The following is a 144,179-nucleotide window of genomic DNA, read 5'->3' as shown; positions in this document are numbered from 1 at the left end:
ATGCCTAAGTGAAATGTCTGAATTTGTATTTTAATAAAGAAATGCAGTTTTATTATTTTCAAGAGCTTTGAGTAATGGGGTTAACAAGATGTTACCTAGGAGACATATTTATGGATTTATTCTTTAGGTAGAAAAGGCTCCAATTTAGAATGCAGCAATTGGAGGGCAACGTTGGCAAACTGAAGGTGTGTTCTGAGTGCAGGTGGGGATGTGTTGGAGGGTTTTGATGCGTAGAAAACATTAACTTGTTTTGTATTAATCATCCTGGACATCATGCTGCAGTTTCAGGCACCAGACATAGCCCTCCCTGTACCCCCCTTACACACACACACGCACACACACACATACACACAGGCACACACGCACTCCATAGCATACAATTCTGTACCAACCATGAAACATCAAAACAGAAAAAGACCTTTGCAGTCATCTGGTCAACCACTGAACCCATGAGGAGCTGGAGGGGCAGAGAGGGAGGTGACTTACCCGGCAGCAGCCCACTAGAGAGTGAAAGAACTAGAATTGGGATGCGCATTCCCACTCCCAGGTCAACTCTCTTTCCTCTTTTACTATTGCTTCTGAGGCATCCACAGCCACATTAGGAAAGGGAGGAAAGAAAGGGGGTGAGAGAAGAGAACGGAAGAGGCACAGATTTGGGGAAAGCAATGAATCATCTGACTACGACTTCTAATTGCATTTGGAGCGTTATTCCATTTGTGCCTGTGCTTCCCTGCTGGGAAGCCAGCCCTTGGTCTCTGGAGCCGATATAGCAGTAACAGCAGCAGTTAGCATTTACTCAGTGTTTGTTCTGTGCCAGACAGTCTTCTGAGCACTTGACATGGATTAACTCACTTAATCCTCAGAACAGGCCCTTGAAGTAGGTCCTGTTACTAAGCCCATTACATCTGGAAGAAACTGAGGCAAGGAGAGATTAAGGATCTCATTCAAGGTCATAAGTGACAGAGCCAGGACTCAAATCCAAGCCATCTATCTTCAGAGCCCTCTCCCACCTGGCACTACTTTGCCCTAACCATTTTGCTCTACACTAGACCTCCCAATAAATGGCACAAAATATTAGCCCTTCGGCCACTGGCTGTCCAGGCAAGGCCTGGAGTGGCTGGAGTCACTTGGTTAGTTGCAAACAACTTCATTTGTTTGTCCTGGGGTGTCTTATGTTGTATTATTATTTTCTCTGTGTGCCATGATGTGAGGAAAGTGCCGTCCTATTCTGTAACGTAGTCACGATGGATGATTCAGTTAGTTTCATGCTGTCTAGCTAGCTCAGAATAAATTAGCCACAGGTTTAGCCCTGCCGGCTGATGATTTAGCCTCCCAGACTCCGCTCAGTCCTCTGGGAGGCATTTCATAAACACAAGGGAGAGAGGGCAGGGGTGTGTCTGGATCTGCATCAACTGCTTACCTGCCAGAAAGGCTGTGGCGCATGTGCCCTCTGGGAACAAGTCGGCACCCTCATCTGCATCTATGGACAGGACTTTCCAATCCAAGGAGAAAGCATCAGGGACTGGAGTCGCACAGCAGTCTTGATTCCTCTATCCCTGGGTGGCAGTTCCTTTTCAAAACAATGTTGATTTCTCACCCTGACATACAGGGGCGCCTGCATTTTGTATTGGCATTGCAATGATGTGTTCTTTTGGAGAACTACCTGTTCTGGAGATGTCAGGGTTAGAGGAGTCAGCAATTATGAGCTTATGAGATAATGACACGTGTGTTTAGTGTGATGGCAAATTATACCATAGAAAAAAATTTTGAAGATTCAGAGTGAACTATTTTCCCATATAAACTTAGTGCCTCAGGAAAACTGCGGTTAAAATGATAAATTACCAGGAAACTTCAAGTTTCCCCTAGAGAGTCAAAATAAAAATACAAGAAGACGCATTGTTGAAATAATCCCAAATTAGAAACAGTGATTATTCAATTAAAAATAAGTGTAGTTACACCTTCTATTTATATGGTATCATCTGGCAGTTTTTAGCCTCAAGACTCAAAGAGAAATCTAGTAATCCTAGACTTGAATATCCTCTTCTCCATGATGAGTTTTGCTATCTTACTCAACAGCTAACCTTTTTCCTATAAATCTCCAAAGAAGTAGCTTCCTCTCCTCTCCTGTAAATCTACTTCAGCTTTTTGTGGGCTTTATGACCAGAAACCTCCTTCTAATGTCTATTCTGAATCTTGTTGCTATGATTTAAACCCATAATCTGTTGCCTTGTCCTAGGGAAAAATGGCAGCCACAGTTAATCCTTCACATTCTTAGAGAATATAAAAAGGTCAACCCCTGACCTCCTCTTCTCCCTACTTAGCTCCATTTTGGGAGAGGTTTGTCTCTGGGCCCTCTCCAAACCCACATCATAGTGGAGTTCCAGAGTCTGCAGCTAAATGCAATGTGGTGGTGAACAGGGTGGTCTCTGTGGGTTCTACCAGTCTCCCTGATTCACTGTTCCATCTGTAGAGACAAGGCTTGGCCAGCCTCCTGGGAGGATAAACTTGTGGTTTTCTCATTTACTACCCAGGAAGTGTGCAGGAAGGGGTAGAAGAGGCACCACTTGGAAAGGATGAGATTGGTCTGGACACCACTGCATGCTGGCCTGGGATCTTGGGCACCTCATTTAAGCCTTTGTAACCTCCTCCTTGATGTAAGGGAAAATTGTACCTACTGCACACAACCTCACAGGATGTTCTTAAGATCAAAGGAGATATGGATGTCATTGAAAAGCTCACTCTTCCCTCAGCTCAGCCCAGAAGGTTAAACTGGTTCCCCAGTTGGCCCAGAGTGCAGTGGCTGAGTCCAGCTGGGTGAGACAAGGGGGTTAAGTCTAGGAGGCAATAGTCCAGTGGCTGGGCTACACCTTACTGAGTTAAAGATTGCTGACTCCTTTACAATTTTGTGATGTGTCTCCTTTATTTCCTGTGGCCATAGCCTCAATGTGTGTGACAAATTTTATACATAGAAAGAAAAAGACAGTCACCCACTAGGTTAATGTAATTTCCTGCACAAGACTCGAAAATGCCCATTATAGTGAATCCTTTGGATCAAGGCCTAGCAAATAGAAGACGGCCATCAAAATACAAATACTTTACCTGCGATGGGTGAACCTCTGACAGCTGTCTCTACATTCTCACCAATAAGTAAGTTAATTCCCTAGCAAATAGGCCCTTGGGGGATGTTTTTGGGGAATGCTGGGCCAACAGGCAGTTTGGAGTGGAAAAAAGGTATCAAGTTTTGGCCCCAGATTTGCCATTTATGAATTATGTGACTCCAGACACCTTGCTTAACCTCTTAACTTTCTCTTCTGTAAAAAGGAATTTAAGGATGCACAATATACCCCTCAAGGTGGGTCTGTGTTAAATAGCAGAGTGTGGGTGTTGAATGTGCTTTATAAAACAGGAAGGGAAATGCACAGTGTTGGTCATTGTCATTGTTATGGGTTTCCTAGGACCCAGTGCCAGTGGAGAGAGGTGTAAATCATAAGCTAGTTATTTTGCTAAGGACATGGGTGTGTCTGTGTGTGGTGTGTGTGTGGAGTGGGGGAGTCTATGAAGGGTGTCAGACACCAAGATCAACAAAACCGTAATAACAGCTCGCATTCTGGAGCCCCTGCTGGGTGCCAGCACTGTGCTAACTGCCCGTCTCTGTTACCTTGAGCTCTCATGACAACCCCAATAGTATTAGTGATATTAGTAGTATATTCATTTCTTTGAAGAAAGGAGCTCAGAGAGGGCAAGTAATGGTCCGAGGACACATAGCTAGTGAGGGCTGAAACTAGGACTCAGGCTGGGTGACTCTAGGACTCCTTTGCATTCACTTCCCTATAGATCTCCTTCCAGGTTCGATACTCCAAAACCATCATCAGGGAAGCCCTGGTTTAAACAGGAGTCAAGTGGTTCCTGGCACTGCTCCAACTCACTCAACAGCAATCAAACTGGGGTTCCCTGGCTCTTCACTGGGAGGCTTGGGAGATCCCAAATGAGAAATGACCATCCTGTATTTGATGTTACCCCAAAGTGCCTGTTACTCATTTAAGGCATTAGTGGTTGTAACAGAAATAGTAATATTTCAACAACAGTGGTGATTAGTTACAGAAGGAGCCAAGTGGCACTCATCTCCATGTCAAAAGCCCTCCCTCCAGGCCCTTCCGGGCACCCTGGCCTGTGGTGCCATGTTAATTCAGACGAGATTGGGTGTGTTCAGGGTGGTATGGCTTTAGACAGTGCCATGTTAATTCCATGTATATTCTCTGCCTGGCACCAGCCGGCAAGACCAAGCTTGTGTGACACAAGCCCTTTGAAACTCAAAGAGCTTTTCATCAGCCTGCAAGAGAGAAGAAAGTAGAAGAAAATGTACAGGAACAAGAGCAGGTGGGGGTGGTAGAATTCACCCTTTCTGCACAAGGAGATGGTACTGGCCCCCTCCCTTCACTGGAGAAGGGGATGGGGCTGGAAGGAGATGAACAAGCATCCTGGAAGTCCACACGCATCTCTTTAAACTCTGGAGTCTCAGCCCTGCCTTGATTTGATGTCTCATGCTCATTTAAATCTCAGCCACTGGGCATGTGTGACTTGGGAAGAAGAATGAGGGGTGATTTGTTTCAATCACATAATCCTTCATCCACAGGAAATGGAGGGACCATTGGTTTCCTCTTGAGGCCTCCCAAACCAGAAGGCCAACTTTGTAGGTGTGCAGATTCACACCCCCGGCGTCTACCATACGGGGACCAACGGAGCAGACGGGAAGGAAAACATCCCAAGACCCAGCTGGGGTCACCTCCTGCTCTGTGGGAGGGGACCAGCCAGGGTGCAGGCTGGGCCAGGGGAGGGAGGGGTTTTCCGTGTGGCAGGAACTGAGAACAAATGTGGGTGAAGTGGATGAGGTTTAATTTAGCAAAGGTAATGTCATAATTGTCTCCTCAGCAACCACAAGGTACAAACCCTGGGAAGGAAGACTGTCTGCATGCCCATATTTAAAGATCCATGTATTAACAATGCAAAAAGCTCTCTCCTTTTTCTTTTCTTTTCTTTTCTTCTGTGCTAAGATTCTTGATCTACAAATCACTGTTCATGTTAAAAACTTTTCTGAAGCTACCCAGTTAAACACAAGATGAAAACAAAAACAGAAACAACCAGGCTGGGCATGGTGGCTCACACCTGTAATCTCAGCACTTTGGGGAGACGCAGGCAGACAGATCACTTGAGCCCAGGAGTTCGAGAGAAGCCTGGGCAACATAGTGAAACCCTGTCTTGGCAAAAATACAAAAAATTAGACGGGCATGGTGGTGCTCACCTGTAGTCCCAGCTACTTGGGAGGCTGAGGCTGGAGAAACACTTGAGCCCAAGAGGTGGAGGTTGCAGTGAGCCAAGATCATGTCACTGCACTCTAGTGTGGGTGACACGGTGAAACTCTGTCTCAAAAAAAAAAAAAAAAAAAAAGTAAAAGAAAACAATCAACCGTATTCTGCCTTTATTTTCCCAACTTCTAATCCCCTTTCTCTTCTCCTAAGTCTTGGAATCACGCCCATAACGTAGTTTCTGTACATTTGCCCCTGTGGAGAAAGATCTTAGTCAACCTACAGTCTTTATTGATCTACTAGACACTTCCATGTCTATTGCATGTCAAAGCAGAGGAGTGCCTGTGTTAAAACTAGGCAGTCCTTGTCCTCAAAGTGAAAAAATTACAAATGGTAAATGCTAAGTTGAGGAAGGCACCATTTTAACCAGAAGTCTGGGACTATCTGAACTTCCTTCCCTCACCCACGGTACTTTCTCTGTGCCATTCTTAGTGACTTCCCACATTTAACCTCATTTAATGTTCTTTAAAAAAAATGAAATGCTTCATGAATTTGCATGTCATCCTCACACAGGGGTCATGTGAATCTTCTCTGTACCATTCCAATTGTTTTTAGCATAAGTGCTGCTGAAGCAAGCACTCCTTATTCTTATATTTTATATCACTAATACTAATTCCTACAATTATTGGGTATTTACCATGTGCCAGGTACTATGCTAAGCTGATTACTTACATTTTCTCTCTACTTCTTCATGTAGGCTGGTATTCCTCTCTTGTTTTTCAGATGAGGAACAGAGGCTCAGAGGCATTGACTGACGGCTTGAAATCACAGGGTGATGGTTAGGTTCATGCTTAAGGCTCCATGGCACCTTGACTCCAAATCCTAGGCACTTTTTATTGCACAAATATGGCTCTGACAGGAAGCCTATGAAATAGGTATCATTCATCCTATAAGTCAATGGGGAAACACAGGATGAAAGTTCAAGGGATTGATTGCTCAGTTTCCTCATTAGGAAATGGCAAAGCCTACTGGAACTTGGGTCTTTTGACTACAAGTTCAGTGTTCTTCTTCCTGTGACCCACGCAGTGGTCCTCGTCAATAGAAAATCAGATCAGTTCAGCCTCATTGCCTTAGTCTGTCATTACCCAAGCTCTAAACTCAGGTGCTTGGACCTTCTTAGTCCTTGGGCTAAGGAAGCTAAGTCTCATGATCCTCCAAGGCAACTACCATCAAAAACACTTTCCAGTGCATTTCAAGCACAGTTGTCCTTACCTTGGTTTGACTGCATTATTGATTCCTCAGGCTCCCTTTTAGGTTCTTTTCCTTTGAAGTCCCACCTCTCTAGAGGTCTTTCTTATCTCTTTGGCTCATTACCCTTCTTGAAAACTTCAAGCTGACTTTCTCCCTTCAGTTCTGTGCCCTGGGTCACACATGAGAGTCCATGCTCCAGCCCAGTTGTGGTCTTCCTAGAATCTGAAAATTCCCAGCTGCCCCTTGAAGGACCCACACATCTCTGGTGGGTGGATAACCCAAGGGGCGCTCTCCTCTGCACATTCTCTGGGCCCATCCCCCCTCCTGTTGCTCCCATCTTGGGTTCCCCATCCTCCTGGAAAATGTTTGAGGCATGATAGAGTTAACACAATCCAACAGTTGCCTGTGAGGGAGAGCTTGGCACTACTTACAAACCTCCTCCTTGCCAGGGGGGCCCTGTTCTCCATCATCTTCTGCTCCCTCTCTCCAATAAAATGACCCATTTAAACCATATTTTTCTTATTAACAAGCTTCCTACTAAATGGCTTCAGCTGTGCTTGTTGATTTATAGGGCTTAGAAAGCACCACTGAGCCTTGGCCCTCCCTGTGGGTCCAAGGGCCTAAGTGAATCATGCTGCTCTGGTGACATTGTAAGAGGGCAGAAGCCACCCTCCAAGGGGCAGATCCAGAGGGGGCTTCTTTTTTTTTTTTCTTTTCAATATTTTAATTATGGAAATGGCCAAATACACAAAATTAGAGAAAACAATACAATGAAACCTCTTGAACCATCCCTTTGCCAATCTTGTGTTTCATCTGCTTCTCCCTGCTTCCAAACCACCCCCACTAGCTAGATTCTTTTAAATTAAACCCAAAATATTGTATTCTTTTATTCACGACTATTTCAGTATATTTTCTTTTCTTTTTTTCTTTTTTTGAGACGGAGTCTCGCTCACCACAACCTCCGCCTCGCGGCTTCACGCCATTCTCCTCAGCCTCCCGAGTAGCTGGGACTACAGGCGCCTGCCACCACGCCCAGCTAATTTTTTATATTTTTAGTAGAGACAAGGTTTCACTGTGTTAGCCAGGATGGTCTCGATCTCCTGACCTCGTGATCTGCCTGCCTCGGCCTCCCAAAGTGCTAGTATTACAGGCGTGAGCCTCCAAGCCCTGGAGCCACCAAGCCCGGCTATTTCAGTATATTTTCTAAGCGATAAAGACCATCTGGTCTTTTAACATAACCACAATACCACTGTCACATCTAAAAACATTAACAATAGTTCTTTCCTTTTAAATTTTTTACTTATTTTTTATTTATTTAAATTTTTTATAGAGATGGAGTTTCATCACGTTGGCCAGGCTGGTCTCAAACTCCTGACCTCAAGTGATCCACCCGCATTGGCCTCCCAAAGTGCTGGAATTACAGGCGTGAGCTATTATGCCTGGCCAGCAATAATTCTTTAACATGATATAATATCTACTCAATGTCCAGATTTTCTTGATTGTGCCACAAATATATTTTTATATTTTATTCATTTAAATCAAGATCCAATCAGTGTTCCCAATTGCATTTGACTAATATGACTCTTATGTGTCTTTTTGTTTTAATCCATAATAGTTTCCCCTTTCTCTCTTTTTCTTTCCCAGGGGCATCTTAATGTAGACAATTTCCTCAAACTTATGTATACTGTGCCATCACCGACAAAGAAATACTGAAAGCATCTTTATCAGCAGAGACCTTCCTTGTACCATGGATTCAATGATTCCCTTGGGGATGGCCCTAACCCACAGGCCTCCACCCACTGTCCCTCAGAAAGCCTTCAAAAGGCTAAATCATCTTACTCTAATGCCAGTTGCAATAATGGGATCCTAAAGTGTTGAGCAGTTACTAATCCACTCACTCCAAAAGTGACTCACATTTATTAATAAGTATTTACCACAACCCAATAGGATTTCTTTTTTACTATCCCCATTTTATAAATGAGGAAGTAGAAGGATAGAGGAACCCGTTTTACTTATCCCAACTGGTGGATCTGGGCTTTGAAATGGAATTGTCTGATGGACACCCCACTTGCTCAATCACTGAGAGACCCTGTCTCTGCATGCAAGATCTCATTTCACGCCAAGAGGTTTGCTGAGCTTCCAGGCCCCTTTCAAGCAGGACCAGCAGAGAAGGAGAAATCTTGATCAGTAGGATGTGTCTGTAGTTCTGAGGAAAGCTGAGAGCAACAGGGAGCTGAAGATCTCCTGCAAATTCCCTTTGTCCACACTGGGCTCGTGCCCATCTCTATGCATTGCCCAAGGAGGGCAGTGAACAGGCTTCCCACCCCCTCTTTCACAAGTCCCCATGAACCATTATTACCACATGCTCTCAAGTCCACATAAATATCACATGCACATACCCTCAGATCCATAGACGCACTCTACCCAGCCACTTGGCTGACAGGCCAGCCCCCATATGGCTCATTCCTACAAAGGCGTGCTTGCAACACGCACACCTTCCTGTACTGAGTAAACACAGACCTTGGAGGCCATGGGGGAGGACAGAGAAGCCGGTGTTTTGCCAGTGGCAGCCAGAAGGAAAGGTTACCTGACTTCAGATAGAAAGGTTGTCTGTCCGTCTGTCTGTCTGTCTGTCTCCATCCATCCATCCATCCATCCATCCATCCATCCATCCATCCATCCATCCATCTTTCATAGGCCTTCTTAAGTCCTGGAAAAGACAAAGGCTTTGATGCTCCTGGTAGACCCAGGGAGTCTGGATGGGGCTGGAGGACTTATGAGCCAGGATGGAGAGGATGGAGTGGGGTGAGGAACCCACTGGTTAAATAGGGCTAAATCTAATTCCCCCCATCTGAAGGAGGGGAGCTCTCATCTGTGGTTCTAAGTGATAGAAAAACCCCAACTGCTAGCAAGATAATCCAATTTCCTTTCTCCCTTGTGCTGAAGGGAACGGCCCTGGCCCTCCTGCTTCAACTTCATGCTGGGTCTCAGTCTGGCTAGAACTCTTTACGCCTACAGCAGAATTCATATCAAAGCCTTAGCCCCCCAGGGTTCATTAGGAGGCATTTATTTCTGCATATTCTTGGAGGGCAGGAGGGAGGATAACTTGATTCGCAATGCAAATTGCTTGGCTGTAATTTCAACTCTCCCTCCCTTCTCACAGGGAGATTTTGCTGGTTATTAAAAATATATGATTGCCTCTAAAATAGCAGTGACAGCCGCTCTGCTGGGCAGAGCCAGGTGCTGCTGTTTGAAGGCGACTGAATGATGTGGAATGGATGCCCGGGCAAAAGCAAATGGAGCCAGTCCCCTGCTCCTGTGCCAGTATCCAGGCTCCAGATCCTAGGGCTGCTGGCTGGGGTCTGAGGCTGACGGGGGGACTTGGCCTATGTGGTCTGCAGCTCAGGTTTACCTTCTGCTGCTGTGGGGCACTCAGCAAGGGTTTCTGAGCTCTTGGCTTCCTGCTCTGTAGAGGTGGGGGTAAATAAGGAGCTGGACACAGAGCAGCTGGTACACAGTAGGTGGGCAATTTGCTGGGCAGGCCAGGCTCTCCCCCTCCACACCCCTGCTGCCTGGCTCAAAGACACCCTTCCTCATCCCACTGCCTTCCCCAGTCTGGGCTACTGAGACCCGATCCGTCACGATAGTATTGCCTAGGTCTTCTGGTCATGATGAACGTCTCACTTGGTCTTTTCTTCTCTGTATTGCTGTGGGAACTCAGCACCCCTAGAACTATCCAGGCCTTTACCCTTCACGACCCTGTAGTCACTGGTCAATGCATAAGGGGAAGAGGGTGGGCAAGACCTACGGGATGTGAGCATTGAGCAAAGCCAAGATTTTAGGCCAGACAGGAAGGAAACTTCCTCCATGAATCTGAGATGCTAACCTGGGATTCTCCTGGGAGGCGGATGGCGGCCCCTGCAGGCTTAGGCCAGCCAGAGCCCAGGATGCTCCAGCCGCAAGCTGCAGGGATGAAACTATGATGCCCTCACCATATAATACACACATAATCACAGAGGAGCACAGACTGCTGTGTACAACTGTGTAAACAAAAAACGATCTGAGAGAGGTCTCAATCCATTTAGAAAATTTATTTTGCCAAGGTTAAGGACACACCATGACACAGACTCAGGAGGTCCTGACAACATGTGCCCAAGGTGGTCGGGGTACATCTTGCTTTGATATATTTTGGGAAGACATAATACATCAGTCAATACATGTAAGGTGGGGGTTTCCAGGTCGTAGTAGATTTAAACATATTCTGATTGGCAATTGGTTGAAAGAGTTATTATCAGTAGAAAGGAATGTCTGGGTTATGATAAGTGGTTATGGAGTCCTAGGTTTTATCATGCAGGCGAAGCCACCAAGTAGCAGGCTTCAGAGAGAAAAGTAAATGTTCTTATCAAATTTCAGGTCTCTGTTGACGTTCATGCTGAAGGGGTCTAATGAGGCATGTCCAATCCCCTCTTCTGGTCATGGCCTGAACCAGTCCTTCAGGTTAGATTTTAGAGTGCCCTAGCTGAGGAGGAACTTTATTCCAGTGGTTGTGGAGGGGAGCAGGGGCCTTCAAATTGTATTTTTGCTTTACAACTGTTAGAAGGAAGCCATATATTTTGAAGTTTTAAAATTACCTTTTAATTCAGATTTTTAAAGTATAAACAAAATGTTTGGCAGTTCTTCACAATGTCAAACGTAGAGTTACCATTCGAGCCAGCAATTGCACTTCTCCATCTGTAACCAAGATAAATGAAAACATAGGGTCCCAGAAAAACTCGTACACAAATGTTCATAGCAGCATTACTCATAATAGCCAGAAAGTGAACACAACACAAATATCCATCAAATGATAAACAGAAAAACAAAATGTAGTATAGCCACACAGTGGAATATTATTTAGCCATGAAAAGGAACAAAATACTGATCAATGCTGCAACATAGATGAATCTTGAAAATAATGTTAAGTGAAAGAAGCCAACCACAAAATCCTATATAATATAATCATATTATTTTATAACCACATTATATATCATATATGATATATACTATATGATATAGTGAAGATACATAAATATATATGATATATAACATATATCATATAATATAATCATATCATTCTATTTATAAGAAATGTCCACAACAGGCAAAACTATAGAGACAGAAAGTAGATTAGTGGCTGCCTAGGGTCAGGGGTCAGGGAGCTGGGGAGACTAAGGAGTTACTGCTAATGGATACGTGATTCTTTTTTGGGTGATGAAAACATTCTAAAATAGAATCAATTTAGAATATTTTCATCACCCCAAAAAGAAACCATGGTTGGTTTCAAGATGGTTGTACAACTCTGTGAACATACTGAAAACCATTAAATTATATACTCTTACATGGTCAATTTTATGGTACGTCAATTTGTATCTCAAAACAAAACACAAACACACACAGAAAGGAGAAAGATGGATAACATTAGAAACCCATGCTGAACACTCATAACATTCAGTGTCTCAAAAACATTTCCTTGCTCCAGCCTGCTCAGGCTCGGCACTTGTTTCATTGGTGGGTTCCCCAGTCCTGCTCACCAGAGCCAGGGGACACTCACTGAACTGAGAGGGAAGTGGGTTTAGGACAGGCAGAGGGGACAGTGATGGGGACACAGTTGAGGGAAAATTTATACATTCATTGTCATCCAAGAGATGGTGCAGTCTGAAAAATATAATGATGACATTCACAAAAGGTTTAAACAAATCTCTAGCTGACAGAGGCAGTCCTCACCTTTGAGGTTGATGTCATGAGCTTGTCAAATGAAATAAACGATATCTTATGCAACAGGAGATCTAAAGGAACAGTTAGACACGAATTCAAATTTTTAACAAATATATTCATCACTAAAGGCGCGCATGCATGCATGCATACACATGCACACGCATACCCTGGCCTGTATTCCTGGTTTAGTTTTGAAAAAACAGGAGCCTTCTTCACAGGAGGGGTCTGGTGCCAGGCTCCCTCCAGGAGTCTGGGAAGAGAGATCCCTACGCTTCTCCAATGTCCCTCCTCCACATCTACCTAATACTTTAGATCTTCAACTTTTTGCAGTTCTGGAACCTTCCATACCTCTGTGCATGCTGTCCCTGGAAAGCTTTTCTCCTAATTCTCTGCCCAGTAACTTGTCTTTATGGAGCCATCCCTGACCTTTCCTTTCCCCTTTGCTCTGGAGGCAGTTGGTTTCTGCCTCCTACTCCAGGCTGTGGTACAATTTGAGGCTGTCCCCTGGGTAAGGAATAGCACAGGCCCTACTGGATTGTGAGTCTTCAGGGGCAGGGACTGTGGCTTGCTCATGGGAACTGTAGTATAATGCGGGGAATATAGTAGGTGCTCAAGTGATCATGGGAAGGAAAAAACAAAAAGGAGATAGAGGGACAGAAGGAAAAGGGAGATCATTTGTAATTTTTATTTATTTATTTTTTTGAGACAGAGTTTTGATCTCTCTCCCAGGCTGCAGTTAAGTGGCACAATTTCAGCTCACTGCAACCTCCAACCCTGGGTTCAAGCGATTCTCCTGCCTCAGCCTCCCGAGTAGCTGGGATTATAGACAACTGCCACAATGCCCAGCTAATTTTTGTGTTTTTAGTAGAGATGAAGTTTCACCGTGTTGGCCAGGCTGGCTATAAACTCCTGAGCTCAGGTGATCCGCCCCCCTCAGCCTCCCAAAGTGCTGGGATTATAGGCGTAAGTCACCACACCTGGCTTCATTTTTTATATTTAAACAAAATTTTGGGCATGGTGGCTCATGCCTGTAATCCCAGCACTTTGGGAGGCTGAAGAAGGCAGATCACTTGGGGCCAACAGTTCGAGACCAGCCTGGTCAACATGGCAAAACCTCGTTTCTACTAAAAATGCAAAAATTAGCCAGGCGCAGGGGTGGGTGCCTGTAATCCCAGCTGCTGGGGGGGCTGAGGCAGGAGAATCGCTTGAGCCCAGAAGGCAGAGGTTGCAGTGAGCCAAGATTGCGTCACTGCATGCCAGCCTGGGCGACAGAGGGAGACTCTCTCAAAACATCAACAACAACATGATAATAATAATAATAAAATTTTTATACAATAGCATTAAAAAGAGAAAAGGAATTTGTTACAAGAGCTCTCTGAGTTTTATGTAAACTTTTTGATGGTATGTAGTTTCATTCACTAATAACGTGGAAAAGGAGAAACTCAGGCCATATTTTACATCTTAATGAAATGCAAATAGATTTAAGGATTTCAAAACTTGTTATTTTCTCTCAATTTCTTAATTGGGATAAAATGCACCTGACATAAAATTTACCATTTAAGCCACCTTTAAGTGTACCGTTCAGTGGTATTACATATATTCATAATGTGGGGCAACCATCAAAACATGGCTATCTTTCATAGTCAATATTCATTTCTCCCCTGCAGAAAGATCATTTCCCCTCCTCCAGAATGACGTTGGTCCTTTCTACTTTTGAAAAGATGGGGTTTGATTGATCTAAGGGCAGAATATATGGAACTCCTTTTCCCTTTGTTCAAGTGGAGAATTCACACGCTGGATCATTCCCTTTCAGATCAGAAGGGGCTTCACTTTTTTTCCTTGGTCCAAACCCATCCCCCTCACGCCTCCCTGTGTACAAATGCATCAGGTTTGTGGACTTCAAAGGGCATTCCACACGAATGCTGGAGGTATAGGGGTTCGGCAGGTGGGATCGGCCCCTCTTTATTAGTTAGCATTTACCAAGCTTTTATAATCATTAACTAGTTACCCTGATGGACTAAGTCCCATAGGCACCGATGAGAACAGTCTGAACACAGAAGGATAGAAATGGAACTTCTGACTGGGTTACCCTATTCCTGTCCCCAGTCAGCTCCCTTTAGGAAGCACTTTTCAGAGCCGAGGGTCGTATGGTGCAGAGGAAAAAACATTGTACTGATTCTTGTTCTAACTCTGTTATTAGCCAGCTGTGCAGCCGTGGATACTTCCTCACCTGTTTCCCAGGGAGTCCTACGGGTGGCCTCAATCAGAGACAGCAAATAGGTAGCATATGGGCTACCACTGATATCCTCCTGCCACCATGGTAGACACTGCTAACCAATCATTGTCCTTTTCCTGAGCCTGGATAGAGTTCCATACTCCCAAGCACCTACAACCCATCAGACGTCCTTGCAAGCTGCTGCTTATTTACCATGCCTGGACTAGACGGTCTCTTCATTATCACTTCCAGGGTTAACGTTCAACAATTTTAAGTATTACAGCTATTCATTTTGTTTTGGCAACCACCACCAAGACCTCATAAAATTGGGCTATTCTGTTTCAAGGATCTCAGAGTATTTCTCTCCTTAAAATACTTGTAAGAAACAGGAAAATAAGTCTTGCATTCCAATGTCCCAGATGTCGAGGCTGCCTGAAACAAAGGGGATGGCCTAGATATTCTGAAACAAGTTCCAAGCAAGGCTGAAAGCAAAAGCCAGCACTATGACCACGTCCCAGTTCTTCCCTCAGGAGTAAGGGGCAAGAGCCAGCCCGTCTATCCAAAGGGGAATTCCCCTAGGAATTAATGTGAATTTGACATTAAAATGAGGTTCTTCTCATACCCTGCAGGTGGGAATGTAAAATGGTGCACTGTTTTGGAAAACATCTGGCAGTTCCCTAAAATGTTAACCATGTGTAAACATATGATCCAGCAGTCCCACTTAGGTATATACCCAAGAGAAATAAATCATATATCCACACAAAAACTTGTACATGAATGTTCACAGCGGGCAAGAGTAGAACAACCCAAATGTCAACTGATGAATGGATAAATAAAAATGTTATATCCTACAATGGAATATTATTCAGCCATAAAAAGGAATGGAGTACTTACAGATAGGTGCTACAACATGGATGACCCTTGAAAACATTATGCTAAATGACAGAGGCCAGACACAAGTGACAACAAATTGTAGGATTTCATTTATATAAAATGTCCAGAATAGGCAAATCTATAAAGACAAAAAGTAGACTCATGGTGGCCTAGAAATGAATAGGATGGAGATTTGAGGGGTGATGGTTAAGGGCTATGATGTTTCCTTTTGGAATGATGACTATGTTCTAAGATTGGGTGTAATGGTGTGTGCCTGTAGTCCCAGTTACCCAGGAGGCTGAGGCAGGAAGATAGCTTGAGCCCAGGAGTTCGAGATCAGCTGGACAAGAAAGGGAGACCCTGAGGTCGGGTGTGGTGGCTCATGCCTGTAATCCTAGCACTCTGGCGGGTCGAGGCAGGTGGATCACCTGAGGTCAGGAGTTTGAGACCAGCCTGGCCAACATGGGGGACCCCATCTCTACTAAAAATACAAAAATTAGCTGGGCATGGTGACACAGGCCTTAATCCCAGCTACTTGGGAGACTGAGGCAGGAGAGTCGCTTGAACCCAGGAGGCGGAGGTTGCAGTGAGCCCAGATCGCGCCACTGCACTCCAGCCTGGACAACAAGAGTGAAACTCCGTCTCAAAAAAAAAAAAAAAAAAAAGGAGACCCTGTCTCTCAAAAAAACTGAAAGAAAATGTTCTAAAATGGATTGTGGTGCTGGTTGCACAACTCAACCTATATGCTAAAAGCCATTGAATTGCACACTTTAAATGAATGACTTGTGTGGTATGTGAATTATACCTTAAGGCTGTTTTTAAAAAGTTGTTATTTAAAAAAAAATTTTAAATAAAATGAATAGACTCCAGTTTTGGAGAAATCTCAATGTGGCAAGTTGAAGGTAGTTTTGTGTGTGTGTGTGTGTGTGTGTGCGTGCGCGCTCAGTAGTGATAATAGAATAACATCTCACAAAGTGTTCTATGACTTGGTAATTAACAGTACTAAACACTGATCTGATTGTTTGAGGTCTGAAAAATGTGACCCCCAATATCTTTACCTCTACAAATACCACGTCCTGTAGCCACTAATGTCTGCACTCTCCCTGTTAATATGTCTTGAGAAGTGGCTTGAAATAATCTTTTTTTTTTGAGATGAAGTCTCACTTTGTTGCTCACGCTGGAATGCGGTGACATGATCTCAGCTCACTGCAACCTCTGTCTCCTGGGTTGGAGCAATTCTCCTGCGTCAGCCTCCTGAGTAGCTGGGATTACAGGTATGCACCACCAAGCCCGGCTAATTTTTGTATTTTTAGTAGAGATGGGGTTTCGCCATGTTGGCCAGGCTGGTCTTGAGCTCCTGACCTCAGGTGATCCACCCACCTCAGCCTCCCAGAGTGCTGGGATTACAGGCGTGAGCCACCACACCCAGACGGCTTGCAATAATCTTAAAGGAGAAGCTCAGCCCAGGTCAATTCTGTTTCTTGGCCTTGATGATAAGAAGGAGTTCCTGAAACTGAGTAGCTGCTGGCCTTGAAAGCTCATCTGACAGTGTTTTCAGTTCTAGTGACTTCCACAGACACCTGAATGAGGCCTTTTGCAAGAATTCTTCTTTCACTTCTCACACACAGCCAATTCCTCCTTGCCTGTAGGTCTCCTAGATTTGTTCTTTCACTAGTCTCTGACCACTGAGGCCGATCCCTCTTCTCTTCTCCTTGGCAGCAGGGCTACCTTTCCAATACACAAAGGGTTTCCTCTGCCTCTGTGCACCCCTTTCCATAGGCCCCTTGCCCTCCTTCTAGCTGTTCAATGCAAGCTATCTTCAGTCGTTCCAGGGCATTCGGGCCTTTTCAAAGGGAGGCTTCTATGTTGCCTCTTATCCCTTGTTTCTTATGGAGGACACAATAACCCCTGGGTTACACACACAGGGAAACCACCTTCATAAATCCAATATGGTTTTTCTGACACCTTTGTTGCTGATGATAAAAGGGGAAAATATCTGTTTAATCCACAGTGGGGTAGCCTACCACATGGTCATGCCTATCTCCTCCTTATAAGCCTTCCATCCCTTTCCTTTGTGTATAGGATAAAGTCAGAACATATACGACTCTCAACAAGCTTCCCTACCTAACTTACTAGGTCACATCCTGACACTTCCCCTAACACCATGTATTCTCTTGCCCCGTGGAATCACGCATCCCTGCTGTCATCCTGTCTCTTCCATCCTCCAAACCTTCATAAAGGAGGATCCCCCTGTCTGCAATGCCCTGCTCCTGTCCACTCTGTGTTTCCTTACCTGGCAAATTCAACTCACTTTTTTGGAAGGGAGTGCCCCTCTGGGAAGCTTTGTCTGGTCTCACAGGCAGGCTACTTGTGCCCATAACTCTGTATGTAATTCACTGCTTGACATACACTTTGTGATTCTTTGTTGCTGTGGTTTGAATGTCCCCTCCAAAACTCATGTTGATACTTAATCCCCAGTGTAGCAGTACTGAGGGGTGGGGCCTTCAAGAAGTGATTGGATCATGAGAGCTTGGCCCCCATGAATGAGTTCATCCATTCATGGATTAATAGATTAATGGGTTATTATGAGAGGGAACTGGTGGCTTTATAAGAAGAGGAAGAGAGACCTGAGCTTGCACGCTCAGCCTCCCTTGCTGTGTAATACCCTGTACCATCTCTATGCTCTGCAGAGTCTTTACCAGCAAGAAGGTCCTCACCAGATGCAGCTGCTCAACCTTGGACTTCTCAGCCTCCGTAATGGTAAGAATAAATTCCTTATCTTTATAAATTACCCAGTTTCACGAATTCTGCTATAAGCAACAGAAAATGAACTAAGACATTTGTTGACTTGCCCATCTCCTTCACTCCATGCAAGTGCCTCAAGGGCAGAGGTGATGTCATGGAGATTTATGAATTCCCAGGGCCTAGCAACATGTCTGACACATAGTGGGCCCCTAAAACATAAGTCAAATACTTAGTGTCCCTGAATTTGTGACAGTAAAACATTTTAGTAAGATATACATACACACATATACACATATATATACACACACATATGTGTGTATATATATCTTATTAAAGAAAAAATGTATATTTTCTTTTGCAATGGAGGAGAGGCAACTAAGTTTGTGTATAAAGAGAACCTTCAAGAATTTGGTTTCATTCCAGTGATAGGTTTTTCTTCAAAAATCTAATCGTTGTGTGGATTACGGGTCCACCCACCTAATTAGGAGTCTCCTCCCTAATCGCTGAGGCAGAAATCCCTCCTCACCATCACTCTCTTCATTGTTGAGGAAGATTCTCAAGTATCTCAGTCTGTAGAAGGCAGAGAAAACAACGAAAGGAACAGTCTCTCTAGGTCTAATTCTGACCAATGAAGAGAAAGTGGTTGGAGAGGTGACGGAAATCTTGTGAGAAAACCACCATATGGCGTTCGTTCACCACTCCAAACTGCAGTGTTAGTTTGGGCTATGTTGTCCACTGGTCCTGGTGGCTCACCCCAATATATGTATAGTTTTTACTTACAAATTATGTGTATGCTGCTGCACCAATCGTATACAGTTAAAATAATGCAAGCCTTTTATATACATATACACACAAATCTACATGTGCATATACAGTCATCCCTTGGTATACGTGGGGACTGGTCCCAAGACCCCCACCCCGCCTCCCGTATATCCAAATCCATGCATACTCAAGCCCTCCAGTTGGTCCTGCACAACCGGTGCCTATGAATAGTTGCCCCTTGCTCTACAGATAGGTTTTGCAACCCGTGAATAATTTTCCATCTGTTTGGTTGAAAAAGAATCCACGTGTAAGTAGACCCTTCAAGTTCAAACCTGCTGTTCAAGGGTCAACTGTATAATATATAATCTGTGCATGATTTTACATGTCCACATTTAACAAAAATTGTATTAATATGTCTATATGTTACATAAACACAAAATGTATATATATTCTATTTTTTTTCCAGCAGCTTAAGGGATCTTACTCTGTACTACTGTGTCTGGAATTGGCGGGTTCTTGGTCTCACTGACTTCATGAATAAACCCACGGACGCTCACAGTGAGTGTTACAGTTCCTAAAGATGGTGTGTCCAGAGTTTATTCCTTCACAGGTGAAAGGTTGTCTGGAGCTATTTTTGGTAAGTTTATGATCTCGCTGTCAGGAGTGAAGCTATAGACCTTTGCGCAAATGTTACAGCTGGAAACACACGGACCCGAAAAGTAAACAGCAGAAAGATTTAATGCAAAGAGTGAAAGAACAAATCTCCCACAGCAAGAACGCCACGCCAACAGGTTGCCCTTGGCTACAGCGGCAGCCTGCTTTTATTCCCTTATCTGGCCCCACCCATATGCTGCTGATTGGTCCATTTTACAGAGAGCTGATTGGTCTATTTTACAGAGAGCTGATTGGTCCATTTTGACAGAGTGCTGATTGGTGTGTTTACAATCCTTAAGCTAGACACAGCCTCACAGAGTGCTAGTTAGCTACAGAATTAGCTAGATACAGAGTACCAATTGGTGTATTCACAAACCCTGAGCTAGACACAGAGTGCTGATTGGTGTATTTACAAACCCTGAGCTAGACACAGAGTACTGATTGGTGCACATACAATCCTCCTTCTAGGCAGAGTGCTAGATGGAAAAGTTTTCCAAATCCCCATTAGGTTAGCTAGATCCAGAGTGCTGATTGGTGCATTCACAAACCCTGAGCTAGACACCGAGTGCTGATTGGTGCACACACGATCCTCCGGCTAGATATAAAAGTTCTCCAAGTCGCCATCCAGTTCAGGAGCCCAGCTGGCTTCACTCAGTGGATTCTGCACTGGGGCTGCAGGCCGAGCTGCCCGCCAGTCCTGAGCCACGTGTGCACTCCTCAGTCCTTGGGCTGTCCACAGACTGGGAGCCAGGGAGCAGGGGGTGGGGCCCGTCGGGGAGGCTCAGGCCACGCAGGAGCCCACGGCAGGGGGAGGAACTCAGACATGGCGGGCTGCCAGTCTGGAGCCCTGCCTCGAGGGGAGGCAGCTAAAGCCGGGGGAGAATTTGAGTGCGGCACCAGCGGGCCAGCGGGCCAGCACTGCTGGGGGACGTGGCGCAACCTCCTCAGCTGATGGCCTGGGTGCTGAGCCCGTCACTGCCCTGGGCCGGTGGCGCCGGCTGGTCGCTCCAGGTGCGGGCCCACTGAGCCACGCCGGTGCCCGCTAGAACTCACACTGGCCTGCAAGCGCAGCCCCGGTTCCTGCCCACGCCTCTCCCTCCACACCTCCCCGCAAGCAGAGGGAGGCGGCTCCGGCCTCAGCCAGCCCAGAGAGGGGCTCCCACAGTGCCGTGGCGGGCTGAGGGACTCCTCAAGCGCTGCCAGAGTGGGCTCGGAGGCCGAGGAGGTGCTGAGAGTGAGTGGCTGGCTGTGGTGGCTGACACCTGTAATCCCAGTACTTTGGGAAGCCAAGGCAGGTGGATCACTTGAGGTCAGGAGTTCAAGACCAGCCTGGCCATCATGGCGGAACCCAGTCTCTACTAAAAATACAAAAATTAGCCTGGTGTAATGGTGCGTGCCTGTAATTCCAGCTACTTGAGAGGCTGAGGCAGGAGAATCGCTTAAACCTGGGAGGTGGAGGTTGCAGTGAGCTGAGATTGTGCCATCACACTCCAGCTTGGGTGATAGAGCGAGACTACGTCTCAAAAAAACAAAACAAAACAAAAAACAAAAAAAGAACGGAGAGAAAACTAAGACTCAAAGAGTTAAAGGAATAGCCCCAAGTCCCACAGCTAGTGGATGACAGTCATGCTCATTCCCCCAGCCTCAGCTTCAGGGGAGGGTGCTCAGAGAGCAGAGAGGAGACTGTAAGAAATCTGAAAGGCAGCCACAAGTTGTATAGAGCCCCAAATGTCGTGTAAATCATGTAGGAACAAATAGTAACCAACTCTCATCCCCTTTTGCAAATATTAGAACGTGCAAGAATAAGCATTTTAGTGAAGCATCTCAGCGTCATGCAATTCCTGGGCCTGAAACGTTGTACGCAGTGAGCTGCAGGTTGATAGAAAACCAGTCCTCTGTGTATACACAGAATAAGTGATGGCTCCATAAAACATGGATTTCTTTAATCTACTGAGGGAGCACCACTGACAAGACACCATGAGGGCACAGCTGTGTTTACTCCAGGGTCACCTAGCATTATTTATAATAAATGCTTTGTCTTTGCACTGTGAATATGAAGTATGTTACCACAGGACCAGACACTGTTAATGGGCTTACATGGCTATGAACACACCAGCCGGTCTGAGGTTTTATAGCATCCATCACAGGACACCAGGATCCTTATTAAAGAGGGAGCTTTTACAGTGTTTTCCAGAGCACCATATTGTCTGGACCCAACCCGCAGGGAGAGTAGCGCTTCAGTGAATGATATTGCTTTGTAGGCTTTTACACGGGGTCTGGGGCTATGAATGCGCAGGATGAAAATCATCAAATGGTATTTATGATGTGCTCTCCTGTGTTGATGTGGTGCTAGGGGCCATACAAGGAAACTTAGAACCTCTTGGCCCTTTTCCCCCAGGAGCTTCCACTCGGAAAGAGAACACCGAGGCACAAGTAAAAATTATGATAAAATTCACCATGTACAACGTGGAGTAAAAATGTAATTAACTTTGATTTATAGTGTGTAGTACAAACTTTGATCAACTCAACCCTTCTGGGCCACCAGAAGTTTTTTTTCATTTTCAGCCTTGTTTAATATCTTATCAGTCTTTCTCAGGCTCCTTTTCCTATTTAGGAATCAGAGTTTACCAAATACAATCTTATCTTTGAGGACCAAGAATTTTTGTGGTGTCAGGTTGATGTCTGTGAATGCTGACTCTCTTCCTAGGGGTGTGCTCCGTGTGCTCTGCGGAAGACTGGGGATGAATTGGGCTGGCTTTGATGTCAAAACCTGGCTGTGCCACTTCACTAGCTGGGTGGCCTGGGACAAAGCACTCTGTCAGTCTAAACTTCTGAGCCTTAGTGTCCTCATCTGTAGAGTGGAACTAATTATAGTTACTTTGCTAGGTTAGGAAGAGGCTAGGACTAGAGACGGTGAGTGTAAAATCCTTCAAATAGTATCTGTTATGTAGGAAGCACTAAATTAATAATAGCTCTTCTTGTGTCATAGCAAGACAAGATGGAATAGGTATTGATCTCAGGACATGCCCATAGAAATATAGATTGCTTGTAGGGAATATCCTAGTGCCTGCCCAGATCCTCTCCTCAGCGCCAACCCATCCATCCCCCAGCAGCAGTAGGTAGAAATATCAAAGGTGGGTGGCTCACAGTGTCTTATTGCCTGAGCATTGCTCTGAGCCACCAGGAACCGCCTCACCCAAGGCTATTCTCTCGCTCAAACCAGATGATGTGGATACAGAGCTTCAGCCCCTTTGCCTCAGTCTGGGGCTATTTTGAAGGGCCATCCCAGTTCCAGAGTTGCCTGTAGGATTGCCTAAGGCCTCAGATGCAGTTGCATTGCAGGCCAGTGTCTCAGCCAGATCCAGCTTTTTGCACCAAAGAGAGCTCCCCAATAAACCTGTGGCCCCCAATCCTGTCAGGGTCTATTTCAAGGGAATTCAATCTAGGGTCTTGCTTAAAAGTAAACTGTTGATTTAAGTTTCTCTTGAGATTTGAATATTTCTCTCAAAAGTGATATGCCAAAAATGTGAAGTGATTGTGTCTTCTGGTTATTTAGGCTTCAGCTGATTGAATTGGATTCCTATTGTTGCAGTAACATGTTATCATAAATTCAGTGGCTTAAAACAGCACAAATTTCTTATAATTCTCTAGTTCATAAATCTAAAATGGTACTCACTGGGCTAAAATCAAGATTTCGGCAGGGCTGTGCTCCATTTTGAAAGTTGTAGCAGGGAGGCTGTTTCCTGGCCCCTTCCCGCTTTTTGAGGCTGTCTGCATTCCTTGACTGATGGCCTTCTTCCATCTTCAAAGCCAGCAACAGCAGGACCAGTTCTCCATCACATCACTCCGACTTTCTCTTCCGCCTCCCTCTTACGCTTGTAAACCAAAAATAAAATTCAAAGGCCCTGCCCACAACCATGTGAATGGACCCCCTTCTCAGCCACGGTACCCTAAAAATCTAACCTGAAGGACTAGTTCAGGCCATGAAGGGACGTAGGAGTTGGACATGCCTCATTAGACCCCTCCAGCATTAACATCAACACAGACCTTAAGTCTGATAAGAAATTTACTTTTCTCTCTAAAGCCTACTACTTGGAGGCTTTATCTGCATGATAAAACCTAGGTCTCCGCAACCCCCATGGTAACTCAGACATTCTTTTCTACAGATAACAGCTCTTTCAACCAATTGCCAATCAGAATATGTTTAAATCTACCTGTGACCGGGAAGCCCTCCCCACCTTTGTATTGTCCCGCCCTTCCAGATGGAGCCCATATAGATCTCACATGTATTGATTGATGTATTATGTCTCCCTAAAACGTATAAAAGCAAGCTGTACTCCGACCACCTTGGGCACACGTCGTCAGGACCTCCTGAAGCTTTGTCACAGGTGCATCCTTAACCTTGGCAAAATAAACTTTCTTTTTTTTTTTTTTTTTTTTTGAGACGGAGCTTTGCTCTGTCACCAGGCTGGAGTGCAGTGGCACAGACTGGAGTGCAGTGGTAAAATCTTGGCTCATTGCAACCTCCACCTCCCAGGTTCAAGCCATTCTCCTGCCTCAGCCTCCCGAGTAGCTGGGACTACAGGCATGCGCCACCACGCCCAGCTAATTTTTGTATTTTTAGTAGAAATGGGGTTTCACCATGTTGGCCAAGATGGTCTTGATCTCTTGACCTTGTGATCCCCCTTCCTCAGCCTCCCAAACTGCTGGGATTACAGGAGTGAGCCAACGTGCCCGGCTGGCAAAATAAACTTTCTAAATTGATTGAGGCTTGTCTTAGATACTTTTTGGTTTATATACTTTCAGGACCCTGTGATAACATTGGGCCCACCTAGATAATCCAGGATATGTTTCCTATTCTCAGGTCAGCTAATTAGTTACCTAAATTCCATTTGCAACTTTAATTCCCCCTTGCCATGTAACATAGCATGGGTATAGGTTCCTGGGATTAAGGATGTGGGCATCTTTGGTTGGGGGGCAGTGTTCTGACTACCACACTAATCAAAGTTTTGCTATTTAACTGATAAGACAAATGGGAACCAGACCAAAGTAAGCAAAGATGGACTTACTTGGATAATTACAGCATGTATATATTTTGTCATGTGGGATATTTCAGGATTGTGAACATCTGGAGAGCACAGCATGATGGGGGTGGGGGGTGCTTTGGGAGGAAGTGGGAGGCAACCTAGGCAAAACTGAAAGTGACAGGAGCTTAAACCAAAGTCATGTTACTGCAAAAAGTAGAAGAGCTGTGCTGTAAGTAAATCAGCAAGAAGGGTTTTAAGTAGGGTCTACTGTAATGACGAAGCCCAGCTACAGTGTCTTTGGGCTGGGTTAGCCACCCCGACTTATCAAGTGTTGGGGACTGAAAAAGGTTATGGAAGGGTGATCTTGTGTGTATTGATTACCAAATGGCAGGTCACATAAAAATGGATGATTTTTGTTAAAAGACTGTCTGGGCTCAGATGCAGTTGCAGGTTTTTAGCAACTGGAAGGCATTTAAGTTAAGCTCAGGATAGCTGCAAGAATGGAAGTTGCTGACTTCCTATCAAAAAAGCTGCCTATTCTGATTTGTCTCTTCAGAGCCCAAGTGCTCTCTCTAGCCCTAAGCCAGCAATGGCTTAAGGCTTCACACTGCAGAATGGAGAGGTGGGTTGAGGTGCATGTGTGTGAGCGTCTCTGTTTAGGCAGGATCCTTTTCCGCAACAAAACCTTTTACTCATATTTACAATTCACTGAATAAAAGTTTAAAAGTCTAGGAACACACAATTCAAAAGGAATTGATGACTTCAACAATTTCTCCTGCCTTAGTAGAGCTGAGTGTCTGGGGCTTCCAGGCAAGTTACTTGTGAATATGTGTAAGGAAATTTAAGGTATGTTTTAAATAAACATACCAGAGCTTATGCATCCCACATGAGGCTCTCCTTCAAAGCAGTCTCCCTGGAAGATGAATTACTTATTCCAAAGATGCTGTTAAAAACACTCTGGATCATTTCTTTTTCGACACTGAAGTGAATAGAGTATCTTGATGAGGACAAATATTTATCCTTTAAAGGTGGATTTGATTTTTAACAGCTAAAATTCATTTAGATCAAAGTCTGGGGAATAAGGTGCATGATCAAGTTAAGTAATACCATTTTAGATTAAAAGATGAGGATGATAAAATTGAGACTCATTTTCTCATGAGGATTGTGTATGGTTCTGAAGGCCACAGAGTCTGAACAATGGCAGTATTGATGGGGTAAGCTGGCACTTTTCAAAGAGATTTCTTTAAAAGACAACACATTTGAAAGTAGCAATTTTTGGAATCTACTTTTTTAAGTCTATTGCCTCAGAGAGGCACTGTAGAATAGTAATTAGAAGCAGAGGCTCTCAAGGCAGTTCTGGAATCTAAGTTCAGCATCACCATATATAATATCAACTGTGTGACTCCAAGCAGGTCACTTAACTTGTGTAAGCTTCCTTTTCTTTTCTTTCTCTCTCTCTCTCTTTTTTTTTTTTTTTTTTTTTGAGATGGAATCTCACTCTGTCACCCAGGCTGGAGTGCAATGGCACTGTCACAGCTCACTGCAACCTCTACCTCCTGGGGTTCAAGCGATTCTTCTGCATCAGCCTCCTGAGTAGCTAGGACTACAAGTGCATGCCACCATGCCCAGCTAATTTTTGTATTTTTAGTAGAGATGGAGTTTCACCATGTTGGCCGGATGGTCTTGAACTCCTGACCTTAAGTGATCCTCCTGCCTCAGCCTCCCAAAGTGCTGGGATTACAGGCGTGAGCCACTGTGCCTGGCAAGCTTAATTTTCTTCATCTGAAAGGGAGGATTATAATATTGACTACTAGCTGGGCATGGTGGCTCACGCCTGTAATCCCAACACTTTGGGAGGCTGAGGTGGGCAGATCACCTGAGGTCAGGAGTTCAAGACCAGCCTGGCCAACATGGTGAAACCCTGTCTTTACTAAAAACTACCAAAAAATTAGCCGGGTGTGGTGGCGCACGCCTGTAGTCCCAGCTACTAGGGAGGCTGAGGCATGAGAATCACTTGAACCCAAGAGGCGGAGGTTGTTGTGTGCCAAGATTGTACCACTGCACTGCAGCCTGGGTGACAGAGCAAGACTCTATCTCAAAAATATATTATAATAATAATAATAACTACTTCACAGATGGCTGTGAGGAATAAATCAGGTCATATATATGAAAAGCATGAGGTTATATATGCAGAACCCCTATTTTACTACCTGACATGTACTAAGTGCCCGATAAATTTTGGCTATTGTGTTTCTTCATTGTCACATTGTGTACATACAAACACATGACTATTCATACCTAGATGGGAGTAAATCCATAATGTTGATTGTATTTGTGACGTGTATGACAATACTAGTAACTATCATTTATTATACAGTTGTCGTGAGTCAAACCCTTTCAAGCCTCATGATAGCCCCCTTACAGGCAGGTACTATTGCTGGACCAGTTCTTACAGATGAGGAAGCTGAGGCTTCATGAAGTTAAGTAACCTGCGCAAAGGCATTCAGCTACAAAGCTGTGGAGTCAGGATCTGAACCCAGGCACTCTGACACTTTTAACCCTCTCCCACACAGCAGCTTCTGAAGCCCTGTCAGTCCTCTTCACAGTGACATGAAGACATCATGAGTAGACGTTTCAAGTATGAAACCTCAGGGGTTGGATTTGAGTTTGAAGCCCAGCTTACTCACTCACCTGTCATGTGGCCCAGGGGACTAATGAAGACATGATTCCAGGATAGCATTTAGTACAGTCCAGTCCTCAGGAAACAGGGACTGAAATTCACATGCATGAAACCTCAATCAACTGAGCGTTCCATGCTCAGAATGGTTTTGGTCCCCTACCTCCTACCCTTGAGACACATAAGCTCCCCTGGGCAATAGTAGTACAAGTGTTCTGAAAGCCTTTGGTGATAGCCGAAGTATGAAAAAGCAGCCTTACTGATAGTGGAAAATTCTCCTGAAAGTGGGCAAAGTGTTTCCATCAGATTATGGCCAAATTCCAGCTGGGGTGGAGGAGGTGACAGACAAAACCACTTAGTGTTCCTACTCAGTCCACAAGCTGACACTCTGATCAAGCACTTTTCCTAGCACGTGTTCTTGGAGAGCAGCTTGTTATCTGGGGCTGGAAGCCGGGGCTGCCTGCCAATCCCCGGCCTGCAACAGTGCTTTCTCACAGAGTCACATCAAGTCTGAATGGTCACAGGGAACCTAACATTGCTTGCAGTTTAGTCTCTGGCTGGTCTGGATCATTCATTCATTCATTCCTCTTTCTTCTGCATCTAGGAGACTCCACACCATGTTCCCAGGAGTGATTCCAATCTTGGGGACATGTGGTGATTCATTTTTAAAAAGAGGCTTATTTACACGACTACATCTGCTAAACACATTTTTATCTGTTCTTTGTTGTTGCTTGGAATGACACCTGTCAAATGACCTAAATTGTGCCTTCTGCCTGCCCTTTAAAAGGATAGAACAACATAAATTTAATTGCATGTTGGGTAGAAGGTGCTTTATTTTCCACCAGAGAAACTATATAGTATGGAACTGACAGTAGTCAAAGGTGCCTCCAATTATTTTTGCTAAAATTCTTCTCAACTGCCCAGTTTCTAACCCCATGAAAAACCAAGCACTGTCCTAGTTAAGTATCACCCACCCAAGAACTTTTACAAATGTGAACTTGGTTTCCTACTTGGTCAGCATTCATTTGCACCCCAGAAATGTTATCCTTAATATTGAAATTAAAATGGATTTCCTGGTTAGTTATCTCCCTTTTCTCACCTGTAAATGAGAACCTTTAAAAATGATTTCTGAGACACCTTCCAGCGGCCAAGCTTGTGATTCTGTTTTGTGAGATAGACAAATGTGTGAGTCTCTCTGTGTCCCAAACAGCAAGCCATCATTCTAACCCAAATATTATTCATTTCATTCATTAGCTTAATAAATGCTTGGTGAATGAGTGACTGAATTAATTAACGAATGCCTACTGTGTTCCCCGCCCCAGGGAACACACGGATAAATAAGACAGTTTCTGCCTTTCAGCAGCTCAGACTGAAGAGAGAGACAGATGTATAAACAGAAGTGCTGCTCAGTTTAACTTTCTTTTCAGTGAGTTTTATTTACTTATTATTATAATAAATATTTTAATTTATTTAGTGCCTAATCTGTGTCAGGCATGCTGCTGGGTGTTATACAATGAATTTTCATACTCACTCTGCAAAATAGGCATTATTGACTTTATTTTAAAGATTAGAAATCCAAGGCCAGCAAGTGACAGACTTGATCTGGTTGGCTCCTAATCACATGTTTATGGTATGTGATTACTAAGTCATATGTGTATGATGTGAGATATATGATCTTTACCGATTCCGGAAAGAAAAGCAAAATGGCACCATGATTTGATTTCAATGGAAGGCAGGAAGTTTTGGTGTTTCCAGTTCATTCGCTTAACCAACATTGATTGAACATCTTCTCAATGTCCAACTTACAGTAGACATTGGGGATAAAATTTAAAAAGCTATGCATTCTTCTAATCTCCTAACGCTGTCAGTTTTTAAAAAGGATAAAGAAGGCCAGGCATGGTGGCTCATGCCTGTAATCCCAGCACTTTGGGAGGCTGAGGTGGGCGAATCACCTGAGGTGGGGAGTTTGAGACCAGCCTGACCAACATGGAGAAACCTGTCTCTATTAAAAATACAAAATTAGCCTGGCATGGTGGCAGGTGCCTGTAATCCCAGCTACTCGGGAGGCTGAGGCAGGAGAATCACTTGAACCTGGGAGGCGAAGGTTGCAGTGAGCTGAGATCACGCCATTGCACTCCAGCCTGGGCAACAAGAGTGAAATTCCATCTCAAAAAAACAAAACAAACAAACACAAATAAAATAAAATAAAGAAGAAGAAAGAAGTGTCAACTAGTAATTTCAATGAAATGAGAGCAATACTATCATGTACATAGCAACAGAGTGCTCTGGGATCCCAGAGAAGAGAGCAACTCACGCTGGGGCTGGAGGACCTTTCAGTTGAGCGTTGAAGGATAAGAATTCACCAGGCAGAGAGGATGGAGGAGGGCATTCTAAGCAGAGGGAACAGAAAGTGCAAAAGGCTAGGGATGTGAACAGAATACCGCATTCAGGGAATAATGAGAAATTCCATATGGGTGAGTGTAGAGGAAGCGAGTGAGCCTGGAGGCTGATGGAGCCACAGCCGGAGCACTCAGTTGGGGCCATGCTGAAGAGCTGGTGCAGAATTTATCCTATGACTGATAGAGATTTTTTTAGCGGGGATAGTGACATCATCTGATTTGTTTTTAACAAGAGAACCTTGGCTTCAGTGTGGAACAGTGATTATCAGCCCTGGCTACACATTAGAATAACATGGGGAGCTTAAAAAAGTCCTGTGCCTATGTTGCAGACCGGAGCAATGAAACAGGAATTCCCGGGAGTGGGACCCAGGCATCAGTATTTTCGAGATGATTCCAATGTGCAGCCAAGGTTGAGAACTACTGGTATGAGGAATACTCCAGGGAAAAAACTGGTGGCTGGAAGGCCAGTTAGCAGACTACAGGGCAGAATACAGCTAGGACAGTGTTCTCACTTTAGTGAATGCAGATTTACCAGGCTCCACCCCACCCAGTTCCTGATTCAGTAGGTCTGAGGTGAGCCCCAAGAATTTGCATTTCTAACCGTTTCCCAGGGGATGCTGATGTTGCTGGTACAGGGCCCTCACTTTGAGAACCACATAGCCTGGCACTGGCGAGAGAAGAAAATGGACTGAAAGGTATTTAGAAGGTAGGGAGAGGGGAATCAGGCAATTGGGAGGATGGTGATGCTATTAACCAAAACGAGAATGGAGAAGACCTTTTTTGCTTTGTTTTTGATGTAGGAAGAAGTTTGGACATGCAGAATTTGACATATTTGTTAGAAACATCTAGGTGAAAGCGCCTCATCAAGCAGCTGGAATTACTTTTCTAACTATTAGGAAAAAGTGAGGCGAATTCTGGGACAAATTAGGACCTTAAAGTTGCCCTAATTAAAGATAGATATGAACCTATATGTAGCTTGAGAATATATATGACTTATATTAGAAACCTTTGGCTGTGTGTGGTGGCTCACGTCTGTAATCCCACTACTTTGGGAGGCTGAGATAGCCAGATTGCTTGAGCCCAGGAGTTAGAGACCAGCCTGGGCAATATGGTGAAACCCATCTCTACTTAAAAAAAAATTAGCTGACTGTGGTGGCGTGAGCCTGTAGTCCCAGCTATTAGGGAGGTTGAGACTGCAGTAAGCCACTATCGTGCTTCTCCACTCCAGCCTGGGTGACAGAGGAGACCCTATCTCAAAAAAAAAAAAAAAAAAAAAAGAAAGAAAGAAAGAGAAAGAGAAACCCCCCCCCCTTTTTTTTCTTACGACATGTTTAATTAACAAAAGACTAATGGTGTTCTTTTAGCCACTGGGAAAGAAAAGATTGTATATAAGTGTACAGTTAACCCTTGAACAACATGGGTTTGAACTGCATAGGTCCACTTATAAAGTGGATTTTCTTCTGCCCCTTCCACCCTGAGACAGTAAGACCAACCCTTCCTCTTCCTTCTCAGCCCTTTCAACATGAAGACACAAAGTTGAAGACTTCATCATGATCCACTTCCATTTAATGAACAGCAAAACATTTTCTCTTCTTTGTGATTTTCTTAATAACATTTTCTTTTCTCTAGCTTACTTTATTGTAAGAATACAGTATAAAATACCTACATAAAATATGTGTTAATTGGTTGTTTATCTTATTGGTAAGGCTTCTGGTCAACAGTAGATGATTAGTAGGTAAGTTTTTTTGAAGAGTCAAATGTTATATATGGGCCAGGTATGGTGGCTGATGCCTGAAATCCCAGCACTTTGGGAGACCAAGGTGGGAGGCTCACTTGAGACCAGGCTCACTTCAAGACCAGACTGGACAACATAGCAAGATTCTGTCTCTTCAAAAAATTTAAAAAGTTGGCCGAGTGCAGTGGCTCACACCTGTAATCCCAACACTTTGGGAGGCCGAGGCGGGCAGATCACGAGGTCAGGAGATCGAGACCATCCTGGCTAACACGGTGAAACCCCATCTCTACTAAAAATACAAAAAAATTAGCCGGGCGTGGTGGTGGGCGCCTGTAGTCCCAGCTACTCGGGAGGCTGAGGCAGGAGAATGACATGAACCTGGGAAGTGGAGCTTGTAGTGAGCCAAGATCAGGCCACTGCACTCCAGCCTGGGCGACAGAGCGAGACTCCGTCTCAAAAAAAAAAAAAAAAAAAAACTAGCCAGGTGTAGTTGCAAGTGCCTGTAGTCCTAACTGTTTGGGAGGCTGAGGTGGGAGGATGGCTTAAGCCCAGGAGGTTAAGGCTACAATGAGCTGTGATTGTACCACTTCACTCCAGCCTGGGTGAGAGAGCTAGATCCTGCCTCAAAAATAAAATAAAATAAAAAGTTACATGTGGATTTTCTTCTGCACACAGGATGGGGAGCAGGGGTGGGGGTGGGGGGTTTGGCACCGCTAATCCCTGTGTTGTTCAAGGTCAACTGTATATATCTATATGTGCCATTAAACCTTGTTAAGTCTACTTAGGTCAAAATGTTTAAACTGCTTCCACCAGCTTTTTGCGTTCATCTTCATACATAAAAGAAAATAAAACTTTTGTTATATTGATAGTTGTTATGCTATCCTCTTTTTATTTTATTTTATTTTTATTTTTTATTTTATTTTATTTTATTTTTTTTAGACAGAGTCTCATTCTGTCACCCAGGCTGGAGGGCAGTGGCGCGATCTCCTCTCACTGCCAGCTCTGCCTCCCGGATTCACACCATTCTCCTGCCTCAGCCTCCTGAGTAGCTGGGACTACAGGCACCCGACACCACACCCGGCTAATTTTTTGTATTTTTAGTAGAGACGAGGTTTCACCGTGTTAGCCAGGATGGTCTCGATCTCCTGACCTCGTGATCTGCCCGCCTTGGCCTCCCAAAGTGCTGGGATTACAGGTGTGAGCCACTGTGCCAAGCAGCTTTCCTCTTATTTATGTGAAGAGTCCAAGGTTCCCCCAGTGGTAAAACACAGGGGTTGGGTTTTGTGCCTGCCGAGGACCCATCCACATCCAGCATTCCATGAGTTTGCCTTTGATTCTCTGTCAGTTTTGCTAGAAAGATCTCCGAGAGTCGGCAATACTGGAAAAGTTTTTTTGCCCATTTTAATTTAACTTTTTTAGAGTTCATTTCTATCAAAAACTCGTAAGGCCCTATTGTCAGAGCTATGTCTTAAAGGTATTTCCAAACTTGTTTCTTATTCTTCACTTGACAAGTGCTGTCACAGGGCTCCATCACTCCTAGAGTAACAGCTACCAATAAACAGAAAATTATTTCCAACCAGCTAACATGCTGTTTACTTTCCAGAAAAAATTGCACTTTCCAATCTGACAGTTGATCAAGGGGTATCCCGCTGCTGTCAGCAGGAAGAAATGTTTAAACACAGAGATGGGAGTTTAAACATTTTCTCATTATCACAGAATAAGGGGAAAAAACACAAATAAATAAATAAGTAAAAATGGCATCCAGACTCTCTCACCCCCTGCTGGGAGCGTAATGAAGCTGGGTCATGTGACCTGAAGGAGTGGGCTTTCATCTCTGGCCCCAGTATCGTTACTCAAGTGACACCTGTCACATGACCCAACTTCGGTCTTTTATCTGCCTTCCCCAGGCACTCTTTTGGGGAACTGTCTTTTCCAGAGATGCGTGGCCCATTGCAGTCATTGTAGTGGGCGCTGTCTGTGTGATTAGCCTGGCCTTTTGTGTTTCCTGCCTCAAATCCCCTAGATCTTTCTCTAAACATTGAAACATAAAAAATTACAAAATACCTACAAAACTAAAACAAAAACCAAAAAGGTCTCAAAGCGGAAAAAATCAGTTTCCATTATTTTATTCATACAAGTTTTCAGGAATTGGAATTTGTCTTAGAGAAAAATATCTGTATTTTAAAACTCTGATCTTCATTTTTTAATCTATTCTTCAGAGTAGGAGGTTAGTGAAACCCAGGGTTCCTGCAGCTCTAACTAGCCAGGCTCACCAAATGTAACCACAGTCACAAACAGAACCAGAATCAGGTGTTGTCGACTTTCCCTCCCAACTTCATCCCCAAACCCAAACTCAGTGTTAAATCTAAGTTGGTTCCATATTGTCCTCCCGCCTTCCCTTCCAGGTTAAGCTACATGGTTATTAGCATATTTAATTCCCCTGTTCCTTTTTTTTTTTACTTTGCTATCACCACCGCCACCTAATTTTTATAGTGCTTACTATGTGCCAGGCACTGTTTAAAATATTTTATTATTTATTATTATTGTTTTTGAGACGGAGTCTTGCTCTGTCACCCAGGCTGGAGTGCAATGGCGTGATCTTGGCTCACTACAACCTCCACTTCCTGGGTTCAAGCGATTTTCATGCCTCAGCCTCCGAGTAGCTGGGATTACAGGCATGCGCCACCACGCCTGGCTAATTTTTGTATTTTTAGTAGAGACCAGGTTTCACCATGTTGGCCAGGCTGGTCTTGAACTCCCGACCTCAGCTGATCCGCCCACCTCAACCTCCCAAAGTGCTGGCTTACAGGCATGAGCCACTGCGCCCAGCCCAATTTATTTATTAATTTTGAGACAGGGTCTTGCTCTATCACGTAGGCTAGAGTCCAGTGACACCATCACAGTTCACAGCAGCCTCTGAACTCCTGGGATCAAGTGACCCTCCCACCTCAGCCTGCCAAGCAGCTGGGATTACAGGCGTGTGCCACTATGCTCAGCTAATGTTTTCATTTCTTGTAGAGATGAGGTCTCACTATGTTGTTCAGGCTAGTCTCAAACTCCTAGTCTCAAGTGATCCTCCCACTTTGGCTTCCCAAAGTGCTGGGATTACAGGCATGAGCCACGGTGTCCAGCTTCTTTAAAATATTTTAAATGTATTAATTCTTTTAATCCTCACCACCAACTCTATGAGTCAGATACTATTATTCCTATCTTACAAAGGAAGAAGTGAAAGCAGAGAAGGGAGGTAACTTGCCCCCAAATCGCACAGCTAGTAAGTGGCAGAGACAGATTTGAACAAATGCCTGATTGTGTACCCCCTGGCTCCTGATTCTGTACGCCTGCTCAGTGGTTTGATGATATTTTATCTGTGTACTTTTCTTCTCCAGTCTCAGAGGACATGCATCTCTTACCCTCTCCCAGGCAAACATAGACTCTTAATCTCATTTCCTTCAATCTCTGAATCTTCACTGATTCATTTATTCCGCAAGTGTTTCCTAAGCACCGACTATGTGTCATGCACAATTCTAGGTGCTTGGGATATATCAGTAACAGAACATATCAAAATCATTGTTCCTGTGGGGCTTGATTGCTACTGTGGGAGATAGAAAACATAATAAATGTAATACATTGGTATGTCATATATGAAAAAAAGCCAAAACAGTACAGGGCAAGGGAGAAAAAGTGTGCCGGGTTGCAGGTGAAACATGGTAGAGTTCATTCATTCATTCATTCAAAAGACGTTTACTTAGACTCTGCTACGTGCAAGAGAGTGTTCAAGGTGCTTGAGATACACCAGTGAATAAAACACATTCCTAGGCCGGAGGTGGTGGCTCACCCGAAGGCAGGTGGATCACCTGAGGTCAGCAGTTTGAGACCAGCCTGGCCAACATGATAAAACCCCATCTCTACTAAAAATACAAAAATTAGCCGGACATGGTGGCACATGCCTGTAATCCCAGCTACTTGGGAGGCTGAGGCAGGAGAATTGCTTGAACCTGGAAGGCGGAGGTTGCAGTGAGCTGAGATCATGCCATTGCACTCCAGCCTGGGTGAGAAGAGCAAGACTACATCTCAAAAAAATGTACATAAAATAAAATAAAACAGATTCCTATCCTCATGGAGCTTACATTCCAGCTGGGGGGAGATAGAAACAATAAATATTATAAATTGGTAAATCTATTATGGGGCACGACAACAAGTGATAAGATGCTTTAGAAAAATCGGGCAGGTTAAGGGGGATTGGTGTGCAGGAGGCTTCCAAATTAGTGGCCCATTAAATAGGGTGGCCAGGGTAGGCTTCACCAACTGGGGACATTTAGACAAAGGTTTGAAGTAGGCAAGAGAGTTGGCTCTGTGGATATTTGGAAGAGGAATTCTAGGCAGCGGGACGAGCCAGGCAAGAACTCAAGAAGGGATCATGCCTGGTATTTTTGGATTATCCACTGATTCTTCAACTTCTTTCTTTTTTCTTCAGCTCATAAAAATGTATAATCTCTCCTATGCCAAACAAAACACAAAACCTATCAGTCCTTCCACGCTGTAGTGAGTCCTCCATCTTTCCTATCCTTTTATGCAAGAATTTCTGAAAGATATTCCCTGATCCTGCTTTCATACCTGTCAATGTCTCTTTAATCCATCATGCTTTTCTATGACCACCATGCCACAGAAGCTGCTCCCTTGTAGGCTACCAAGGACCGGTAGCCTCCCAAATCCACGGCCTTTCTTTGCACCTTCCTGACGGTTTTCTCTGCAGGCTACTCAATCTTGGAACGTTCTTGTTAACTTCTGTCACACAGAATGGTTCTAGTTCCTCCCCTCTCCTCGCAACACCTCCCCTTTCTACCAATTTCTAACCACTAATGCTTTGTCTCCTTTGTTGATTCTTCCATCTCCATGCTCTAAATACGAGCTTTCCCAAGGTACAATTCCCCTTGCTAGCATTTCAGAAGCAGGTATGTGACAGTCTGATCAGTAAGATATAAAGAGAATTGTACTTTCTTTTTGTTGTTGTTGTTGTTGTTGAGATAGTCTCACTCGCTGGAGTGCAGTGGCACAATCTCGGTTCACCGCAACCTCTGCCACCCAGGTTCAAGCGATTCTCCTGCCTCAGCCTCCTGAGTAGCTGGGATTACAGGCACCTGCCAACACAGCCAGCTAATTTTTGTAGTTTTAGTAGAGATGGGGTTTCACCATCTTGGCCAGGCTGGTCTTGAACTCCTGACCTCGTGATCCACCTGCCTCAGCATCCCAAAGTGCTGGGATTACAGGTGTGAACCACTGCTCTCGGCCTGTGCTTTCTTTTAAAATGAAGCATACAGGAAAAGATGGTCCCTTCTTCAACTGGATGTAGACATGTCTGCATGTGATGCTGGGAATTGTGGCAGGATCTTGTGACCACGATAGGAACCAGCCTGAGGACTAAGGCAATGAAGGACACTGAAGATGCACTGAAGAAAGATAGAAAGACCCTATGTCCCTGTGATGTCATCGACCCATTAAATGAATCAATCTTGGAACCACCTACTTCTAGGCTTCTTATGTAAAATAATACCCTTGTGGGTTAAGCCATTGAATTGGGGTTTTCAATTCCTTACAACCCAAAACAACCTGTTCTTTCTTTTTTATTAGTTTTATTATTATTTTTTTAGAGACAGAGTCTTGCTGTATTGCCCAGGCAGCCTCAAACTCCTAGGCTCAAGGGATCCTTCTACCTCAGTCTCCTGAGTAGCTGGAAATACAGGTTCATGTTACCTCTCCCAGCTCCTGTCCTTTCTATAACACCCTTACATTGGGGATCTTCTTATCCCTTCAATTGTCTGCCTGGCACACTCTCCCTTCAAGACAAAGCCTACATCATCTCCTCTGTGACAGGGTAGATTGATATGTTGTCATTGGATCTTATATTTATTTAAAGCTAATTCTCCATTAGACTATATGATCCTTAGGGAAACTGTTAATCTTTGTATTTCTATTGCCTGGATGTTTGTTGAATAATTAATGAGAAGGATTATTTTATATCTTAGTTCCATTTTGGTCTACTTACAAGATTTTCTTGTAATATCCAATGATATTAATAGTTCTTACAATAGAAACAATTGTGTACAAGGATGATAATAAACTTGGATGATTTCATTACTGAGCACATGAGATCTTATATCAGGTGCACATCAACCCACTTAGGGATAGAGAAGAGTTAGAAGTAGAAAACGTGCAGAAAATCAGGGAGGATGGACTAAAATAAAACTGCCCTCAGAATTTATTAATGAAAAGTGTCAAAACTAAACAAAAGGTGTTCATCTTCTCTGTCAATGTAACCTTCAGGAAAAGACCTTCTGAGTTGTTTGGTTCAAGAAGTGTAACTTTTCAGAGTGATTTATTTTCTTCCAGGATCCACTGGAGGCTCTCAGAGATTTTATTTTTAAAAGGCAAAACCTTTCGAGACTAACTTCAAGGTGTTATTAAATGCACACTTAAAATATCAAGAAATGGTAGAAGACATCACTATCAACTTTCACATAAATCCTGACACTCTATGTCAGCACCGTTCAATAGAACTTTCTGCAATAATAGAAATGTTCTGTAGCTGCATCATGCAATATGGCAGCCACCAGCCTCTGAGCTATTGAACATTGACTGAGAAACTGATTTTTAAATTTAATTTAATAATTAATTCAAATGTAAATATAAATAGTCACATGTTCCTAGTAGCTACCACGTTGGATAGTGCAGGTGTGTGTTTTATGTGTCCTGGTAGCAGTCAGGATAGACTAGGTTATACTATAGTAACAAATAACCTCAAAATATTAGTGGCTTAAAACAAGAAAGTTTTACTTCTCTCTTTCACTACACCTTCATCATATGTCATCCAGGAACTCTGTTCTACATCTCCTCATTCTGGGTTCATCTTAAACTTTAGTGGCTTAAAACAATAAAGTTTGACTTCTCTCTTCCACCACACCTTCATCATATGTCATCCGGGAACTCTATTCTACATCTCCTCATTCTGGGATCATCTTAAACACTCCTGGTCACTGGAACCGAGGGAAAAATAAAAAGAAATTTGAGTCAGATGTGGTGGTGCACACCTGTAGTCCTGGCTACTTGGGAGGCTGAGGTAGGAGGATTGCTTGAGCCCAGGAGTTTGAGGCTGCAGTGTGTCATGATCATAACCTGTGAATAGTCGCTGCACACCAGCCTAGGCCACATGGTGAGACCCCATCTCAAAAAACAAAACAAAAAAAAAAAAAAGAAAAGAAATTTGGAGGGTCTTATGCTGACAATCAAATGAATGCTTGGCTCAGAAGTGACACAGATCACTTCCCCTCACAATTCATTGGCTAGAACTAACCACATGGCCGTATCCACCCATCCGAGAGCCAAGAAGTGCCACCGCATTATGGATGCCTAGAAGACAGAAATATTAGGTGAATAGCACTAGTGTCTAAGTAAGCATCACTAAAATAACTAGTGCCTCAAACTGAACAAAAATAAATTATGTTTTTAAAAGTCTGATGTTTGTCTATACAGAAGAAACAACAAAAACTTGGGATGAAAAAATATGCACAAATTCCAGGAATGTTTATTTGATAAAACTGAGAAATGAAAGATTTAAATGTTTTAGAGTCTTATACTTTTTATTAAGCTTTTGAATAGGTAAATCCATTAAAGAAGGAAGCACAAGCATAATCATATGCATAATGTATATGCATATGCATAAGCATAATGTATCTTCCATTATAAAGAGGATAATTCTGTCAACTTCCACGTAATAATATCAATTTTTAAAAAACCTAATTTGTCTATCCATTCCTGCAGCAATAGTATCTAACCATAATTCCAAGTATAGTCTGTCCACAGCTGTTCCAAACTCATTATTGGAGAATCTTGGAATTAGATGGGACACTGGAGGTCAGCTGTTCTAACCTCCAACATGGGAATCCCTCCTACAGCTCTCATATCTTCAGGGAGGCAGAGGAATCCCACTCCTGTTGTGGGAACTCAGTGTACTGATGGACAGGTGAAGCTGCTCAAGAACTCTTGCTGATGCGTCAACGGTAGCATCCCTGAGCTTTCAATTGGTACTAGCATTATCTTTGGGGGACAGCAAAATTATACTATTAATTCATATTGTACTTAAAAGTGTCAATTTCCACTAAGTCACAGCCTTTTTAAAGTTGTAGCCCAAAGTGTAAGAATTTAAGTCAGATGAAATTTGATGGAAATAAGTGTTGCTTTGGCCTGCCGTTCATTGGCTTCTAGCAAGGTGTCTTTTGAATCATGATCCAATACTAAATAGCAGCTGCCTCTGCAAGAGTTATATATTCTCCAAATTTGATAGGTATCAGGAACGTTGGAGAGCCAGGTCTGAGGTTTGCATCTTAAGTCTGGCATGCTACTATGAAGGAGTTATTTAACTTCACTGAGCCTCAGTCTCGCCTTTTGTGAAATGGAAGTCATAAATCAATAATAATAGTACTTACTCTAAGCAGTTGTATGAATAAATTGTCCAAGTACTCTGATTTATTCAACTAATTAATAAAAATATTTGACCAGAATAGGACTCAAGACTGAACGTTGTAGCACACCATGGCTGGCCTTTCTCTGGGTTAAATAACTACCATGATTTGGGTACATATATCTGCTCCATCACCCAACCCACACTGTTTCATCTTTCCGGTATAGTTGGACAGGCTTTGTCAAATGCCTTACTAAAATCAAATACTTACTCAGGCAGGTTGATTTGGGCTACCCATGTGTCTTTTTCCTTTTCCCATCTCAGACATTGGGGGATAGTTACTATTTTTTAATTCTCTCTTAATTAGTTCATCTTCGTTCTTCCAAAGAATATACAGAGGTCTCTGGTTTCTAGGCTACTACATTTCCTGAGATGATCCATAGACAGAAGTGATTTGAGTTTCCCTGGCTTCTTTTAGAAGGAGTCATTGTATAAAATGGCACACATGTTAGCTAAGACAGATCTCTCATTTTACTTGAGGGGTGTGTGTGTGTGTGTGTGTGTGTGTGTGTGTGGTGGTGGTGGTGGTGGTGGTGCAACAGGGCTTACATTATATCTTTGGAACTCTGCTCCCATCTATTTATTCAATATCTCCACCATCAAACCAGTGCTTAGATTCCCCATCACTGTTGCCATCATCACAGACAATTAAGATTCAGTAGGAGGAGATAGCCTGAAATTCAATTCTAATCAGCAGCCAAATCCAAACTCCTAAAATATGGGTTGGGTGGTAGTATGTTCTGATAATCCACTTTAGCGAGTGAGGAAGTGCCCCCTATGAAATAATAATAAATAGTCCTCAGGAAGTCCTGTTGTTGACAATGTTTTCCAAGAAACCGTCTTCCCTGGAGACTTTTCTAAACTTTAGACTAGTTTTCTCTTTGCCACAGAAATCCTTTTGTTGGGAGACACTGTAAGCGAACACAGGAGTGGCAGGTCTCTGTAAGCACCAGCTCTGTCTCCAGATTCTTGTCATATTATCAGTCTCTTATCTGTCTTTTTGGGAAATCAACCTTCTAGCCCAGGAATCTCTTATCAAATGGCAAAATGAATGAAATTATTCAGAAGTCCTCTTCTCAGACTATCTTAGTTTATGTCTAATTTTTAAAAATCAATCACTTAAATTCTAGGCAAATGACAATAGCAATAACCTTCCATTGCGTTTTCTTCCAGTATTATGTAGTGTTGCCTCGAACATCATATTTAAACTATTCCAGGTCATAGGCGAGGGCATAAAACCCCTTGTTCAGTGTAGAGTTATATTTGAAACTTCTTAGTAGGCTGAAGCAAATGAAAATCAAAACTGCAGAAATACAGCCCTGGAAGTGAATGAAAAATAAACACAATCAAAATAATGAACAACAGAGTATTGATGAAGGAAAATAGTTAAACATTGCAAAGTTATTGATGGCATTATATATCTTAATAGAAAACGTAATGATAAAGCATAAGGGAGGCAGCATCTTAACCCTGGTTATAAGAACTGAGAAAGCTTTACAAATAATCAAAATCTATCTCCAGATAGATTCTATAAACTATCATTGTAACTCACCACCGACTGCTCAAAGCATGCTGAGCTTTGAAAGAGTAGGTGTAAAGCCCTTACTGTATTGCCTGGTGTGTAGTATCTATCCAGTAAATTTTAGTTCCCCTCTATTTCTCTGTTGTAGACATTAGTATACATTTTTTCCCTGCCTGAAACCAACATTTTGAAGCTCTTTCAAGAATCTTAATTTTGAGGCATTGCTGCCAGTTACGAAGTCCTAATACCCCAATTTACATTTTGACTCTCCTGAAAAGTGAATATTTTAACATAAATTCAATTCACTGGAAAAGATTTACAGGCCCCAAGTGTCCATGTGATTACTGCTTTTAGTCTCTTTAACTCTAGCACTCTAGATTTTGCTGATCCCAAGCCATTTATTAAACAGTTTAATTGCTCTAGCTTTTCCCTCTTGTGGCTCATCTCGGTTTTATCTCCTTATATTCGTACCAAGGCCTAGGGACATCGTGAGATTACTCCAGCAGAGGCGAAATCTGCCTTCTCCCTTCTTCAATTGCTGGTGCAGCCCACAAGCTTGACACGCTGCATTTAATTGATTTTCTATTGTGACCAATTTATGTCTACAGGTAACAATTCTTTGTGGAAGGTCACTGTAGATCAGAAAGGTAAGGTTATCTCCCTACCTTCCAGTTGCTTAAGAAAATAAAATAACAACAATAGAAATAATAATAATGTTAATGGAGCACCACCATCTGAGTCCATTTCCATTAGTGTCTTTGATAATTTTATGAAGGGTAAGCCCTCCACTTCACAGAATGCGGCTAAAGTTCATTCTGTCCTTGTAACTAGCGGGTTTAAAATAATTATACAGTGAAAGCTCTGCTCTAGAGAATATTTTGCTTGGGAAATACCATATTATATTACCAATTGTAATTCTAAATGTGTGCTGTCAAAATACAAACTTAGGTATTTCATAAAATGCTCTGAGGATCAGCTATAATTTTAAAACTTCCCTGCTCTTTGAAGACAAGACAATGATCTTGGAAGAGCCAGGAAGCAGATATCTTTAATGTGTATATGCCTTTAAATTGTGACAGCCAAAGATAGAGATCAAAAGAAAGAATGAAGAGTGAATCCAGCCATGTGAGTGATAGTGTTCGGGGGTGTGTAGGGAGATGCCAGTGGTTACCATCTAGGCCCCTGGGAAGCATGGCCAAGCTGTGGTTGTCAAATGGGTGGCCAAATCATAGGATAATGCTTGTGGTTTGGGATATAGCCAGGGTCACCTAACGGGCGGGCAGGCTGGCTGGCAGGCTCTGCATGTGGGCTCTACCTTGATTCCTCTATCTTGATTCCATCTACCATCATGGAAGCCCCAGGATGGGAAGTGCTCTTGAGACATCTGCAGGGTTGTCTATACTACGGTGACTTTTGGAGTTGTCCCATCTGGCTTCCTGGGCCTGCTAGCAGTACTCATTTAAGGGGTATAGCGGCTTTAGGAAAATCATTCACAGCACCACTTCCTACTCAAGATTACCCTGGAAGGTAATTTGTGCCACAGAAGTGACCAACTATCCTGGTTTACCCAGGACTGTGCCAATTCTAGTACTGAGCATCCTACAGCCAGGAAACCCTTTGGTCTTGGGGAAAACTTGGACAGTTGGTTACCCTTATCAGGACAAATTTTGCCCTGTCAGTTGACAGTGAGAACTCCCTAGTTAAGGGAAAACAGTTCTAATCCTTCATCCCACCTGTGTCAGCTGAAGATTTCACACTGATGAGGAAGCTTGGAAGTTCTGTCTTAGGAACTTTATCCCTGCTCCAGGAGTGGGAGAGACAGGCAATGCATGTAATTATTCTCTTTGCCCAGCCCAGGCAGTGGAGGCCTGAAGAGGCAAGGCCACCTGTCCTAGAGTTGGCGAGGAAGAACTAGAAACAGCACAGAGGTGCTCTGAATCCCTGAGCAATGTCCTCTCCACTTGGCACCAATTGCGCTTCAATTTTGTCCATAAGGAACCTCGCTGTTGCAACCACTTACCTGGAAGAACCTTGGTGATCTCGCCCTTTCTTTTCATCAGCGTTTGCTAAACTGGGCTGGGTGGTGACCTTTCTGGTAGGAGGCCAAAAGGTCACACATTTCTGGCTTGAGCCTCACTCCTGAAACTGTAAACAAAGACTCCTCTGTAGGAATGAAAAGAGAGAAGCACCAATATGTTATTTCCTGGGATCTTTTGTGGTATATTTTTGTCTGTTGTAATATTTGTCACCTGAAGAAATGTCAAAGCATGAGCCAGACTTATTTACTAATAATTCATACTGACTCACAGATGACTCACTTTACTGAACCCAATAGTTGGCAAGTGCCTTCTATTTAATTCAATTTAATGCATATTTACCAAGTGAACACTTGTGCAAGGCAATATGCTATGTGTTGAAGATGATAAAAATAGGAATAAAACTGGGAGGAACACACACATACACATACAAACAAGGACCAAAAGTGAGGCACAAACAAAGGCTTATGATAACCCCTCCCTCCAAGTATATGGACAAGGAGAGCATAGACAAGGTGCCCTTTGAGACCTGAAGGATGACTATGCCCTCTATAGTAAAGGACTGCCAAGGAGGATATTCCCAGTTGAGGGATCAGCATGAGAAAGGACATGAAGGAAGAAAAGTGTTTGAGGGAACTGCAAGTCATCTTTCATGGTTAGAACAAGACAGACTGGGAGATAAAGTTGGAAAAATGGTCGGAACCAGATGGTGAAGGGAGCTAATGTCATGTCAAGGAGTCCGGACGTTGGAGGGTGATGTTAGTTAGAGAGTGATAGACAATGAGCATCACACTGAGCTAGATACGTTTTAGAAAGTTTCCAATCTTATTAGATACATTAGGCAATTTTTTTTTTTTTTTTTTTTTTGAGACAGAGTCTCACTCTGTTGCCCAGGCTGGAGTGCAATGGTGCAATCTTGGCTCACTGCAACCTCCGCCTCACAGGTTCAAGTGATTCTCTTGCCTCAGTCTTGCAGTAGCTGGGATTACAGGCAAGCACCACCACATCCGGCTAATTTTTGTATTTTTAATAGAGACAGGGTTTCACCACGTTGGCCAGGCTGGTCTTGAACTCCTGACCTCAGGTGATCCACCTGCCTCAGCCTCCCAAAGTGCTGGGATTATAGGCGTGAGCCACGGTGCCCAGCTGGAAATCTATTTATATAGACTCTAAGGTGCAACTTCCAAATTGAAAACAAAAACAAAAACAAAAAAACAAACAAAAAAACCCAACCATTTGAAAATATATATACTACCTTTGACGTCCAAATCAGGTATTTGGTTAGCTCAGAATACTGGCAGTTCACATTTTCCCAAGTGCCTGTGTTTGTTGAGTGCTTGCTACTCCTGAATGCTCACTACACTAAAGCTATGGGCCAACTCCTCCAAAAGCTGACATTGCAAGGGGCTTATCTGAAAAGTGGGGAAAATAAAACTTCCTGGCAGATTGCTGTAAGTTTAAATAAGACAATATATGCAAAACACCTTGTGTTAGTTTCTGATACACAATATGTTTTTAATAAATGGTAGCCATTGTTACAAGTATTAGCGCAGATATCTGAGAAAAATAGCAAGAGGCAGCAGCCACATTGTCGTCAAAGCACATCCACAAAATTTGCTCAGGGCCCCCTTCCACTTGGGCATTGCTTTTCCCAGGTTCACAATTTGCATAAACCTGGGTTGCTCAAAATATCTCACAATTTAACAAAAAGAGAGGCTTCTGTCCTTAGTGCACCAAAAGCATAAAATGCCTTAATAATACTGTTTGCTGGAAATTGCTCACACCCAAAGGGAAGAAATAAACTTGCTAGGCCGGGCGCGGTGGCTCAATTCTGTAATCCCGGCACTTTGGGAGGCCGAGACGGGCGGATCACGAGGTCAGGAGACCGAGACCATCCTGGCTAACACGGTGAAACCCCGTCTCTACTAAAAAAAATACAAAACACTAGCCGGGCGAGGTGGCGGGCGCCTGTAGTCCCAGCTACTCGGGAGGCTGAGGCAGGAGAATGGCGTAAACCCGGGAGGCAGAGCTTGCAGTGAGCTGAGATCCGGCCACTGCACTCCAGCCTGGGCGACAGAGCGAGACTCCGTCTCAAAAAAAAAAAAAGAAATAAACTTGCCAGCTCTGCCTCGCCTGGCCTAAACTCGTGCCCTTAAATGCTGTGGGTAATCTGGGGTCTGTCTGGTCTTCTTGTATTTGGAATTGCATATTGGCTAGGCTGGAAAGGGGAGCTATCATACCATTTGTTGATATGTATAAGACTCTTTCACAAGGACATTATAATATGCAATTTTGTATTCTACTTTTAGATCTTGTCATAGAATAGACAGTTAAACGGCTAAAATAAACAGTGCGTATACTTTACCAATTATTCCCAAATCAACTCAAATCCAAACCATTTGGGGAACTTCTCTCGGGGAGAAGTATCCTCTTGCCTTGGGGACAGCGGCATGAAAAGCTGGGATTTCCCTTCGGCTTCCTTGCCCCTTAAAAGCAGCAGCTCCTCAAAAGCAGGGGGAGAGAGAGAGAGAGACAGACATTATCTGGCAGAACATGCTGGGAAGGCAACCGGTTAATCAAAAGGATTCCAATTTGGCTGTGGACTGCCAGACTCTCCTTCCCAACTCATAGAAAAAGAAAAAGGAGGAAGAAAGAAAGAAAGAAAGAAAGAAAAAGAAAAAACGAAAAAAGCTGTACACGGCTCTCCTTCAGCAATCTCATAAATGCAAAACCTTCCACTCTGGTGGCTCCTCATTAGCTTCCCAAGGCTGACAGCATAATTATCACAGCTGCTTCACGCTTAGAATAAATAAATATGAAAGCGGGTGTTTAAAAATTTTTTGAGAAGGGGAATTCAGTCATCTAGACAGTCGGCAGGACAAGTTTATTTAAAACTTTTAGATTCTTATGTATTTAGATCATTTCGGAACGAGATAATGAGATAGTTGTCTTTTTAGTCTAATTGAGTTCCTAAGCTCATGGCTGTTGGCTGTCACCCCTTTCAAACTTTGCTTTAACTCTCCTTCCTTTAGAAATCCGATCCTGGTGTCTCCATTTACTCTTCCTGGGCTGATAACCCGACCAAGGCTCAGTGCACTGGAGTGCAGAAAGTGACTTAATGGGATTGAGGGGCTAAATAACCTTTCACAGGAAACAAGATAATCAGATCTCTTTTACTTGACCATAATGGCTAAAAGAGAAAGCACAAGCAAACACACAAAAAAAAAGGTTGAAAATTCAGCTATCATTTCAAAATGTCTTGTAATCTTCCGTGTCATGTGGTTTTTGCACTACTCTCCCACATCATCAATCCATCAGCTGGAGATGCTTAGTGCATTTAATTATTCAAAGTGCACACATCCTCGTGATTATGCGGTAATTTTAGCTCATGTGTATGTATAGAGGCTTCATATCTTCAAAGCCCAGAGGATCACACAGCACTTTAAATTGAAGTTGCTAACTAACACGAAGTGCACTTAAAACTCTGACTAGGGGCACAGTACACATACATTTCCGATTAAAGCAGATGATCTTTCCTTTTAAAATTAATTATGCCTATTTATTTTTTCCTTTCCCTCCTGCCCTTCATTCTCCCAGGACCAAATTTATATGAATCCTTGCATTCAATGAGTTAAAAGTATTATAAAAATAAATATTCTGTCAATTTGGGGTAAAGAAAACTAGTGTTAACCCATCGTGCAGATGGAGAAACTGAGGTTTATGACAGCCAAAACACATTATGTTGGGAAACAAAAAAGAAGAAAACTCAGGTCCTTTAACTCTCAATCCCCAGCTCAGACTGCCTGTGCTGTTTTGTTTTAACCTATTCTTTTAAACAACTAAGACAATATAACACCAGTTTAAAGAAAGCTCTGAGAAAGGAAAAGAAATGACCTACAACCCCACTAAACTAGAAGAGCATTTTTATTTTGTACACTACCTTTCGGTTTTGTTCATGTGCATATTAATTTTCACAGGTCAATTGTAATATGCAATTTTGTATTCTAGTTTCTTATAGCTCATGTTATAGCATAAGAACTTTTATAATATCACACACTTCTATTAATGATCATTTAAAATGGCTACATAGTACTGTATGTTGAGTCAATACACCAACATTTGTCCAATTGGTTCTCTGGTGTTTAACAGTTACATTGCTTCTTTTTATTCAAAAAATTGTAAAACATTATAGACAACACTGCAATGAACATTTTCATTAATCTAGGTCTTAGGGTTTTTCCCCCTATTCAATTATTTCTTTGGATAATTTCCAGGAACAAAGGCATAGGGTGTAAGGGTATGATCATTTTTATGGCTCCTGATATGCATGCTATAATACTTTGCAAAAGTTTCACTACCATCAGCAGAGAATCATTTTACCGTAATCTCACAAACACTGGGAGCTATTAGATTACAGGAAAAAATAACTAATTTAACGGTTATTTGTACTTTTTATCCCTAGTAAAGCAGTCAATTTATTCCATGTGTTGCTGTGCTCTTTTTGTTTCCTCTTGTATAAATTGCTATTTTATGCCTTCACCTCATTTTCCATTGGATTCCTTGATGTTGTCTTATAAAACTGAATGAGTTTCACCTGAATGAGTTACCGGTGAAACAAAAACAATTATCACCACTGATTAAGAAATCTTGGCCGGACCAGGTGACTGATACCTGTAATCCCAGCACTTTGGGAGGCCGAGGCAGACGGATCACCTGAGGTCAGGAGTTTGAGACTAGCCTGACCAACATGGTGAAACCCTGTCTCTACTAAAAATACAAAAGTTAGCTGGGCAAGGTGGCACAGGCAGGTAATCCCAGCTACTTGGGAGGCTGAGGCAGGAGAATCGCTTGAACCTGGGACATGGAGGTTGCAGTGAGCCAAGATCATGCCATTGCACTCCAGCCTGGGCAACAAGAGCAAAACTCCATCTCAAAAAAAAAAAAAAAAAAAAAAAAATCTTAAAACTCAAGGCTGATTGCATATATTATTACAAGAAAAGAAAAGAAACTAAGGTAAGATGGCATTGAAGAAGAAGTTGGTTTTGGGGCGTAAATCTCTATTCAACATAAATTGAGCCCTCTTAATTGTGAGATATTAAATACGCTACCTGGGGATGTGTGGAATCTTTCCCAGAAAAGCTTTAAAATAAACACAGTACATGAGAGAGTGGGAGGAGCACAGAACTGGACATCAAGATCTTGGTTCTAATCTTGGTTTTGCAGCTAAGTTCCTATGGGATCTTCAGCAAGAACAATGAATGGTAAGAAAGGAGTAGCTTTTAGGAGTTGGATTTGAAGTAAAATCTTGGCTTTACAACTTTCTGTGTGACTTCAAGCAATTACCCTACCTCACTTCCAGCTGTCTAATCTGTAATATGAGGATAACAATTCCAGCCTCACCAATTAGTACACAGATTGATAATTTATATAAACCATATAGATGTCCAATAAAAGGCAGGTACGATTATTCTTCCCTGGGCATCAGTGATTCATCTATATAATGAAGGTATGGAATAAGTAGTCTTTATATATAACTCTTTTCTGAATTATTTATCTTTACTTGGAGACTCAGCCATGAACGTAACAAATTTAACCAGCTTAAGGGCTTGGTAGGGCTGAGGGAGTCGGTTTTCCCAGACTTCTCCGAGCAACACAATGCTATGCAACCCCATAAACCATGTCTCAACCCAGTATCTCCTTTAATGTATTGAAATGGATTGAGAACAACTTTGTGCATAGAAGGTGAGGAAGTGTGTTATGGAGGACATCTCCAAATTTGCTTCTTAAGGGCTGATTGATGGAGGATTCAAAAGGTGGACAGATGGGTCTGAGTTATGTTACAAACTCCTAGAAGTAGCATAGAGTCAAGAGAATGACTGAGACTCTTCCTTCCCTCTTTTCCAAAATCCCCAGTCCCTGAAACCTGGCCTCATAGAATGACAAAATATTCTGGTTCAACTTTGAATAGAATAGACAATAAAACCAATAAACAGAATAGGTCTGAAATTATGTGGAAGCATTTAGAGTGAAACTAAGCTTGATTAGTACATGTTAAAGAATGTTTAAATTGTTGCAAAAAGGCATATGATGGTAAGAAAAACTACAATGGCATATGAGTTAAGACTGAGCCACTATTATTAAAAATAAGACAACTTCGGAATGATCTTAGATGGTATTGAGAGGAACATGACATTCCTTTCCCCGTATGCCCTTCCTCCCCAATCATCCAGACCCATCATCTTTCAAGGCCCACTCATAAAATCATCCTGGATCCCCACAGCTGGAGTTAATCTCACCTCCTTCGAACACTTAGAGCACTTTATTTGTTTACTTGATCTGCAGCTGTTTATATACTTGTCTTATTTCCTAAAGGACTGTAAGCTCTTTGAGGACAGGGTCCATGACGAATTCATTTTTGTATCCTTTAATATCGCACCTCATAGACACTCAGTAAACCTCCAATGAATGAATGGAACATGATTCTCCCACCATGCAAGAAATTTGAGTCTAAGCTGCCTCCATATTCTCAGACATAAGCAAAAGAATTGGAACAGATTCAGAAGAGAACAATAAAACAAAATGACTAAAAAGTGGGAGAAACAGAATTTGCATTCAGAAACAAAAGTTCAAGGAATTCAGCCTAAAGTGGCCTTTGGGAAGTGATATCATAGGGACCTTCGAATATATTAAGGAGACAACACTCAAAGAAGAGGCCTGAAGTTCTTTCATTGAACCAAAACAAAATACAACTCAGATTTTAACAGGGCAATGGGGCACGCTGAAGAACTATAGATATCGGGGTGGTGTGATCAAAGGTAGAGGTAGATGCCATGCTTTCTTCCATCCCTATGTGTACATAAGTATACGCTAACAATGGGGCCTGTGGTACAGCATTTTTGCAAAATTACTTGTGAAACAATTGCAAGCTTTTAAGATTTTTTCCCCCTAAGATGCTAAAACCCGTTTTAAAGGAGAAAGGGATTTAGTTCAGGAAGGAATGGGAGACTCAAGTATGAGACTTGGCTAACAAGCAAAATGGGACCAACCCAGAGAGAGAGAGAGAGAGAGAAAGAGAGACAGCCTTTGATGTCCTGACGATCAAGGACCATGGCTTAAGGACCAGACTCTTAAATCACGTGTCATTTACTGCCTCAGATAAAAAATACTTTTCTGGATCAGTGTCTGTAGTTCAAAATGGCTAGGTTCCAAAATCAGTCTTAACTTTCCAAGGGTAACTTTTGGAAGGTTTCCTGCAAGAACAGAGCGGAGCCAGTTCTGAGAAGGGGCAGCTTAATGATTTTCTACTACCCCCACCCCCAAATCATTAAACAGTGTTCCTTTCCCAGAGCCCAAGTTCATGCTGAGGGCAAAGGGAATTAAATGAAGAAGCTGAACCTGCAGCTAAGATTAGAGAGTTGCCAAGGGCCTAATTTTAGGTCCTAGCTGCTCCAGCTGACGTCCTGCCCTGCTGGCTCAGCCACGAGGACCACAAGTGTGGCCATAAGCCGATGTCTGAGTGGGAAGAGAGACTCCTTGGCCATCTGCAAAAGCAATTAGCTTGCCGTTGGCTGTGTTTTGAGAGGGACTACCAATAATTTCTCCTTCAACAAGTGTTTCTTCAGGTGTTCACGAGTCAATGAGGGAAAATGTCAGAACTTGGCAGAAGTTCCCACACGCTTGCCATTCTAATATTCACACTTTTCCACTTCAGGTGCTGTCCAAAAGGAAACTAATCCTGGAATTCCTGGTTTTCATGGCAAATAACCCCCTGATAAATGCCCTTTGACTCTAAGCATACTGCCCCAACCTAGGGAAAGTGTTGTTCGGGACTTCTCAGCGTCATGAAAATAGAGATGGACTGGAACAATTCTTTCATTTTGTGTGGAATTTCTATGCCGCTCCTGCACTGGGATTTAGGCTGTCCTTCCACTCTCCACGTATTTACCAGTCCCAGGCTTTATGCTTTAATTATCTTCTTTAGAGGGCAGACAATAAGAGCTGGCATCTTCCAGATCAAAGGGGAAACAGAATGTATCTTAAAGTGACAACTCTGTTATCCTGCAACCAGAAGAAAACCAGAATAAAATAATGATATAAATATAAGCCCTTAAATAATTGTATACTAAAATGCCACCAGAGAGCAAAATTTCTTGCATAATTATGGCAGAGAAACTCTCCTTACAAATCACTCACAAGAGCATGCCGATTTTTGCACAATTCTCATGCCTGGGGCAGCCCTCCTCAGAGATGGAGTTTCTATGTCCCTGCAGGTTGGGAACTGTGATTACCCACTGGTACACTCTGTCTGCAAAGGAGGCTGTTAATAAAGGCTCATTGCCAGGGGCAATGAAAAAGCAGGCTGGCACTGCCAGGCCAAGGACCGCATCTCTTAGTAGATTATGTGCTGGTGGTGAGGGCCACTGTCACGAAGGTGCACAAACCAGCCCTGGCTGCTTCTGTGTCTTCCTCTATTTTTCTTTCCTGGTAGCTTTGCTTTTTCTATCTACTTGTCCATCTGTCTCTATACATATTTCTACATGCCCACCACCCTGCCACACACATACACAAGCACACACATATGCTCGTACACATGAGTGCACGAGCACACACACAGAGGCACACACACCCAATCTTGCCCCCGCCTTTCCCTGTCTCTTGGCACCGGCCCTTTCATCTTCTCCCTCGGGGATTCGAGATGTCGCTGCAGGAAATGCTTGTCCGCCGAGGCAGCAGCAGCAGAGCCCTGTGGCTTTGACAAACCTCATTTAATTGGGAGGAAGCCAGGAGAATTTGAAAGAACTGAAACATCCACGAAACTCCTTTTATCAGGCATAATTTAAACTCTGCATGGAAAAACCCCTATATGTATAAAGAAAAGTCAACTTCCCTCCTGCTGTGAGCACTCCTGGTCTCCCCCACTAGTGCAGGCAGCCTCCTGCAAGATTCCATCTTTTCATTTTTCTAAAAGTGTCAAAGTAGATTTGGGCTCTGTGACTGGGTGAACAGGGAAGGAATACAGATTGTTCTCTCTCTCTGTCTCTCATACATACACACACACCCGCACGCACACACATATACACACATACACACACAACCCTAGACATCCATGCACCAGGGCCCCTCTGTTGGTGGCTTTGCTTTTGGATCAGCCAGGAAAAATCAAAACCCACGTTTCTAACAACACATCAGTTTGGACAGTGAGTGTTTCTTCCTAATCAACCTGCGTCAGGCAAAAGTTGGAGCCTAGAAATCTTTGAAGATCCCCAGCAATTCTCAGCATGTGGAATAACAGATCCTAAAGGAGGGCCAATGGGGCAAGTTTCTTTAAGTGGAGAGAAGGGAGAGTGTGTGTGTGTGTACATCCAAGCGTGTACACTTGCATGAAGTAGTAGAGTTATAAGTCCCAAGCCTGAGAGGAGAAAGCTGAAAAGGAACAATCTAGAAGCTTGGACTGGGAAGAGGGGATTGGGATGGGAGTGGCCGGGGAGGAATGGGGCTGAAGTGGGGGCAGAGGTACCAGGAAGGGAGTGAGAATTGTGGATCTGCCTGCAATGTCTTTTGTTCCACCCATATGCTAACCCCTGCCTCTCTCCTCCTTCCAAATTCCACTTCAGATTCACCTCCAGTCTAATCCATCTCATTTGAATTATTCTTGTTCCTCCAAAGAATTGCCTTCAACACACACATAGTCTCTGCACATCTGCAGTTGATTATGCACAGATTTTTAGCTGTTTAGATATGATTTGTGCTGATATGTGTGCGAGGGTGCCCCGTTTCCTCTTCCTCGCCCTCTTTTCCTCCCACTTCGTAAGATCCTGGAGGCCAAGGACAAGTCTCTTGTTTTCCTCCACTTTTTATAGCACTTAATATGTTCTTGACACTTAATGGCAATTTAATAAATACTAATGACTGACTCTTTCTTCAGGGTTAAGTAAGACATTAACCTCAGTTGTATGATTATGGTTATTTTTGGAGATCCTAAATGACTCACTTTAGTCATAAAATAGAATGCCTCAACAAGTCCCAAACTAAGCGCTTTGGACTGCTGCAGGATGATGTCCTAGACACAGGGGAGCTGCGTCTGCAAACTCTGGCAAGGCGGACCAGGCTGTTTCCACACCTCTTGGGCAGTAGCTCCTCACCCTGTCCCCATCCTTATCTCACGGCACCCCATCACCACTTCCCCACATCCCTTCCAGTGTCCTCATCCCAGTCCCAGCCCTTAGGCCCTCCCTCCTAAGCTTTCTTTTCTCTGGCTTAGGACTTCTAAAACCAACCCTTGCTGCTTCTCTCTCTTCTTCTGTTTTACTTTCCTAGTAGCTTTGCTTTTCCTGTCTACTTGTCCCTTGTTCCTAAAACTATTTTTAGCTGAATGGTGGATTTTTTCAAATAAACCTCACCTAAGGATAGTCCCCCATGACCACTGCCCACATCCTCCTGTAACCCTTCCTGGCCACAGTCCGAGAAACATGACGGCAGTTCCAACCACATGATCCCTCAGCAGATTTCAGATTTGGAAGATGACTTCAGGCCCAGGCAGCAAAGGCTGATTCCAGGGTAACTTGTGTTTACAGGAGGTGGGTAGCCTGGGAGGAGGCCTCCCTTCCCCCAGCACCCCACCCCGGCACTGCCTTCTGCAGCTTGCTGTTACCAATCAAGAAAGGCCCAGCTCCCTCTCAGGACATATCCGCTTCACCTATCATCTTACTCTCTGCAGAAAGGGAGAAGAGTCTTGTTAGAAACACTGGTGTGGCTTCCTGGCAGATGGTAGCTAAGGCAAACAACTCAGAGACAACGTCCATCTCATCCAATTTCTGAGTGTAAATGTGTACCTGTGAAATGTCTGGACCATTACAAAGAGGTCCTTGTAACCTCTCCCCACCAGTGCTTCAGAGTTTGAGAGAAGCTCATGCAAAACTCAGACAAGATTGGGTCGTATCTTGCTTCTCCCAGGCAAATGGATCTTTAACTTCACTCCTGGGGGTAAATGCTATGATTCTCCAGTGCTGAGGCAAACTACTTAAGACACCAAGACTTACACACACACAGTCACGCACATGCACTCACGCACGCACACAGGCACACACTTCCTCGCTCACCATCGGGAAGCTGGTACAGCTGAGATGGCAGGGCACTGAAATAATCGTGAACGAGTGCTTCCTGGGCGGAGACGCGGTCTCTGGGAAAGCCTTTCAGCATCTGGGAGGCCAGGTCTTCAGCTTCAGGAACCCTGCCCAGCCTGGAAAAGTGGGGGAGAAAAATAGAGTTTCTCCAGCAGCCTCCCTTCTGGAAAACAAAGGGAGAAAAACAAAAAGTAAAGAAAAGGAGATGGCTAGACTTAGATTTTAAGTAGAATTTTCCTGGAATTGCTAAAATTGATGGCAAGTGGAAAAGTAACCCCCATACTAAACTCTGACTGACTGTCCTGTTACTAAGTTGAAGGAGAAAAATCTTCTCATTCTATCACTCAGCTCCCCTGCCCTCCACCGTGTGTCTGGGCACCATGGACACATAAAAGACACAGAAATATATTATAAACAGAAATATGTAGTAATATATATTATTATAAACAGAAATATAGAATCAAGGATTCTTTTTGGAGGAACACTGCAGCCCAACCAAGTAGAAAGGCTTGATTCAAAATATGATCGAACTCTGAGAGGCTGAGGCAGGCAGATCACTTGAGGCCAGCAGTTCGAGACCAGACTGGCCAACATGGTGAAACCCTGTCTCTGTTGAAAACATAAAAATTAGCTGGGTGTGGTGGCGTGCACCTGTAATCCCAGCTACTCAGGAGGCTGAGGCATGAGAATTGCTTGAGCCTGGGAGATAGAGGCTGCAGAGAGCTAATATTGCACCACAGCACTCCAGCCTGGGTGACAGAACAAGACTCTGTCTCAAACAAACAAACAAACAAAAAAACATGTTTGAGGCTCTGGACTCCAAGGGTGGCAAGCACAGAAATCTGGAGGGGAAAAGCACAGAATTCTAAAGAGGTGATTCTGGAGGGTGAAGTTTGGGTAGAAAATACACTTGTTTGCAGTATTTCTGAAGCTCAGCCAGGCTTATTAGCTAGAAAACTCTCTTGGTTCCCCTGAGATGGAGCAGAGGAAGAGAAATAATTAAGTACTTAAATCACAGTAAGGATAAATCCTCAAGTTGACCTTATGTTGAAATATATATCTGGAGATGAGCAAATTCATTTATTGAGCAACTACTCTGTGCTAGTAAGTGGTTGGCTTTGGGAGACACAGGACAAGACTGTCTTCTGGCAGCTCAGATAGAGGAGTCAGATGTTCATCAAATTATCACACAGATGTCTAAGTACAACTGTGAAGAAAAGAATCCTATGGTCTGACTGTTTGTATCTCTCCAAAATTCAAATTTATGTTGAAACCTGATTACCAAAGTGATAGTATTAGAAAGTGGGAACGTTGGGAGGTAATTGGGTTATAAAGGAGGTTTGAGAGAGCCCTTTTGCCCTTTCTGCCCTGTGTAGACACAGTGAGAAGGTGCCATCTGTGAAGCAGAGAGCTCTTGCCCAACACCTAAGCTGCTGGCACCTTGGTCTTGGTTTTCCCAGGCTTCAGAGCTGTGAGAAATACATTTCTATTAATTGGCAATTACCCAGTTAAGGTTAGTTATAGCAGCCCAGGTATAACATTTTGGTTCTCCTGAGATGGAGCAGAGGCAGAGAGATAATTAAGTACCTGAATCACAGTAAGGACAAATCCTCAAGTTGATCTTTTTTTAAGGGTTAAGATAGCCTCAATACCTGACCTAGAATGGGAAGAGGTGGTCAGGAAAGGATTTCTTGAGGAAGTGGCATTTGAGCTGAGAGTTGAAGAAAGGAGGGCAGGCAAGAGGCAGGCCTTGCTGACAGGGATCTGTGGTACCCATACAGACCCTAGAGTGGGAGGGAGAAGCCAGAGTTTAAAGAAGGGAATCAGGCCACTTGGCTGGCCCAGGACAAAAATGGGGAGAGAGGCCTGACATGAAGCTGGGGAGAGTGGCTTGTGGGTCTTCATGTTTCCTATTTACTTACAATGCTTGAAAGTCTTTGCTAATCTAATGCCAATCATTTACGTACACCCAACTCCACAACACACACAGAGGTTTATAACTGGAAAGGCACAAGAGGGAAAACTGCACATCCCAGAGGACAGCTGCTCATGGGACTGATGTCTGACATTCAGAATTAAGTTGTGTGGCCCCGAAACACCACAGCAAATCCCCAGTTAAGCAGATATAGATGGGCTTGCTTAATTTCAAATACACCTACCGACTTAAAGCAAGAAAGATCAGATATTCTTTCCCTTCCAGGTGCTACAATGCAGAGATGCTGGAAGTCCTGGCCCAGAATTGTAATTTACCTAATTTTTGCATAAGATTTGCATAACAAATTTGGGCTATTTGATTCCCAAGACACGAAACTGTTTCTGCAAACAGATAACCACCTTCAAACTCAGGAGTAATTACTTCATAGACAAGATAGAGAAGAAATTTGCAAATTTCCAAATCCTTGCAAATTTCCAGGCCAGTTAGGAGAAAAAGGAATCGGGTAGAAGTCTACTCATTTGCTGTGGCTTGAAGAAGGTCTGGCAGATATATTCCTCATCCAGTCATCCAGGGCATCCTGTCCAGCAGAGGTTTTGTTTTTTTTTCCTTTTGAACATAAACTCAAGATTTTATTGTCTTCACAATAAAAGGTGACACTTAGAACTGGATCACTTGGCCCTCTCTCTTCTTAACCCCGCCCAGTTCAAAATGCTTGCATCTTTTAATAGCCAGCATTCTCTTAGATCTGCAGTTGGGTTCAACACACTCAAGCCTTAGCACAATCTTCTTTGTAGTTTTAGCCTTTTTCCGGAAAATCGGCTTACTTTGCCCACCATAGCCACTCTGCTTCCTGTCATACCGCCACTTTCCCTGGGCATACAGAGAATCCTTGCCCTTCTTGTACTGTGTCACTTTGTGCTTGCCACACTTCTTACAGAAAGGATTGGTGCTTGCCACACTTCTTACAGAAAGTCCAGCGGGTTTTAGGGACATTAACCATGCTTGCGTGAGCGCTATCGGCACAGAAAGCAGGCAGAGCTTTTTTAGGGCCCATGAAATGGAGGTTTGGAAGAAGAATGTTAGTACAAATCACTAGAGCCTAGGATTCAGCTGGAAGGAGACTCGGGTAATCTCATGAACAAATTTTAGCTGGTCCACCCACACTATTGGGTGGTATGGTGAAGTTTGTGCCAAAATTGGGCCCTGAATCCAGTTTCTGCAGGCTTCACGCTTTCTGGTTAAATACTAACTTCTGGACATGGGGAGAGCAGGTAGGTGGTGAGAAGCAATGCATCTATTAGCTTCCACCTCCACAGTCCCACCCCAATCAGCGATTTGTTCTCTCGCATACTCCCCCAACATTAACCCATAACAGGTGGCTCCTGAACTGCCCTGTAGTGGGGGCTGAGGGGCTACAGTCTGATTGGACAGGGAAGGCTGGGAGACCGGTTTTAAACTTGTGTTAGCATGGCAGATATATTGTTTTTACTTAGACTGTGTTTATGTAGTGTCTGGGGAATCCAAGAAAGGCTAATGGAGCTTACAGGGGTATTAGGGGCACCCTTTTTCTTATAAGAACAGGTTATTTGGCCAAGTGCTGTGCCTCATGTCTGTTATCCCAACACTTTGGGAGGCTGAGGTGGGAGGATCGCTTGAGCCCAGGAATTTGAGACCAGCCTGGGCAACATGGTGAAAACCCATCTCTACCAAAAAGTACAAAAATTAGCCAGGTGCGGTAGCATGCACCTGTAGTCCCAGCTACTCCGGGGGCTGAGGCGGGAGAATCACCTGAGCCCAGGAGGTCGAGGCTGCAGTGAGCCATGATTGTGCCTCTGCACTCTAGCCTGGGTGACAGAACTAGACACTGCCTCAAAAAAACAAAATAAGAACAGGTTTTTGTTTTTGTTTTTTTAAAACCAGGTGAATGAATAAAAGAAGAGTAGGTACTAATCAGTGACACAAGGACCTCTTTTTTAGGATTTTCCATTTCAACCAAGAGAACCTACCCTCACCCTCCCCACAGGGTTGTTTCAGGGCTTCTGGTAGTTTCTGGACTTGTTCTAGTCTCACAGCCTCTGAACTATGACTGCTGCACATTGCTTCTTCTTCTCCTTCGCCGGCAGAGGTGGTCACCAGGGCAAAGTGGGCAGGTGAAGGCTCTTCCTCCTAGGAGCCAAGTGTGTGTCGGTCCCCCCTGTACAAGCCAACTCCACCCCACATGAACACAAACCTTCACTGGCAGCACTAGTAGCAGGACCATTGGCAAGCGCCTCAGTGATTGCCGCCTTGCTATGGCACATTGAGCTCTTTTTGCAAGGCTGAGAAAAGAGTCCTGGGGGAACAAATGTTGCTTTTTGGGCGCAAATGATTTACTGACATCTTCCGTGTTTGTATCATCATGCTTTTTCCTGTCACCTATGGCCTTGCTTGCTACCAATTGCCATTACTCTCATAGTTGTACACATGGCTACCACCTCTAACTTCCACTGGAACAATTATCCACTGGTTACAAGCCCTACTTTAAAAATAAACATTGGCATATAAAAAATGAACATCACAAATGTTAATTTGCCTACCAGCACCTTTCCGTATAAGCTAAATGTGAATTCCTACTCTTAGGTTTGTGATGTTAACTACCAAACATGCCAGGAGTATCTTGCAGAAGTAGGAAAACCCACCCATCTAATTAATGAGAATCTGCTATTAAAGATAAAGAATCCTATGATAAATCACTCCTTCTAGTAACATTTCAAGAGGTGAGAATGTTCCAATGCCAAAATAATTCATACTTATTGCAGAGTACTTATTGAGAAGGAAAATTATGACTAGCCCTTCACTCTGAGATAATCCTCTTTACTCAAAGATAATCACCATTGCTTGAGGTCTTTGTTTTCTTCAGTCCTTTGCTTTTAGACAGGTATAGTTTTTGTTTCACAAAAATGGGTTCATACTATACATGCTCTTATAACCTACTTTTTCCATTTAACTACCTTGATCATCTTGCCATAACTTTGAATCACTTTCTAGGACATAATTTTACTGGCTGTTATCATTCGATTATGTAGGCATACCATAATTTACAGAGCTAGATTCCTATCTGAGTTGTTTCCTCTATTGTTGGGATGGAGGTAGTACTATTAAAATCATGCTGTAACAAATATTCTCAAAGAGAAATCTTTGTGGGTTTGTGTAATATTTCCTTAGGATAAATTCTTAGAATTGATGTTCCTTGGTTGAAGGATATATACAACACGTTAAAGTATTTGATTCATACTATCAGCTAGAAGAGCTGTAGATTCATACTATCAGCTAGAAGAGCTGTACCAATTTCCATTTCTGCCAGCAGCCTAAGAGAGTGCTCATCCCTGTGGGCAAGGATAATAAATTCATTCCAACCCACCTGAATTGCCACAGGCCCCATTGCTTATAAAAGTCATAAAAATAATTAAAATTGTATATCAATCCTAAAAGATGTGCTGGGGGCCAGGACGGCTACATGTAATCTTACAAGTCCAGAATAGAAACACAAACAATAAGAAAAAATGAAAATTGAGTTTTGTGACTGTGTAAAACACCATCTACTAACCATCTACTAACCATCTACTAACTCCATAATTCTAAAATCTGGTTGTTCTCAGGGGTCTGGGACAGCAGTTTTGATTTCCTAGCACAGCCTGGCTCTGAGTATAAAAGTCTCCCACTCACAGCACTGCCACTGACCTCCGAGGTACAGGACAGGCTGGTCAGTATGAGCTCAAGTGGGTTCTTTGGTTTTCCCCCTAGACCTACAGGAAGAGGAACAGGGCAGGGAGAGAGTAGGCACTTTTTAAATGTTCTCAGTTTGGGATGTAGTAGATGCCCACAGTAAGAAATATATCCAATACTAGGAAGAAACATTGCAGAAGCTGTCCTACAATTTACCAATCAATCTAAAGAGTGAGTGCGCGGTGGCTCAAGCCTGTAATCCCAGCACTTTGGGAGGCTGAGACGGGCGGATCACGAGGTCAGGAGATCGAGTTCATCCTGGCTAACACGGTGAAACCCCGTCTCTACTACAAAATACAAAAAAATAGCCGGGCGAGGAGGTGGGCGCCTGTAGTCCCAGCTACTCGGGAGGCTGAGGCAGGAGAATGGCGTGAACCTGGGAGGCGGAGCTTGCAGTGAGCTGAGATCCGGCCACTGCACTCCAGCCCCGGCGACAGAGCGAGACTCCGTTTCAAAAAAAAAAAAAAAAAAAAGAGTGAGTGCGTACCTACTAGGCCCACATTAATTAGATCACCATCAAACCTCAAGCAAGCCCTGGGGATTCATCTGCAGGCCTGTGAATGGTTCCACCACACCTCTGTAGGGATTGTGTAGAAAAGCCAGTGGCACTTTGGCTGCTTGTTACTCGCCACATCTGCAACCTGATTCAACAGCCAAATCCACAGAGACCCGGGTACCAGATGAACCCTGGCTCTACCACTTACTTAGTTGGACTAACTTGGCCAAGTTACTTAACTTCTCTCAGCCTCAGTTTCCTCCTCTTTGACCTGGGAACGACATCCGTAAGGATTAAATGTAATAATATATGTAGCACCCTGCTAGGTACATAGTATATATCCCATCTAATATTAACCCTTTCACAGAGCCCTTCCCAGAGCCAAGAATTTTCCCATGTGATAATCTAGGCTAATGCTGCCAATGGAATTTTCCATGATGATGCAGATATTCTATTTTTGCTCTGTCCAATATCATAGTCACTACTCCAATGTGGCTACTGAGTCCTTGGAATGCAGCTAGTGCAACATAACTGAATTTTATTTTTTTATTTTTTTATTTTTTTATTTTTTATTTTTTTGAGACGGAGTCTCGCTCTGCCACCCAGGCTGGTGTACAGTGGCCGGATCTCAGCTCACTGCAAGCTCCGCCTCCCAGGTTTATGCCATTCTCCTGCCTCAGCCTCCCGAGTAGCTGGGACTACAGGCGCGGGCCACCTCGCCCGGCTAGTTTTTTGTATTTTTTAGTAGAGACGGAGTTTCACCGGGTTAGCCAAGATGGTCTCGATCTCCTGACCTCTTGATCCGCCCGTCTCGGCCTCCCAAAGTGCTGGGATTACAGGCTTGAGCCACCGTGCCCGGCCTCATAACTGAATTTTAAATGTAAGTAAATTAAAAGTTAAACAGTCATATGTGGCTAGTGGCTACTGTATTAGACAACATACCTCTAAACACCTCTAAACATTACTTCCCTTTTTTTTTTTTTTTTTTTTTTTTGTGACGGAGTCTCACTCGGTCTCCCAGACTAGAGTGCAGTGGCACGATCTCAGCTCACTGCAACCTCTGCCTCCCGGGTTCAAGCGATTCTCATGCCTCAACCTCCTGAGTAGCTGGGACTATAGGCACATGCCACCATGCTCGGCTAATTTTTTGTATTTTTAGTAGAGATGGGGTTTCACCATGTTGGCTAGGCTGGTCTTGAACTCCTGACCTCAGGTGATCTGCCCACCTTGTCCTTCCAAAATGCTAGGATTAACAGGTGTGAGCCACCAGGTCCAGCCTGGACATTACTTCCTGCATTAAAGATCTGAGCAGAGAAGCCAGAAGTCTGAGAAAAGGTGAATACATATTGCCAGGGGACAAGGGAAGGGGCAGAGGCCATGGGTGCTATAGCGTCAGAAAAGCCAGAGAGGTATTCAGAGAATTCAAGCCTTGCTCAGCCCTGGAAAGAAAGGCTGGTGGGGTGATAGCAGGAGGCTGGTGAACTATCTTCTGCCACGGGACAGGGGCAGCTGCAGCAGCAGCATGGAGTAGTAAGATGGTTCTCAGGTTGAGAGTTGCCATTTACTTTGGAAGCTGATAGTGACATGAAAGAAAGCCACAGGGCAGTACTGAAATCCACATATCTCTAGATAGAGAGGAGGGAGCCTGACTATACTGTTCAAAAGAACATTTGCACGTCGTGAATGAAGTGATAAACAGCAGTTCCCTAGTACCTGTCTCCAAAATAAAGGGGAGTTTCAGGTTATACAGCATTTTTGAAAATAAGAGTGGAGGGTGCAGATGTCCTGGAGAGACCTGTCCCTCCCAGTGAAAGATCCTCTGGTAGTCCACAGTTCTATGTTCCCTACCTATTTTACTCTTCGTACCCTGAAATTTACTCGACGTGGAGGCTTTTTAAAGGAGATGAACAGTAAGAATGAAGAATTCAAACAACTTTTGGTTAAGTTAAATTCTACCATATTTTCAGGGAAAAACAATGTTCAAGTGTTCAGTCAGGATCTTGGCCAGTGAAACTCTTCCACTTCTCCCCACCTGCAAGAGTGTGTTTTTCTTTGACATTTGAGCTCGTCTCCCCTGTCTCTGATGTTTTCCTCACTGCCCTTTTTGCCTCCTCACTGAAGCAAAAAGAACAGAGCCTCGGCTAATTACTCTCAGATCAAATAATACTGGTTATTGTAATTGGTCATTGTCCGAAAACACTGAGTTCTTCTTAGCCCGGAGGTTGCCTGGCACAGCTTAGTTAGCTAACTATTCCCGGAATGTCTCTATTATCTGTTTTACTTTGCAAAAGAAACTAGGGATTTGTTGAAAGCTGGTAATAAAAGTCTGCCCTGGTCTGAGCCGAGACTGCGTAGAGAGGGCCTGGGAAAGCATGACCCCCATGAATCAAGTTGCCCCCCCCTCCAATAGCCACTCAATGATGTTATTTGGTTTCTCTGTGTCAGAGAATAATAAACCCACTAGGTTTTCTTGCAGACCAACACTCCCTGTTCTCAGGGCCTGGGGCATGGCTGAGGGACACAAAACAATTTTAATGACCAAACTCACTGAAAGTAAAATGGTTCATAGAGAAAAACTAACAGACTGGCAGGGGTCTGGGGCTCCCAGAGGCATCTTCCTACAGCTTAGAGCCCCCACATGGAAGTGCTCAGGGGCTGCTGTTCAGTGGACTGAGATCCAGGGAAATGCCTCTCCAATCCTGCTTAACGATCTCTTCCTGAGGTAGTACTCACCTGTTCCAGACAACGTGAAGGCTTCGAGGCGTAGGCAGCGGGAACCATTCTGGGAAGCATACAGACGGCGTTAAAAAATAAAATCAACCCGAAAACCCTGTTGCCAAATATACTGTTAAAATTCTAAATGCTCTTCTTGGCTTGGTGTAAAAAAAGGATTCAAGCATCAGGTAGGCTACCGTGATTTTTAAAGCCTCATCTCCTGCTGAATTTTTATGATTTGGTGAAAGGTCACTATTATGGGTAGAATTATGTGCTCTCAAAATTCACATGTTGAAGTCCTAACCCCAACTACTTTAGAATATGATCTTATATGGAAATAGGATCGTTGCATATGTTATTAGTTAAGATGAAAGCACTAGGGTGGGCCCTAATGCAATTTGACTCGTATCCTCCTAAAAAGGCAAAATGTGGACCGAGAAATAGACGTGCATCAGAGAAGGTGAAGTGAAGAGACTCAAGGAGAAGATGACCATCAGCAAGCCAAGGAGAAAGACCTGGATCAAACTCTCCCTCACACCCCTCCCAAGGAGCCAACCCTGCCAACACCTCAGTTTCAGACTTCCCAGTCTCCAGAACTGTAAGATGATACATTTCTGTTGCTTAAACCACCCAGTCTGAGACTTTGTTACAGCAACTCTAGCAAACTAATACAGTCAACATATTCAGTAAAGTCAGCAAACATTTGTTTAACATATACTGTGTGCAGAGCATGTACCAAGTGCTGGGTACAAAACACATCGAAAGAAACCCCACTACTTCTGCAGAGCTTACAATTCATTTGGGAGAACAAGTATATGTGCGTGAAATGTGATGAATAATGAGGCAGTCTTAAAGACTCAAAAGTGGTTTAAAAAAAAAAAAAAAAAAAAGTCAGGGGAGCCAGGCACGGTGGCTCTTGCCTGTAATCCCAGCACTTTGGGAGGCCCAGGCTGGAGGATTAGTTGAGACCAGGAGTTCAAGACCAACCTGGACAACATAGTGAGACCTGTATCTACAACAACAACCGAGCCTGGTGGCATGCGCTTTTAGTCCCAGCTACTTGAGAGGGTGAGGTGGGAGGATCACTAACCTGGGAGGTTGAGGCTACAGTGAGCTGTGATTATGACACTCACTCCAGCCTGGGAGACAGAGCAAGACCCTGTCTCAAAAAAAATAATAATAATAAAAATAAAAAATAAAAAAGTAAGGGGAACTAATTTTGTATGTCACTTGTGGAAAAAATGGAAGTGAATCCTGGCTTGAATATTCCAAAATAGGTGATAATAAAAATTGGAGCACTCTATAACAGTTATATTTGGGTGTATGTGTTTCTATGATTCTTAGTATTGATACCATTTAACCCAAACAAAAACCATCCTAAAAGGGAATGATTTCTCATTCACTCAAGAAATACTAACTGAATTCTTCTTCCATGTAAGGACTGTAAGAGGAGCTGCAGGGGAGGCAAGCTGATGGATGCTCTTCATCAAATTTCCTCCATTGTCCACTCCAAATTGAAAAAGAATATTTTAACTCTCATTCAAAATGGTATTTCTGCCTTATATTTTTCTTGGGCCTGAAATGTAATTATTTTGTTTATTAGTTTGTTTAGAGACAGGATCTTGCCCAGGCTGGTGAGTACACTAGCATGATTATGGCTCATTGCAGCCTGGAACTCCTGGCCTCAAGTGATTCTCCCATCTCAGCTTCTGGAGTAAAAAAAAAAAAATTATTTAGAGATGGGAGTCTCACTTTTCTTTTTGTCCAGGCTGGTCTTGAACTCCTGGCCTCAAGTGTTCCTCCCATCTTAGCCTCCCAAAGTGCTCAGATTACAGGCATGAGCCAACGTTCCCAGCCATTATTTTGGTTTTAAAAATCTCTTCCTCCAGTTCCTATATAAATGGAATAAACCAAGATTGTTTATCACAACAAAGAATTTAATTATGGTTGGCCAAAAATTAATTTGATAATACTCATGTGTTCATGTTGGCATGCATATAGATCTGGAAGGCTACTCACTAGATAGTGGTGGTGGTTACGGGGCTTACCCTTTTTCCTTCGTTGCCCATTTTCTCAAACATTTTTGAAATAAAGCATATACAATATTATTTTGCAATTTCAAAAGGAACTTCAATGAAAATTTGAATTTATAGTGCTAAGAGTTGTAGAGTGAAAGGAGTGATCAAAGTGACTTCAACTGAGTTTTCAAGGGCAGGTGCAATCAAATGTGAACCTCTCTGCTGGCATTTTATAGTGCCAGGTGGGCACTAAGGGAAGTACTTGTCTAGGTTATTTACTCTCTGTTCAGTATTATTTTGCCTAAGTTCAAAATAACCAGTAAAGATAAGAATATCTGGCATTTGTTTAGTATGTTTCTCTTCAAACCACTTTCTGCTGCCTATTTACAGCTCTTCCCTGGCCAAACAAAATCAAAATATTTCCTCATTCAGTCATCTCCCAGTTTCAATCAACAAAATGAAATCCATTTCCATCCTTTCCCATTTTCCATTTTTCCCTTCTGAGAGGTCTATGTGTTGTGTTTTTGGCCTTCAATATTTTAATACTCTTTCTAACTTGAGTGGTGTTCTGTGGCATGGGGGTTGGAGGTTAGCTGACTTAGGGTTTGAATATGGACTCTGCTGCTTCAGTTTTGCTGAGACCTCATTTAAGATACTTTGACCATCCACGGCAACCTTCAGTTTTCTTTCTTTTTTTTTCTGATTTTTTTAAATTTTTTTTTTTTTTTGTACTCTAAGTTCTAGGGTGCATGTGCACAACATGCAGGTTTGTTACATATGTATACATGTGTCATGTTGGTTTGCTGCACCCATTAACTCATCATTTACATTAGGTATTTATCCTAATGCTATCCCTCCCCTTGCCCCCTACCCCACAATAGGCCCCAGGGTGTGATGTTCCCCGCCCTGTGTCCAAGTGTTCTCATTGTTCAATTCCCACCTATGAGTGAGAACATGCGGTGTTTGGTTTTCTGTCCTTGCGATAGTTTGCTCAGAATGATGGTTTCCAGCTGCATCCATGTCCCTTGCAAAGGACATGAACTCATCCTTTTTTATGGCTGCATAGTATTCCATGGTGTATATGTGCCACATTTTCTTAATCCAGTCTATCATTGATGGACATTTGGGTTGGTTCCAAGTCTTTGCTATTGTGAATAGTATCACAATAAACAATACGTGTGCATGTGTCTTTACAGTAGCATGATTTACAGTCCTTTGGGTACAGACCCAGTAATGGGATGGCTGGGTCAAATGGCATTTCTAGTTCTAGATCCTTGAGGAATCCCCACACTGTCTTCCACAATGGTTGAACTAGTTACAGTCCCACCAACAGTGTAAAAGTGTTCCTATTTCTCCACATCCTCTCCAGCATTTGTTGTTTCCTGACTTTTTAATGATCGCCATTCTAACTGGTGTGAGATGGTATCTGTGGTTTTGATTTGCATTTCTCTGATGGCCAGTGATGACGAACATTTTTTCATGTGTCTGTTGGCTGCATAAATGTCTTCTTTTGAGAAGTGTCTGTTCATATCCTTTGCCCACTTTTTGATGGGGTTGTTTGATTTTTTCTTGTATATTTGTTTAAGTTCTTTGTAGATTCTGGATATTAGCCCTTTGTCAGATGGGTAGATTGCAAAAATTTTCTCCCATTCTGTAGGGGCAACCCTCCATTTTCTCAATGCAAATTGAAGGTGGTATTCACCTCGCAAGGATCCTGAAGCAAACCAGTGACATAATGAGTGCAAAATGCCTGCTCTGGACCATTAAACAAAATAAATCCTATTTGCTTTTCCTTCCTCTTTCCCTTTCTTTGAAAAGTTATGGGCAGTATAAACAATGCGTGGCCAGGCACTTGGATCCAGGACCCGGGTAAACCCACACAATGCCTCTGACCAGCTGTGTGACCTGAAGATATTCCTTAACCTCACTGGGCCTCAGTTTTCTCACCTGCAGAAGGGGGATAGTAATAGTTCCTACTGCATAGGGTTGTGAAACTAGGATGGTAAATGTAATATAAATATTTCTTCACTCTTTGTCTTTTCTTTTCCTGCTTCTCTCCCTTTCTGATATAACATCCCCCTCTCTCCCACTCAGGTGTTTCTGCCTTATTGTTAGTTCTCCTTGGAAACCTTCTCTAAATGTCTTCTACTAAAATTCTAACTTGCTCCAAGCCCCAGTTCCTCTAAGTCTGACTTGATTTCTTCTGAGTCCTCAATGTGGGTCAGTGGCGTGTTTCTTAGCTTGGTAGTATGGTAACATGAACACAAGCCCAAGCTCAAGTCTCCTTTTTGCCACTTACAAGCTTTGAGACTTTAGGGAAATTGCTTAGCCTCTCTGGTTAAATAATTGAGAAGTTTCCAAATCTGTAAAATGGGAATCATTTTCCAGTTGCTGGGAAAATTACAAAAGATTAAGCACATGGCCTGTAGCAGGGCCTCAGTAAGTGTTAATCTCATTCCTTTTCTTCTTTTGGTTTTGACCTCTCATTTTGGAGAGGTAGGTTCTCAAGGGGAGCTGCATACTGGCATTGCCTGGAAACTTTTACGAGAAAGGAAGCCCTGAGGTTTGATTCAACTAGCCTGGGAAGGGTCCAGACATTGGTTACTTATTGTACTGTTATTACGAGTTTCTTCTGGTTTTTGAAAGACGTTCTCATTCTGTTGCCCAGGCTAGAGTGCAATGGCATGAGCATGATCATGGCTCACTGCAACCTTGACCTCCCGTTCTCAAGCCATTCTCCTGCCTTGGCCTTCTGAGTAGTTGGGACCATAAATGCACACCACCACTTCCGGCTAATTTTTAAAAATGTTTGTAGAGATGGGGTCTCCCTATGTTGCCCAGGATGGTCTCATACTCGGGTATCCAGCAGTCCTCCAGCCCCAGCCTCCCGAAGTGTTAGGATTACAGGCATGAGCCACTATGCCTGGCCTGTTATTATGTCTTCAATGGTTCAATGGTCTCCAGAATTTTCCAGTGAGGAGCTAAAACAGAGGATCTTTGGTCTAGCAAAGAGGGCAGGGTCTATCACTCACCAGCAACTCAACACACACTTCTCTGAGGCTCATTTCCCCATCCGTAACAACTCAAATGAGGTTGTTGTAAGAATTTAATTAATCAATGTATATAAACGTTGCAGAACATAGTGTCTGACACATACTTAATATGTTTGTTCAGGGATGTGAGAGAGGAAGCACTACAAGGGAAAATTCAGTTCTCATAAATTCTGCCAGAAAAGGATGACCTGTAATAGTTGCCCCAGGACCCCAGGAGTAACAACATTTTGTACTTGAGTCCATGCATGGGATAGACGGATTGTACTGACGCCCCCCCACCTCTATTTTGTAGCTACATTAGCTGAGACAGGAATGGATATGTCCGGGGTCAGTCAGGGAGCTGCTATTAAGCAGAAGCAAAGCGCGACGCCTATTTGTGGCCTGCCCTCCCACTCAGGCAGATAACCTGAGGCTGAATGACCTTGCCTCTCTCCCATTGATTTTTCCCAGTAGGTATGCTGCGAGCGATCAGCGAGAGAATGATCCACAAACAGATAGGTATTTCATACAGCACCATTTCAAGAGGAGTCTGGTTTCTCTGGCTTCAATAGCCTCTAAAAATAATAGGTCTGGAGGTAGCTTGTTTCCCTTCTCCTTCCAAAGACGAGAGTAAATCATTAGACCCGATTTTTCTCCTCATCCCTCTGCAGTTCTCTCTAAAAAGAGTTCTCATTTGAGTTCAATTGGAATTCGAGGCAGGAAAAGCAAAGTTGCAAAAGGAAAGTAATAAAGCAGAACATTCACATTTCCAAACTAAGTGGAATGAAATTAAAATGAGGGCAGAACTTTTGCTATCATAGTAAAAATAGTCCATTTTTCACAAATATTTAATAAAGCTCATTTCACAACGGAATTCAAGTCTGGTAACCTCAGTCAACGGAGATTTGTTGATTGATTGGTAAAACATCACTGCACCATTTTGAGTCTTAGCTCAAGGTAAAACATTTTCTAGTTACTATAGTCTTGCCACAATCACCCTAAGGTTATCTTATAGTGCTGTCTACTGAACTACACCTCTGGAATTTCCTGAATACAATGCATTCTTGAGATACCGTATATTTAAATAGTTGATAATGTTGTTAGCCTTATTTCACTATCTTAAGCAGTAACTTGAAAACTGCACTGCCAAAATCTGTAACTCTTTTTCTCCTACCTGCCCTTCACCCTCACCCCAAACACACACACACACACACACACACACACACACACTCATTCATGGCCTCACAACTGTTTGCTTCACTCTTTCTTAGGTAACTGGCTTGGAAGTTTCCCTAGTCTTTGGCTCGAGGCTTCCCAAGCTTTTTCTTTCTTTCTTTCTTTCTTTCTTTTTTTTTTTTTTTTTTTTGAGACGGAATATTGCTCTGTCTCCCAGGCTGGAGTACAGTGGCACAATCTTGGCTCACTGCAACCTCTGCCTCCCGGGTTCAAGAGATTCTCCTGCCTCAGTCCCAGTCAGTAGCTGGGACTATAGGCACACTCCACCATGCCTGGCTAATTTTTGTATTTTTACTAGAGATGGGGTTTCATCATGTTGGCCAGGCTGGTCTTGAACTCCTGACCTACAGTGATCTACCTGCCTCAGCCTCCCAAAATTCTGGGATTACAGGTGTGAGCCACTGCACCTGTTCCTTCCCAAGCTTTAGAGTCCCCTTTGAGCATCATCAGGATGCTCTAAAAGCTGGTGTCCTCATTGAGGGTACTCCTTGGCATTATTCAACCTTGGCCCTCCAACTCATATTTGTAGTGTATTACTTTTCTAATTGTGAATCAAAACTTTCTGTGGATTCTGAGAAAATATCCCTCTGCCAAAGCCTGTGCCTGAGGTCTCTGTAAAGGAAGGAGAGACAAGGCCTTGCTCCTGGTGGATGGAGAAGGTGGAGGGAATGGGCATAGTCAGGACTCTCCCCTCTCTCAGAGGCAGGACTGTGATTGAACTCTGTCTACCACAACAAATGATTTTTGACCTATGGCTTGATCATGCTTTTCAGTGAGTGTTGTATTTAATGATGCATCATTTGACACTGACCACTCCCTGTAGTCCCTACACATATTAAAGGGCCACCACATGCAGTCATTGAGCTCAGCATTGAGAATACACAGGCATGGAACCCAGCCCTCCTCCAGTGAGTGCTGGCCATATGATTTCCACGGTATTGCTAGGATTACCTACTGGTCTCCTTTAGCTCCTCTGGCTGTTCCTTCTCAGCTTCTAAAGACTCCCTTCCCTCTACCTAGTCCTATAGTACTGGCCCCACAGGGTTCCCTCCTCCTTTCTTTTTTCTCTACACACTTTCCTTTGGGCAACTGAATTCACACCTGAGGCTTTAAATACCGATTTAAGTACATGACTTCTCCTGTATTTCTAGGCTGGACTTCTGTACTCACAGTTTATATTTCTACTTGCTTTTTAGATATCTCCATTTTGTGGTTCCACAGATATCTTAATCTCAAAAGGTTAAAACCTTATACTTATTACTCTCTCTATAAATCTCTTCCTTCCCCCTTTTGTTTCCTTTGAATAAAATAGCAGGGGTGGCCGGGTGCAGTGGCTGATGCCTGTAATCCTGGCACTTTTGAAGGCCAAGCCCACGTCTCTTTCTTTAAAAGTCATCCCTAGGGCAGGCACGGTGGCTCATGCCTGTAATCCCAGCACTTTGGAAGACCAAGGTGGGTGGATCACTTGAGGTCAGGAGTTCGAGACCAGCCTGACCAACATGGTGAAACCCCTGTCACAACTAAAAATACAAAAATTAGCTGGGCATGGGGCCGCACGCCTGTTATCCCAGCTACTTGGGAGGCTGAGGCATGAGAATCGCTTGAACCCTGGAAGTGGAGGTTGCAGTGAGCCAAGATCACGCCACTGTACTCCAGCCTGGGTGACAGAGTGAGACTTCATCTCAAAATAAATAAATAAATAAAACCATCCCTAAATTCCCCAAATTAAGAGGGCCGTTTCCCTAGTTCTTTCTTTTATTTTCCTATTCTTTCTTGTCATGTCACAGCCAAGTCCAAGAATTCCCTAGTTTCTTAAAGATACCCAGGCAATGCTGCTGTAGTATACTTCCCACATTGTATTATTTATTTATTTCTCCCTCTAGACTATATTCCTTGAAGGCAGGTGCCAGTGTCATATTTATTTTTTACTCTCTCAGTCCCTAGTACCTAGCATTCAACACATATTTGCTGAATAAATAAGAAGTAGATGGTTGGATGAAAAATAAAAATGAAATAAATATATTAAAACTTATTTTTAAAACGTTAAAGTAACTCAAGTGAGCCCACTTGTGTACCTGGCTCTGTATGTGTGTATATTTTTTTGTTTGTTTTTTTTTTTCTGAGATGGAGTCTCACTCTGTTGCCCAGGCTGGAGTGCAGTGGCATGATCTCAGCTCACTGTAACCTCTGCCTCCTGGGTTCAAGTGATTCTCCTGCCTCAACCTCCCGAGTAGCTGGGATTATAGGCGCCCACCACCACACCTGGCTAATTTTTGTATTTTTAGTAGAGATGAGGTTTCACCATGTTGGCCAGGCTGATCTCAAACTCCTGACCTCAAGTGATCCTGCCTCGGCCTCCCAAAGTGCTGGGATTACAGGACTGAGCCACCATGCCCGGCCCCAGCTCTGTGTTTTACAGAGCTTGACGGTGCAAGGCACTGGCCATAAACATGGAGAAGGAGGCTCTGGTTTGAGCCATTTACATGGTATTTGGCACCTTGAGGCCTCTTTTATTCTTCAACTTGGAAGGAACATGGCAGAGTTTTACTTTACTTTTATTTCTTTTTAGCATTAAAATTTATTTTTTTAATAAATTAAAATTGTATATATTCTTGGGGTTTTACTTTAGAAAAAATACTTTTTACCCGCTTTTACTCACTTGCAATTTTTCCTAACCTTAATTACTTTAAGATAGATAATCTACTCCCCCCAATAAAAACTAATAATTGACATCAAATAAATTAAAGATGAGAAAACTAAAAATAAATGTAGAAACTAGAAGCAACCATTAATGAAGATCAAAGTGGCTGTGTATCTAAATTAATTTCACTGACTGATTTGGGGGACGGGTTAATAAAGATGTTAATAGTAACTCCCCAGGAGCTTTCGGCAGCGCTCCAGAAGTGAGACAGTAATGAGCCCAATCGAGGTTCATAGATTCAGTGAATGCCAGTGGCTTCATTAGCTATAGAGAGGGAGGCTGCCGGAGTCCCAGGGTAGGAACTCCATTCAGATTACACTCCTGAAATATGTCGCCAGGCTCACAGATTCTAAAATCAAGTCTGGGTGGAAAGACATAATCATTTGGAAATGAACCTGCAAAAGTTTATGGCCAGTCCCCAGTCTAGGGCACTGTTTTAATTACCAAATCATTATATCTGCCCTTTGATAGTTAAGGTAAAGTGGAATACTGCTATGACCCCCTTGGAGTCCAACAGGTGTGGATATTCTGGGTCAGCCCCTTCCTGGTTAGGTGACCCTGGGCAAGTCACATACCTCTCTCAAAACCTCAGCTCTCTCATCAATAAAGTAGGGATTACAACATTGTCTCTATCTGATAGGGCTGTTGTGAATCAAAGTAAAATAAAATATGTAAAGTGTCTAGCTCATAGTTAGTCCTCAATAAATCATAATTATTATTACCATTAATAAGGTGAATAATAACTTATATGTTCTTCTTTGCAAAGCAGACAATGAGAATTATTTAGAGTCCAAGAGGGTGCAACTGGAACTAGAACTCAGGTTTTCTAACTCTTAGTCATTGATTTCATTTCACAAATATCTACTGACTACTTATTATGTGCCAGGTAGGGGGCTTGTGTAGAATACTAGAAGCACTAGAAGTGGGCAGGTGTGCTCTGTAGAAAACTTCAGCACTCTTTCCACTAGAGCATGTTTGGTGAAATTAACAATGGTAACACTAATGTCTGTGATTTAGTAGCCCTTACTGGATACCCATTATGTAGCATGTAGATGACAAGGATTCTCCCAGGGAAAGGCACTGTGGGCATAGAGTGGGCAGACATATCACTGCAGTCCAGGTGCGGGGAGCAGAATGGACCCATCACCAAATAAGAACAGCCTTAACAGGTGCACAACTGACTTAGGTAGGCGTTTGAAAACTGAGAGTTAGCTCTTAGGATGTGCGGATTCAGGCAAGGTTTAGGCCATGCAAGTAAAAGCAAAAGTCAGTTCTGGTGCCTGGAGGTATGTCTGACCTCTAGAAGGAAGCCAAGATTTCTAAGGGAGCAGAGATAGCATCTGTTCTCACACACCTGTCACTGGGTCTGAACCACTAGCAAGTCACTGAGCAGCTGAACTTCCAGACTGTGTACAAAACTGAATGGGGGCGGTGGCTCACACCTGTAATCCCAGCACTTTGGGAGACTGAGGCAGGCAGATCACTTGAGGTTAGGAGTTTGAGACCAGTCTGGCCAACATGGTGAAACCCTGTCTCTACTAAAAATACAAAAATTAGCTGGGTTTGGTGGTGTGCGCCTGTATTCCCACCTACTCGGGAGGCTGAAGCAGGAGAACTGCTTGAACCTGGGAGGCAGAGGTTACAGTGAGCTGAGATCATGCCACTGCATTCCAGCCTGGGTGACAAGCGAGACTTCATCTCAAAAAACAAAAAACAAACAAACAGAAAAACCAAAACCCAAAACCGAATGGGAACTAACTTTCATTGAGCACCTACTAAAAGTTAGGCACTATAGCAGATGCAATTCAATATCATTTATTTTTCAGACTCATCCTGCAAAATGAGACAGAGGGATACAACACGATTAATGAAAGGAGAACAAGGTTTGGATGCAGATTTCACCCATTTTCAATAAGTAAACGCCTCTGTGTGAGCCTAGGAGAAAGCTTCTGTTTGCTCATCTGTAGAATTGGGCTACTCCATCCAGCATTGATCTTGGCAGGCAGTAATAGGGATTAGCAATTGTGTACGTTCTGTGTCTGGCACACAGGAAACACTTTTACAATGATAGGATTTCTCCCATTTTGCAGATTAGGGAACTAGGAAATAAGTAACTTCGTCAAGTTACCCCAGATAGTAAAAGGGGGAGCTTGGACCTACAGTTCCATATGAATTGATGCCCACAGTTAAAGCCTCTCTTATCAATATCTTTCCCCTCAGTTCAACCCACTGAATAACTCCCTTGGCTAACAGTTCATGCAACCAAGCTGATGCCGACCCAGATGCAGACCTTAGCTTGTGTTCACAGCAAATACAGAGACTTGCTTAGAACCCTTTGAGCCCAAAGCAGAATAGCTCTTTATCATCCCAGTGGGGACAAGGATCATTTTAATCATCGTCTGTCCCATCGTGGTTTCAGATGCAGTGAAGCTCTCACACTGGATTTAAGGTCAAAATAAGACATTCCGAGAACAAGGCTGCATTGCTGCAGTACAATGCTGTCGGGTGTCAGTATGCCATCCATGCTGTTTCTTGCTTCCACCTGGTGGTCAGAAGTTGATAAAGCAAGCGTACTGAAAAACAACTGGGCGTCCCTTGGCCTGTCGCTTATGGTACATCTGATTCTGGTCCCTGCAGGGCTTTTAGTACCGCTTTCCTGCCTTTTGATTTTCATTACGTTCCTCTAGTGGAAAAACTTCCCACGTGCAGTGTTCTTTCCTGGGACTAAAAGAACCAGGATAATCCCGGATGCTTCCCTGCGGCTGAGCTCATGTCACAAATCAGGCATGATTTTCAGCAGATATTTCTTTAAAAGTTTGAAGGCCTCTGTGGACTCTATTCCCTTCTCTATGGGAACAAGCATCAAAGAGACAGGAATAAAATGCTTTGCACGCACATCAGGAACTAATTGCCAATTTGGCAAATGCATTGACTAATGTCATGCACTGTTATTTCTAAATCCTCTCCTGTCCTTGACCCCCAGTATCTAGATGTAAACTTGGAACCATTAGTGGAGAAGGATAAAGTCTTCTGGTGCCTCAAATGGAATTGAGAGGGATTTAAACTCAGCGCTTTTGAGTGTGGTGAAATGAACCCAGCAGTACATTAATGCTAGGATTTGAGCTCACACAGCGTGAGCGCTTTCAAAAACCGTGTTTAAGGAAGCAAACAGAGCTATGACAGACCCTTTCAGTGGAGCAAAAGGAGTTGGATGAAACAATCAATGACACATTAAAAACCACAACTGGGCTGCAATCATGTAGGCAGGAAAAAAAGTTTCTCTTTATCGCAGGATCTTTGCATCTAATGAGATGGTGACTGGACAACCTCCAGAGGAGTAAGGCCTCCGTTTACTTTAGTTGAGAAATGTCTAAATATTTAGTTGATTCTCTTAAAAGCCCTACACGATTCTGTAGCAAACTGGTCTCTAAGGTATGATCTTATCAGCTCTGCATTGCCATTGGAACATCTATTTAAAGGGAATTTGAAAAAGAAAAATCAGAAAATATTATTAAAAATACAAATGCTAACTTTTTCTCTCTCAAAATTAACTATTTTTAATACCCTTCAGATACTTAGTTTAGGACCAATACCTTTCCAGTTACTACTTTCTCTTAATTGGTTCTAAATTGAGAGAACCCTCAACTGGGCTCCCAGCTGGGCTCCCTCAAATTGTACTGGTTGAATTGAAAGTTTAGGGGTGCTTATGACTACTTTGAATGAACTGGAAAGGCATGGAAATCTCACTCAGAATGCTTCTTGTATATTCTTCATTTCTATTGGTTCTCATAGTGAAATCTACATTGTATGGTTTGGCATAGCCACTGCTCAGTGCTTGTGTCTCCATAGGGAAGTGGCTCCTGAGTGCATTTTCGTGGGAGTGGTAGGGAGAGCTAAGAAGGCTAAAGGAACTTTGTAAAAATGTCTCTAGGGGGTCGCCATTTGAATGCACAGTACTGTCTTCTACTAGCAGATTTTAGCTAAGACCAGCATTCAATTTGCTCTAAGTTTCTGGGATCTTCAGCGCCACAACTCCTGTCCATTCTAGCTACGGCATCCATTGGGCTTTAAACTCTTCCGACTTTCTGAGAGCAGAATCTCCTCCAGCTTGCGGTTCTTTACTATTGCTTCCTGTGGAGTATTATTAAGGCTCACCAAACTCTCCCCTCCCCCACTGCAGGAGGCCCGCGCAGCCCCGTCCAGCCAGCTTGATTAATGTGTCTTGGTTAATTGTGTGAAAGACGGCAGCCCTTTAGCAAGTGTGACCAGTTTATTGTTCAGCCAATCACGGGCGCCTCAGTTAGCATGTGAAAAGGGGGTGTACTGCCAGAGGAGGGTGAGTGTTCTGGCGGCTGAGTCAAAGGAGGAGCGTTTTGGGGGGTCACAGAGCAACACCCACTTCTTTGAGGGGATGTTACTATGCTCTACTAAACCTGTAAACCTCTAACTCAAAACACTTTTTTTCTCCTCCCTCTTTTTTCAAGATTTTTTTTTTCCCATGGTGCAAGCAGGCAAGATACTGGGTACTCTGCAGATGGAGTTCACGTTCCAGGGTTTTTAATATTTCACTTTTATATTTCTGTTAGAGAATGATCCTGCTGAGAGTCTGGGAATCCGTGCTTGTCAGAACCCCCTCACTGACACTTGGATATATTGCTCTGAAAGCTATCCCAGGAGAAAAGATTAAACAAAAAAAGCGCCTACTTTTCAAAGCCTACTTTTCAATCTGCCCACATCAAAATAAGACAACTGGCCCTTTGAAGTGGAGGACACAGAGTTCTCAGCCAGCTTGCTTAAAACGGGGAGTGGGGGAGACAGAAAGAAAGGAAGGAAGGAAGGGAGGGAGGGAGTGAAAGAGAGAGAAGGAAGGAAAGGAGGGAGGAAAGAGAGAGAGAGAAGGAATGGAGGGAGGAAGGGAGGGAGGAAGGGAAGGGAAGGGATGGAAGGAAGGAAGGAAGGAAGGAAGGAAGGAAGGAAGGAAGGAAGGAAGGAAGGAAGGAAGTGAGTGAGTGAAAGAGAGAGAAGGAAGGAATGGAGGGAGGAAGGGAGGGAGGAAGGGAAGGGAAGGGAAGGGAGGAAGGAAGGAAGGAAGGAAGGAAGGAAGGAAGGAAGGAAGGAAGGAAGGAAGGAAGGAAGGAAGGAAGGAAGGAAGGGGGGAAGGAAAGGAAAAGTAAGTTTCCAAAATCACACAACCCTCTTACCTTGCCCAGGTTTAATCAGGCTCTAGAATCTGAATTGATGGCTAGAAAACTTACAACCCTGCTCATCAAAGCTCCAAGAAAACAGTTAACTGTCAGAGAAATCTGTCCGGCTGGGTCAGCATCAGGTGACTTTTTAAAAGCTGTACAAATGGAAACTTTGCTGTCCTCCTAGAGGTGTCCAGATAAGGCCTAGAAATGGTGGCATGGGTGTAGATGGACACTGGATGGTTCTCCCAAGTTTCGGACCATTGGACTCCCTCAAAATTGTACTGGCTGATTCAAAGTTTGGGGGCTCCTAGGACTACTTAGAATGAAAAGGAGAGGAATGGGAAGCTCATCCAGAATGCTGCTGACACAGTGCTCATCTGTGACACTTTCCTGGCTCCCAGCTTGTCTTCTGTTGCCCTTAATCATTGACATTCAAGTGTGTAGAAGCCACAGCAGCTCAGGGATGGGGACAGGTAGGGGGTGGCTCAAAAGGAACTTACTGACTCATGTGAGGGGATGTTCCTGAAATGCAGATGTTGAAGACCCTTTTAAAACACAGTCCTTGGGATTGAGTTATCGATAGTACTGACCCCATGGCCCAAGATAGGCTGGACTTCTAAGATTTCCAAATCCAGGTTTAGACATCTTGGCTATGGCTAAGGTTCCAATTCCCTTTGCTCCATAAGCTCAGCCTGGCCCACAGCCACAAACTCCCCAAGCTATGGAAGCAGGGCTCACAAATGAGCACCCCAGTAACAAAGAGAACTGGTGAAAGAGTGTGGATGAATGAATCCAAACTCAAACACTAGAGATTCAAGAACGGACCCTCTCCATCTATGTAGCCCCAGCACATGGCACAGCAACTGACAGATAGTAGCTGCCTGAACAGTTTTGACCTATTTGAATTAAATTGAAAACTTAAAAGAAAAACAATGGATGATGCGCCCTATGGATGTTGGGCCTGGAGACTTTTCTTCTTATATAGAAAAACTGCACATTGTTTTGAAACAACAGGAAATTTTAAAAAATACAACATATTTTCTCTGTTTTATTGGAACCCAGTTATCTTATTAAGCACACAATCTGGCAGGGAAGCACTTTGGCCAAGTTTCTATGATTATTGCTCTCACCAAGATATTTTGTATTAAGGATCACTGTTGATTGCCTGAACCAACCTGAAACCCAAATGTCTGAAGTTTGGGGGAGCAGCATATGCCCACCACAGTAGCTTTGTGTTGGCATCATCCAAATTGTTTCCTACAATCCATCTGCGACTCTGAACTTCTGTTGGCATCCTCAGTTAGGAAGCTGAGGGAAAATAGAGAACAGAGTGGACAGGGAGAAGTACAGGCAGGGCAGGAAAAGATGAGAGCCAAGTTCTCCTGGAAACCATGGTAACTGGAGATAGGAGCAATTTGCAGACTGGACCATGGCTCCACAAGAAACTTGTTTTTTTTCCTCTATCTCAGACCAATGGAAATAGGCACTATTCCAAGCCCTGTGACCAGAGAATGGCATTTTTCTCAGGTGTTAAACTCTAGAAAAATAGTTAGAAATCATAAACCATTTGCAAATGATTTTAAGGCTTTTAGTAATGGATATAACCATTCACACAGCAGCAGAAAGGACTTTACAGTTAGTCTTTAGCTTGCTGTATAGCTTCCATAATCCTGGTGGTTCAAGATGCCTGATCCCTATGGATAGCTGTAAGCAAAAGTATTGGATGCTGAAGAAAAGAAGAAAAAAAAAAGTCCCCAGCTCCCTATGTCTTTTATTTTCCTCTTTAATCACATTTTAACTCTACCTAAAATTTCTTGCTCTTATGAAACCCTTCCAGGATAATCTCATACCAAAGTTAGTAAGGACAGCAGGCCAGGTGCAGTGGCTCATGCCTGTAATCCCAGCACTTTGGGAGGCTGAAGCAAGTGGATCACCTGAGGTCAGGAGTTCGAGACCAGCATGGCCAATATGGTGAAACCTCATCTCTACTAAAAATACAAAAAATTAGCTGGGCATGGTGGCGGGTGCCTGTAGTCCCAGCTACTCGGGGAGGCTGAGGCAGGAGAATCGCTTGAACCCAGGAGGCAGAGGTTGCAGTGAGCTGAGATCGTGCCACTGCACTCCAGCCTGGGCGATAAGAGCAAAACTCCATCTCAAAAAAAAAAAAAAAAAAAAAAAAAAAAAAAAAAAAAAAAAAAAAAAGGTTTGTAAGGACAACAATTTGGGAAGATTTCGTTTTTAGTAATGGAACAATTATAGACTAGAAAATCTGCCTTGGAGCATATCCACCCTAACCTTGTCCTTATCTGTACCTTTCTACCTCCCCTTTAACCCTGCCAGTGAGAGCTCAGCTGTAGCATGGTCTTTATTTGCTTCTTCAGCTTCTAATATGATCCTTCATCCTGTAGTTCAGTGCCTGTCTCCTCCCTTCTGTCTCAACATCCTTGAAGTGACTACTGCTTAATCTGATCCCTCCGATGTGGCCTTGCAACAACTTCTCAAAGAATTTCCCCATGGATAACACTTCTAGCACTTCTAAATCCATCCCAGAAGCCAGTCTTGAAAGACCAAATGTGAGAGAAAATGACCAAGTGTCAGGTTTACAGGCAATGAATGAACTCTTAGTAAGTATAACCTAGAGACAGCTTACTTGGCATGTCCTAGGCCTAGCGAGCCTCTACCTCTGTTCTGTTGCATTAGCTTTCTTTTTGTACTTATGAAATTTAACAATCTAATCCATAAACTTATGACAGTCAGGGGGCCCAAAAGTGAGCCCATCTTTTGAGTTGTTCTTTTGAGCCATTGGGTATTGACAATGGATGTGGAATCCACAGTAATAGTCATTTCAAATTATATTCAGCTTGCTACTTGTTTTACAGAGCTGGGGAACTGGTCTAACCTCAATTACTATTTCAGTGTCTTCCTCATACAAAGATTAGTCAGGGAATATATGAATGTAGAAATTCCTCTACACCCATCTTTGCTGCTGAGTTCACAATACAAGAAGAACGCCCTGTTAGTGTGGCCAGTGCTCTCCTTACATTACTAATTCTCAGAGTATTCGGAAGCTCAGATCAATGTTACCTGGATTGTAGTTAGGTAGCTTGGAGACTCCCGGCCAAGTATCCTCTGTAGGAACTCCCAGCACCTATATAAAGCCAAACAAAGAAAAAGACAGGTGAGGTGGGGAGAAGAGGTGGATGCAAGAGGTAGGGAGACATGCAGGACAGATAAGTAAGAACAGGGAAGAGTCAGATATATGTCCCATTGCATGACACTAGCTGATGTATACAAGAAAGAACTCTGAGTGTTTCCAACGTTTGTGGTTTCTTGGGCAAAACTGTAATACATTCCTATGGTCCTGGGCCTGCATTCTTACTGACTCACTTGTTCTGAGGCAGATCATACAGCCTTGCTTAAAGTCATGTTCTCATCACTAAAGATTTACTGCATGATCATCATGCATTAAGACACCATGTTGGGAGCTAGGGATATAAAGAAGCAGGAGTGACTGTCTCTTTGCCTTACATCAGATGACAATATGTATATTGACAGGAGACACTTGACAGCCTAAATTATGCCTCGGTATGGGTATTCAGCTGTTCCCCAATGTGCTCAAATTAAAAAGGATTCAGATTACTGACCTTCACACAATGGAATGTTGGCTACAGATGACCCCAAAACTAACTCTAGTCCTTTCTATCGCATTCATCTCATCTGCTTATTTTCTCTGTGACTAGCAGCTTGGAATATGGTATTTGGTTTTTCACTAATGGATTGTCATGGGAACAACATCACTTGAAAAAGAGCTGGCCTATGCTTTGAATTACCGATTTTGTCTTTGTTTTGAGACGGAGTCTTGCTCTGTCGCCTAGGCTGGAGTGCAGTGGAGCGATCTCGGCTCACTGCAAGCTCCGCCTCCCAAGTTCACGCCATTCTGCTGCCTCAACCTCCGGAGCAGCTGGGACTACAGGTGCCCGCCACCACACCCGGCTAATTTTTTTGTAGTTTTAGTAGAGATGGGGTTTCACCATGTTAGCCAGGATGGTCTTGATCTCCTGACCTCGTGATCCGCCCGCTTCGGCCTCCCAAAGTGCTGGGATTACAGGCTTGAGCCACCGTGCCCGGCCTTTTTTTTTTTTTTGTATTTTTAGTAGAGATGGAATTTCACTGTGTTAGCCAGGATGGTCTCGATCTCTTGATCTTGTGATTCACCCGCCTCGGCCTCCTGAAGTGCTGGGATTTGAGGTGTGAGCCACCGTGCCCAGCCTTGAATTACCAATTTAAAGTCTTAGTTTTTAGTTAAGATGTATGAAAATAAAGTCTTTTGGAGTACAAAGCCAAAACAACTCAGACTTTGGATGGAGCTATCACCATGAGTTCCCCAGTAGGCAATACCTTAGTATTTTTTTAGAATAATCATAAAAGCCCATAGGCAGTCATATATGGTAGCTAGAGTAACATTGTTTTTGTGAAATACTAATAAAACACTAGTAGCTTTCATTATACTACTATAGTATAACTTTTCTTAGAAGCATATCTCACTATAACTCTTTTTAGAAACATCTCTTACAGAAAGAGTCTAGTGAATCCTTCTGTAAAATGCTGGTTATAGATACTGGCCCAATTATTATGGCAGGGAGTCAGTTGCCCAACAATGACTGAATATAATCAATGAAGAATCCAGAATCTTAATATCTATCAGCTTGTTGACTAGGACTCTGGCTGAGAGGTGTACTTTTTGGCATCTGTTAAGCTTGTCTTTAAACAAAAGACACTGAAGTGCTATTTTCCCTCATATAATAAAAAAATCATGCCACCCAGTAAAATCTTCCTTCTTTGATCCATTCCCTAAACAAACTAAAAAGCAACTGAGAGGATTACAGGCTTTTCCTATCAACCACCCTGAGCCCGAGGGAACACTAAGAATCCTGGAATCCATTTTGAAAAACCAACTGGACTAATTCTTCTTTTGTGGGAGAGGGCCGGGGACAGGAAGCTAATTCTTCTTTTTGAACCTACCACCTTATGTATTTGCACAGATGCATGTGTAAACAAGGGGGTGTGAATCACATGTACCCATACATCCTCTGTTGGCTGGCAAAGTGCAATGAAAAGAAAGCAAATATAATGAAGAGAAAACAATAGAAGAAATACATAACAACCACTATCATGTTTTCTCTAAGGTGACAGTTACCAGATGGTTCGTTACTTTGTATGATATTTAACTAAAGCCAACAAAATGGATACCAAAAAATTTTTTTTTTAATCTTACGTTCAAAGCTTTAAGCTTGAGATTTTAAAAGTTTAAACAAAAATTCAATATACTTTATTTGGAAATTTGACCTCAGTTTCTATTTGAAAGTTATTGAATTCTTTTTCACTTGAGAAAATTACTAAATCTCTCCTTCACTGTCTGGGAAACTGAAAACCAAAAATTGTTGTTTTACTCCCTCCCTGAAGGCCCTTAAAAGGCAGCCAGTGAGTGCTATGTTTCAAACCACAGTGGTCTGAAGGGGCTGTTTATCTGCCTTTGTTGGAAAGGAAACTAAAAGCATTTTGATTGATGGATTTAAAGTTTGCATAGTTTATTCTGATTTTAGAACTAAATCCAGGATTATTTATAAAAAACACTTATTTAAAATCAGTTTTTAAAATTGATCAGAAAGTGGTGACAGCTATTATTTAGATGTAAACACATACACTACAGGCATTTCAGAAAAATAGCAAAACAAAGATTGAGGACTTCTCAATGTGTTTTTATTCCTAAGAATGAGATCTCAGGATAAATGGAGAACAAATTGTGGTTAGAGGTTAAGAGATTTAGAATGGACCCATTGCTTTCAGAGATGCACTTCTGACATCAAATATCACAGATTCTGAAGTAGCTTTCCTATTTTCATCTGTGTAGGCCATGTTTAGTAAAACACAAATTCAGGAACTATTTATAATCTGTATAATTTTCTAACCTGCTTATAGGCAACAAATGTGAAAATAGACAAATGGGAATAAATAAAACTAAAAAGTGTCTTCACAGCAAAGGAAACAATCAATAAAGTGAAGAGATAACCTATGACGGGAGAAAATATTTGCAAGCCATACATTTGATAAGGGGTTAATATCAAAAAAATACACGGAACTCAGTAGCAAGAAGACAATCCCATTAAAAAGTGGGCAAAGGGCTGGGTGCAGTGGCTCACGCCTGCAATCCCAGCACTTTGAGAGGCTGAGGCAGGCGGATCACCAGAAGTTGAGGGTTCGAGATCAGCCTGAACATAGTGAAACCCCGTCTCTACTAAATATACAAAATTAGCCAGGTGTGGTGGTGCACACCTGTAATCCCAGCTACTCGGGAAGCTGAGGCAGGAGAATTGCTTGAACCCGGGAGGCGGAGGTTGCAGTGAGCTGGGATCAAGCCACTGCATTCTAGCCTGGGCAACAGAGTGAGACTTGATCTCCAAAAAAAAAAAAAAAAAAAGTGGGCAAAGCACTTGTTTGTTATGGTTTAAATGTTTGTGTTCTCTTCATAATTCATGTTGAAACTTTATCCTCAATGCAACAGTATTAAGAGGTGGGGCCTTCAGGGGATGATTAGGACACATGGACGGAGATGAATGCCCTTATAAAGGAGCTAGAGAGAATTAGCCAGGCCCGTTTGCTCTTCTGCCTTTCCACCACGTAAGGACACAGCATTTGTCCTCTCTGGAGGATGCAGCCACAAGGCACTAACATGGAAGCCAAATCTCTCACTGGACAAGAGCATATAGTGCCTTGATCTTGGACTTTCCAACCTCTAGAACAGTAAGAAATAAATTTCTGTTCCTTTTTTTTTCTTTTTGAGACGAAGTCTCACTCTGTTGCCCAGGCTGGAGGGTAGTGGCATGATTTTGGCTCACTGCAACCTCCACCTCCTGGGTTCAAGCAATTCTCCTGTCTCAGCCTCCCAAGTAGCTGGGACTACAGGCGCCCACCACTACACTCGGCTAGTTTTTGTACTTTTAGTAGAGATGGGGTTTCACCACATTGGCCAGGCTGGTTTTGAACTCCTGACCTCAGGTGATCCACCCACCTTGGCCTCCCAAAGTGCTGGGATTACAGGCATGAGCCACCACACCCGGTCAATTTCTGTTCTTTATAAAATGGCCAGTCTAAGGGATTTTGTTATGGTAGCAGGAATGGACTAAAAACCTCAATACATATTTCTCAGAAGAAGACCTACAAATGGTCAAGAGGTATATGAAAAAATGCTCAATATCATTAGTCATTACACAAATGAAGACTAGGACCATGGTGAGATATTGCCTCACAACTATTATCAAAAAGATGAAAGAGGTGTTGGCAAGAATGCGGAGGAAAGGGAACATTTGCACACTGGTGGTGGGCATGTAAATAGCACAGCCATTATGGAAGATGGTATGGAGGTTCCTCAAAATATTAAAAATGGAACTACCATATGATCCAGCAATCCCAATACAGGGCATATATACAAAGAAATGAAGTTAGTTTGTTATCTACAGTCCCATGTTCATTGAATGCAATTTTTTTATTGCATCTGTAGTTTCTTGCTCTGCGGACAAAGTGAGAAAGTCATCATGTTTAGCAGCTGCGTTACCATTTATACCACTATGTCTCAAGCAGGTTAGAAAATTATTATTTTTTCTCTTTCCAGCATAGTACCTAGCCCATTGTGAGTCCTAAAGAGTGATCAGGCCTTGAGAAGCATCTTGCTCACTTTATTCTGTGATTTTTCTAAGTGCTGTGCTAACTATACACTAAAGAATCATAAAATGATTGCTTTTTAAATTGTATCATCATTCAAAGATAGTATGTCATATTTTAAAGGGTTATTTTAAATTTATATTTATTAGTATTAGAGATGGGGGTCTCACTACGTTGCCCACACTCCTGGGATCAAACGATCCTCCTGCCAGCCTCCCAAGCAGTAGAGACTACAGGCACACATGACTATGCCTAACTGTATATTGTATTTTAAAAATCAGTTTACAAGACCAGGCATGGTGGCTCACGCCTATAATCCCAGCACTTTGGGAGGCCAAGGCAGGCGGATCATGAGGTCAGGAGTTTGAGACCAGCCTGACCAACATGGTGAAATCCTGTCTCTACTAAAAATACAAAAATTAGCCTGGCGTGGTGGCATGTGCCTGTAACCCCAGCTACTCAGGAGGCTGAGGCAGGAGAATCGCTTGAACTTGGGAAGTGGAGCTTGCAGTGAGCGGAGATCACACCACTGCATTCCAGCCTGGGCGACAGAGCGAGACTCTGTCTCAAAAAAACAAAAAGAAAAGAGAAAAAAAAATCAGTTTATATACAACTCTTCAAATACTAATAGCACATAAGGATATACTTACATTTTTTTCAAATAAACTACTCTTCAAATATCCTAATAGTACATCTTATTTCAGTATTACAATTTATATTAACTATCTTTAGATACATCCTTTTACATATATACATAGCTTACGTTTGTTTCACATATATTTACTTATACTTCACCATTGCTCTACCTAGACTGAACAACACTTGAAAATACAGATCATGTGTTTTTCTTATTCTGTTTTTCCCCCCCTTGGCTTACAGCTTCTTACAAGACCTTGTAGAGTCTTGTAGAGTTACTCACCTTATATATGGTGAATAACCACTAATTGTTGTTTCCTGATTAAATGACCAGGAAAAACTCTGCAAATGTATAAAAGGTCATTGCAGTATCAGAACTGCAATTGTGCTTCCTCTATTGTGGACAAGAAGTAATACTGCTAAGTGAAAGAAGAGGACAATCGGGTTAAATTTCAGGTAATACTTGCTAGCAGTTAGGTTACTGAAACATCGTACAACAATTTGTATGAGACAGGAAGAAAGCAAACATCTATTGAGCATTTATGGTGCATGGAGCTTGTTATGCATTTGTTCTCATGGAATTCTCAAAGCAAGAATTAGAAAGTCCTTATCACTGTTCCCATTTTACAGACAAGGAAATGAAAGTTCAGAGGGACTACATAACTTGCCTTTGTTCATTTAGCTAGAAAATGGCTAGAATTCAAACCCAGGTCTTCTGACTTCAGAGCTATTACAGTAGTCTGTCTCCAGCTTAGATGATGTTATAGCACCCAATAACACAATGTGAAGAAAGGATTTCTCTGCCTTGCAAGGACGTTTTTAGAAAAAGTCTTTTGGCTTGGATTTTTTTTTTTTTTTAAGTTGTGAATGCTTCCCAGTTTTTCCCATGTTCGTTCATAATAGCCCCCATGTTTCTAGAAGAAAATTTAATGTCAGTAATTAATCTCTATAAAATGTCTTAATTTCACAAAGTACATTTTATTTTAGCCAGAAGACAAAGAGCAGGATCCAGGATAGCAAGTAAAGAAAGTAACCCCCTGCACCCTGCCGATTTAAAGCACCTTGACACTTTCTACAACGTGGATGAACCTTAAAAATATGCTAAGTGACATAAGTCAGATACAAAAAGACAAATTTGTATGATTCCACTTACATGAGGTACCTAGAAGAGGCAAATTCAGGGAGACAGAAAGTAGATTAAAGGTTACTAGGAGCTAGGGGATGGAAGATGGGCAGTTATTGTTCAGTGGGTCCAGAGCTTCCGTTAGGGATGATAGAGAAGTGCTGGAAATGGATGGTGGTGATGATGGCGCAACTATACGAATGTACTTAATGCCGATAAGCTGTACACTTCAGGAGGGTCAAGATGGTAAATTTCATGTTTTATATATTTTACCGCAATAAAAATATGACCAAAAAAGGAAATATACAGATGACTATAGTATGACTGTAGTACTATATAAGGGCCATAAAAACAAAGCATATCGTAGGCAAATGAGGTAGGGATAAATAATGAATGAAGAAATGGAGCCACATACACACACAAAGGCACCTTGACACTTTAGGAACTTGGTTGTGGATAAGCATGATAAATGGTACACTTCTCTCACACTAAGACGGAAAGCCTCTGTTCTATCAGGGTTCTATGAAAATTCTGTGTCTTTTTTTTGGTTGCCCAGCCTGGAGTGCAGTGGCATCGTCATAGCTAACAGCAGCCTCGACCTCCCTGGGCTCAAGCAATCCTCCCATCTCAGCCTCCTGAGTAACTGGGACTATGGTGTGCGCCACACAGCCCACTCATTTCTGTATGTTTTTGTAGAGACGGGGTTTTGCCATGTTGCCCAGGCTGGTCTTGAACTCCTGGGCTCACAGCAATCCCAAAGTGCTGGGATTACAGGCATGAGTCACTGTACCCAGTTGAAAATTCTCTGTCTTATTTTCAGTTGACAAAGATCCAGGGCCAAATATATGGTAGCATTAGAACTGGAGGTAGCAAAGTAGGGGCGTGTCTGAGTAGTAATGGCAGAAATTGCCCTGGGGAGGTTAAGACAATAATAATGATGGGTAGCAGGAGACCTGAATGTCATTCAGTGAGCTGGATTCATGGGCTGCTATGGGGCAACAGGGAGTTTCCTGACCACACATTCCCAGAGTGCTTATAGCTGTGGCAAATGCTACAGTTTCTACAATCTTAATATATGGCTTAATATCTCAAAACAGATGGACTGCTTCATTTGTCTGTAAGGCAAATTTGGTTCAAAACTTAAAATGCAGATATTTCATTTTCTTTACAAGAATTCTTCTCTTACCTCCCAGATTTTCTCCAGCTGTTCAAGGATGTTGGAAACCCCAGGAAACAAAGGTTGACCCTGGAACATTTCAATAAAGATGCAGCCTGCACCCCTAGCAAAGGAAACAAGAGTAAATTGACACTTTGAAAGAAATCATACAAGCGAAACTGAACTACTAGAATTTCTCCTCCCAAGAAATATTTTAGGGAGAGTTAAATAGGGACCACATGATATTAAAAGTCTTGGGCCAAAAAAAAGTCCCCATGTGAAACAAAATAAGAACAGCCCACAGCTTTTTATTAAAATGGAACACCACGAGAAGCAGTTAGGAAAGCAGTGGAGTTAGCAAACATTGTAGATCATTCAAGCTCATTATCCATTTTAGGAGAAGAGGGGAAAGTACTGCACCCCCAAATTTCATTTCATCCCCACTTTTCATGGAGTCTAAGATGCTATCATTGTAAGAAGCATCATTGGATTTTTGCCATTGAGAAAAAAAAATGCAAGTTAAACTATGATGTGATCAGAATGTTCATTTTATACTTATTGTAAGGGCTGTTATAAATTTAATTAAATGTAGATTATTTTCTCATATTGCATACTTGTACATGCAAAAGAGAAACATTAAGCAAAATAAATTGGTTTAGGTATTCCTAAAACTTTTCCACATTCAGCATTTGACTCAGACTCTTTGATGTCTACACTTATCTATGTATCATCCTCTATATTAAGAATTTGATGATGCAGCATTTCTTAAAATAATCCATAAAACAACTGAGAGTCATCGGTCCTGGGCTCCTAAGCTGGCCTAGCAGTTATGTAGTGTTAGCTTACTTCTGACTACTGCTTAAAGAATGTTGCTAAACATGTCTGATTTGCTCCTTTTCCACAACAATTTGGTTCCTAGGAGTTTTAAAAAAAAAGAGGACTTTTGTTTGCAGAGTTTTCTTCCAAGTTGCTGACACTGATTCTGCAATTTTTTTTTTTTTTTTTTTTTTTTTTTTTTTTGGTGGAATCTTGCTCTGTCGCCCAAGCTGGAGTGCAGTGATGCGATCTCAGCTCATTTTAACCTCTGCCTACCAGGTTCAAGCGATTCTCCTGCCTTAGCCTACCAAGTAGCTGGGACTACAGGCACCTGCCACCATGCCTGGCTAATTTTTATATTTTCAGTAGAAACGGGATTTCACCATCTTGGCCAGGCTGGTCTTGAATTCCTGACCTCAAGTGGTCCACCCACTTCAGCTTCCCAAAGTGCTGGGATCACAGGTGTGAATCACTGCGCCCAGCCATTCTGCAAGTTTTGATGCTGGCTCATTTGATGTTCACACATGTGCAATTCTAACTATAGTCACAGCTGCAACCTGGCTGACTTATATTGTTAGATGCTACTGATTATAAGGTGCATCCTGATTTAGTGGGAAATGTTCATCTTTAAATACATTGAACAGTGAAATGTAAATTTTCTTTCATGGTCAAGCTGAAGGATAATTACAGAGGGACAGGAAGGAGTAAGATTTATTTTGCTAATAATACATATTTTTATTCTCATAAGTCTTTTGAGTGTTAGACGTGGTTCAGGTGACTGATTACAGAGACTATCCACATGGTCCCATACTTCTCTCTTTTCTTTTTCTTTTTTTTTTTTTTTTTACTGCAAACCTCTTTCACTATACCACATAATTTTGCAAACTCTGTTAATCATTTTGCCATTTCTGTGTGGCATGATAAAGAAGGAAATTTAAGTAAAACATTTTATCCTAGATAATATTATTAAAAATTTATTATCAAGTTTATTTTAAAATATGGTCCTTAATATTATTCATATATGTTTATTACATATATGTGTTTATTGCATAGTTTTACTTTTTCCATCTGACTACAGACATACGGTCTTTTTTTTTTTTTTTTAATACAGATTGTGTTTCGCCATGTTGTCCAGGCTGGTCTTGAAATTCTGGGCTCAAGCAATCTACCTGCCTAGGCCTCCCATAAAGCTAGGATTATAAATATGAGCCACTGCACACGGCCTGACATACACTGTTTAGATTACTTTTCATTGATTGTGTAGGAGAAAGCAGATTTATTGGCAATCAAGTTTAAAAACTGTTTTGTTTCTGGTTTGGGAACAGAGTACATATTAAAAGAAAGAGTGAAATTTATTTGTATCTTATCCTGTAAAAATAGACAAAAACTCTTTTCATAATCTAATATTTGGTTTTAACTTAACTGACTGGCTTGTTCTTAGAGTTTTGCTTAAAAAATGATATCAGAGTGAGCTTTGCAAGCAGGTTTGTCCTCCATGAAGCAACAGGTCGTTTTTATTGCCAATTTTTTTTTTTTTTTTTGAGACAGGTTCACTCAGGCTGGAGTGCAGTGGTGCAATTTCAGCTCACTGCAACCTCCACCTCCCAGGTTCAAGCAATTCTCCTGCCTCAGCCTCCCGAGTAACTGGGATTACAGGCATGCACCACCATGCCTGGCTAATTTTTGTATTTTTAGTAGAGACAGGGTTTCACCATGTTGGCCAGGCTGGTCTCAAACTCTTGGCCTCAATTGATCCACCTGCCTCAGCCTTCCAAAGTGCTAGGATTACAGGCATGAGCCACCATACCCAGCCTTATTGCCAATTTTAAAAAAGCCCCATTTTATTCTTTTTCTTTTTTATTTTCTAATATTTTTTATAGAGACGGGATCTCACTATGTTGCCCAGGCTGGTCTTGAACTCCAAGCCTCAAGCAATCCTCCTGCCTTGGCTTCCCAAAGTACTGGGATTACAGGTGTGAACCACCACGCGCCTGGCCTTTTTTTTCTTTTCTACTGATTTTTGCTGTATAAGAAACATCTTGACATGTGATACAAGAATTTTGATCAGATAAATTTAACTTATGAATCTAGTAGAGTATCTTGAGGTAAATTTGTAGAATTATTGTTATTTTAAAGTTCCTCATTAACTTGCATTTAAATATCCATGTTCTTTTTGTCTCCTGTCTTTAAAACAAGAGATATTAAGGGTATAAATGAAACAATATATGAAGGCGAATAAAAGTGATGGAAAACTGTCAAATGCTTAAAAACACCCTGGTTGCTAGCAATGATCCACTAAGAGATAAGCCAACGGAGAAACCTAGTTCGTGGGCGCCACCAAATGGTCTCCACCCTGCCCCCCGTGACTTCTCCACTTGCGCTTTCTTGAAAGGCCTCACACCATTTTGTTTCGAAGTAAAAATAAATACGTGTCTGTGTATATAAAATACATACATAATTGGCTTATTACTTGGTTATAAAATAGGAATGGAAAGGCATGAACTAACCCTCTATCCAGTTCCCAAACACCTTCCAGAAACCCCAGGAGCTCACAAACCACTAGAAGGATTGAAAACATTTTAAACAAGGTTCAAAAAATGACATTCCTAGGTTTAAAACTGTAATTCACTTTCTTTTCTCCCCCAAAAAGCCTTCCATTGCCTGGAAGAAGCTTGTTGCCTTTTCATGGTGTTTTTTTTTTTTTTTTTTTTTTTTTTTTTTTTTTTTTTTTTGAGATGAAGTCTCGCTCTGTTGCCCAGGCTGGAGTGCAGTGGAGCGATCTGTGCTCACTGAAAGCTCTGCCTCCCGGGTTCATGCCATTCTCCTGCCTCAGCCTCCCGAGTAGCTGGGACTACAGGCGCCCACCACCATGCCTGGCTAATTTTTTTGTATTTTTAGTAGAGACAGGGTTTCACCATGTAGCCAGGATGGTCTCGATCTCCTGACCTTGTGATCCACCCGCCTCAGCCTCCCAAAGGGCTGAGATTACAGGCATGAGCCACGGTGCCCGGCCGATGTGTTTTCATACTTACAGCTGTAGGGAACCAAGAAGTCATTTTGTTACACAATTCCTTAGTATCGTGTCATTTACCTTCTGTACCACTAAAATTGTATACAAAATTATGTAAAATATATTGGCAAAAACTACAGCACTCAGGCCATTATGTAAGTACCATAAAGTAACATAAGATGTTTGTGTTCCAGAGATATAATGCCAATATTTGGTTTATATGCTTGAAATTCTCCATTTGCATTTTGGGGAAGGTTGAAACCTTCCTTAGCTAACAAATCTAAGTCTAAGGTTACTCATTTATACACATACACATGCACACACACTATATATATAGTGTGTGTGTATGTATGCACTTGTGCATGCCTTTAGAACACTTACAAAATTCCTAAATCAATTTTATTTCAGTACATGGACTATCCATAAGTACCATAAATATCAATGCATTGAAAACAAAGTAAGTCCACACTGTAAGTTTGAAAGGTGACAGATCTGTTCTAGGTGTAAGCATTGTAATCCCAGCACTTTGGGAGGCCAAGGCGGGCGGATCATGAGGTCAGGAGTTCAAGACCAGCCTGGCCAACATGGCGAAACCCCGTCTCTACTAAAAATACAAAAATTAGCCTCGCATGGTGGTGTGTCCCTGTAATCCCAGCTACTCAAGAGGCTGAGGCAGGAGAATTGCTTGAACTGGGGAGCCAGAGGTTGCAGTGAGCCTAGATCGCATCACTGCACTCCAGCCTGGGTGACAGAGCCAGACTCCATCTCAAACAAACAAACAAATGTACATACAAACAAAACTATGCAATTTATCTTATTTTTTTCATTTCTGTTCAGAACTTTTTTTTTTTTTTTTTTTCAATTTGCTTCTTGGCCCTTAAGAATACAAGTCATGTGGCTATCATCTATTTTGCCCACCACAGACTATTGTTAAAGCAAACATTTTAAATATTCTGAACATTCAAGTCCAGATAGGGAACTAGCTTCCACTTCCTTTTATTTTTCTATTTTGTTCTTAAATCTTCATTCCTGGGGCTCCTCTTACCCTACATATCTTTAAGCTTCTCTGAGGATTTCTGCTCTGTAGAGATACTCCTGGGGCAACCCGTGTAGATGAAGGGGAAATGCATATGCAAGGGAGAAAAGACCTGGTGACATCAAACATTAAACCCTTCCAGAAGGGAGAGAAGCGCTGGATCATTTTATGGTTCCAACTGTGGTTCTTCAGTCAAGTTAGAGGAAACTGCTTACATGTTTTCTCCTCTTTCTGGTTCTCCTACTTTTTCTCTATTCTGAGCATGAACAAATTCTTCCATAAGAGGGGGAAAGATTCCTCAGATTCCTTAGGCAATCCCTGGAGGAAAAAACCATCTCAGGAGTTTTAGGCTTTTTGGAGGTGCAAGGAGCATATCAAAATGTTGTCGGGAGAAATGAATCAGTATTTCATTTTTTACTGTTGAAGTTAATTCAGAATAACGTAATATATGGCAGTGACATGACATTCTCACTTGCTTTTCTCTAGACCACTCTTTTTATATTTGGAAGTTTGCAGCAAGAAATTTGACAGTAAAGAATCTGTTAGGCGGAGACAACTTTCTCTAGTCCTAAAACCAGCAGCTGCCTGAAACTGATACTGAATAGACGACCTTGTGTACTGAAATAAATGCTTCTTGAAAACTCAGTGTACTATGGCATGGATGAACCTTGAAAACGTTATGCTAAGCAAAACAAGCTGGACACAGAAGAAGTATTGTACGATTCCACTTATATGAGGTACGAAGAATAGTCAAATTCGTAAAGATAAAAAGTAGAATAATGGTTACCAGGGGCTGAGGAGAGGCGGTAATGGGAAATTATCGTTTAATACGTGCAGCGTTTGAGTTTGGGATGATGAAAAGTTCTGGAGACGGACAGTGGTGATGGTTACAACAACAATGTGAATGTACTGAATGCCACTGAATTGTACACTTGAAAATGGTGATGAATGGAAAATTTTATGTATATTTTAACACAATACAAAAAAAACTAAAAACCACACCATTTAATAATCCTAAAATATTGCGTTTTTCTCACTAAAGTCCCTAATGGAATCTTTTAAGGTCTGAAAAGGTAGCAGAAAGAGAGAGAAGAAAAGATGGCGGAAGATGAGAGGATGTTGGTTGGGAGCATTGGGAATAACCAATATGTCCTAGTTGCAAGTTTTCCATAATTAACTAGAGCCCCTGTTTATTTGCTCTGGCCCCCTACTGACACTGCTGCCACCAGGCCTCATTGTGAAGGAGAGGCTCTGCACTACGGGTTATAATTGGTTTCTTTAAGACAAAGGTACTAATGCTCACCAAGTATCATCTACCTCCTACAAAGGCATTCACTTTGGACCCTATGGGGTTGCACGGCCTAGCAGAATAGGATTATTTTTCTTTCTTTTTCATTCTTTACCAACTGGAAATCTTCTCCCTTCTCACTTCCCCTCTTATCACTCTGAAAAGAAAGAGAAAAAAAATGGGAGGAGAGGGATCTCAGTGTAAACACCCAAGGTCTAGCAATTACTTTGAGGGTAAACAAATATAGTGAGCTCAATGGAAGATGCATATTGTTCTATTTCTACATTACATTTTTAGTTTTACTAGGCAAACAACAATCAAATGAAATCAATAAGAGTAATAATAATTTTAACTTATAATTGCATTTTTATATTCTAAGTGTCATTGTTGCTCATGGTTAAACTCATGAAACACTTATCCATGGAATAACATATATTTTTGTATATGCGGTAAAAAGGTAAGAGATATAGGTTGGTGTAAAAGTAATTATGGTTTTGCCATTACTTTCAATGGCAAAAACCACAATTACTTTTGCACCAACATAATACACGGTTTAAGAGAGACTTAAATAACTGGTAGATGAGTTGAAGAAATTACCCAGAATGCATCACAGAAAGTTAAGGAAATGGAAAATATGAAGGAAAGAAGAGAAATGGATAACAGAAGAATATGATCTAATAGTCTTTCATTGGAGCTCTACAGACAGAGAATAGAATAGAGTCAATATTCAAAAAGAAAATGGCTGATGAAAGACATGAATTCATAAATGGAAGAAGCACAAGATATACCAAGCAGGGTAAGTAAAAAGAAATCCACACTAGACACCTCCTAGAGAAAACTGCCTAATTACAAAGGCAAAGAAAAAAGTCTTTAAAACATCCAGAGAAAATGAGATCACTTGCAAAAGGAAGGTAATAAGGCTAAAAGCAAACTCCTCGACAGCAACAAAGGAAGACAAAGAGGAATGACATCTTCAAAGTTCTGAGAGAAACAACTGTCAATCTAGAATCACATCCCCAACAAAACTACCTTTCGATAATTAGGGCTTATCTTCTGAAAACAAAAACAGAGAATTTGCCACCAGCAGCCCTACATACACACACAAAAAAACTCTAAAAGATGTATTTCAGGAGAAAGGAAAATTATTCTGAAAGTGGTAACTAAAGTGCACAAAGGAATAATGAGCAGTCTTAAATTTACTCGTACTTAATGAAAATAGCTTCAAAGCATATAAAGCAAAAGTGGATAGAATTCTGACAAATCAATAATATAGTGAATGATTTCAACACACCTTTCATTGGTAGGTTAAAAAGATGAAAATAATATAAAGAAGATTTGGATAACACAAACAGCAATCTTAAATTTTTGAACATATGTAAAAACGGTGGCTCACGCCTGTAATCCCAGCACTTTGGGAGGCCAATGCAGGTGGATCACCTGACGTCTAACGTTCGAGACCAGCCTGGCCAACATGGCAAAACCCCATCTCTACTAAAAATACAAAATTAGCTGGGCGTGATGGTGTGCACCTGTAATCTCAGCTACTCGGGAGGTTAAGGCAAGAGAATCGCTTGAACCCAGGAGGTGGAGGTTGCAGTGAGCCGAGATAGAGTCACTGCATTCCAGCCTTGGAGACAGAGTGAGACTCTGTCTCAAAAACAAAACAAAACAAACAAACAAAAAATAGTACTCAATGATTGGGCGGACACACACATTCTTCTCAAACACACATTCTGTGTGCTGTGAAATTACAAATTCTGATCACATGTTAGGCTAGTGCGTCTCACACTATCTGTGATGAAACAGGATTTTGCAATTTGGAGGCAACTCTTAATCTTGAAATAATTTCAAACTTATAGAAAAGTTGCAGCAGTATAAAGAACTCTCTTATATCCTCCAAACAGGTTCAGTCATTGCCAATATTTTGTCACTTTTGTTTCATTATTTTATCTATCTATCTATCTATCTATGTATCTGTCTATATCTTTTCTGAAGCATTAGGGGGTAAATTGTAGATATCATGACTCTTCATCCCTAAATAATTATGTTGGTATTTTCTGAGAATCAAAGTATCCTCTTATATAACAACAGTACAATTATCAAAATCAGGAAATTTAACATTCATCCAATAACCCTATCTAATCCACAGTCCCTACTGAAATTTCACCTATTGTTCCTACAGTATTCTTTAGAGCACCATCTCCCCCAAGATCCAATCTAGGACCATGCATTACATTTAGTTGGCATGTTTCTGGAGTCTCCTTTAATCTGGAACAGTTCCTCAGTCTTTATCTTGTAAAATCTTAACACTTCTAATAATTACAGGCCAGTTACTTTGTAGAATGTCCCTTAAACTAGGTTTATCTGATGTATCCTCATGATTAGAGTCAGATTATGCTTCCCTCCAACAGAAATACCACATAAATGATATTATATCCTTCTCAGTGCATCATATGAGGAGACACATGATGTCAGTCAGTCCCATTATTCATCATATTAACTTTAATCACTTGGGCAAGATATTGTCTGCCAAATTTCCCTACTGTAAAGTTACCGTTTTTCCCCTTTGTGATTAACAAGTAATTTGTGAAAGGTACTTTGAGACTATGTAAATATCTTATTCCTCATCAAACTTTCCCCCTCTACTTTAGCATTAATTATTCTTGTTTCCACCAAATACTACTATACTGGTTATAAAACAGTGATTTTCTAACTGTCATTTTCAATCCAGTTATTAGTTGACATTATTCTGTCAGGAGAAGCTTAGGCTGTCACTCTGTTGCCCAGGCAGGCTGTAGTACACTGGCGCGATCTCAGCTCACTGCAATCCTCTGAGAAGCTGGGATTGCAGGCGTGCACCACCAGGCCCAGCTAATTTTTTGTATTTTTAGTAGAGATCGTGTTTCACCATGTTGGCCAGAGTGGTCTTGAACTCCTGGCCTCAAGTAATCCACCCACCTCGGCCTCTGAAAGTGCTGGGATTACAGGTGTGAGCCACTGCATCCAGTGAGCTTCCCTTCTTATCTAACTAGCCAGGAAGCTAGCTATCTTATTTTATTCAACGGATTATAATCCATTACTCTCATTATTTACTTTGATGCTCAAATTGTCCCAGATTTAACCAGCAGAAGCCTCTTCAAGTTGTTTCCCATGTCCTTTTGACATATTCCTTTCATTTTTTGATTACTTTGTAAGGAAATTTTCTGGCCCAACAAGATGCTCCAGGCTCATCTTGTACATTATCTGCCCCAGCTTTAGAATCAGTCATTTATTCAAAGAATCCAAGTTCTTTTTAACAGAAAACGTTATTAAGAAATCAGGGTCTGGGTAGTAGACCAACATTTATGTAAAATATAATAATAAATTTCATTTAAAAATATATGCTTTATCTGGCGTCATTAAATGCAAATCCTCTCTGAGGGAACGCACTTCATTCAGGTCCTCAATGAAATCTCACAAATAAAATTCCAAGGCAAATCAGCATACCACTGTCAAAAACAAATGAACACACATAGGAAAAAAGATACCATATGCAAGAACAAAAAGAAACAATAAACAATTAAATAGACTTACAAGAACCTTTGTTTCAGGTATGTCAGACCTTCAAGAGAAGGATATAAAACTTCATTAAAAGTCATTTAAAAATAACTTCAACAGGTGGAGCAATATGCCATGTTAAAAAATTGGAGGACAATACTGTATTATAAAGAAGTAAATTATATACCAATTGTTCTATAATTACTATGCAGTTCCAATGAAAATCCCAGGAGCATTTTTCATGAAACTGGAAACATTAAATCTAAAATTTATATGAAAAATCAGAAGAGAAATATAGCCAAAACACTTTTGAAGAAGATGAAATAGGCTGGGAGACTTGGCCTACAAAATATCAAGTATTATTACAAAGCTATAGACATTAACAGTGTGGTACTGGTATAAAAATAGACAAATTGGCAGAACACAGAGCCCAGAAACAGACCTATGTATTTATGAAAACTTGATATAAAGGAGATTTGGCATGGCACATCACTGAAGAAATTAGTGTGAAACAACTGTTTAGCAAATACAAGTCAATTTCAATGTATTAAAGATTTAAAGTGAAAGAAGAAACTTTACAATCTTTAAAAGAATGTATTGGACAGGCCAGGGGTGGTGGCTCACACCTGTAATCCCAGCACTTTGGGAGGCCAAGGTACGGGGATCACTTGAGGTCAGGAGTTCGAGACCAACCTGGCCAACACGGTGAAACCTCGTCCCTACTAAAAATACAAAAAAATTAGTCAGGCATGGTGGTGCATGTCTGTAATCCTAGCTACTTGGGAGGCTGAGGTGGGGGGATTGCTTGAACCCAGGAGGCGGAGGTTGCAGTGAGACCGGATGGCGCCACTGCACTCCAGCCTGGGCTACAGAGTAAGACTCCATATCAAAATAATAATAATAATAATAATAATAATAATAATAATAATAATAATGTATTGGACAAAATCATTCTGACCTCAGGGAAGGAAGGAATTTTTAAACAAGAAGCAAAAAGAGCTACCCATAAAAGAGAAGATAGGGTCAGTAATATTATAATTCAGAACTCTGTTCAAAAAGACAACATAGGCCAGGTGCAGTGGCTCACACCTGTAACCCCAACACTTTGGGAGGCCAAGACGGGTGGATCACCTGAGGTCAGGAGTTCATGACCAACCTGGCCAACATGATGAAACCCCGTCTCTACTAAAAATACAAAAATGATCTGGGTGTGGTGGGGCACACCTGCAATCCCAGCTACTCGCAAGGCTGAGCGATGAGAATCGCTTGAACCCAGGAGGCGAAGGTTGCAGAGAGCCGAGATCAAGCCACTGCAACAGAGCAAGACTCTATCTCACACATTAAAAAAAGCCTATATATATATCTCTCTCTCTGAAATATTCACTAACAGAAAATAAAGTATAGCGAAACAGATCAACATGGATGAATCTTAGAAACATGTAACATATTGAATGAAACAAAACCAAGTTACAGAAGACTAAAAGCAATATAACATCATTTTTATAAAACCTCAAAATCAAGTAAAACAAAAAAATTCTTTAGAATACCTCTAAAATGTAAAAGGATTATTTTAAAAAGATGTAAGAGAATACTGACCAAAAAAAAGGAAAAAAAATATCAGGTAAAGGCCTTCTAGTGGAGGGGCAGGTTATGGGAAAGGGACACAGTTGTTAGGACAGTACGGATTATGTTCTAGTTGTTACACTGGGTAGCAGGTTATGTAGTTCATGTTATTAAGCTTCTGAATTGGTTGGGTGTGGTGGCTTATACTTGTAATTCCAGCACTTTGGGAAGCCAAGGCAAGAGGATCTCTTGAAGCCAGGAGTTTGAGACCAGCATGGGCAACAAAGTGAGACTCTCTCTCTCTACATTTTTTTAATTAGCCAGGTGTGGTGGCACACACCTGTATTCCCAGCTACTCAGGAGGCTGAGGCAGGAGGATCACTTGAGCCCAGGAGTTGGAGGCTGCTGTGAGACAACCTCACCTCTGTACTCCAGCCTGGGCAACCAAGGGAGACCCTGTCTCTAAAAGTAAATTAAACTTCTTAATCTATATCAGCTTTCTTAATCTTGACACTACAGACGTTTTGGGTTGGATAAATCTTTGTTGCAGGGGCCTGTCCTCTGCACTGTAGGATGTTTAGCAGCATCCCTGGTCTCTACCCACTAGATGCCAGTGCTACCCCCACCCCCCTACCCCCAGCTGTGAAAACAAAAAATGTTTCCAGACATTGCCAAATGTCCCCTGCAGAGCAAAATTGCTCCCTGGTTGAGAATCACTGATCTACATATATGTTATATACACTTTTGAATGTTTTAAATATTCCATAATAAAATATAGTTTAAAATTGATGGGTAGAAGTTTCACTCTGTCTGTGAAACATAATCAGGAAGCTATCATTAAGAGCTGAGTAAGCCAGAGCCTGCCGGAGTCCTTTGAAGTGACAGTGCTGAGCAGTGTGAGCTGACAGTTTCAGGAGGGTTTTGACTAGCAGATGATATTTCTAGAAATTGTGCCGGGTATCAGAAATCAATGACTTACACTGGAGAAAAATGTCTGCAACCTTTCTTAATTCTTTGGGAGATCTAAAAGCTTAGCTTAGTCTTTTAGGACACCATTTAATTTTTTAAAATCAATTATGGATTTTTGAAAATAGGGCTTTGTGTTTTTATATAAACCCTTTCTTCCAAGGTACTGAAAGAGATTCATATATTTCATTACCTTTGGAGAGTTGGCTGTGTCTGTAAAGTCATCACATGTCTAATAGTGGCCCCCAGATGACTGGGAGGTCTCCAGGAATATGATCCAGAGAAAATAACACTGCTGTTCTAGGATGATGAGTGTCTGAGAGCTCACTATTGCACCCCATTAACCTTAGAGCCTCCCCAACTCTGTGGCTTTACTTGAGAGCACCTATCTGGATTCCTTCCTTCCTTCCTTCCTTCCTTCCTTCCTTCCTTCCTTCCTTCCTTCCTTCCTTCCTTCCTTCCTTCCTCCCTCCCTCCCTCCCTCCCTCCCCCACCTCTCCCCCTCTCTTCTCTTCTCCCCCTCTCCCTCTCCTCTTTCCCTCTCTCCCTCTCTCTCTCTCTCTTTCTCTCTTTCTTTCTTTCGGATGGGGTCTCTCTCTGTAACCCAGGCTGGATTGCACGGGTACCATCAAGACTCACTGCAGCCTCAATTTCTCAGGCTCAGGAGATCATCCTACTTCAGCCCTCCTGAAGTGTTTGATTAGCCATCACACCTGACTAATTTAAAATAAAAATGTAGAGACAGCATCTCACTATCCAGGCTGGTCTTAAACAACTGGGCTGGAGCCATCAATCCTCCAGCCTTGGTCTCCCAAAGTGCTGTGATTATAGGCATGAGCTGGCATGCCCAGTCACCTATTTGGTTCTTATACTTGTACTATAGTTCCATTTAACTCCGATGGGGAGAGTTTATATTACCTTCATTTTTTAAAATGGAGAAACATAGACACAGAGAGGATACATGACTTTTTCAAGATAACAGAATCCAGAGTTAATTGATGAGAAATCGAACTGGCATGAAAATCGGGTGTCTTGAAGCTTGGTCTTTGTTTTCCCTCCCCCCCCCCAAAACCAGGCTCTGAACTATGTTTGAACTTGTGTGAGTATGTTCATGCAGATGTGTGTGCACGCACATGCACGTGTGTGCACATCTGTGTGTCTGTGGTTTGGGCATGTATGTTTGTTTCTCTGAGGATAAGGTGTCAAGGAGGAGACAAGGCAAAGGATTAAAGAGAGGAGCTAGGAGGAAAGGCATGAAAGAAAGAGCATGAGATTGCCAGGGTGCAGTGGTGTAACCCTACAGTCCCAGCTACTCAAGAGGCTGAAGTGGGAGGACTGCTTCAGCATGGGAGCTCAAGACCAGCCTGGACAATCTAGTGAGACCCCAACCTCAAAAAGTAAAATAAAATAAAAAGAATGAGTGTTCGATTCAGAAGATGCCTTGGCAAGAACTCTGTGAGTCTCAGTTCAACAGTAAAAGGTTGTAGAATAATTGCAAGAATCAAATGAGATGTATCTTTGAAAGTACTTTATGTTTCTGTATATAAATATTAGTATTTTTTTTGGTAGAGCTACTCAGGAGGCTGAGGCAGGAGAATCATTTGAATCTGGGAGGTGGAGGTTACAGTGAGCCGAGATCACACCACTGCATTCCAGCCTGGGCAACAGAGCGAGACTCCATCTCAAAAATATATATGTATATTAGTGATTGCCATTATTAGAATTATTATTAAAATATAATGTGGATGATAAAGCAACCCTCGTGAGTAGGATGACTCACACTTTCTCCATTTTCTTGGCACCACTCTTACCATATGTCCAGCTCAGACGAATATTCAGTGGCTCCCAGCAAAGCATCAGGGGGCCGGTACCAGAGGGTCACGACTTCTGAAGAGTATGTCTGGCTGGGAATGGACTTGGCCCGAGCAAGACCTGTCCAAAAGGGAAAAGCATAAAACCCACTGTTCTGGACCTTGGCTTGCACCTTGATGCACTGGACTGGGGTAAACACCATTAAAAAAAATAACACACAAATTTAGGTGCTTTTAGTAGAACTAATCACTATCTTGACTCTTGTCTATCACTTCTTTAAGTGAATTTCTCAAATTTTGGCCTTCTTGGCAGCTGAGTGTGGTCAGGTGACTAAATTCTTGCCTATATTATATGAACAGAGGTGATGTGTGAACTTCCAGATCATGCCTTAGTGGAGGGGTTAAGGGTTCTGTTTCCCTTTTCTCCTTCCTCCAGGCTGTGATGAGCAGGAGGTGGCAGCCATCTTGAAACATGCAATGGGGGATGGTGGAGCCACGTGACAGAAGCAGCCTGGGTGAAGACAGCATGGGGCCACCATATATGCTCTGCCCGCTTAGTTCAGGACTGTGTTGCAAGAGAAAGTTAAGTTTCTAGCATGTTATACCTCTGTAATTTTGGGTCTCTGTAACAGAAACTGAGCTCAGTTCATGACTAACATGGCCACTTTCCGTTTTGGCACTCCAGGAAAGCCCAGTTTAGCAGATAAACCGTAGGGACTGCTCATCCAAGTTAATCACTTTGGTAGGACCTTAGATGAATTTCTAAGTGATGTTCTGCAAAATGAGTCTTTCTGTCAGTCAGCTGTTTATCTTACAGAATTGCAAAAAAACTTCAATAGATGAGTTTGCTATTATGGAGAACTGATAAACAAATATCTGTTAAATGCTTACATGTCAGGATAAAAGCTGCCATCTCAGAATAAATACTGCAGTGATAGTATCACCATTTGGCATCTGCCAAACAGAGAAGACTGGTTCCTTAGCTCACATAGAGCCAGTTTTTCAACAAGTATTTATTAAGCACCTACTATGGTACCAGGCACTAGGGATAAAATGATAAGCAAAAACATACCCAGGGTGCCCTCATTATGCTTACAGTCCAGTTGAGACAAAATCATCATGCAAATCTACATATATTTGTGCGTGTGGGTGTGCGCACACATGTGCATATATTTGTGTGTATGCATGTATTTGTGTGTGTGAATATAACTATAAACTGTGATAAGTGCTAAAATGGAAAGATACAGTGATACTTAGAGGAAATCTGCTTCACTTTAATGGGAACAAAACTTTGCATCTCATACCTATATAAAGAAGGTAGGAGAGCAGGAACAAGTGTCCTGGAGTCTCCATCCTGACAGAAGTCCATGCTACAATCTGGGGTTAGTCTCTTTATCATCTTGGGATAATCTCGATCTGCTCAAATATAATTTGTATATTCACTTAGATTTAGGAAAACTTACTAAGTACAGTTTACTCTACCAATGTCTCTATATCAAAACTGGCAGTGGGGCAGTAGAGGTGCCCAGCTTTTGGCCATCTGACTAAACTGGGACTTGGTGGAATCCTAGAAAGCTACCAATCCCTCCCTGTTTCGTGCCTCACACTTCCTTTATGGTAGTTTGATATCCTCACAAAGCATCATGTTCTCAGGCCTCCAGTTTTCAAAGGCCAGGCCCAGTCGATGCTTAAACAAGCGCACACAAAAGCGTCATTGTTCACAGCCCAGAATGAGACCCGAGGGGCGACTTACCAAAATCAGCCAGTTTGAGCTCTCCCAGGTGACTGATGAGTAAGTTCTGAGGTTTCAGGTCCCTGTGAAGAACGTGTTGGTGGTGGATGTACGCCAGGCCCCGCAAAAGTTGAAACATGAAAAGCTGGAAGGAAGAAACACTATCCATAAGGAGATTTGAGCCACCACGTGCTGATTTCGCCTCTAAATCAGAAACAGTCATCTCAAAGAATATAGTAAAAGTATCTCTTGAGAGCCAAAAAAAAAAAAGAAGAAGAAGAAGAATTTTACATTCAGACGGGGAAGAAAAAGGACAAGGAAAGTCAAGTAACTAGACTGTGTCCTAAACAAAGGGAATCCGGCTTTTCCTGACATCTCATTTCTTTGATACTGAAGGAATTACCCTTCTTTAAAAATCTAAAGTGAAACTTTGAAGTTTCCTTTGGAACACTAGTTATTGATTTAGATGTGAAAGATTTAATTTTTTTCCCCACCGATGAACTTGGCATACAAGATCAAAGTTGACCTGGAAATGATATTCTAAAGTTTACAACTGCTTAAGTTTTCCAGGCTCTCTGATATGAAACCCTTTTAAAAACACAACACAAGGAGACCACACTAAAAAATATATCTTTAGATGGTATTAGAAAATAAATAAATCTTTATCTTCTTAAACCTATTTTTAAAGTCTTAAATTCAAAGTCGAAAACAAGGGAAATACATAGTGCGATGAAAAGGGAAGAGAGACCAAAAGAAGTTAGACCCCCCCCTCAAAAAAAAATCAAAAAAGAATAAGGAATAAATTGTAGGGGGAAGAAGGGAGAAAGGGTAAATGGTAGTGGTGGAGAAATAAAAGGGAAAAACACATTCTAAGCCCCAATTTAAAAATGTTTCATGTGGTTATGAGGCACCGAAACCAAAGCCATTACTAGGTTCCCACCATTACGGAAACTTACGGGAAAAAAAGAATGCTTAGTATTCCAAGTATCTTTTGCTATTTTCCAGTGCCATTGGCAATTGAGAATTCAAACACCAACATCAGTATTTATAAAGACTTATGTCAACTGAGAACATGTTCTGGCAGTTCAGAAAGGAAGGGCCGGGCCCAGCATTCCTGGGACATGGGCAAAATGGCAGATGCAGAGTTATGTGGATTAATCCTCTTTTTCAACAGTATCTTAGAAAACTAGGACCTTCAGAGATGCTAGGACCACTACTGACCTAACAATGACCTGGAGACATTGGAGCCAAATGGTCCAATGGAAGCAGGAGCATGGGGAGTTTACCTGCCATAGCACACCTGCAGCTGTGCAGGTTTCATGTAGCTACCACATCAGGTTCATAAACCATTTAAGAATTTTAAAAATTTCTTCTGACTCCTAGTCAAATGTTAACTGGTTCCATGAATCTTCCCAGCATTTTCTTTTCCTGGTGCTTCAAATATACACACACTATTCATTTTACCATTCACCAAGCCACGAAGCTTCCACAGCACAAAATTCCTACACTGACATTTAAACCTTCTGATTGGTTATAAAAGTAAATGTGTTCATAGAAAAGACAATACAAAGAACCAGCTTAAATTCCAGGTAAAAGACAAGAAGATACCATAGTATGTGCTTAAAAATATGTTTTTCAGACTGGCCCAGTGGCTCATGCCTATAATCCCAGCACTTTGGGAGACCGAAGCGAGCAGATCACCTGAGGTCAGGAGTTCAAGACCAGCCTGGCCAATGTGGTGAAACTCTATCTCTACTAAAAATACAAAAATTAGCTGGGTGTGGTGGCGTCTGCTTATAATTCCAGCTACTCGGGAGGCTGAGGCAGGAGAATTGCTTGAACCTGGAAGGCAGAGGTTGCAGTGAGCCAGGATCATGCCACTGCACTCCAGCCTGGGTGACAGAGCAAGACTCCGTCGCAAAAAAAAAAAAAAAACTTTTTCAATATGCAGGACTAGGGAAAAAGGAAGATGAAGCCAGGTAGATAGAAGACAGGAAGTTGGTGACCAGTGAGGGATACAGCCTTTGGAATAGCATGCTTATCCTCAGTTTGCAGAGAAAAACAGGGCTCAATGTAACTTTAAAAACATGTCTAGGAAGAGTCAGAGCCAAGACTCAAATTCAGACTTGTCTGACTCCACTATACCATCCTGAGAAACTAGAGAAAAGACAGAAAATGAAAACATGAGAGGGAAGGAGAGAGCAAGCTGGCTGAGTCAGAGACAGAACTTCTTAGTAGGTCAGCTTGAAATGCCTTTTATGTCTCGAGTGTAGACTGTTCTCACTAATTAGCCACAGTCACTTCCCACCTTCTTGCCATTCAACCCCTTTCCTCTCTGCCAGATACATCTACAGGCATTTGTAAGTGGTAAAGCACTGCAGCATTAAGGTATGGCATTTTATAACCACATTTCTCAAAACTTTTGTGCTGACAAACCTCACGACCCACTCACCCTTTCATCCCTCCCAACCTGGATTCTTCCTTCAACACTGCAGAAGCTTCACCAGTTACTGCATCCTAACATAACCAAATATGATGGCATCTGCACAGTTCAACATCAGCCAGACTGTGGGTGACTCTTTCCAGAAAGGCTTCCCAAATCCCAGGGGTTAGACCTGTTTCCAACTCAATAAGGTTTGGGGGAACAAAATAATTCCATTGAACTAGTGCCATCTGGGCCAGGAGTTACTCAAAAACCAATGAGATCCGTTAGCCAACTCCTTATAGGGAAGCCTGAGTCCTTCCATCCTCCTGATCCCTGGGACTCGTTCTACTAGAAATATGAAACAAGATAACCTCACTAGGATTCCCACCCTGCCTTCCTTGGTCACAACTCAAAATATAAGCTTCTGACTATTCCTTTTCCTCCCAATATGCTCATCTCCATTCTGCTCTGTGCTTCCTCTGTTTAGCCTCATATCTATTGCTCCTCTCTCTCCCAAACCTTTTCACTGTTTACTCTCCATTCCTCAATCCTGCTTTAAAAACTACCTAAAAGCTAACCTCTGGTGAATTTCCTTCTGGCTCCTTTCCTTAAATAAGACCTTGAGCTCACTGCTTCCCTATAGTATTCTCAAGTGGATATTAGTTTTTCTATAACTTCCTCATACCTTTGACCACTGACAAGTGTCATAAGCTGCCTCCCTTTTCCCCACTACCACTTCAAAACAATTACTGCTCTACTTTTAAGTAAAAACCCCTGTCCCTTGGATTTTAATGCCATCCAGTGACATCTTCCATTACTCTTCTTTTAGCGGTCATTCACTGAACTCTCAATCACTCTCTGTCATTCACTGAAGATGTGGGCACTTGGATTACAGCTGTTGCCTCTATGACATTAGTGCCCATGAGAACAGCTCTAGCCAACCTCAGCTCCAGCCAACCTCAGCTCCAATGATCTGCTTCTCCAGTCCACTTCAGACACTAACTCCGGTGGTCACACACTAGATCTTGCCATTGTATGGAATTGTTTGTCCTCTGAAATACAAAATTCATCCCCCTATAAAAATGCTTTTGCAATGATTGTGTCATTCACAGTGTTTTTTCCATGGTTTCCTATGACTTTTCCTATGAAACCCAACAGATACCTCTTATTCCTTATCTTTGCAGCATTTGGCATCATAGACCATGCCTTCCTTCCTGAGGCGCTGCTCTCTTCTTTCGGTTCCACAATCTCCTAATTTTTTTTTCTACCCCTCTGGCTGTTCTTTTTATAGATTCTACTTCTACTGATATCTAATATATTGATATTCTGGCCAAGCGCAAGGACTCACACGTGTAATCCCAGAACTTTGGGAGGCCAAGGCAGGAGTTGTGCTTGAGTTCAGGAGTTTGAGACCAGCCTGGGCAACACAGCAAGAAACCATCTCTATAAAAAATAAAAATAGGCCAGGCACAGTGGCTCATACCTGCAATCTCAGGACTTTGGAAGGCCAAGGCAGGTGGATCACTTAAGGTCAGAAGTTCAAGACCAGCCTGGCCAACATGGTGAAACCCCGCCTCTACTAAAAATACAAAAATTAGTCGGGCGAGGTGGGGGGTGCCTGTAGACCCAGCTACTTGAGAGGCTGAGGCAGGAGGCTTGCTTGAACCCAGGAAGCGGAGGTTGCAGTGAGCTGAGATTGCGCCACTGCACTCCAGCCTGGGCAACAGAGACTCCCATCTAAAAAATAAACAAATAAATAAAAATTAAATTAAAAAAATAAAACATAATAAACTAATAAATAATAACATATTGATATTCTTAGGGTTCCATCTTTGATCTTCTGTTATCACTCTACACATGCTCCCTTAGCTATCTTACCCATTGACAGTGCTCTAATGAACAACTGTATTCTGATGATTTCAAAATCTTTATCTCCAATTCAGATTGCCTTTCTACTTTAGGCCCACATAGTCTGGAGTTCGCCTGTACATCCCACAATCACCTCAAACTTAGCATGTCTAAAACACAATTCACCGTATCTCTCCAAAGTAAATTTTTCTTTCTGATTCTCTATCACAGTGAATGGCACCATTATCCATCTTAATACTCAAATCCAGAAAAAAATATTGCTGACTCTTGTTTTTCCCATCAGTTCTGGCTAAGTAATCGGTCTCATATCTGCCCACGTTCTCCTACCATCATCTTACATCTGTACCACTGTGATTCTGATTAGCCTCATAGTCAAGGCTGGAACCTTAACAGACACCAGCATTCAGGGAATGAGTAGAGGGAGAGAGGTAGAAGAAAACAAGGAGAAAGTAGGGTCAGGGGAATATAACATTTTGAAAAAAAAGTATTGCCCTCATTCCAGTCTATTCACTACACTGTCATCAGTGTAAGCTTTATAAAAAGAAAATCTGAATTTATCACCTCTTTGTTTAAAACCATTTAATGGCTCCTTATATAAAATAGCACGACTGTGATGTTGTGAAATATATGTTTGATCTTCAACTAGATTCCTGGCAGCCAACTCCTAAAATCCTTAGAATCTCCAAAGTGATGTCTTTTTGTAGAGTTGACCGATAGCTGGCAGACCCTTGGGTAGCTTTAGGATAGGGACTGGGTCACTGGAAAGACCAAGACCCGATTAGGGAGGGGAGAGGGGCTGAAGGTTAAGTTGATCACCAGAAGGTTAAGTTGATCACCAGTGGCCAATAGTTTAATAAATCATGCCTACACAATGAAGCCTCTGCAAAACCCAGAAAGATTAGGGTACAGAGACCTTCTGGATAGCTGAACTCTCATGGAGACTTCTGGAGGAGGATTGCCTGGGATGGGCATGGATGCTCTGTGCCCCTTCACACATTCACTGATGCCTCCACCTTGGAGAACTCATCCTTACTCCCACGTGCTTTGATTTGGATAACCTTTTCCTTTGTGCCTCCATATACCCACAATAAATTCCTTTATTTATTAGTGTGTCCCTCACAAATCCACAAGGTCAATGCAGTCAAGAGTATGACTTTTAGCTGTATTTCCGATGCTTGCAATACTGTCCACCATACCCTCCTTCTTGAAATTGCTTCTTCCCTTAACTTCCATGACAGTGTGTATTTTTTTCCAGATGCTCTGAATTCCTATAAGCTGCTTCCCTTCGTTCCTTAATTTCCTGTTCCTCTTCTCATCCCAAAAGGCAAAAGTCTCATCATCAGTCCTCCTCTCTTTGTGTATTTGCTCTTTTGGTTGCCTATTCCTTGTCTTCTAAACTCTATGTGCTGAAGACCCTGAGATCTACACGTCCAGCTCACAGCTCCCTTCTGAGCACAGATTTCCTTTTAGATTGCCTACTGCTCATTTCCCTTTGGAGATCCTGTCTCACCTGGGACCTCAACATGTCTGAAACAGGACTCCTTCTCTTTCTCTCCAAACCAACTTCTTCTCCTATTTCTGTTAATAGAGCTACAATTCTCCTCGTCAGTCAAACTCAAAACCAGTTATGTTTGGCCCCATCCTTTCCCTCCTCATGCTCACATTACCAAGAGGTGAACTCTTCTTTGTTGCTGATTTTCACATTCCTCTCCATTCTCATTGTCACTACCATAATGTTGTACTTGATTACTAATTGCTAACTAGATCCTTGCTCAGTGCTTGGCTCTTGATCAGCACCGTCTGCATCAGCTTGGCTCATGTTAGAATGCAGAGGTTCAGGTTTAACCCCAGACTTGCTGAGTCAGGTCTCCGGTCACTTGGCTGCTCACTGAAGTTTGAGAAGCATTAGGCCAGGCCATATCAATAAATTCTTTGGCTCACACCTGTAATTCCAGCACTTTGGGAGGCCGAGGTGGGAAGATCATTTGAGGCTGGGAGTTTGAGGCTGAGGTGAGCCATGACTGCGCCACTGCACTCTAGCCTGGGTAACAAAACGAGACTCTGTCTCAAAACAAACAAACAAAAAATTCTTAAGTGGAATCCCTGACTCTAGTCTCTTCTTTCCTTTCATACATCCTACAGACCACAGTGATATGAATTTCTTCTGATCATATCACTTTCTCTCAACTCAAATTTAATGACTAATGACTGTACTCTCCAAGGAATAAAATTCACATTTCTTTCTTTTTTAGGGACAGGGTCTTCCTCTGTCACTCAAGCTGGAGTGTAGTTGTGTGATCGTGGCTCACCTCAGCCTCAAACTCCTGGGCTCAAATGATCCACCCACCTAGCCTCCCAGGTAGCGGGACTGCAGGTGTATGCCACCATGCTCAGCTGATTTTTAAATTTTTTGTAGAGATGAGGTCTTGCTATGTTGCCCATGCTACTCTTGAACTCTTGGGCACAAGTGATCTTCCTGACTTGGCCTCCCAAAGTGCTGGGATTATAGGTATGAACCACCATACCCTGCCCAAGGTCCACATTTCTTAGAAAATGAGGCTTTCAGCCGCCTACCCAATCTATTTCCCCAGACTTGTATATGCTGTTTCACTAATATATTCTGTATTTCAGGTCAACAGAACTAGAAATGCAGTATGGCACTAGTGGGAAAGAATTTTAACTAAGAATCACTTTTAGCAATGGCATAAGTTGGTTCTGTAACCTCAGGCAAAATGTTTGTCCTCTCAGATCTTGGATTTCTCCTCTGCAAAATAAGGAAGTTAGACCAGGCTAGTGCTTTAAAGATTTTTTTACTGCAGTCTACAGTAAGAAATATATATGTATCTGGTATTCACATCCATACATAAAAATATAAGTACAGTTACAATTGGAGCAAAAGTTGCAGAAAATAATACTTGTTCTTTCAAAATGTAATGCATGCTAATATTTTCTATTCTCTTCTCATTTATTTATTTCATTTTTAAAAATGCAGGTTGCTAACCACCATATTGATTTCAAAACGCACTAATGGAACCTGGAGATTGCAAAACACTGTGTTTCCTCTAACCCTAACAAGCCATGACTTTTGGGTCCTCCTCCCTGAACATATCCTCTATTTCCCTACTCTGCATCTTTGCTGAAAACATTTTCTCTCCCTGTAACATGCTCTCCTATTCCAGACTCTTGAAATACAATGTGTTTAAGATCTGAAATTTCTTTTTTTTTTTTTGAGACAGAATCTCGCTCTGTCACCCAGGCTAGGGTGCAGTGGCGGGATCTTGGCTCACTGCAAGCTCTACATCCTGGGTTCATGCCATTCTCCTGCCTCAGCCTCCTGAGTAGCTGGGACTACAGGCGCCTGCCACCATGCCCAGCTTTTTTTTTTTTTTTTTTTTTTTTTTTTGTATTTTTTTAATAGAGACGGTGTTTCACTGTGTTAGCCAGGATGGTCTCGATCTCCCGACCTTGTGATCCACCCACCTTGCTTCCCACAGTGCTGCGATTACAGGCGTGAGCCACCGCGCCCGGCCTAAGATCTGAAACTTCTTAAAACTAGAAGATATCTTTGATGCCCTTGCACATCTATAGTACTAGATTGTATTTCTTTCTTGACATTCTACACAAGTGTACTGTAATAGTATTGGTGCCTATTTCTTATCTTTTGTTTTTGGCTGTACTCCCTTGAGGGCAGGGATCATGTCTTTTATGTCTAGTTTTCCTTCGAAGCATTTAGCACAGTGTCTGCTATGTGAGAGTCACTCAAGCCTGAAAATCTCACTCTCTCGCAGTTATTCTTTCTCCAACCATTCTTCTATTTAATCAACAGCTCCAGGTCCTTGAACCCTTCCACTCTCTTCATAACTATCAGCAAGCTGCTTATCTTCACTTCCTTCGCTCAGATTAGACTCAGACTAGATACCACTGACCAACACCTTAACTTCTGTCTTGATAATCTCTTCAACTCTCTTGCCTACCTGTCTCTTCCTTTCATATGTCTGGCAGAACTTCAACTCTGACTCAATCCAACTGTCTACATTCTCTGCTCCTCTATTCAAATTGCCAAGCATTACCATAAAAAAAAAATCCCACGATTGTGCAGATAATGTAATGGTCTTCACCCTTACCAGGGTCCTAAACACACCACGAAACATTCCTATTTGGTTTCTCTAGTTAGCTCCCTATCCCATTCTCCACACAGCTCACTGGTATTTTAATTTTTTTTTTTTTTTTTTTTTTTCACTCTCCTCAACCCTTTGTTCTCAAACATTCCTTTCCAAAACCTTACTTCCAAGACTGGGTTAGGTTCCCTTATTATGTGTTCCCACAGTATTCCTAGTTACTACGGCCATAGGCTTTAGCACTTTGATTCTCACCACCTATTTATTAATTATAGCACAACTTACATTTTTTTTTTTTTTTTTTTTTTTTGAGATGGAGTCTTGCCCTGTCACCCAGGCTGGAGTGCAGTGGTGCCATCTTTGCTCACTGCACCTCCACCTCCTGGGCTCAAGCAATTCTCCTGCCTCACCTTCTTGAGTACCTGGGGTTACAGACATGTGCCACCACACCTGACTAATTTTTTGTATCTCTAGTAGAGACAGGGTTTCACCATGTTGGCTAGGCTGGTCTCAAACTCCTGACCTCATGATCTGCCCACCCTGGCCTCCCAAAGTACTGGGATTACAGGCGTGAGCCACCGCGCCAGGCTAACAACTTATATATTTCAAACATACAAAAATTAGTATCATTTACAGTATCTTAAGATAAACTTCCTTTGAATAGGAGCTTCCTTTCCAGTACTTTGAGGTCTACGAGATGTATTTAGAAAATTTACTACTGTGGAAAATGAAGACTGCTTACACCAAATGTTGGGGAAAGGAAAGGGCCTGTGATTTTTCTTTTTGATCAATTGCTATAAAACTGTCCTTCAGGTAACTGAGGGAGTTTCACATTTTCTTTAGACATCATTAGGCGCTGAAGCTCTTGAAGGATAACTTTGATGATATATGAATTCTGACATTTTGCTAGCACTGATATAGCTCTTGGGTTCACCATTCCATTAGAACTATTAACTCCATTCATATTAATTTTTGTTACAAATCTTACAAAGGGGAGTGCTTCTGGGTATTTAGGTCCACATTCTATTTTAAGGCTATATATTCTGTTTTCATAAATTGCCTGAGCCCATGGTGGCTGCCATCTTGCATTGCTGTCGCTTGAAGGGTGGCCCTCACTGCCTATTTAAGTTCATATATCTTACTGGACTTTAAGCTCATTGAAAATAAGAAACACAACTTATTCATTATTGAAACCCCAGAACTTATTACAGCACTAAGTACTCAATAAATATTTCTTAAATGAATGAATAAATGAATACATAAATAAATATTAGTTAAATGAATAAATATATCATATACAAATTTCATATGGTTATTTTAAGAGCCAATCAATTAATTAATGCCAATAAAACCTTAGGGAATGAAAAGTATGAAATATAAATGGTTTCTAAAATTTATAACAGATGTAGAATTATAGCTAGTTAAAAGTTTATTATTATTTCTATTCTAATGACTGGAAAAATAGGAGTTAGGGCCACATATATAATAGGATCTGCTAGAACAAGTATTGCAGACTTCATCATAGACCACAGTAATCTGATAGGAAGAAGGTATTTATTTTACGATGGCCTAGCTTTAGTTTTTTCTTTTTAGTATAATTCTCCTTCACTCATTTATTCATCTAAAGACACATTTGCATGTGGCCATGACTGACAGCATTAGGTTGCTCAGAAAACATTGCTCCATATCTTAAGGGGCAACTCAGCAACTCTTTTTCTTTTTTCTTCCTTTCTTTCCTTTTTTTTTTTAAAAAAGAACAAAAACAAAACTTTTCTCTGGAATATCAGTGATGTCCATCCTCTTATTTAGTATCATAGGACTTTGCTTTGTGAGGCAGTCTGTTTCAGAACTCTCCTTCTGTGGGCAAGCCAGGAGAGGGTCCTGACCCTTAACGTACTCACTCTGACATTGTGAGGATGAAGCCCTCCTGGATGCTGAGACATATACTGGGCCAGGTCTGTGTGCTAAATGAAACAGCAGAGAAAGAGAAGAGAGTGAATTCAGTGGTGCTTGGATAGTTTCCTAAAGCAGAACATTGACTTGACTGTCAGAAGGTATTACGAAGTACAGAATTTTAAGAAAAAGGTGCAAAAGGAATATAACCAGGTTTTCTGAGAACCCACTGTTAAGGTCAAACACAGTGTGTCTTTCTAACTGGTAGCTCTTAGAACAAAGCCTGTTTCTCAGCACAGAGATGCTCATTTGAAATGACTGGCACTGAACACAACGACGCAGGAATTTTTCACTCTCCAAGTGTCCTTGGAGGCAAGTCAAGTACACATACCTTACAAGTTCTTTCTGCTTATTTAAATATTTTTTCTTCCAAAAATATAACATGAGTTATTCTTTAGCAAGCTTGCATACAATTTTTAAATATCTTGTGATTTTTACCTTTATTGTCAATGAAAAAAATGTTGGATTCTGCTCAGACAGTGATTAAAACTAGATTAAAAATAAGTGCAAAAGCTTTATTTAGGAGGTAAACTCAAGATCCTCATTTATTATTGCTGATGAGGGGAAAAAGGACAGCAAAAGTCATGGGTAAGGAAGCAGGACCAAAGATGGATGTGGGAACAATAAGGTTCTACTAATCACAATAATGAATATTTCCATGATACTTTCCACGTTGTGTAATAAAAGTTTTATCATGCCATAAAATATTAACAGATTCATTATACAAGTACCAGGCTATTTTTCTCATGTGTTGTAAAATGCTGGAACAACTCACCATGTATTCAAAAACGAATGTCAGTGTCTCTTTGGTGTGGATTATGTCATGCAGAAGCACAATATTGGCATGTTTCAAACCCTTCAGGAGAGAAGCTAGAAAAATTAAACAAAATGTTAAACCCATCATTGATAATGAAAGTGCTGCTCTAAAGATATCAGGCAGTATATATTTTTTAAACATTTCACATCAAACATTCTGGCTATTTGACTGCTGGAAAACAATCTCTTGTTGCAAAAGAATATTTAAAATTACAAAGAACCTTCATTATTTCAAAAATGGCAAAACATTGCATTTACACAACTTATTGTTCCTACAGGCTACAGTAGTTGCAAAAAATATGTTTCCATTTACCTAATCAATTTCATCAAAGCACTCAGATCACTAAATGCTCCCCTTTGGGAATCTCATCAACCTAGCTTCAGAGCTACAGGAGGAGAGGCCTGAGAGATAAAGTGCTTTGGACGAGTAGGAAATGGAGTGTTCTGCCTTCTAAAGCAGGATTTTGTGACACATGACCAGTCTCCAAAATTCTAACTCTCACAAGCGGTCAATAAGGCCGGTGGATATGATTGGTGGGAGACAGGGATAAGAGCATGGGGTAAAGAACTGTTGAAACATGATAGAGACTGGAGAGGATTTCTTAAAGGTAATGTTGCAAACCTCTGTGGAAAGGAGAAAATGTGAACTTGAAAAGAGGAGTCAGCCAAACTTGGGGAGCCCAGGGAGGTGAAAGTGGAGAAGGCTGAGGGCTTTCTCTTGCCTCTTCAATAATAGGTTACTAAAGGCAGCCTTGAAGGGAAGAAGTCATCACAAAAGGCCAAGTGGTTGGGAGGGGTTTGAAAGTCTGTCTTTGAGCTTCCGGAGATAGGAAGACCTCTGGCTTCAGGAAAGCAGAGACTAGAAAAGGTACAATAAAGAGACCATGAGGCCTGGGCATGGTGGCTCACACCTGTGATCCCAGCACTCAGGGAGGCCGAGATGGGTGGATCACCTGAGATCAGGAGTTTGAGACCAGCCTGGCCAACATGGTGAAACCCCGTCTCTACTAAAAATACAAAAACTAGCCAGGTGTGGTGGGGCGTGGTGGTGCACACCTGTAATCCCAGCCACTCAGGAAGCTAAGGCAAAAGAATGCTTGAACCTGGGAGGCGGAGGTTGCATTGAGCTAAGACTGCACCACTGCACTCCAGCCTGGGTGACAGAGCAAGACTCCATCTCAAAAAAAAAAAGATGATGAGGCTCACTTCAGGGCATCCCTGCATGAATAAATCGTGTCAAAGCTTAAAGGAAAGGAAAAGTAAAGGATAAAAACTCAAAGCAGCATGCTGTAGCCTATGCCTGCATATCATGAATCTCCTGCACCAACTCCCTCCCAGTGTAGAATTCCATAAGATTAGAAACAAACAACTGAAATACTCCCTTAAATTTAGGAACAAAATTATTTTCTTCAGTCATCAACCTATTTTAGTGAATCTGTCATTTTGCCCTCCTGACAGCCATTCTCCCTTCTAGTAGGGGCACTTCTATTTTCCCCTGGGGAAACAACCATCTTCTTCCTCAGACCATGCTCATCCGGCAGGGCTGACCCTGCCTCTACCCAAGAGTGGGCATGTGACCCAGAGCTGACCAATCAGAGCACAGCACTCCCCTATGCCCAGTGATTGGTTCTGAGACAGGCACAAAACCCAAGTTTGGCAGAGCCCTGTTTTGCTGGTGCCATTAGAAAAGAAGTGCTTTCTTTTCTATTGTGAGAGCTAAACTTGTAGGATTTAGCTAGGAGTTGCTGGGGTCAGATTACCAACACCTGGTGACAGCATGCCTGGGAATAAAATGAAGGCACGGCAAACCAGTGTTGGGTAATGAGAGACATGGCTTCCTGGTGGTATTTCTTATGCCCTACCAGCCTGTAGTTATCAGATCTGTGAGCCAGTGAATTTCTCTCTTTACTTGTCAGTTTAAGCTGACTTACACCGAAGGAGCTCCATCACACCTGTTAACCCTATTTGCTGTAATGACTAATGCTCTAATTTTTACTTTTTGCCCCCAGAGTCCTTATGGGCTAAATTTATTATTTCACTTTTACAAATGTGTTGCTTTGTAAATGTAATAAACAGCTTCTCAGGCATCTGTTTAATCTCCCTAGTCTCAGACTAAAGGCCACATGGGAATTGAGGGAGTGACTTTCCCCCTTTTTGAGATGCTGCCACACCACCTAGTACCACACTCAGCCAAGAGTAAGCACTTAATTTGTCAAACATATTTATTGAGTGTCTTAAGGAGAACTGTCTGTGGAGCCAGAAGCCCTAATATGAATCCTGGCCCTGTCACTTCCTATCTGAGTAAGCTCTGGAGAGTATCTCAACCCAAGTCTCAATTCATTCCTTAGGAAAAGAGACATCATCTTTTCTGACTTACTTCATAGGGTTGCTATGAGGATGGAATCAGATACCATTTGTGGAACCTTGGTAAATGTAAAGCATTACAGAGGCAAATTAGAATTGGTATCCCTTCCCTCTTCTTGCCAGCTTCTTGCCCCTGCCTTTCACCTTGAACCCCACTAAACCTCTACTCTCAGTCTTAAAATCTTGTTTATGGTATGTTTCTGCTAGAGTCTTAAACACCTTCCATATTTTCTGACCATCAGTTGAGAATGCTTATAAATTATCTCATACATTTCTCTCTTTCCCCCACCCCTATGTTGCGAAGCATATAGCAAAATTAGATTTCAAAAGGATATGGTAAAACTGAAATTGCTAAGAATATTGTTAAGATATTTTAATTTTATGTTTAATATAATTTTAGTCTCACCTAACTATATTACTAAAACTCCAGATGCTTCTTTATAAATCATGATGGCATGTTTTGTTCATTATGATGGCCTCATGCTCTCATTTGCTAAAATGGTCAAGGAACAATACCTACTTGGGATGAGGCTTCCTGCTAACAATACTGGATATAAACTTCATGTCGTTTTCTTGATAATTCCAGTTTTTGTAGAAGTAGGAAATGTGTCTGTTTTGTATTTCTCTGTTGTTCACTTACATTGGAATTACTAGTTTTACCCACAACCCACAGTTTCTTTGCAGAAATCTTTTTAACCATTCATCCAACTTTTTATCACATACAGATCTATTGGCATTACCTTCCAGATTGTCCAGAACCCCTCCCTTCTTGCCATACTTTCTGCCAGCACCCTGGACCAAGCCACTATCGTATGTTGGTTGAATTATTGCAAATGCCTCCCAACTGCCTGCTTCCCCTCTTCCTTCCTACGGCCACTTATTCACAGGACAGCCAGACACTGCTATCCTTCTCAAATGAGTTAGGGCACGTGCCTCCTGGTTCCAAACCCTCCAGTGGCCTCTCAACTCATGCAGAGTAAATTCAAAGGACTTGTGATTTCCTGCCCACCGTGTTGGCTGTGCGCATCGTGACCTGTCATCTCCTCACACTCCCATCTTTGCTCACTTGGCTTTAGCCTCATTGGCCTCCTAGCTGTTCCTTAGACACACTTGCAAACACATTTCCACCCCGGGGTCTTACACTTCTCGTTGTCTTTTCCTGTAACCCTCTCTTCTCACCTCTCTGCCTTCATCCTTCCTCACTTTCTTCAGAGCCTCCCCTCAAATGATACACACAGGTACAGACTTCCTTGACCATTCTACATGAAAAAGCAGCCATCTACTCCATCCCACCTCAGCATCCCTCCACACCATCCCACCTCTACCCCATCCTACCCTCTCTCTCTCTGGGCCCTGCTTTATTCTTTTCCATAGTGCCTGTCACCACCATCTGACATATTATATATAAATATTTGCTTATTGTCTGTCTCCACAATTGAGAATATAAACTCCATTGAGAGCGGGCACTTTTGTTTTTTTGTTTATTGCTATATACCCAGTGCCTAAAACAATGTCTGGCACTCAATAAATATTTATCTTTAAATTAGTGGTCACTAATTACCTAATATCCTTTCTATACCTCTAGTTGGTTGGTAAAGGGTGTTTCTGTTGAAGATGCTTTTATTCCCCCTTTCTTTTAGTTGTCTCCCTCATTAGATTATAAATATTGTATGCTTTATGGCCATGCCTATTACTGCTTTTCTAGTGCCCTAGAACTACTGAAATCGTTATATGAAAACTGAATTTTGCTGAATAATGAATAGGGAATTCAGATGAAAGAGCAGATGATGTTTAAAGCATTTATCTCACAGTATTGTTTATCATTTTGGTCCATCCACCAGAGGGATCTGAAATGCCTACAGCCTCAGATGTGTGGGTCTTAAACCCAGGAAGAAAAGGTCTTTCTTTCTTCTAATTTTAAGGACATTTTATAAACTGCACAGCAGGATGTGATATCTGTCCTGCAGACTAAACAGTTGAGGGACACAAAAATCAAGTAAGAAGGGCAAAGATCCTAAAATTAGCATTCTGAGTCTCATAAAACAGTGTTTTTTATTATTCATGTATCCTATGTATACTTATTTTTGTTTTTCTTGAAAGAAATGACACAAAAGTAAATAGGGATATCTTTAAGTCTCCAGAAGAAAGCTGATTCTCCAAGTCCTAGGATGTGGCTCTACGTAATGAAGGCCTGGTAGTCAAAGTCGTCTTTAGGCTGTAAACTCATTGAGGGCATGGATTGAACTTGCCCTTGTCTTTGCATCTCCAGCACTAGCACAGGCCTGGCATGTGGTGCTCAATAAGTGCTCATGAATTAATGAAAGCCAGGCCAATTGTAATGAGTTTATGAGGAATCATATAATGAGTCAAGGATGGAGTCCTCCCCAACCCTCATTGGACATTGAATTAAAAAGTGTTTCTAGTCCCTGTTGTTACATTTCCTCTGAACTGAGAATCACAAATCAAGTCAATGAGTCAAGTTATGCATTCCAAGAAAAGAAATAATTGAAATAATTTTAGATAAATGTTAGAGAAATAGTAAGACAAGTATCAGATAAGTAGTTGTCTTGGTATCTTTGGAATTTTAATGCTGATCACATACCATTATCCTGGCATTGTTTTGTTTTATAAAGATGTAACTAGGCACAGTGGATTTGCTATATTTGTGATGTGATTTGATTGTGTTCAATGGCAGACTTTCTGTCAACCAGGCATACCCTAGACTATTTGTGGTCATTGGCAGTTCAGAGGTTCTAATCAGCCTTCTCCCCTGCCTCATTGTATGACCTTAGAGAGGACCCTTAGCCTATTTTTGGCTCAGTTTTCTCATATATGGATTGGGAATCATTACTTCATAATGTTTTTCTACTAGAGAATGATCTTAAAAGATTCTTAGCTGAGCTGTTTCTAATTTAAACACTGCAATTACCGGCACTGTAGAATCAATGATAGAATCAGAATTGATGAATATACAACATGATATGTTATTTTATTTAAAATATTTCTTCTGGACACACAAGTGGCCAACAAACATATGAAAAAATTGCTCGACATTACGAATCATCGGAGAAATGCAAATCAAAACCTCAGTGAGATACCATTTCACACCAGTCAAAAAGGCTATTATTTAAAAGTAAAAAAATTAATGGATGTTGGTAAACTTAAGAAGAAAAGGGAATGCTTACACACTGTGGGTGGGAATGTTAATTAGTTCAGCTACTGTGGAAAACAGTTTAGAAATTTCTCAAAGTGAGGCAGGGCAGGCGAGCCCCAAAACTGGGGCTTAGCCTGGGAGGGTTCTTAGCTTCACCCAGGAAAGAATTCAAGGGTGAGCCTGTGGTGTTAGACAGCAGCTTTTATTGAAGCAGCAGTATTCAGCAGCAGCGGGTGTACTGCTCCTTGCAGAGCAAGGCTACTGTATAGGCAGTGTGCCCAGAGTAGCAGCTCAGAGGCAGCTCTACCGTTACATTTATACCCACTTTTAATTATATGCAAATTAAGGGGCAGTTTATGCAGAAAGTTTTAGGAAAAGAGTGGTAATTCCAGGTTGTCAGGTTGTTGCCATGGGAAACGGTGGTAACTTTCAGGTGTTGCAATGGCAATGGTAAACTGACATGGCACACTGGTGGGTGTGTCTTCTGGAAAGCTGTCTTCACCCAGGCTCTGTTTTGGCTAGTCCTAAATTTGGTTCAGTGTTCAAGCCCCACCTCTGGAGTCGAGTCCCACCTCCTGCCTCAAAAAAACCAAAAACAGAATTGCCATTTGACCCAGCAATTCCATTCCTGGGTATATACCCAAAGGAAAATAAATTGTTCTGTCAAAAAGACACCTAGACTTGTATGTTCGCCACAGCACTCTTCACAATAGCAAAGACATGGACTCAACCTAGGTGCCCAGCAATGGTGGATTATAAAGAAAATCAGTACACTGGCATCATAAAATACTATGCAGTCACACACACACAAAAAGAACAAAATCGTGTCCTTAGCAGCAACATGGATGCAGATGGAGGCCATTATCCTAAGTGAATTAACGCAAGAACAGAAAACCAAATTCCACATGTTCTCACTTAGAAGTGGAAGCTAATAAGTGGGGGTATTGGGTACACCCAGACATAAGATGAGAATAATAGACACTGCACCAGGGACTCCAAAAGGGGAGAGGAAGGGAGGGGGACACAGGTTGAAAAATTACCTATCAGGTACTATATTCACTATTTGGGTGACAGGATACCTCAGCATCATGCAATATATTCATGCAATAAACCTGGACATGTACCCCTTGAATCTAAAATGAAAGATTAAAAAAATACTTCTTCTGCATTTTCCTTAATGTTTATACAAAATGTATCATGAAAAACAGATTTCTATTTTTATATTTACTGTTGCTAAACAAATACTTTAGTTAAGCATTTCCAAATTCATCATAATAAAGTAGAAAGGATTTTAAATAGAATAGATACGGATTCTAACAACTCTGATTACTATCTCTGTGACCTCAGACAAGTTACCTAATCTCTCTGAGGCTGGAATTTCTTTTCTCTAAAACAAAAATAGCACATTTTACTTCCTAGGATTAGTATAAAGGTTTTTAAAAAATATATTATGTAGGGGGAAAGGGAGATTATGTCGTGTGCCTGGTCCTCAAAAAAGATTAGTTATACGACTCCTTCCTAAGAAAAATGCTATTAGCAGGCTGAAAGTCCTTAGTTTAAACCAAAAGTTGACCACTTGAACAAAAATATTTAAAACAATGCACATTATTAAGATATTGCTATAAAGTTCATAAAACTAAGAAATGTTATACTATGTAAAAACATAACACATTAACCTATTCAAATGAAAGTATTTTCTCCTAGTTGTAAAAGTAAACACTTAAAATACAATTCTAGAGTCAATTATGAGAGATTTCTAAGGTACTATGAAGGCCTCTGCTTTTCTTAATTAGCAAAGGAATGAGAGTGGTAGGGAACACATCTATTTTGTGTATTGCTGCGTATCTAGCAGTTCAGCAGAGTGCCTGGTCATAGTAGGTGCTAAATGAATATTTCTAGAGCGGGTATATAGAAAGCATACAAATTTTCGAATCAGAGAGATTTGGTTTGAATCACTGCCATATAGTGGAATAATATTAATAATATCTACCTCTAAGGGTTATTAAGAGGATTGAAATAAGTATGAAAAGCACCTGACACATGTATTAAGATATATTTCCCTTGGGAGGCTGAGACAGGTGGATCACCTGAGGTCAGGAGTTCAAGACCAGCCTGGTCAACATGGTGAAACCCCGTTTCTACTAAAAATACAAAATTAGCCGGGTGTGGTGGTACATGCCTGTGATCCCAGCTACTCGGGAGGCTGAGGCAGGAGAATTGCTTGAATCCCGAAGGCAGAGGTTGCAGTGAGCCGAGATCGTGCCACTGCACTCCAGCCTGGGCAACAAGAGCAAAACTTCATCTAAAAAATATATATATATATATATATATTTCCCTTAGTGCTGTTCATACTTTTGCTAGTTTCATAATATCACATGTTAAGGTCAAATGAAAATAGTACTCCAAATGACCAGACTAGTAAATTGCCACATGTATTCTACCTGTATAGAAAGAGATCGTATATGTAGTAAAATCATACTTAATAAATCTTTGGCTGCTATAGCATCAGGGCAGCCAAATTGTTCAGGAAAAGCAATTCCTGCTTCAAGGCTGTTTAAAGAAGGCTGCATTACTTGTTCAGTTTTCCTGCACGTGCCTTTCGGTTGCCTTTTTAGCTAGTGACCCTGGATTTTAGCTAATGAACTCCAGCTGTTCTTATTTTGCCTTCCAGCCCTTCTCATTTAACCTCCTGTCTCCCTGGTCTCACATCCTTAAAGTTCTTACAGGAAAAATGGGACAGTGCCAAAGTTTCCAAATGAAGCCTCATATCTTCTTGAGGGGAGAGGGCTCTTTTAACAAGGGCTCCAAGCTTTTATAGTGGTGTAAAAAGAAACATTCATTGTTGGAAATTGGATTCCTAACAACCTCCAATGTGTCAGAAATCCTCTTGTGGTTTTTAATATTACACAAGCAAAGCATTGGGTAAGGTAAGTCCATAAAACAAACCAAGAAAGTCCACAGTTGACTACTAAATGTAATTGTAAACACCTGTGATGGAGAGGCAATTCCTCTGTAAATATGCAATGAAAGAAACATTTAGCATACAGAACAAAACGGATCCAGCTTTTCTGAACCATGCTGAGAACCATCTGTTAGCAAACCTGGCAAAAGGTTTCACTGTTACAGTTAAATGTCAACCTGAAAAACTTGGCTGTGGGCAATATCTAAGCAAAACCAATCTTAAGCAATTGACAAACTCAAGCTCACAAAGGAGACCTTCCTCTTATGCAGGTGACCTGGGAATTTCTATTATGTTCACAAATACTCTTTAACCTACCCATACATCTCTTTCCAAATCTGATCATCCTTTCATGGAGACCATTAATAAGTACATTAGTTAATGCAGTTTCCATTACATTAAACATTTAAAACCATGCCTTCTCCCAGAATGCACCTGATCCTACCAGGATGAATCTCTGGCTAAACCAATAGCGCATTTGGCCTTCCAATTAAATTCAAAATGATGTATTTCCCAGGGGCTCTGAAAGACTTTTGAAAAGGATATCAAATTCAGTTATAAACTCATTTTCCAAATTGCTTTTTCCATGCCTGTTTGCATAACCCATCCTTACAAGCTCAGTTCAAAATCTACTTACTCCATCAGTCACACTGAGACTAACTTGTTCTCTAAAATCTTAGTTTATGTCTTTTATACACTTGTGACTTGAATCATGTGCTCTGTTAAGACTACAAATGACAGAACAAAGGTATGGGTTTCTCTTCTTATCCTTCACAGCATCCAGCAGCATAATCTGCATATAGCATGTGCTTAGTAAAGAACAGAAAATAAGTAGTTAAAAGTGGGAGAAAATAAGGCCAGGGAAGTGCCATTTCTCTGGGATTTTGCTGAAATGTATAGCAATCCTATCATCATCTTATTTCAAATGGTTCATGCAATAAAGGTTGATAAATTATATTTTTAACGATTCATTTCACTATGTTGGTTTCTTGATGTTTATATTATAAAGTATTAGTTATCTTGATGGTAAATAAGACATTACCCAGGAAAAGAAGAATGGAATAATAATGGTCAACATTTGTTAAACTCTGAAAAATGGACTCTGTGATAAGTGCTTTATATACATATTCTTGTTGAATCCTCATAACAACTCCATGAAATAGGTACTATTATTATCCTCTTTCTGCAATAAACTGAGTCATAAATAGTTAAAGTAATCTACCCAACATCATACCACTAGTGATTGGTGGACCTATGCTTCAAACCCAAGTCCATTTGACAGCAGGTTCCTCACCGATTTGCTATACTGCCCAGGGCACAGACAATGCAGGCAGAACACTGAAAATGCATACCTTCTGGAAAATCTCCAGGTGCTAGCTAACAACATGTTATGTTCAGGCAAATTTCCCAGTAAGAATTTGTGTGATTATATATTTTCTCTTTTATAGGAATTTTCTGAGGTTATATAGGTATAGCCTTAGTACCTAGCATGAGGCCAAACACATGGAAAGTATTAGTAATTGCTCAGTGAATTCATAGTTTCGGTCAAGTGATATAATAGTTTTAAATCTCAATTTCCTCAAACTTAACTAATAAAATAGCAGTGTAAATGCTCTTGAAAAACGTGTATGAAAAATAAAAATGTAATTATAGTATTCCAGAAGAATCAAAACTAGATGCTGAATGGATCAATACAATAAATTTTTTACCAAATCAAGGAGTCAAAACAGATCTATTGGGTCCATTTCTGCTGTTCTTACCTTCTCGGATAGCTGTAAATGGGACTCCTTCTTCTGCATTCATGCTGATGACTTTTAAAGCCACTAGTTGTCCATTTATTCTAGAAAAGAGGGATTGAGAAGCACACACTTATTGAGGTGGTTCTAAGCAGCAATTTATACCAAAGATCAAACAAAAGCAGTTTCACTTCAAAACATATTGTAGCATATAAATCTATAATTTTCTCAAAATAAAAAGTTTAGCATATATCAATACATATATAACATATATATTCCAAAGCATTTTCCCTCTTTACTAAAGTGATACATGTATGTCCATTATAGAAAATTTGGAGCTTATTATTTTTCATCTGACTTATTGTAGTGTTTTGTTTTTTGTTTGTTTGTTTGTTTGTTTTTGAGACAGAGTCTTGCTCTGTTGCCCAGGCTGAAGTGCAGTGGCACGATCTCGGCTCACTGCAACCTCCACCTCCCAGGTTCAAGCAATTCTCCTGCCTCAGCCTCCAAGTAGCTGGGATTACAGGGGACCCCCACCATGCCTGGCTAATTTTTGTATTTTTAGCGGAGATGGGGTTTTGCCATGTTGGCCAGGCTGGTCTCAAACTCCTGACCTCTGGTGATCTGCCCACCTCAGGCTCCCAAAGAGCTGGGATTACAGGCACGAGTCACCATGCCCAGCCTTGTAGTGGTCTTCTGACAGTTTCCCTGCTGAGACACTTGCACTCCTACTATTTATTCTCAGCAGAGTAGTTGGAGGCATGCTTTTAAAATGACCATCAGGACAAGTCACTTTTCTGTTCAAAAACCACCATATCTCCATGCATTACTCAGAATAAAAGCCAAATTCTTGCAGTGGGCTTCTAGGTGCTACCTGATCTTCCCAGGTCACACCACTATCTCTCTCTCTCTTCATTTCCTCCTACTGTCCCTTCATTCGTCATTTTATTCATTTATCAGCTAAGTGCCTAGAATAGAGAAGATTTTAATGCAGATATAAATCCATTGTTTTTAATACAGTGGGATTAAAATCATATTGTTAGTAACCTTTTTTCCTCCATGTAACTTTTCTCTTATAGTTCATTCTTGTATGATCCAATATGTAATAATGATTTAACATTTAATCATATAAATATACTATACTGTATTTAGCCAATTTCAAAAGCCTTTTCGTTGTTTCTAGCTTTGGGCTATTACAAAAATACTGTGATGATCATACTTGCTGATAAATCTTTTCAGAAAACCCCAGTTATTTCCTTAAAGTAGTGGCAGAATTGCTGATTCAAAGGGTACGCAATGCGTGTGTTTTTATTGATTTGCACTCGTGTTCCCAAACTGTCCCACGGAGTAATGGTACACTAACCGGTCATGAGAATGGCCATTCTCCCGCTCCCTCACCAACATGGGGCAGGTTTTGTTTTGGGGGCTTTTGGACTTCACTTTTTAGAACAGTCTTAGATTTATAGAAAAATTGAGAATGCAGTACAGAAAGTTCCCACATATCTCCCATCTAGTTTCCTCTATTGTTAATATCTTACATTAATATATGTTTGTTATAATTAATGAACAAATATTGGCACATTATTACTAACTAAAGTCCATAGTTTATTAGGATTTCTTTAGTTTTTACCTAATGTCTTTTTTGTTTTTGGTCCAGGATCTCATTCAGGATTACATTTAGCTGTCCACTTTCTTTGTTTCTGATGACCTCGAGAGTTTTGAGGAGTACTAGTTAAGTATTGGGTAGGATGCCCATCTCTTGGAACTTTTCTGATATTTCTCTTATGATTAGACTGGGTTATGGGTTTGGGGGAGGTAAAGTACCGTTTTTATCACATCATATTAAGAGTGCATACCATCAGCCAGGCGTGGTGGCTCACACCTGTAATCCTAACACTTTGGGTGGCTGAGGTGGGTGGATCGCCTGAGCTCAGGAGTTTGAGACCAGCCTGGGCAACATGGTGAAACCCCGTCTCTACTAAAATACAAAAAACTAGCCGGGTGTGGTGGCATGCGCCTGTAATCCCAGCTACTCAGGAGGCTGAGAGAGGAGAATCGCTTGAACCTGGGAGGTGGAGGTTGCAGTGAGCTGAGATCACGCCACTGCACTCCAGTCTAGGAAACAGAGCAAGACTCCATCTGAAAAAAAAAGAGTGCATACCATCATCATGATTTATGACTTTTGATGTTGACCTTAATCACCTGTCTGAGACAGTGTTGGTCAGGTTTCTCTACTATACTCTTTCTCTCCCTTTTTCATACTGTACTTTTAGAGAAATGCCACTATGAATGACCCACACTTAAGGAGTGGAGAGTTATGCTGTACCTCTTTGAAGGTATATTATCTACATAAATTATTTGTATTTATTTGGCATGAAAGATTTGTTTCTTATCTCCCATTTGTTAATGTATTGAATAATTTGTTTATATCAGTATGAACTCATAGATATTTATTTTATACTTTGGGTTATAATTTAATACCACTTTTTTTGGTTGCTCAAATTTTTGCAGCTTTGTCCTTTGGAAGTTCTTTCAGTTGGCTCATGTGTCCCTCTGAGATAGCCCTATCATGTGGGTTTGCTTTTTGCTTTCATCTTCATTTTTTTGGCCTATTTGAAAGGTAAAAAGGTTTATCACATTTCAATTTACATTTCTTTAACCATATGTGGAACTGACTTTTCATACGTTTATGGATCTTTTCTGTTTTTCTTGTGATTTGCTGATTTGCCCACCTTTTTATTGAACTATTTTGCACATACTTTTCCCCAGTTTCTTTTGTTTGCCTTATCATGTCTTTTAAATTTTGTTTAAAAGTTTTATGATGTATTTTCCTCAGAACATGGTTCCGTGAAATTCTCCCCTAAACCTTGCAAAAAGTTTTTTGGCAAGTATGTTTATAAGAGAAAATGCTTTATACCTTTTTTTTTTTTTGAGACAGAGTGTCACTCTCGCCCAGGTTCGCGTGCAGTGGTGCTGATCTCAGCTCACTGCAACATCGCCTGCAAAGTTCAAGTGGTTCTCCTGCCTCAGCCTCCTGAGTAGCTGGGACTACAGTTTTATAAATAAGGTAACAGTTGAACCGGGAATCTGATGGAGGGGAGGAGTCAGCTGTGTGCATGAACAGTGGAAGGCAGCTCCAGGCAGAGGGAGCAGCAAGTTAAAAGTCCTTGACTGAGGCAGGAGCAGTCCTGGCATTGGAGCAGGAGAGGCGAAGGAGAGATGAGGACAGAGAGGAGCTGAGTGTGTGCTGGGGAATGGAGGGTAGGGATTGTATAGGGTCTTGTAAATGACCATTCCAGGGACTGTTTTGTATTAGATATTTACAGGATATTTGTATTAGAAAATCTAATAGAGCAAAGATGTCAATAATTCTCTAATTTAGAGTTTTGATATATTCTAAAAATAGTCTAAAGCAACAATAATTAAAATCAAGGCTGGGTGCAGTGACTTATGCCTGTAATCCCAGCACTTTGGGAGGCTGAGGTGGGTGGATCACGAGGTCAGGAGATCGAGACCATCCTGGCTAACACGGTAAAACCCCGCCTCTACTAAAAAACTACAAAAAATTAGCCGGGCGTGGTGGTGGGCACCTGTAGTCCCTAGTCCCAGCTACTAGGGAGGCTGAGTCAGGAGAATGGCGTGAACCCGTGAGGCAGAGCTTGCAGTGGAGCTTGCAGTGAGCCGAGACGGCGCCACTGCACTCCAGCCTGGGCAACAAAGCGAGACTCCGTCTCAAAAAAAAAAAAAAAAAAAAAAGGGCAGCACAAATATAAGAAAAGATAGATTAAGGAAACATGATTTTTTAAAAGATTAAAACAGAAACAATTTCAAGTAGTCATGAGATCTAATATGTAATCATGGCAGCATTTCAAACCATCAGAGAAAAGAAAATCTAATAAATGGAGCTGGGATGATTGTGAATATACAATATAAATTCCCAATAGATGAAAGAGTTAAATGAAAAAGAAAACATACAGTAATTAGAAAAAAAGATAAGTGAATTCTGTGTAAACTTTGGGCTAGAAAGGTCTGTTTGTGTGGAACAAAGTCAGAACTCAGAAGGGAAGATCAGAAGTGTTCTTGGTACCCATGTATCCAAGTATGTTCCAGGGTTCCCCAGATCTGAGCCATCTTGAAACAGTTACCATGGCCAAACTGATATGAGGAACCTTAGAATAAAATCAAATGTGGTTTTTTATTGCAGATGTTCTCAGCATTAAAAAAAGTTAATATACACCATGACTAAAACAGATTAAGAAAGTATAAAGGGCCAGGGGCAGGAGAATCGCTTGAACCCAGGAGGTAGAGGTTGCAGTGATCTGAGATCGTGCCACTGCACTCCCTGAGTGACAGAGTGAGATTCCATTTCAAAATAAATAAATAGATAAATAATAAAATAAAATTGTATGTCCCCTACAATCTTGTTTTAACAAGTAAAAATAATAATAACAGCATAAATACTAAGATAAATAATGAATATTTAGTCTCGTAGTAGTTATATAAAATTTTTCTTTTTTCTTTTTTTTGTTTTTGGCCAGTTAAATGAAGCAGTGGGAGTGGAGAAGGAACAAAGAAATCTGTAGCTGGTTGTGATCAAGTAGTAAATACCACTGCACTTGGATCAGCTATATTTTTAAAATTAATATTTAACCACTATTGAGCCATTATTTTTATCTATTGGAGTAACATAAAGAAAAAAATGACCTTCCAACTTTCCCACCTTGACTAAAAGACAAGGGAATTCATGGATCTTTTATATATATTTAACAAAGTTTGTTGTTTACCAAAACTAGTACTTAGCTTTTGGATAAGCAGTATTTTTATTCTCCAGACATTTTGTATATTTTGCAAGTATAAAAAATCTAGGATTCATCATCTTTTGCATGTACCATAATTTGCAGAAACCAACTCCAATTTCTTCTATAAAGGCCAGGTGGAGGAATGAAGCAGCAAACTCCAGGTTGCCATTACAAACCTCTGTCATTGTGATTTAGGGAGGGATATAAAAAACCTGTTAGAGACGCTTTACCAACTGTGCCTCCCACCGGCCTGAAGAGTGGTAATTGTTCTTTGGGTCAGTAGTAGAGAATGTCTATTTTCTTTGAATTCTCTGAATTGAATGCAAGAAGGGAAAGGCTGATAAACATTTAAGTGGGCTGATTTTAATTAGGGCAGGGCAGGTTTGTTTTTCTTTCAAGGCTGTTTAAGTCATCATGTCTCTCTCCCTGTCGGCCATGGTGTCTTGCCCAGGTCCTGAGTGCTATGAACCTCTATGATGTCTCACCTGGCTTTATAATGTGAAATTAAGGGGGCAGGACCCTCATCTCTAAAGTGTATCCCAGCTATGTGTCACTCACCTGCTAATCCCCTTGTAAACTGTAGCATAAGAGCCTTCACCCAGCTTCTCCAAGTTCAAGTAAGATGAGGCTGCTCCAAAAGGGAGGCTCTTCCTCTGCTTTAGGGGAATGGGGAAAAGGAGTGGGTGAAAGGGAAGAGAGAAAGAGCACTTTTTTTTAGTGTTGACTTTTTTCTCCAGGGAAATTAGACAGCATTTCCAGAGCAGACTTGGGAAGGCTCGCTCAGTAATTGCCCTGGACATAAGGGCCGGCCTCCCTAGACAAGCACACATTAAATTCTTCTTGATCAACATCAGCTGCTCACTCACCCACTGAAAACTCTGCCTCAGATCCTCTTCCTGAAAAGAATCACTGTTACTCCGTGGCCTTTTACTCTTGAACTTCTGGGCACGGACATCCTGACGTCCCCTGGGGTGAAATGAAGTCATGGAACATGATGCTTCTTTTAGGTCTGTTAGCTAGAGAAAAAAGAAAGAGCAGAAATAAAATTTATGCAAAGTAAAGATTCAGTGCCTGGTGAAACAATTTTTCTTTATTTGCCTCATTTTCACTCTTCACATGTTTTCTAAGCTTCCTGTACCCCCAAAAGGCACTTTTCTTGAAAGATTCCTGAAAAAGACCATAATGGTATCAACTCCTGAAATACTACATTCTTTCTTCACCTAAAAATATGTCTTTAACATTTAGGTTAACCTAAATCTCTTTGATGGATGTTTTCCAACTTTTTTCTGTGTAACTCTGGCTTTTTTTTTTTTTTTTTTTTTCCTGTCTACTTAATTTATTGCTGTGGGGGAATAATCTACTACTGCTTTGCTAATAATCATGAACTAATTACTAAAGTTTCGAATCCATAGCATATCAACTAATACTGCAGCCTGCCTTTTAAATCTCAGCTCTGTAATTTAGGACCTTAGAGATTTCGAGAGAACTACTTCAAGCCAAGTGAGTTTCGTGCAACCCAAAGCCAAGGATTATTTTTCCCTTTTGGTTTACAAGAAATTCTCCAAATTTGATAACTACAGCCATAAATTTTCTGTGACTTTAATAGAATTTTCATTTTATTGGTTTAGACCTACCGCAGAAGAATCAGACCCTGCTACAAAAAGGGAGTGTCTGAACTCCTTGGTTTATCAATAGAGAAAGACGCTCTCCTCCTGGGATACAAATACCTTGAACGCAGCCTCCATGGTCTCAGGCTGACTCCTCCGACAGCTGTGTGCCTCGCCTCCCTCTGAACAACGGTAGCAGCTGCATCCAGGCTGTACAGTCTTTGCACACAGCTCTTGACCCATAATCTTCTAGGTTCAAGGAGAAAACCCGCACTTGAACCTTTCCCCCACTGCCTCTCCTATCCTTGTTCTCTCCCTTTTTGCCAGAGGTCAGCAGTGTGGAGCTTTCATATGACTCACATGATGACTCTGCCTGGAGCAGCCTCACAACTTCAGCAGTTTTTCCTTATCAGTGCAAGAAACTCCACATCAGACAGGGATTGCTTGCATTCAGATGTGCACAACTGAAAACGAGGCAGCTGCTATTGAATAGAATAAAATTTGGCACAGTTAAGGTTCTTGTTCTGGCCACAAGTTAGTGCTATTGGTATACATAGTTTTTAGGGATTGACATTGCTTATCGATGTAATGATATTTATATGATATCATTGATAGTGATATTGATATTAGGTTTTCCTGGTGCTAGAGTGGACATGTTGAAGACTATTTTTCTCCCTGCCTTTTATCTGAAAGCATTTTGGTTTTCAGACTTTAAAACAAATTTTATACCTAGCTAACTTTTAGTAGTCATAGAAACCACAGAATCATAAGACAGGAAAAAAGTTGAAGATATCTACTCTATCTCTTTGCCTTCAAACAACAGTGTATCCAATAGTCTTAGAAGGGCTGCCATTCATTCATTTATTCAAAAACTATGTGGTGAGTGCCTGTGTTGTTCTTAACTATACAAATGATGATATTAGCCAATGGTGATGGAGAGAGAGGAGTTTGAATGAAATACTTTCTTCTTTTCTTGCTTCCTTACACATATATGTAATTAATGTTTACTATATGTAAAGTACTATAATAATAGCACGACATGTCAAGGAACCTGGCTCAAATTGGTTTGCAGTCTGTAGTCTTCAAATGCAACATTTTTCTCTGTTAGATTCCTAAGATTATTGCCACTATAATGTACTAATCATAGAGTGAGACAGAATGGAAGATATATAAACATTCAATCATTATTAAGGGAAAAAATAAGAGTCATGTCTATCATCACAACAATATTTACGAATATTTGATATTTGAACCTCATGATGGTTTTTAAAAATGTTCAGGTAATTTAATTATGAGCATGTATTTTTTCATTTCAAAATTGCCACAAGAGACTTAAGTCAATTCCAAGATTCAATCTAGAGATATTTTGTGGGAAAAAAAAAAAAAAAAAAGAAGAAGAAAAGGAGCAATACTTGGCTCAAAGACCATTAAACTTGTTTTATCTTTTTTTTTTTTTTTTTTTTGAGATAGAGTCTCGCTCTGTCACCCAGGCTGGAGTGCAGTGGCGTGATCTCAGCTCACTGCAACCTCCACCTCCTGGGTTCACGCCATTCTCCTGCCTCAGCCTCCTGAGTAGCTGGGACTACAGGCGCCCGGCACCGCGCCTGGCTAACTTTTTGTATTTTTAGTAGAGATGAGGTTTCACCATGTTAGCCAGGATGGTCTCAATCTCCTGACCTCGTGATCCACCCACCTTGGCCTCCCAAAGTGCTGGGATTACAGGCCTGAGCCACCGCGCCCAGCCAAAGACATTAAACTTTTGACTGACAACTGAGAGACTGAGAAGCTAGTTTCTCAGAATATTTAATTCCATTTGAATTTATAATAATGTAATTATAATACATTTTATCAGAAATGCTCATTTCTTCCTAAAAGATTGTTAATTTCATCACATAAAAGTTATGTCCCAAGTCAAGTCTATGACGACTGTTCTTGCATTTTTGTTTTTGGAAACAGAGTCTCCCTCTGTCTCCCAGGCTGGAGTCCAGCTGGGCGATCATCATTCACTGTAGCCTCAGCCTCCTGGGCTCAGTGATCCTCCCACCTCAGCCTTCCAAGTAGCTAGGACTGCAGGCCTGTGCCAAGACAACCAGATAATTATTTTTTGTAGACACAGGGTCTCACTATGTTGCGCAGGCTTGTCTTCAACTCCTGGTTTTCAAGAATTCCTCCTACCTCAGTCTCCCAAATAGCTGGAACTGGGGGTGCACACCACCAAGCCTGGATAATTTTTTAATTATTTGTACAAACAGAGGTTTCACTATGTTGCCCAGGCTGGTCTCCAACTCCTGGGCTCAAGTGATCCTCCTGCCTCCCCAAGTGCTGGGAATACACACGTGAGCCACAGCACTGGCCTACAGTCTGGTTAATTAAAGGTGTAAATTGCTATGTTTAGATACTAGAATGAGCTACTTCTTTTTTTTCTTCCAGAGACAGGGTCTTGCTTTCTTGCTCAGGCTGGAGTGCAAGAGCTATTCACAGGTATGCACTGCATACCTGCCAGAACTCCTGAGCTCAAGCAATCCTCCCACCTCTGCCTCCCAAACAGCTGAAACTACAGGTATGTGCAACCAGACTGGCTTTACGGTCTTGTTTAAAGCCAAGGAAAAATATCTGATGACTTTTTAAGATATTTTCTTGCTGTGTCAGAAATAGCTTTTGTTCTGAAAGATTTCTGAAGGACAGAAGACTTAGACGATTTCATTTAGCATTGTGCATTAGGCTGTTTGTGAACCACTCCAAATTGGCTTGGCTGCACCTCCTTTAGCAGCCTGGTTGCCATCATAGCAAGAGAGGCCATTTCTAGGGTCTTGAAGCACACTCATTGTTGCTGCTACCTCCTCCCGTCATAGGACAAGGAACCCCAACACGTGAAGCTGACTGACCAGGAGAGACCCTTGTGCTTGCCCACCAGCCTAAACAGACCAAGAGCCAGAGAGGCTCGGGCTTCTCTAGCAACGGCTTGCAAGGGCCAGGTGATACAACCAGAACTGCAGGAAGTTCCATGGAGTGCGGTTCCACCACTGGGAAGCCAGAGATGTTGTGGAGTTGAGATCAGCTCAGAAACATGCTCCATTTTGAGAGTGTCGCTTGAGCCTGGGAATTTGAGGTTGCAGTGAGCTATGATTGCATCATGCATTTCATTCTGGGCAAAAGAGTGAGACCCTGTCTCAAAAAAAAGGGGGAGAGAGAGAGATGAAAGGTGAAAGAAAGAAAAAAAAGAAAGAAAGGGAAAAAAACTTCCATTTATAAGGTTGATGCAAAAGTAATTACAGTTTTGCCATTACTTTCAATGACAAAAACCACAATTACTCTTGCACCAACCTAATAATCCTAATATTTGCTCTCTCCTTCTCCTCACTTCTACTTCCCTAAGATTGCACAAACTGCCCCTACAACCCCACCCCTTTTACCTCAGGCTCTGTTTTCAGGGAATTTGTGTTAAGACAAATGGTAGCCACTTTTTAATTGGCAGTAAAAATTTTAGGTTACTGATCGTTTCAGGCTAGCTTCTCTACTCACCACATTTTTGGAGTTATTTTTCCCTTCTCAAGTGGTGTAAATTCAAACTACTATGTTTAGTTAACAGTTGCCATTTTTTCCAATCTTTGCATTCTATCTTTATTAAATTTAGCCAAATATAACATTTCTAGAATATGTTGATTATCACAGCATTCAACAGATAATATGAGAAATAATGTAAAATCTGTTATAAACATTGAAAGTAATTCATATATGTCCACAATGGAGTAATTACACAACGGAGTAATATGCAGCTGTTAAAAGGAAGGAGATTTATATATAATGACATGGAGTGATGACCAAAATATATTGTTAAGTTAAAAAAGCAAAATGCAGAACAATATCTGGTGGCAAAGAAATGAAGGGAAATAAAGTATAGTCAAGGCCAGGCATGGTGGCTCACAACTGTAATCTCAACATTCTGGGAGGCCAAGATGGGAGGATTGCTTGAGCCCAGGAGTTGGAGACCAGTCTGGGCAACATAGTGAGACCCCATCCCAAAAAATAAAAATAACAAATAAAAAAAGTGTAGTAGTAATCTTACCAATAGTAGCAATATTATTACTATTATTTTAAATCTATTATAGAGGAAAAAAGATTTCTCACCCATCTTTAGGTTCATGGATGACATCCATATACCAATAGACAGATTAACAAGAGAAAAGCACACAAATTTATTTAATGCAAGTTTATACAACACAGGAGCCTTCAGAAATGAAGACCCAAACAAACAGGGAAATCTGTATTTTTATGCTAAACTTGATGAAGAAAAGTAGATAATTGTGAAGAAACATGATTGGAGGACAAAAGGGTCTGATCTAATGGTAAGAAACTGGGGAGAATTTAGCAAGACCTGTTTATTATTCTTGGCATCTCCGTGTCTTCAGGGATAATGATATTCCTTTTTACAGGGTATAGGAAACTTATCTCTGGAGTTGAGGTCTTATGACCTACTTTAGAGGGAAGTCAGTTAGATTTTATGACCTGCTTTAAGGGAGAAGGGATGAGAGGAAGATGGGAAGATGAGAATGACTTTCCTGCTTCTGCTGTTTTCTCAAATACCAAGGTGCCATGCTTGGGAGTAGCATATTCTGAACCCCATCATTATTATAGGCATATCTTAGGTTAAAACTGGTGAGTAATTATGCTAATGCCATTGGAAACCAAACTTTTCAGCGTGAGAGAAAATAGATGTAAATATCAAATCAAAGAAATCAAGTAAAAATTATGTGATCTTAAATTTGACTTGGAAATAAAAACTTATGGCTTTTATTTGTTTAAAAAAAGCTCTGTCAACCAAAAAGACCTAGAAGCAATGACAACTCAATAGCAATGTGCAGCCCTACTGCTCCAATTTTGGTCTCTTAACACCATTTTCCACTAAAAAGAAAGAGCTAAACATCCGTGGAGAAATGGTGGATTCCAGATTCCAGGTCTGGAGTATGAACTCGACAAATGAGCCTGGGATATCTTTCTTGCCAGAAAGCAAGGAAGTTATCAAGAAAGATGTCCTAGGCTCATCTTAAGCCAAGTGGAGTCCTGTCAAAAGGATATGAAAGCTAACCCGAAAGGGACTCACGTCGGTTGAAGACTGGGCAATTTGAGTAGCAAAAATAAGAATGACTGTAATGACACATGGAATGTATAAAATCTGTAACTTTACAGTAATTCTAAACAAAAGTGCCCACTTGAAGGTTTCCAGTTTACAAACTTATTTCTCTGAATATTAATAAAGGAGAAAAATCAAGTATTTTTTGTATTTTGTATTTTCTACATAAATTATTTTTTCAAGATTATCAAAGACTTAATGAGGGGAAATTTCTTCCTTATGGGAGAATTCCAGCTAATAAATGCAAAAGAAGGAATAGAAATACAAACATCACTATCATGGAATCTCTAATGCAATGATCTAAGAAAGCAATCATTAATGGATGCTAAAATCATTAGGTGGAGGATTGATGAGGAACTTTGCAATGAAGGGGTCAGGCTGACACCATCTGAGCCCACTGATCAATCTTAGCTTCACTAAATTTGGGACATCCAGATGTTATATGTCTCCTGTTATGATGGAACAGGACATACAGCACCACTTGTGATGTAACTAAAGAAAACAATTAAACCTGAATCTAACAAAGTTTCTAGCTCTAAAACCAAATTACAAGAAACACAGAGGACACAGAAATTAAATAATATCACAGGAGTCAAATAGGCAAATCAGGAAGGACAAAAATCTCTGAGAGATTTCTCTAACAAATCTATGGCATTAAATAAGAAGAAAATGAAGAGAATTTGAAAGACTTAAGGGCCAGGCCCAGCAACTCACACCTGTAATCCCAATACTTTGAGAGGTCGAAGTGGGACAATTGCTTGATCTAGGAGTTCAAGAACAGCCTGGGTAACATAGTGAGACCCCATCTCCACAAAAACTGAAAAAATTAGCCGGGTGTGGTGGCACGCACCTGTGGTCCTAGCAACTGGGAAGGCTGAGGTGGGAGGATTGCTTGAGTTCAGGAGGTCAATGCTGCAGTGAGCCGTGGTTGTGCCACAGCACTTCAGACTGGCTGACAGAGCAAGATGCTGTCTCTCAAAAAAAAAAAAAAAGTCAAACGATAACAAAACAAATGCAATATATAGATATTGTTTGGCTCCTGATTTGAACAAATTAACTGTAAAATGACATTCCTGAAAGAAGTATTGAAATTCAAATATGGTATTAGATGGTTTTAAGAATTTATTTTTAATTTTGCGTGATGATTATGTTTTAAAAAGAATCCTGCCATTAGAGATGCATACTAAAGTATTTATAGGTAGAATGGCATAATTTCCAGGCTTCCTTTAAAATACTGCAGACATATATTCTGGGGATAGAAAATACAAAAGTAGTAAAAATATTGATCATCGTTTAAACTGAGTGATAACTATAGGGAAATTCATTTCTGTGTATCTGACTTCTAAATAAAAATGTAGAAAAATAACAGTGTTTTAAAAAACACATTTTATACAAAATCTATACATTTTGATAATGTATTTCTTTTTTTATATTCATGGCTACTTTCATCAAGGGTGGTGGAGGCTTTCAATGAAAGTACAGCAATCATTATCATCATCATAGCAACAGCTGCCATGTCAGTGCTTGCTCTGCGCCAGGCTCCATGCAGGCAGAGATTAATCCTTACAATGCCATGACAGTGAGGTAGCTACCATTATTAACCACATTTAATCATGGAGGGAACAGAGTTCAGGGAGTTTAAGTAACTTTCCCCCAAGGTTATTAAACTAGCAAATAGACCGGGCATGGTGGTTCACGCCTGTAGTCCCAGCACTTTGGGATGCCAAGGCGAGTGGATCACCCGAGGTCAGGAGTTTGAGACCAGCCTGACCAACATGGTAAAACCCCATCTCTGCTAAAAATACAAAAATTAGCCTAGTGTGGTGGCACGTGGCTGAAATCCTAGCTACTTGGGAGGTTGGGGCACAAGAATCACTTAAACCCGGGAGACGGTGGTTGCAGTGAGCCAAGATCTCGTCACTGCACTCCTGCCTGGGCAGTAGAGCGAGACCCTATCTCAAAATAAGTAAATAATAAAATAAACTAGCAAATAGTAGAAAATATTTATAAAACTCCCCAAAGACTATATACCAAATTTCACAAATTTTATTTAATGAGGAGACATTAATAACTTGTATTTGTAAAAGAGCATGAATTGTCTCTTAGTGTGCTCACATTTCTTACTAATTATAAGGCTGAACTTTAAATGAGTTGTTATATTTTGAATAAACCAGTAATAGATAAATTAACCAGCAATAAGTGACTCTAGTTCATTAATCAGGAGGTATGTAACATTATCCTTTGTAAAAAGATGGTACGTCTTTTGGTAAAAAATAAAAGCAATAGATTACAATTCTTTTTTTTTTTTTTTTTTTTTGAGACAGAGTTTCGCTCTTGTTGCCCAGGCTGGAGTGCAGTGGTGTGATCTCGGCTCACTGCAACCTCTACCTTCTGGGATCAAGTGATTCTCCTGCTTCAGCCTCCCAAGTAGCTAGAATTACAGGCATGTGCGACCACACCTGGCTAATTTTGTATTTTTAGTAGAGATGGGGTTTCACCATGTTGGCCAGGCTGGTCTCAAACTCCTGACCTCAGGTGATCCAACTGCCTTGGCCTCCCAGAGTGCTGGGATTACAGATGTGAGCATCAGGCCCCGCCAATTCTTAAGTCACACTTCTTCCTTCTTCCTGGAGTACCCTAACTTGAAACTGACGTGCTGAGAGTGCTGTCTGCTGACAGTCAGCAGAACTGCAGGCACATGGTGTCTCGGTCTCCTTTGTAGCCTTACACATACATATATCTGTTCCTTCTTTATATCATACTATTATTGCATAATAGTATACTATTTACAATGAAATTGATGTTGCAAATTCCAGTGTTATCTTCTATTTCCACTGTTTTTAATAAAGAGTAAGGTTCGAAACTGGTGAGTTATTGAGTTTTTACTGGCTTTAAAAGACCATTCCTGGGGTCCTGTGAATAATATGGTTAGGTTTCTAGCCTTAAATTCCATGGTCCTTGCCTTGATACTAGATTCCTGCCTCTCCTTCAGGCTTTCTCCACATCCTGGACTTCACTCCTGAAACAAGATTACTGGTTGTGGATCAAAATTCTTTTAACTACAAATGGAATGCTCAAGAATGCTGACTGATTCCATATGTGTAGGTCCACATTCTAAATCTACTGGAAAGCATTTGACGTGCCAAAAAAAAAAAAAAAAAGGGGGGACGTTGCACAGGCAGGTAAGGAAATCTCATTGTAAGGTGTTCTTGTGACAGAATGGCTTAGCTTGTGAAACAATGCAATTCCAGTAGTCCTCTCCTAATCCATGGTTCTGCTTTCCATGGTTTCAGTTACCCGTGGTCAACCACAGTTTGAAAATATTTAATGAAAAATTCCAGAAATAAACACCACATAAGTTTTAAATTGCACGCCATCCTGAGTAGTGTGATAAAAATCTCACACTAACCTGCCCAGGATGTGAATCATCCCTTTGTCCAGCGTATTCACCCTGTATATTCTTCCCTCTTATTAGTTACTTTGTAGCCCTCTAGGTTATCAGATCAACCGTATCTCTGCGCTTGTGTTCAATAACCCTTATTTTACCTAATGGCCTCAAAGTGCAAGACTAGCGATGCTGATATATTGTTACAATTGTTCTATTTTGTTGTTAGTTTTTGTTATTAATCTCATATTGTCCCCAATATAAATTAAACTTTATCATAGGCATGTATGTACAGGAAAAAACACAATGTATATAGAGATTCGGTACTAGCTTTGATTTCAGGCATCCACTGTAGGTCTTGGAACATATCTCTCGCCCCTCACAGATAAAGGGGGACTACTGTATACTGAACACCGTACCTAAAAAAGGACTCGTCATCTCAAACTGTAGGAATACTTGGGATAGCTGTAGAAGCAGGGAAAGTGGAAGACTTCTTACTTCCAGTCTAAACAAAAAAGAAAATTATGCTTCTACAGACTAGATACTTTCTGTTTTTCTTTGCATTTGTACGGTTGATTGGTTTCTTGAGTCTGAATGGACTATGGGAAAATTCCAGAAAGGACTTGAATTGATGATGTGATTCCCCTGAAATGGAAAACAACAACTTTATATTTAATTTTCCACTTTCAATATAACAGCATGAATTTTTAAAAGAATGACTCAACTCAACGTTCTTTTTATAAAGAACAGGTTGCAAATATAGCACAGTCAGGTCCCAGAGCGAGGCAACTTGTCATGAATTTAGTACAAGTCTTCTGGCTCTAGGAAGTGAAAATAATAAGAAGGGAAACACATGGTTTACTTACATTTACTCATAACCATTCTCTGGCAAAATTATTAAATAATTTGCCCAAACAAGCAAGAAGTGGTAGAACTAGGATTTGAACCAAGGTGGATCGGCTGCAGAGGCCATACTTCTAGCCTACTTGACCATTTTCCTTCTTCATACAATTTAAGAATGTAGAGATGATGAGTCATATCAGAGCTTTTATGCTTGTGCTTGCTTCTGCCTTCCTTCAGCAGGCATTATCACCGAATATGGCTACCATTTTGTATCTGTTCTAAACAAGCACTTTGCATACATTATCTTAGTTAATTCTGTGATGTAGATATTTATTCCCCCAATTTTGGATAAGAAAACTGCAAATTGTTCAAAGTTTTTTAGAGCATAGGTATCAGGGAGAATTTAAACTCACTGGTGCTGGGATCGATGGCTCACGCCTATAATTCCAGCACTTTGGGTGGAGGAGGTGGGTGGATCACCTGAGGTCAGGAGTTTGAGACCAGCCTGGCCAACAGGGTGAAACCCCGTCTCTACTAAAAATACAAAAATTAGCCGGGTGTGGTTGTGCGCACCTGTAATCCCAGCTACTTGGGAGGCTGAGGCAGGAGAATCACTTGAACCTGAGAGGCAGAGGTTGCAGTGAGCCAAGATTGCGCCATTGCACTCCAGCCTGGGTGACAAGAGCAAAACTGTCTTGAAAAAATAAAAATAAATAAACTCACTGGTATTGACGCTAGGGACTTAGCCGTGTCTCCACACAATGAGGACCCAGCTACTGTGAGTAAGCACCCTTTCCCTGACACAGTGGGTCTGACAGCTCAGCACATCATTCCTTGTATGTAGGATTTGCTTTTTGGTAGTCATGTGAAAAAAACTTCCTCTCTGACAGGAAACAATGCATTACTAAAACAGAGGCTGAGGTGAGCGTCCTCCACCTGCTGTTTTCAATTCCATGCCTCTCTCTCTAGCAGTCCCTCACAGTCAGTGTGCACACAGAACAATCAGTCCACTATAGCAGTGCCCAGCCTGTTGACTAAAGAATGATGATATCTTTGTACAATTTGTCATTGTTAATTCCTGTGAAGTACATTAAAACGCTCCCACTAACTTCTTTAATATTATCCTAAAGTTTCTTGCTCTGTCAGAATAAAGTGGTCTGGCCTGGAAACCCTCCTTTTTCATGAAGTTCAGCACACTCCACAGTACTAAAAACAGTAATTTTAGAACTGTTTGAAAACGTCTTCTGCAAGTTATTACTTTAAAATATGCATATTTTGTGGATGTATAAATACAAATAAACACAAGTTACAAAAACCTGATTTGTAAATTTCTGATATTCACAAATTGTGTGGGAGATCTTCTAAGACTCCCTCTCCCCATCTCAATCCCAGGGTGCCTGGACCCTTTCTGGCCTTCATGCCAGAAAGAAGACAGCCTTGTACCGACAGCACCACTCGGTGGCCAGGATGGAGAACTGTCCAAATCACCTTTTCTTCCCTGCCAACTTTTTTTTCAAGATGATGATGCCCTTCCAAACCCCAAACCTCTCCACCTACCCCAATTTTCCTTGGACTTTGCTACTCACAGCCAAGTGGTTCCACCGCAGGCACTCTTTCTCAAATGTACACACATCCTTTGTTAAAAAATCTTTTTTCTTCGCCCTACCCAGTTGCTTCATAAGATTTTCTCACTCCTCCAACTGCCTTTATCACATACATAAGCCTAACAGTTGCTAGGGCTGGACAAGCCAGACTTGGCCCCAAGGCTCTGAAATATAGAGTGGCTAACCACATTTTTTTAATTTAAGTATTTTAAAGCTTTGTGGAAATTGATTAGGCCATTCACCCCTCAGAAATTCTGTCCTCCTCCCAGCTCCCAGCCCCTAGTATCTGGTTGGCTCCTGCCCATAGCAGAGTCTTCTGTAGCAGCCAGGGATGGAGGTAGAGATGCAAAGTAAGAAAAAAAAAATGGAAAGGAAAAAGGGAAGGGAGAGAGGGAGGGAAAGAGGAAGAAAGAAAAGAAAGAATGGAGAAAAAGAAAAAGAAAGAGGGAATCTTTTTGCCTGGAGGACCCCTTATGCAGCTCCCTTCCTCACTGTTTCCCGTGGGTGCTGGGACTGAAAGGAAGCATAAGGGGACCCCAAAACACTCAGCAGTTCAATGCATAAAAATAATGAATAATCTCACAATGCAATATTTCTAAAACAAACTTTAAAATTAAAATAGGGAGGGGGGAGGGATTGCATTGGGAGTTATACCTGATGTAAATGACGAGTTGATGGGTGCAGCACACCAACATGGCACAAGTATACATGTGTAGCAAACCTGCACGTTGTGCACATGTACCCTACAACTTGAAGTTTAATAATAATAAATAAATTTAAAAAAAAATTAAAATAGGCTGGGTGTGGTGGTTCACTCTTGTAATCCCAGCACTTTGGGAGGCTGAGGTGGGTGGATCACCTGAGGTCTGGAGTTCGAGAGCAGGCTGGAAAACATGGTGAAAACCTGTCTCTACTAAAAAATACAAAAATTAGGTGGGCGCGGTGGTGGGCGCCTGTAGTCCCAGCTACTCGGGAGGCCGAGGCAGAAGGACTGTTTGAACCTGGGAGGTGAAGGTTGCAGTGAGCCAAGATCGCACCACTGCACTCCAACCTGGGCAACAGAGTGAGACTCAGTCTAAAAAAAAAAAAATTAATTAAAATAAAAATTAATGCACAAAAATCCATGATTAGCAAAATAATCAGTAGCAGAATTTTAAAAAGAGAATAGTGGTTTCCAATCAGTCCACAGGTCCCAGGTCACTGTGCTGCCAGGAGGGCCCCCCATCCTCCTCTCTGCCCCAGCCCCCACAGTGTGGGTTTATGAGGGTTGATCTCTATGTGAGAACAGATTGACAACACACGGCTTTATATGTAGGTGTTTCCCAAATTATAGGAATTGTATTA

General features: G+C 41.7%; 2 protein-coding genes, 1 non-coding gene and 1 pseudogene across 8 annotated transcripts; all 4 read right to left on the bottom strand.

Annotated features, from left to right (window-relative positions):
• Positions 1-5,831: 5,831 nt before the first annotated feature.
• Positions 5,832-5,942, bottom strand: LOC119625427 (U6 spliceosomal RNA). The gene has a single exon (XR_005241630.1). It is a non-coding gene; the product is annotated as a U6 spliceosomal RNA (small nuclear RNA).
• A 33,066-nt stretch (positions 5,943-39,008) lies between these two features.
• Positions 39,009-132,216, bottom strand: CDK15 (cyclin dependent kinase 15). 6 transcript variants are annotated; one of them, XR_005241468.2, is made up of 14 exons: positions 131,993-132,216; positions 131,132-131,281; positions 130,824-130,921; positions 125,491-125,570; positions 115,213-115,307; positions 114,386-114,448; positions 104,094-104,217; positions 102,341-102,461; positions 88,344-88,437; positions 80,764-80,827; positions 63,522-63,570; positions 54,568-54,754; positions 43,453-43,595; positions 39,009-41,229 (listed from the first exon to the last, which is right to left on the bottom strand). XR_005241468.2 is itself a non-coding variant. In XM_007965866.3 (14 exons), exons 1-13 carry the CDS (start codon positions 132,113-132,115, stop codon positions 43,489-43,491), a joined length of 1,308 nt encoding a protein of 435 aa, XP_007964057.1. In that variant the 5' UTR covers positions 132,116-132,213; the 3' UTR covers positions 39,009-41,229; positions 43,453-43,488. The 6 variants fall into 6 exon arrangements, 3 of the variants coding, with proteins under 3 accessions (XP_007964057.1, XP_007964058.1, XP_072876038.1); XM_007965866.3 differs by having other exon boundaries at positions 54,568-54,707; positions 131,993-132,213; XM_007965867.3 differs by having other exon boundaries at positions 54,568-54,707; positions 130,824-130,918; positions 131,993-132,213.
• LOC103217655 (large ribosomal subunit protein eL42-like) lies at positions 55,077-57,867 on the bottom strand (annotated as a pseudogene).
• LOC103218272 (ubiquitin-conjugating enzyme E2 variant 1) lies at positions 112,852-114,281 on the bottom strand. The gene is made up of 2 exons (XM_007967039.3): positions 114,254-114,281; positions 112,852-113,603 (listed from the first exon to the last, which is right to left on the bottom strand). Exons 1-2 carry the CDS (start codon positions 114,279-114,281, stop codon positions 113,272-113,274), a joined length of 360 nt encoding a protein of 119 aa, XP_007965230.1. The 3' UTR covers positions 112,852-113,271.
• Positions 132,217-144,179: the final 11,963 nt, after the last annotated feature.

Source organism: Chlorocebus sabaeus, chromosome 10 (assembly GCF_047675955.1).
Source record: "Chlorocebus sabaeus isolate Y175 chromosome 10, mChlSab1.0.hap1, whole genome shotgun sequence".
Classification (NCBI taxonomy): Eukaryota; Metazoa; Chordata; class Mammalia; order Primates; family Cercopithecidae; genus Chlorocebus; species Chlorocebus sabaeus.
The sequence above is the reverse complement of the archived record's forward strand: the minus strand, read 5'-3'. Positions and strand labels throughout refer to the sequence as shown.

Bases quoted from the DNA above. Each gene is read 5' to 3' on its own strand.
- CDK15 (XM_007965866.3), bottom strand. From the start codon at position 132,115: ATGGGTCAAGAGCTGTGTGCAAAGACTGTACAGCCTGGATGCAGCTGC. The intron at 125,571-130,823 runs GTGAGTGACACA...CCTCTTTTCTAG, and splicing joins GTTTACAAGGGGATTAGCAG to AATAAATGGACAACTAGTGG. The intron at 88,438-102,340 runs GTAAGAGTGGTG...TTCCTTTGCTAG, and splicing joins TCGTCTGAGCTGGACATATG to GGGTGCAGGCTGCATCTTTA.
- LOC103218272 (XM_007967039.3), bottom strand. From the start codon at position 114,281: ATGGACATCACTGATATTCCAGAGAAAA. The intron at 113,604-114,253 runs GTTTTGTTTTTG...GAACTTAAATAG, and splicing joins CACTGATATTCCAGAGAAAA to GCAGTGAGGGCCACCCTTCA.